The following is a 112,445-nucleotide window of genomic DNA, read 5'->3' as shown; positions in this document are numbered from 1 at the left end:
TGGAGAATGGAAGGATAGGGGAGGAAAGATAGATGAGAGAGGATGGATGAGTCATTCATCTATCCTCCCATGTGTTTGGTGAAACATTGAAGGATGGATGGAAATGATTCTCTCCTTTATTTGTTATAGGAGACATAAAAGAGAGGATAGATAATATTTGTCTACTATTTTTACTAAACTTTACTTTGATAAAAGAGTATTATTATTATCAATTTATAACATGTATACTATGAAAGAAATACAATATATAAACTTTTAATCTTTATAATTTACAATTATATAAAAATATAAATATTTAATTTTAATTGAATTCAATTAAATAAATAATTTTATAAATTAATTTTACATGAATTAATATATATTAAATATATAAATAATAAATTAATTTATAATTTAATGAGGGGTAATTTACTCTGGTAAAAGGGTAAACAAGTGTTAAGTTTTTGTCAAAAAATTAATGAAGGGCAATTTTGTCACTATTGAAACCCACCTCGCACATGCTTCATTTATCGTTTCTTGCATTTTTCTAATTTAGGAGAATACAAATTGGTAGGCTAGGATAGATGGGCAATCCCTCCATTTTTATCCATTCCTTTTAAATTTTTTGAAGACCATCCATCCTTCTAATCTCATTCATGTTTTTTTTGATGACCCCAATTGAACACAGAATTAATTAGGTAGATTTTACTTGACCTGTAGCTGATTTGGAATGGGAGCAGATAAGGTAAAACTAGCTCTCACTACAACAAAAAAGATCTTTGTCGACTCTTGAATGCCGACGCTACGGAAAAGCGTCGGCAAAGTTGGCTGGCTCAAGAACTTTTGCCGACGCTTATTGGAAGCGTCGGCAAATTAAAGGAATCCACGACGCTTAAAAGCGTCGTCATAGTCCTCAATTCCAACTGCCGCTCGGAAGCATGGGAACTGGTTATAGGGCGACACTATTACGCGTCATTGTTCTTCCGGACCTACAATGACGGTTAAATGCGTCGGGATAATATGACGCTTATAAGCGTCGATATTAGACGACGCGTATAAGCGTCGTCGAAGGCGAGCACACCACCCTAACCCAGCGACCGAGCCCGATCGAGCCCTTATTTCTTCTCTCCGGCGCTGCTCGAGCTTCCGTACTCCTCTCCGGCGCTGCCCTAGGTTCCGTCTTGCTCCTCTCCGGCGCTATCGTCACTTCCGTCTTGCTCCTCTCTGGTGCCGGTCGTCCGACTCCAACCCCTTCTCCTCCTCCCTGCTCTCCGGCGTCGACCAACCGACCCCAATTCCTCTGCCCGAGGTATTTTTCTCCTCCTCCCTCCGCTCCCTCCTTCTCGCTTGTTCTCCTCCTTCTCCGCCTCCTCTTGTTCGTATGTTCGTTGGTGTTTCTTCCAAATTTTACTGATTATCTTGCTTGGCCTCCGCATGAGGATCTCCTCCTCCTCCCTCCTCTCCGGCGCCGTCCGAACAGCCCTCAAGCCTCGATCGAGCGGTATTCCTCCTGTCCGGAGACCGGCGTCGACTGACCGGCCTGAAGCAACGAGGTACTGTTCTTTGTATCTGATTTTTATTTAAAGGGAAACCTAGGTTGGATTTCATTACCACCCAGAGGAAACATTCCTATGATTTATTTTTATCTGTTTTCTCTAGTGATTGGTCTTGTCATTTTATTTTCCTTTGTTTTCAGATGCTGTAACAGATGCATATGATTTAACTATTAGCTTATCTGGATGCAATTGCCTTACACTTCTATATGGATAGTATGGAATTAATAAGCTGTAGGTAGGCATTAAAGCCTACCTACAGCTTATTAAAACTGCATGAGTTGATTTTGACCCATCAATTTAGCTTCCCATACTACAGCCACTAAAGCCTGCATGCATGGTCACCAACCGGATGAAAAAATATTGCTTGTGCTAGCTATTGAATGTCCTGGTCGAGATATAGTTGGGAGTAGTATGTTGCTATGATATCAAATACACAGAGCAAGGGCAAATTTTGATACTCAATGTCCCAAAAGTTAAGAAAGTTTGGTGAAAATGGAGATTCTGAAGAGCTAAAAACAGTAAAGAACATACAGGGATCATGTAAAGAGACATGGAAAGATGAAGAAACGATGGAGGAGTTATAGAGATGGAGGAGTTATACATGTCCAAATTAGGCATCTGCAGATACCCATGATAAGATACTCTCAATATTCTGGGTGGAATTTAGGCTTTATTGTCACCAAGGGAAGGCAGAAACTATTGTTTCTTTCAATTTCAGCCTACTGATGATGATCTTCTGCACACTACTTATTATGTCTGGGAAGTAGGCTATATTTGTTGGATTCTGTCGGTGTTCTAATGCTAAAAACATGGTGTTGGACTGGCTAGAAAGTAATAATTAGAACTTTCTGATAGTCAGCTAGCAATAATTAGAACTTTCTGTAATAATTGTGGATCAAATTTTGGAGTGACAGCTACTGCAATAATCTCTGCTGGAAGCAAATTGGCTTTGCATAGACATAAAGGGATCATAAGCGAAAGGAAAATTCATGACATAAAGGGATCATAGAAATAGAGATCTTTCTTCTCACTTAAATGCTATTTTCTCTCGAAAGAAAAAATAAATTCTCCTCTTGGATTTGTTCCTTCAAAGTTCTTGATATTGAGGAACTTGTTCTTCTTTTCTTTGGCATAAATTACCTCATTTTCATTGTTTGCTGTAAGTCAGACTTACTTGATCTAATCTTATAGGGCATTCGAGCTGTCACAGGTCCTAAAGGATGCCTTCTAATAGTCACGGTATTGTAGTATTTTCTTGATTATAAATCACAAGAAATGTTACCATGGTAACATATCCGCACATTAGAACTTTATATCCTTTTGTATCTTGTTACCTCTCAGTTGTTTGATTTGTCATTATTTGGATTTCTGCACATCATGTGAAATTTCAACATTTCTTTAATTAATTGTTTGAATTAAAGAAGAATACTAAGTGATTACTCTCATCTTCACTGCCTTAGTAAATATTGTACTTTTTCTTTGCCATGGTGTTTTTTCTAAGAGGACAGTGTTTTGTACATTGACAGAATTATACCATATGCTTTCATATAGGTATTAAACCAGTTCTTGCACTTTGAGATATCATATGAGTCCTAATTTCATATGAGTCCTAATTTTGTTTATATTTTTTTTATAAACTGCAGTTCAATCGGTATTCTAATAGAATGGACAAAAGTTGGATAAATAAGTTGAGATCCAGTACCGAATATTTGGATGGAGTTCAGAATTTTATTAAGTTTGCTTTTGAGAAATCTAATATGAACGGAAAGATTTATTGTCCATGTCAAAAATGTGTAAATGGTTCTGCTCTTGATCCAAAAAATGTTGAAGAACATTTGGTGTGGAATGGTTTTCTAAAGGGTTATACTGAATGGGTTCTTCATGGAGAGTTCATACCTTCATGTAACCAACCCTCCTATCTAGAACACACCTTCAATTTTGGAACCAGTGACACGGAACAAAATTCTGTAGAAGAAGATGATATAAGGGGCTTACTTAAAGATGCTCTTAGACATAGTATTAGAACTGTAGGAGAAGATGAGCGTACAGTTAATGATCAGTCCATGCATGTTGATGAATCTATACATTCTGATGACACGGCTCGTTATGATAACTTTGTGAAAGATTGTGATCAAGAACTGTATTCGGGTTGTAAGAATTTTATGAAGATTTCTTTTCTTCTGCATTTATTACATTTGAAATATTTGAATGGGTGGTCCAGCAAGTCTTTTACTATGCTTCTTTAATTATTAAAGGATGCATTTCCGGAAGGTGTTACTTTGCCAACATCTTCATATGAAGCCAAAAAACTAATAAAAGAGTTGGACCTTGGGTACGAGAAGATACACAGTTGTCCGAATGACTGCATTTTATATCGCGGTGAAAATATCAACCAAGAGTCATGCCGAATATGTGGAACTTCACGATGGGGAAAACATAAAGAAGATGAGAATGATTCGGTGACTGAAGTGGATGCTTTACCGATTAAGAAAAAATCGGCTAAAATTTTGAAGTATTTTCCTCTTATACCAAGATTGAATATTTTATGTAATTATAATGTATTCTTGTATAAGCGTGATGACTTTCGTATTTTTAGTTTCTAAAATATTTTTTTTTCTTGTAGGTTGATGATACTTCATCTACTCGTAGAGATGATGCCGTCGACCCTTGATACATATCGTAGATTGTGTACTTAGGAATTTGAGATGTATGTTTTTAGAATGTTTTTGAAGTACAATGTAATCAAATATGATAATATGAATGTAATCAAAGTTCTTGTTTGTGTCGTGTATTTTGTTATATATGTGATTCAGTGTATTTGTTTTGTTAGAATTTAATGTACACAGAGTATTAAAAATTATTTTTACCAAAAATTTTTTTTTAAAAAAAAATTTATTACCGACGCTTTTAAGCGTCAGCAAAAGCAACTGGCACGTAAAATGGCACGCCTTTAACGACGCTTTATCGTGTCGACCTAGTCCCATAGTAACCGACGTCGGTCAAGTTTGCCGACGCTTTTAAGCGTCGGTTACCTCCCCGATGAACGACGCTTAAAAGCGTCGGTATAGGTCGACGACGCTTTCTTGACGCGTCGGCCTAAACCGAGCCCACGCCCACCTGCCCGACGTCTTACCCACGCTTCGGGGAGCATGGCCAGGAGATCTACCGACGCTTATAAGCGTCGGTAAAGACCCAAGAAAGCGCCGAAAGATGTACTTTCTTTTGTAGTGTCTATGCCCAATTCGAATAAGGCCCTGTTTGGGGGAGCTGTTGGCAGTAGAGCTGTTGGAAGTAGAGCTGTCTGAAGTAGAGCTGTCTGAAGTAGAGATGTTATAAAAAGCTGTTTGCTGTTTGGTAACTATATTCATAAAGTGTTGTGGTACTTTGTTTTGTGTTTGGTAAACAAACTGAGAAAGTACTTTTGCATGACAAAATTACCATAAAGGACATTGCATAGTATTATACAACAGAACATAATAAAACATAACATATATTAATACATAAATATACGATATAGTATAATATTATTGTAATATAAAATAATATTATTATAATATAGCATAATAGTAATATAATTGTTAGAATAAATTAATATTTGGTAATATAATATAATATTAAATTATTTAACATAACATATTAATGTATTATTCTGGAATGTAATATATATTATATTTATAGTATAATACAATAATAAAAGTATAAAATATTATAATGATTAGTATAAATTAATTTCTCATAATATAACATAATATTAAATTATTTAAAATAACATATTAATGTATTATAATGTAATGTAATATAATATAATATTTATAGTATAATACAATAATAAAGGTATAAAATATTATAATTATTAGTATAAATTAATTTTTCATAATATGGCATAATATTAAATTATTTAACATAACATATTAATGTATTATGATATAATATAATATGATATTATATTTATAGTATCATACAAAAATAAAGGTATAAAATATTATAATTATTAGTATAAAATAATTTCCCATAATATAATATTATATTAAATTATTTAAAATAACATATTAATGTATGATGATATAACATATTACAATATTATATTTATAGTATAACAATAATAAAGATATAAAATATTTTAATTATTTGGTTTAGGTTTATAAAGGGACAAACTGTGTAATTATTATATTTTAATATGGGCAGTTTTGTCAAAAATACAGCTTTCCGAAAAAGCTGAAAACAGCTTTTGGAAGGAAGCTGTAAATTGGAGCTTCCTCTCAAAAGCTGTTTTCAGCTTCCCGCAAAAGCTGAAACAACTTTTCTAAAAATTTACTAAACATAGTTTTCTATCTAAAAGTACTTTTGGAGAGCCAGAAAGTGATTTTTGGCCCTCCAAAAGCTCTCCCAAACAGAGCCTAAATATAACTCTTCACAAATTCTTTCTCTAAGATTAAAAAATTGATCCGTATACCCAAAAAAATATTGATCTGTGTACAAAAAAAAAAGATTTATACGAGAATTTTTTTTAATGCTTTTATCAAATCCGATCCGTCCAACCCATCCAATCTAACCTAACCATCCTCGCCCACTCCAAGACTCTACTTATGCCTCCTTGCTCCATATAGGTACATAATAAATATAGTTAATGATCTATCCAATCCCTGTTGGCATCCCTAATTTGGGCTTTTCTCAAGCTATAATAGTGGCTGCATACTTCGTTGGACACCATTAGTGACTCTACTATAAAAAAGTAAAAAAGAAAAAAAAAGAAACAGACAGTGGTTGGCTTGGTCATATTTTGGCCCCACGGACGGGATTGTCTTCGTTGTCTTAACGACCGTGGCCATCCGTATGTGGCTTCCTGACCATAATATCCCACTTCGAACCATGTGAGCGTTTTTGTGTTTTTGTTATTTTATAGTAACATCTTAGGCAAATTAAATACTGTCTTGAGTCGATGCGCTCCTACTTAGCACATGCAAGGAAATTTTTTTGGCTTAGATCAAATGCCCGCTACCTGTTTGGTATATTGTTCCAAAGTTTTGCTGTTGCTGTCCAGCATAAATTGGTTATATTCACATGCTAGATATCTACTTTTGAGCTACAAAAGTAGGCGGACTCACTAAAATTTCTACTTGTATTGATATAGAAATGCTTATTGCATTCTGGTGCATGCTTTGATTTTCTGAGAATATTTTTAATCTTCCACTTAAACTATGTTGGTCATTTGTTTCCATTAGCATAAGTATATAGTCTAGGATTCTAGGAGCTTAGAAAATAAACAGTGGTCCTAATATTTACAAAATTCCACGTAGTTCTCCTGCAATGGATTTACTCTTGTGTATAATTGTTCTATTAATTTCTTCAGGAAGAAATTCTGATTATGCTTAGATGGAAATGGAAAACAATTAGATATGTGACTTAAAACATGTTATGCGATGCCATATTAAATAAAAGGTGAGTTCTGTAATTAGAATAACCAATACCGAGGGGCCCATGTGAGAATTTTAGTGTTTTTGTTATTCTTAGTAAATGAAATACAGTTTTGGGTTGAAGCCTTCCTACTTAGCACATAAAGGAACCTTTTTTCTGTCTTTCATGAAATGCACACTACCTGTTTGATATATTATTCCAAAGTTTAGGATTTTTGAAAAGCATGCTGTTGTTGCCCGGCATAGATTGGTTGTATTTCTTTAGCATCTTAGTGCAGTGAAAAGCATGCTGTTGTTGCCCGGCATAGATTGTTGCCCGGCTAGATGTCTTCTGTTGAGCTGTAAAAGGAGGCAGCAAGAATTTCTGCTTATGTTTCCATGGAAATGGAAAAAAATTAGATATATGACTTAAAACATGTTATGCGAAACCATATTAAATGAATTCTGTAATTAGAAGTTTCAAATAACCAATACCGAGCGGCCCATCATTTTTTGATGTAATGTTTTCGTTAAACATAATGCAGTTGAATATGAAGTTCATGGTCATATGATTTGTAGGGAAGGTCTGTGAGTTGCTTGCTAGACTTGTCATAAAGAAGTTACCCAGTAGCAGGAGTAAATTAGGGATGGAGATGCAATTGATCTCACTTTCTTCCCTAACGAAAACCAGAATGCTGGAAATTTAGATAATAGCCTTTATATCACAATAGGTAGGTGTATCCATGTCAAAGAAAGGTGCTGTAGCTTAGCAACTTCAGTAGCAATGTAATATGTCACATGATACTCAGCCTCAATGGTGGGATGAGAGACAATTCCTTCCTATTTGCTCTTAGAAAGAGATGAAGGATTTTATCATAAAGAAAATGAATCACGGTGTGAACCGATCTCAATAGGATCAGCAGGCCAGCGAACACCATTTCAAGCTCTAAGTTCCTTCTGCCTTTGCATATTCTGTGTTGAAGTCCGTACTCCACTTATCTCCTTAACATTATTCCCTCATTCATCCTCATCAGGCACGCACTGTATGATCCTCATTATCCATTCATCCTTCATGCATGCATCTTTCTATTTTTGGTTCATAATTGCTTCATGCAAGAATTGCTGAACTGAGCCGACCCAGTCTTCGACCAGGTCGGTTTTCCAATGAAAAACGGTTTCGGCCCTCTAGGGGCTGGTACCTGATTGGATGTAGCCAAAACTGACCGAAACTGGCCGGAACCGGTTCCATTCGGTTTGACTCAGATTCGGTTGTTTCACACCGGATCCGATGCCCACTGTGGGGCTGTGGCAATGAACCAGCACTCCTGGTTCAGTTTCGGTTCGGTTCGGTTCGGTTTGAACCGGTATCGAACCATACCGATCGTCAACCGGTACGAGTCTCGGCACCAGTTTGACGAATCTTGGTTTTATGTCCTTTCCTCCTAGAAAGTGTACTAAGCTTTCCCTTAAAGTATCTAAACTTGTCTTTGTTAAGGAATTGCATGAAAGAAGGTTGATGTTGTTATGATCTCTCATTTAGATGTATGTTCATTTGAAGGTATGCTTCCATCATTAAAGGCCTATTTGGAAATGGGAAGATCTTTTCCATGCAAGAGGATCTAGCCAACACTGTTTTGGGTTTACAAACACATAGGAAATGCTGTATTTCAGAGAATCTGGAGCATCCCACCAACACCAAATCCCTATTTTTGAGGGATGACATATATCATACTGCCTTAACGCAAGATTAAAAAGGGTCAACCATTAGCAAAACATATTTGTAACTGACAATGTAAAGAAGATGAATGTGTGAAGGTGTCATATGATGAGATACACTGTTATATACTACCATGGTCATTATACTTGAAAGTGACTTACTACAAAAGGGAGCTAATGCAGAAGAGGAGCAAGTGAAGTAACTTAATGAACCAAACAAGGTGTCCAGCTACCTAGTCAACCACGAAGCATGCATAAAATGGTAATCAAAGGGGTGTAGGATGAAATGTCATATGATGTGATGTTCCATTATATACAACCAGGGTCATAAAGTACTTGAACTGACTTAGTACAAAGTGGGCTAAGGTAGAAGAAGCAGAAGTGGTATAAAGTAGCTCCATGAACCAACCAGGGTCCAGACACCTAGTCAACCATGAAGTTTTTATGAAATGGTAATCAAAGGGGTGGAGTGTGGCCCATCATCATCAATATTCTAACAAAATTCATTGGTAATATTGAAGGTATGGATTTTTTTTCCTGAATTGCTTGTTACATATAGATCCAGGTGGAATACATTTTGAAAAAAGTTTTCTCTATCTCTTTTTTCTAAGATTCACGTTATGTTACAAGTATTCAGATTTTTTTTGTCTCTCAAGCCTTATGTTTAAAATACAACATTTCCATATCCAATATAGCTGTGACTAATGCTCCCACATTATATGAAGACTATAAGGGCAATAGTGCTGAATGAGGCGAAAGTGATGGAAAATAAGGAGAGTCTGTTTCTTCTGTTGTACGATGGCTGCAAATTCCCTGCTGTCCCTGCACTTAAGGAATGTTAACTGATGCTTTAAACAAAAAGTGCCTCTGATGTTATCTTCTCTGGAAGTTCAGGTATTTGATGCTGACACCAAAAACAAACAAAAATAGTATAATCAGTCCAAAGTGGAGGGTCACAATGAGCGGTAAATGGTTGTCTTGGAGACCAAGGTATTCCTTGAGGAACTTCTTCACGGTCTCATCTGATCCCCCTGCAACATGAATATAATCAACATGGTCTCCTAGTTGTGAAACCGTCAAACCATAAACAGTCCATGCAGCAGGGTTGGCCCAGTAAAACCATCTCCACCAAATTGGTATCATCTGCACATATGTCATTTTTCTTCAGACTATTTATCCAATTTAAAGCCTAATTAAAAAAATCAAAATACAACTGTAGATACCGTTCGAGGAATGAAGAAACCACAGAAGATACTCCACATAATAAAGATGAAGAAGGATAGAATGGACGCTATTTCTAGGTTTGGTGTTAGTGCAACTGTCATCATCCCGAAAAGCACAAAATACATAAAGCTCAACAACATGAAGAACATGAACCATATCAACTTTGCCGATGCAAATTCAAATCCCATCATTGGGTATACAATCAGCGAGAAGATAAACACTTGGATTATAATGTAAGGAATTTCAATGGCCACCTGTGCATAAGAAAGCAATGGTTAAAGTTCCATCATATTCAAAAGATGCAAGATATACAACTAAGGTGCATAATCAAACCCAAAGACTTTTGGTGGTGTTTTTTCTTTGAATAATGTTAAGTGCTGAAATACAGATTGGATGGAAAAATACACAATTTTTTTCTACTATAAGGAAAGGCACTAAAACTTATTACCATACCTAATATTTGTCCCCAATATATATGTACATACGTACGTATATATGTATTATCAGGAAATTCATATTTGATTACCAAAAAATATTTAAGAAACACTTCATATACGACGACCTCTCATGATATTCATGTGTCTGTTGACAAACATCATTAAACTCATCCCTTCCCTGGTGTTGTGGCCTGGGAGGGTGCTATCGATGGCAAACATCATTAAACATTCAGAATAGACCATATTCTTAATACCAAACAGCAAAGACATTGACTTGAGATTTGCTAAGTGTAGTGACCCTAGCCTATACACAAGAAACTATGTATATAACGAATGTGTACAAAATGTGAAAAGTGAACCCTTTTGCTGAGGCTCGAAGGGCTATCAAGCATCTTTTTAGGTGACACACTCTGGATATAAATATATAAGACTTTTCCAATCGGACTTTTGGGGAGTTTATATATAAAAGAATTTATGAAACTTTAAGGTTTGAGAAATACCATTACATTTAAAAGATGCAATTTTGACTCTACCGAAAATCGGAGTTTTTGAACTAAAGTTGGGAAATCAACTTTTTACTCTCTAGGAATTGCAATTTTTAGGTATTTTTCCTGAGTTCGCATAGGGGGTACTTCCTTATTTACATGTAATGTTGTAAATAAATGAAAATAGAAATGAAAATTAAAGGGGAGAATAGGAAAAGTGATATTACATATGAATATGCCCTATTTAACTCAGTCTGTCTGCCTGTTTATTTTCCATTGCTACTCGCTGAGTCACTTACTTGAGCTAACCAACTTAGAACCACACCTCCTTAACCGATCTAGGGAACTGACCTATCTAGTGACCACTCTAGTGGGGCCCACACATTGGAACCACCTGCAATGGGGGCAAGTAAGGAAATAAAGAAAGAGAAGGTGCCAGGCCTTTAGAAGAAGAAGAAGAAGAAGAAGAAGAAACTGACGATGACAACGATGATGGTGATGCAAAACTTAGGCAAGGATTCTTGGTTTCCTTTTGCATCATCGTTAACTTTCTTCATGGATTTGGATTTAAGTTTTTGTTTGATTAGTGTTCTTTGATCTCTTAGTCCATTTTCGGTTCACGCATTTTCTTCAAAATCTAAGCTGCATGGTCCTCCCCAAAATTCATGATAATTCTAACCTCTCCAATCATCTTGAGTTCAAGTATGATGTCTTTAGATTTTGAAAGCAATATTAAGTTTTCTCGTTTTAACACTTTATAGTCTAAAACACTTGGTCTTTTCCAAAATTATGAATTCTCTAGTAAATGACTCTTTTATGCTTTTAAAGATTAGGAATTTAAGATTTTCTGTTTTTGAATCTGTTTGTCAGTTCCATATCTACATGTCCTTTGAGATTTTGAATCCTAAGGTTTACTCAAAAGTCAATGGGCTACTTTGCGAGTTGTTTTTTTTATGTTCTTTAGAATTACATTCCAGCTGTATTTTTGACTCTTCAGTTGGCCTCAATCTGAAAGTTGAATGGTAACTTATCTGATCTTATTAGGAAATATGGACTTAAGTAAGTTTTGAATTATTTTTAGATTCTTTTATTTGAAAACCTTGGAAGTATCTGATTGTCTGAACTTTGAAGTTTGAACTGCCTTTTTGAACCAAGCTGTCTTCAAACTACGAATTATGTCTTCATCGAATTTCTCTAAGTATAAATCTTGAAATGAAGTGCTGACTTGTTATCAGATCTGTTAGTGATTGTTCTCTTTGGAAATACTAAATTTCTGTCAAGTCTAAAAATGATGACGAAATTGTAAATTACAAATGAACCACAAGTCAGTTGGTATATGAGTGGCCTCACTCGAATTTCGATGTGGAACCTCCATTTGCATGGTATTGTGGCCTGATATGGGTTACCAATGAGCATCTATATGGATTCCTGGCTAGATGGTGTGTGAGTGGCCTCTCTCTATATCAATAAGGAGCCCCTGTCTAGGTGGGATGTGGACCCTTGGCCAAGTGATACTAGTGGACCCGAGGATATGAGTGGCCTCTTTTGCATCAATAGAGAGAATGATGGGTGGCCTCATCCAAATTATCAACGAGGATATGAGTGACCTCACTTGCATTCATAATGAGGGTAAGAGTGGCTTAGAGAGTACGAGCGAAACCTTATAAAATAATGTGAAATTATGTGAAATATCAGAATTTGATGTAAAATGTGTTTTGATTGCTTTCTTTTTGATTGAAGGATTTTAATTTTTGGAATTTTCATTACCAAAGTGATCAAGTTATTTCTTGCCCGAACTTTCGAAGTACATATGATTGGTGATCTAATGTGAATTATCTAAACCCTTCTTGACAATCATGTGTTTCTACTCTTCACCACAATTTTGTTTCCTTATTGAGAATTTTGATTTTACTTTATTTCAGTGAGCCTGCACTTGGATTTCCAGTAATAATTTTATGTTTGTTATGATCTAAAGGTCAGATCTTTTCTAGTGAAAACCTAAATTTTGGACCATGCTAGAAGTTTATCTGCTCGGCTTTGTAGCTCTCATTATAAATTGCATGATTTTTCAGATGGATAGGTGATTGCTTATGATGGGCTTTATGAAGAAGTGCTTTCTGTTACTTGAAGTTGCCTTGTTGGATCTAGTGACTGGTGAAGTGACACTGAAAACATGGCTTTCATATTGTATTGATATCATCAAATGTCAGGTACTGTGTATTGGAGAATATGTTTAAGTTGTAAAGTGGATCTTCTCTTGAATGTTTCTGATTGTAATGTATTTTGTCATATATTATTGAATCATATGATTTCTTCGAGGATTTTAAATTTTAATTATATTTTGATTGATCATATTGCCACAACCCAAAATTTGATGATCTTTAACCCATGTATCATATGGACACAAAAATAGATAGTTTCCATCGTGTTACTATTCTAAAATACATGATAAAGTATTTAAATTGAGAATTCATCTTATTAAACATGATTGAGTACCTATTGTTGGAATCTAAAAATACATGAACTACTGGCCATCAAAAGTTTCCATGAAGTAAATAAATCATAGGGTAATTCTTCTCGAAGGAACCCATCTTTGTGATTTGATTCAAAACAAGGTTTGCCGTACCACCCTATACCGGAAGAAAACCGGTATGAAACACACCTTCAAGTCAGTACAAGCCCCGTACTGCCTGTATCGAGGCGTACTGAGGTGCGTATTGGTCCGTACCGAGGCGTACTGAGGTGAAAATTTAGAAAAATGATTAGAGAGCTATTTTGGTACAGAGGCATACCGTACCGTATCGAACTGATAAGGTACTGATATGGTATCTGGTACCAAGATTGCCGACCTTGATTCAGAACATCTCCGCAATCCGGCATATCAGGATTACTCTTTCTAAGTTATAACCAGAGAGCTTTTTATTACAAGTTTGTAGTCATCAAACCACGAGAAATTTAGATGAGATTCAAATTTTTTTTGAGATACCTTCCCTGAAATTAGAGCCACTATTAATTTTACGTGGCTTTCATCCTTGTATCCATTGGCCCACATGGTCACTACTTGAATTGATCCTTTCGGGTTTAGGTTTTCATATCGAAACTTCTCTTTCACCTTAAAAACTATTAAAATGTAGTGTATTACACTTGTCACATATTTTTAATCTTACTTCTACCTTCATTATTTCTTTTTTCAGGGGTTCAAAGTTCAAACTTTCTACTTACTTGGGTTGGTCATTAAGTTTTTTAGTTTTGCTCCATGGCTATAGCCATCCAACCTTCTTGTTGCTCATCAAACTATCTTAAGCCTTATTATGTATGACTTTGACCATTTTGTTCTCCTTTTACCTTGATTTGCTAGCAAGGCCACATTTGCTTATATTGGTTTTCCAAGTTCTTGACATCTGGCTTTCCTAGGTAGGTTTTCCTTTTTCTTGTGCACGATTCAACTACATTTCTAGTATATGTAATCAGCTTTAGAGCTTGCAATTTCAGCTTGTAATTGGACTTTTCTTTGTTCATAAGTTTGATCTACTAAATATGTTGAGGCTGTTTTTTCTTTACCACTCTCTGCTTAGACTTGGAATTTCTATTGACTCTTTATCCTATTTTATGCTATCTATATTTTATTGGTAGTGTTTGAACTACGCCACCTTTTGCCTTTGTTGAGTCTAGTTGTTTTGCAGTAAAACACATCATTGCCTATCTTATGGCTGAAGCATGGATGCATTGCTAGTCCATGACACCATTTTCACAACTTGTATTGCATTGGAAGATTGAAGTTATAGTGTAGGGCGTGCATACGTACCGGTACCGGATGGAACCGGTACGGTACAACTATATTTTTCGGTTCCGATTATTCGCAACTCGTACCGATCGGTACCGGCCCGTACCGACCTCAATTTTTTTTAGCTTTTGGTCCGGACCAGCCGAATTGGTACAGTACCGGTTTGGTTCGATATGGTACCGGTATCGGTGCCTATCGGTACGTCGGTATGGTCGGTACAACGGACCTTGGAACTATGCATTCTGTCAACTGTCTTGGTTCATACAATTCTATAATCTGTACTAGTCTATATTCATGTGTATTACTTCGAATCTTACTATGCATGCCAACATGTGGTCGTATAGGCCTTTACCATGCTTTCTTTTTCTTTTTTTCTCTGTTTTTTTTTACTGGAGTGTCATGCTTTCCCATTCGAACCCACGCTTAACCTCTCATATTGTGTTGTTTCTTCTCATGATATAAAGTACTTTTCTACTCTCTCTCTCGCTCTCTCACTCTCTCACACTTTTTAAGATTTAAAATGTCTAATTTATGACTGAACATGGCAGCAATGTAAAATTGTCATTCTGCATTGGTTAGAATGCTATTTTTGCTAAAGAAATTAATTAGTTATCTTTTTCTTATTTTAAGTTTCAAATTAAACTTTGAAAAACAAAGAAACTATGTGTTAAGTGCCACTGTAGATTTATGCCCTCTAGGTGACATCTTTAGGGCATGGAGATTCTAGGTAGGTCTTCTGGATGATTCAGATGGAGATATCTTTAACTTGTGATAATAAATCACAAAGGGTTCTCATATTTCTTACCCATAATATTTGCACTTTTCTCACTTAGGTATTTTTGAGTGCTGACACTGTTACATATGGTTTCTTGCCCCAGACCAATTTTCAAAGTCAGATCCAGCATGCACCAACATATATTACTCATGTTTAAATGATAGTAAATATTTTTACATACCTATGCCTAGAGACTATAGGGACCTGATGGATTTCTTCGGTTGGAGTTACAGTACTTATGTTAGTGGTGGTATATGTCGGTCACAGACTCACAGTGCTGTGGAGTACATGCAGTATGTGAGAAGATACTAGCTGTGATACTGTCAGTGTATGAACTTTGCCTCAGTATAGACAGTTGTACTACATAACATAATGATAATGCGTAAGCATAATTGTCTGAAAAATTAGTTTGTACAGTAAGTTACTAGAAGTCGTGCAAAGCACTAATTAAATAATTATAAATATATATCTAAACTGAGCTATAATGCTAGATTTCTACGAATAGGTTAAAAGCTGTGTTAAATTCATTAAAACACTTCTTAAACTAATAGAGTAACTAAAATTGGTTTGATTTAGAAAAGCAATGAGTAAGATAGGTACTTAATCTTTTGTAACACTTCTGTATCATGTCATGCTAGTGCATGCCAGGTGTTGGCAGGATGAGCAATGAAATATGTCCTATGCAGATCCTTGTTCAACATTTGTATGATACATGATAACTGATCATCCAACTTCACCGATCCCCCCATTACCTCTTAGGTCGATGAGATATACCTTAATTGTCAGCATCTTTACTAGGATTTATTGTTCCCTAAAACAGCGGATCTCATCATTCTTTTTTTCCTTCTTAACACATTTCATTCTCCCCTCAAGATCATTGTTCATTGGATTGCCTTATCCTGTCTTTTATCAAGCCTCATTGTTGAACATCTAAATTGTATATTTCTTGCCTGGATTTTCTCTCCTTTCCATGGAGTCATTTGCTTCGTGTCTTTGCAGTTGGCAATCTTTAGTTTGACTTTGCCTCATAGCCAAACATGGATTACTGAGGATCCTCCTTTGAGTATGATTATGATTTCACATAGATATTCTAGTTTATGTAAGTTTTCTATTTTAACTAGGATCTTTACATGCATGGTCCGCCGAACCGGGCAGAACCGTCTAGTTCACCCTTTACTAAATTGAACCGAACCGGTGGAATCGGCATGGTTCGGCCCGTTTATCGATAAATGACAAGAACCACTCCGAATCGGATAGTTTGGAGCAGAACTGGTGCATCTCGGTCTGCACCGGTTTGAACTGGGCTAGGTTTGCACTGGTTTGAACTAGTTTGGGCCCCTCCCCTCTTGTCAATAATAAAGAGGTTTGAGAAGGCTTAGGGCCTCACATGCCTTCTCAGGCCTTCTCTTCATTTTCCTTTTCAAACCTCCCCCTATTTCACCAAAAAATAGGTGATTTCAATGATTAAAGGATGATCCAACCCAAACAAGGTAAGGTGGCTCTACCCACCCCCGTTTCTTCTCTTTTTTTTTTTTTCTTTTGGACATCAAAGAAGTCAAAAAATAAAAATTAAGGGGAGATCATGCCAAAATTTTTGATTTTGGTATGATTTTGTGATATGTTATAGTTCTATGGATGATCTACACAATGAGACTAAAATCTTTAATTTTGTTAAACCTATAATTTTTGAAATTAAAAAAAACTTTGGATTAAAAATTAAAAAAATAAAATAAAATTCAAAAAAATAACTATAAAATTAGATGCTTGTTTAGGGGCATGCAAGCTACTTTCAGCCTAATTTTGGTGTCTATTTTTTGAAGTTTGGATACAATCATGCACACAATGGCTAGGCCTGTTAACGAGCAGAGCTGCTTGGGCTCGGCTCAGTAAAAGCTCGGCTCGAGCTCGGCTTGTTAGTCAAACGAGCCCGAGCCCGAGCTCGAGCCCAAAATGAGGCCCGTTTAAATCCGAGCCTGAGTTTGAGCAGCTCACAAGCTCAAACGGAGCTCGTGACTTAACACAACCAAATTTTTTTTTCAAATATTTGGATCTCTCTCGGATTCTTCATGTAATAACCCCAAATTTTTTTTTTTATATAAAAAGGGATAGAATAGTCCTTTAAAATTGATATAAGGGGTAAAATTGGAAGGAATCAAAAGATAATGGCATAGTTGTAGATATGTTGAAGTGTTAGGGGCAAAATGGGAATTTAATAATATTAAACAAAGGTGAATAGTGCTTTGATGTGATTTAAATGGGGTGGTTGGTGGCTCACGGGAATGAAACCGAGAGAGAGTCACAGAGAGGGGGTTCTCAGGCGTGGAGGAAAAGAAGGAAAGAAAAGGAGAAGAAGAAGAAGAAGAAAGAAGAAGAGGAAGGAGATTCGAGGAGGAGGGGGATCCCGGTTGCACTTCCAGCTGAAGGGAAAAACGTAGATCTCCTTCCCCTCTACGCAAGGACCTCGATTTCCAAAAAGAAAAAGGTAAATATCCGTCCCTATCTAGTCTTTTGATGACATTAGGCTATACAAAGGGTGGATATAGTCTAGAGGGGTCGGATAAGGGTTGTAGAGGTGGTTAAAAGAGGAAGAATCGGATTTTAACAAATTTTTCCGGCACTACGGAAAAACTGTGTCGAAGTCCCAACTTCGGCGAATTATTTAGGGGGTCAAACGGCCTCCGATGATGATGCATGTTACCTCTTTGGAATTCCCTATGAGCGTAGAATGTTAGGTAAAAATTTCATCAAATTTGGAGTCCTGAAAGTGGATCAAACCCGGGATGAAGTAACCGGCTGTCGGTCCGGGTTACTGTTCATCCGGGTGGAAAATAGGGGATTTCATGCTATAATAGGGTATTAAGTCTAGATCAAGCTAAAAGGGACCTTGTACTCGTGCAAGGGAGTCCCTAATACACATAAATGATGAGTTAATTAATAGTAAAAGAAAAAGAGAAAGAAAAGAAAAGATTTAGAGAACGGGGGAGTTGAATCAATTAAAGTTCCCTATATTATAATTGGCACGTAGATTATAGCCCTTGATACAAAACTAAATGTATTGTAAATGCATGTCACAGCTGGGCAAGAAGCTAGGGAACAAGAGGAAGAAGTCCCCTGCTGCCTACTGTAAAATTCTAGAGGCGTATCAAGGCTGTGCCGGATTGGCAGGTGAGTGGGAGTCATGTACTTTGCACTATGAGCATTCTTAATTCATTTTCATGAATGTCGCCAAGTGTGAATTGATTCCACTTGAGCATATTGATTGATATTGTAGTAGATTCCTCTATAATCTTGATTCTCCATGCTTGATTATTCTGTACATGCATTTGAGGGAACATTGAGAGGAATTACGAGGGGTTGATGAGTAATCAAATTGATTCCGAATTGTGAAATGATTTCTTTTGTAAATTGATTTCATTTCCTCTATTTTAAAGACTTGTGAGTCGTAGCTTGATTATACTCTTTTATGAGTAATTAAATTGGTTCCAAATTGTGAAATAACTTCTTTTGTAAATTGATTTCATTTCCTCCATTTCAAAGATTTGTAGAGCCTTCTTAGTGGTATATTGAGTTGTATTGCACTTCCTTGACCCTCACTCCTAACCCTGATGTTAGTTTATGATTGGGTCATGATCGAGTGAGTGGTAGTCTTGATCATACTCCTTTTTAGCAGAGTATTGGGAGGGTGCATTATGGCATTTATGCATGGCTTGGCAGTATCTGCAGGACACTTATAGTCGATGGGGTTGAACATCGGCCTTTGTGCACATAGTAGCCTTCTGGGTGGGCGGAGCCCAGTCCCTTCCTAGGGGGGACACGGCCCTAGGCGTAGGATCGGCCGGTCCTACGACTTATATTCTGCTTGCCGCCGGGCATAGTAAGACCCCGCGAGGTGCAGTATGGCTTTCCGCGGATGTAGAATTTCCGCGAGGTGCCGTTTAGTATGTAGATGTGAGATGGATTTCTGTTCTGGATACTGGCCAGCATTTATATGATCAGTGTGGTGTCTTATCCTGCATATGCATGTGACAGTAGGGAGTTGTTGCTGGTTCGCCTGGGGCGTAAAACCCACCTCCCGATAGCTGTCTAGCATTTATGTTATCGGTATGGTGTCTTATCCTGCATATGCATGTGACAGTAGGGAGTTGTTGCTGGTTCGCCTGGGGCGTAAAACCCACCTTCCGACAGCTGTCTAGTGATGATTTACATATTGGTGTGGTGTCATATTCGATGTATGCATATGGCAGTAGGGAGTTGTTGCTGGTTCGCCTGGGGCGTAAAACCCACCTCCCGATAGCTGTCTTGTTGATGATTCAGCCTATTGACACCTGATTTATATGATTCAGTACTATGACCTGTTGAACATATTCATGAGTAGCATATATGTTGACTTGATTATTCCATATATGCTTCAGATGAGTTGATATTGATTGTGGTGATATTGATGATTTACTCCATATTCTTTATGTTGAGTTCATGTTCATCTTGTTATTGATCTTGAGATTTTACCTCGAGCCATGATTATATCTTGTCTCATGTGCATAGTACTCTCTACTCCACTCACTGAGTATTTATATACTCACTCCCCAGTTTGATGTTTTTGATTGCAGGAAAGGTATTGTATAGAGAGGAGCAGGATTAGTGGTTGCCTGCTAGCTGTGCCGCTCCATAGTATAGTATAGTATAATATAGATAGAGGTTTATACCCTTTTGGTGTATTATAAACCTTCTATTGTATATAGTGTATAGTTACAGTCATAGATCCTGTTGTGGATATGGGTTTGACCATGGATGGAATGGGAACCAGATTTTTATACATATGAGTTATATGCCTGAGATAATGTATTGATATATATTGTCCAGGTTCATTATGTGACGGATTATGTGATTGCTGCTCTAACAGGTAGTGTGTTGTATGTATTGAGATAATCCTGACAGGTCACTATAGGAAAAGTGATCATTTTGTGCATGCATCATGCCAAATTTTTCAAGATTTATTGATGATTGATAGGTAGTAGGGTTCTACGCGGTGGCTGGTGGCCTTATGCCTACCCGCACCCTAGGACCGTCGCGGCGGCCCGCCGGGAACGGGGCGGGGGTCGTGACACTTCATAATGATGTGATGTGGCAGCGGAAGAGATGGCCTGAGAATACTTGTGGGGGAATGTCATTTCTCTTGTGTCAGAAGTGGGTGGGAACAGCTAGGAGTTGATGGTCTCGAGGCTAAGCTCAGTGATCTGTCTCGAGGAGAGGCTAAGCTCACATCTTCTATGTTAGAAATGGGAGGGATACTTAGAAGGAGAGAGAGAGAGACTGAGAGAAGGGGGTGGGGGGAGGTAGAAGAAGAAGGCGTTTAGAGACGGCACTGGCAAGGAGTCCTACGCCACCGGCGACTGTGGGACCGGCGAGGTGGGTTCTTAAGAAAGCAACCCAAGCCAAGCTCCAAGCATGGGTTCTCAAGAAGGCTTTGAGCGTCGACGGTCGTGGTTCAATGCCAGGCACAGAGAACCTTGCAGTGGCACTGCGCACCATCGGCGGGCAGGTTCGAGGCTTGATGGCGGGTAGGCTCAGGGCTTGACGGCGGGCAAGCTTGCGGCTTGACGAAGAGGAGGCTCCAAGAAGAACAAAGAGCACTCGGCTCCTCTCCTCCGGAACTGGTGGCGCTCTTCTCCGGCGCTGGACGACGGACAACCTTCCCCTTCTCTTCTCCAGGCTGGACGACGGACAATCTTATCCTCTGGCGCGGTCAGCCGGTCTTCCACGGGAGCTGCAAGTAAAGGTATGTGAGTGTTAGATGCTTGATAGAATGTCAGAAAGAAAAGAAAGACACTCCGAGCTCGGGCGAGCTCAAGCCCGAGCCTTTGTTTTGCTAAGCAAGCCCGAGCTCGAACCCAATATAGAGCTCGGTAGCGAGCTCGAGCCCGAGCCCGAGCCTGAACTTCTCTGAAACGAGCCGAGTCCGAGCCTAGGCTCGGCTTGTTAACATGCCTAACAATGGCCTAGGCCCAAATTTGAATAAAATTGAAAATTAAGTAGCATTTGATGTATGCCTATGGGTTGAAAAAAAAAAAATATAGCATCCATGGAAGGGTTATACATGGATTTGAGCTCAAATTAATTTTTTAAAATTTTTATATTTAAAATTATTTTTTAATTTAAAAGATATTAAAAATATTAATCAATACAAAAAATATGAAAAATTAGTACTACATATAGATAATTTAGAAGTATTTTTGAAGTAGAGAACATATGTTTCTAAATTTCTAATATTTAAAATTATTTTTTATTAAAATTGTTAAAAATATATAAATAATATAAAAATATAAAAAATTAGTATTACGTATTAGATAATTCAGAAGCATTTTGTTGAAGTAGAAAATATTTTTTTTACTATAATTTTACTATTTTTAAATAATTAATAAACTGACGAGCTTGATAAACTTGAAGGAATGAATTCATTGAGAAAAAAATAATCTAGAGTGTGATATTGGTTGGGATCATGGGCAAATGCTCTCGGATTGGCACCACTGGAGGTGTAACTGGTGCAACATAGAGTTCAAAAGAGAGGTAACTGGTTGAAGCAACATCTAGCTTGTGGTTATTCTGACATATCCATGTGCCGAAAATATCCACAAAAGATCCAGCAACCGTTGAAGTATTTTGTTGATTTTAGAGTAGCAAAGAAGAGGGTTGCCCAGAATAAGGCGGAGGTGTACTGCCGACAGTAGAGTCACATTTTATCACTCTAGGAAGTCGGAGGTAGCCTTCATTTCAGATGATGAGGAGGCACATGTTCAGGTTGCCCTTTAGGCGAGCCTGGATGATTAGTGGCAACAGAATGAGATTGCTAGGCTTAAGGCTTGATTTGGGTCCTCACACTACGAGTCGAGCTCTGATTCTGTGACTAGCAGAGCAGATTTAGAATTCAGAAGGATCTCCTTAGTAAGAAAGGCCATCTGTAGAGGCAGTAGCCATATCGCATCTATGCTAAAAGATTTTGGTAGCTGAAAGAAGTCCTCCAAAGAGATTCCATCAGCGGCCACCATCCATGATCTAGATTCACATGCCTTTCCCACCAAGGATTCGAAGCAGTAGAGGGTTGAGTTGACACTATGCCGAAGGACAAGAAGAAGGATATATGGTGAGCAATTGGATCTTAGTTCCATTTCAGCCACATCCCAGCTAATGTAACAGGCAACACATACTATAGGTCTGTTATTTTTTTTATAAAGGCGCTGGTCCTGGTGTAGATCTTTTAGGATTGAAGAATATCTATGGTGAGCTTTTGTCAATAATAAGAAGCTACAGAAGTGGATTGCTTTATATTAGAGCAAGTGGTCCACATACAGACTAATGATGATGTATGATGGTTGGACTGGTCCTACCAGGTGGAATATCAATTTCTTGACATACTATAACACGAAGATTTTATTCCATAAGTCAGTTGATAATCCGATTAGGTGAACGATGCCATATATATCCTTAGATTGATAGAGGAGGTGACTGATCAGGTAAGAGAGGAGAATATCATGTAGGTCATTACCGATAGCGAGCCACAGTATAAAGCCATCAGAGAGATCTTGATGGAGCGACGACTATATTTTTTTAGACTCCATATACTGCACATTGTATCGATCTCATGTTAATGGAGATTGAAAAGATTCATAGGGTATAGAAAATATTGAAGATAGCTCAGTCCATCACCAGATTTATTTTTAACAACATGTAGATCTTATCATTGATGAGGAGGTATGCAGGGGGGAAGATCTTGAGATCAGGTGTGTCACGGTTTTCTATACTAACTACATTGCACTTGGTAGCCTTCTTGAGATGAAAGCGGGCTTGTGTTAGATGTTTGTCGGGTGCCGAGTGACAGGAGAGCAGATTTGCGAGGGTCGGCACTGAGGGGAGCTATATGGAGAATTTGGTGATGGGGTAGACGTTCTGTCAGTGGGTCAAGAAGATAATGAAGGCTTTCAAGCCATTGTATGAAGTGCTTTGGGCCGTGGACAGTGAAAGGTACCTCCAGATGGGCTTATGATATCATATGATGGAGAGCATAAAGAATCAGATTAGGGAGATAGATCCAAAGCATGCCTCGGAGTACATCAAAATCATTAAGCAGAGGCGAGATTACTAGATGGGTTGGAAGTTGCATCTAGCAGATAAAGCAAGAATATTGACAATTTAGTTGTTTTAGTACTTGTAAAGCATGGTCTGCCGTGCCGATCGGTACGGATCGGTACGGGCCGGTATGTACCGGTGCCGGACGGAACCGGTACGGTATAGCTATATTTTTCGGTTCCGACTATTCGCAATCCGTACCGGCCGGTACCGATCCGTACCAAGCCGATACCGGCCCGTACCGATCTCAATTTTTTTTTTGTTTTTGACCCGAACCAGCCGAACCGGTACGGTACCGGTCGGTTCGGTATGGTACCAGTACCGTACTGGTACCGGTGCCCACCGTAACGTCGGCACAGTCGGTACAGCGGACCTTGGGTATAAAGTTTTACTAAAATAATTACAAACTTTATCTGTAGCTTACTACTTGAATCCAAGGTTTCTGTACACCATTCCTGAGATCAATATAGATAAGAAACTTCTGGCCACCTCACATAATATGATCTACAAGATGGAACCTGATCCAAAAGTCACAGTTCTGTATCTAGAAGTAGTAAGTTAACTTAAGTGGCATGGGTAAATTAACTCGTGTTTTCAATTATTAACATATTATAAAATATATCTTATTTTGTAAAAAAAATATATTTAGGGAGGGTACTGATAGCTTTGGGGTCTCAGCAGTTGTTGTAAGTAAGAAAACTTTAAATCCAAGTATATTAGATATCAACGAATGATGGATTTATTTTGGTCTATCGGCGAAAAATCTTAAGTGGCTAAGTGATTCAGGAGGAAGTGGAGCTGAAGTATACAAATCCAATTCACAATTTTTTCGCTCAGGATAAGGATGATCTCATGATCGAATGGCTTGTGGATCAGCAGCAGGAGTCGGAGCTCGATGAGCCAAGATTGCCTCCACGATCGGCTAGTTTCATAGCTATTGAGGCTAGGATGGATGCAGAGCAATGGGTAGATCGCAACATTTTATGCATGCTTTCAGCTGATCAGCTATAGCCATAAAGATTAGTGGGGAGCCGATCATCACATGACTCAATATTTGAGACATCCTCCTAGAGATATAACCGAGAGTTGCTTAGACAAGGCTACCATGATATCTGGTCGACTCAGTTAGGAAGGTGACATTTATTCTCCCAGCATGGCCAGATAGAGAGGGGCATGAAGGAAAAGCAGGCGGCTGCTCAACACAGTCGAAAAAGAAAGGGAAAGACAATTGCTGCTTTGATGGAGAGTGGAGGAGTCAGTTCACTTAGACTCAGAGACCATGGAGAGCAGCGATGATAGTTTTGGTGATCATAAATTTGATGGTTAGAGGAAGTGGACATAAAACTACTATTTATGAGACAGTCGCAGGATAGTCTTCGATTTATCGGTGAGTCCCAGTTTACGTATTCCATGCGGGATAGGGACCATAATGCACAAGCTAGTAGAACCCGCGAGGATAGTATAGCATACAAGAGATGGGCTCTTTAAGATCGTTCAGGAGGATATGATATAGTTGTAGATGACCTCGCGCGTAGAGTAGGATCTGTGGATGTATTATATTTCAGGTTATATGCTGGATCCTATTATCCACAGTTATAGGTAGCTTATGACTCATACGTATATGGATATGTTGCGTCTAAGGCATTGTTTTTCAGTGACTATTACCTTACGGTTCAGAAAGCAAAGGACACCTCCCAGAGCTAAAGAGATCCGAGACTGGTTATAACCCAGAGCATGTACCTTATGGGATGAGCGTACAAGACTATAATGCCATTTGGTTAAAGAAGTGGGTTGATCGGTTGATATGCTTCTTGATTATGTTAACGATCTCAAAATCTACGAGAGACATCACTACTCAACGAGATTTTAAATGTCAATATGTATGTTATATTTTAAATATATCTGATTAATTGTATTATTGTATGTTTTGTATTTCACTAATTGATTTTAGGATATTTAATGTTGCTTCTCCTGGCATGCAAAGTCATAATCATTGGCTTTTCCTTTACATTTTGGTTTCGGCCCTGTTGCCCAAGGTGACACGCCAAGAGGGGGGGGTGAATTGGTTTCTTTTAAATTTGAACTATCTTACTCAAGTCAAATGGATGGTTAGTAAGCTAAAGCAAATCACAACACAAACAACACAAAGTATAGTGGTTCGGTGCTCTCCTTAGCACCTACGTCCACTCCCCAAGCGACCCTTTGGGAATTCACTATAATCTTGCGGATTACAGTTGGATTGTTTTCCGGGCTCACAATCCAAAAACCTTTGTTGGTTTTACGGGCTCACCAACGAACCTTTACACTTTGGTTTTCCGGGTTCACCAAAAATCTTTGTTGGTTTTACGGGCTCACCAACGAACCTTTACAATTGGTTTTCCGGGTTCACCAATCAACCTACTCCGTTGGTTTTCCGGGCTCACCAACCAACCTTTACAAGTTGTTTAACAAATAAAGAAAGAAGATTTAAACTCCTAAATGAGCAAATGAAACAATATAAACTACAAAGAAGAGTATAGAAAATATTTATCGCTTTGAAGTGGCTTCTCTCTTCTTTGTCAAGGATGCTTCACTCTACAAGGGAGGATGGAGCTCTTGATGACTCTTTGAATCTGCTCAACCCCTTTCTTTGATTCTTGAATGAAGCACTTGGATGAAGAAGATTAGGGCACTTTTGTTTTCTTGTGTACTCTTGGATGTTTCTTTCAAAAGTTGTTCTATCTAATGAATAGTGCCACTTTAAATAGTCTCCTACATCCATTGGACAAGCCCCAATGGTTAGAATTCAAAAACTAGCCGTTACTGACTTTGGGAAGGACAAAAAGTACATCTGCAGAACTAGCCGTTATGCTTCAGCCCGTGTTTGGGTCGGCTCAACCTGTCCTTGGGTCGACCCAACTTTCACTTGGGTCGACTCAAACATTCCTTGGGTCGACTCTCTCAGAAAACACAGAAACTTGAAATTCAGCCTTCCTTCCCTTGGGTCGACCCAACCATTCTTTGGGTCGACTCAAAGTTCACTTGGGTCGACTCAACTTCTTCTTGGGTCGACCCTCTCAGTAATTCCAGAGAACCATTTTCTGTCTTCTTTTCTGTCTTGCCTTTGGGTCGACCCTCTCAGGGTTTGGGTCGACTCAAGCTTGGGTCGACTCAACTACTTCTTGGGTCGACCCTCTCAGTGAATCCAGAGAACCATTGTTCTGTCTTGTTTTGAGGATCTTGATGTTTGGGTCGACTCATGCTTTCCTTGGGTCGACCCAACTCACTGTTCATCCGTGCCATTTTTGCAGAAGTGTGCCAAATGATTTCTTGATGTGCCGGGGTCGACCCAATCATCCTTTGGGTCGACTCAATCCACACTTTGCTGCATCTCAAGGTTAGATTCATTCAAATAAACAATGAAATGTATCTATATGAATTTATACAAATATCCTGAGAGTAATAGTCTTATAAATGAAGTATCAATTTAACTTATAACATACTCTAGATAATTGCTTGTTAATCATCAAAATAACACTATCATCCTCAATCTTCCCCTTTTTGATGATTACAAAATAAAGAGTATGAGCCTATTGATACTTGTCTTTAAGATCAGTTTTTGAAAGGGCTTAACTTGATGAATTTCAGCTTTTCATATATAAGAGTGAAATCTCCCCCTATTTCATTTAAATGTTGCCAATTTGACTTTTTGAATTGCTCCCCCTTTCATTTATAATTCATTAACGATGAAACTTCAAAAATTTGAGATAAAATATGAGTTTCAGGTTATGTATCGGGGTGCGAGAGGTGCGTGCCAAATTTTGAAATTATATGTGCCAAATTCTGAAATTTGATAGAAATTTTTGATTTGATGATTTTCATTGTTACAAATTGCTCCCCCTTAGATGCATAAGCTTTCTTATATGATTTTCAATTTGTTTGCCCAATTATTTCTCTTTTCTTGCATAAGTTCTTATTTCTCTTTCTTTACATAACTTCTTATTTCTTTTTCTTTACTTCTCCTTTCTTTAACTTTCTTTACTTTTGCTCTTATTATTCTTTCTTTACTTACTCTAAACAATATCTTTACTTCTCCCCTAAGATCTTTACTTCTCCTAAAATAAATACTCTTTCTTTACTTCTCCCCCTTTTTGTTATCATCAAAAAGATACATGGGAAAGATGCAATAAATACCAAGCTTCAAACTTCATTGATCAAAATGGGAACATTTTCATACATTCATGCCAAAAACAAAAACAGATACAATGTTCCTGAATCAAAGTTTAAAGATACATGATAAAAGCAAAATACATATGAGAACTAGATATCTAGCCTAGGCTCTAAACATAGATGCTAAGATCAGCCTAGGGAGATTCTAATGGCTGGGATCTAGTCCTCATCCTCCTAGTATACGTGGCGAGGGGAGGTCGAGCCTGGTGAGACTGTGTCTGGCGTGGAGCACGACGAGCTGGATGACTCTGTGCCGAAATCTCTGACTCAGCAGCCTGTGGCACAGATGGTCCATGGGTCTCTCTCTCTCTCCGGAGTGCTCCTATCTGCTGCCTCAGATCACTGATCTCAGCAGACATGACGTCCAATCGGGCGTCCAATCGGCTCGTCAGCCCGTCAGTGATAGTCCTCGCCTGAGCTGACATGAGCTCAGTCATCCTGCTCCAGAACTCATCCGTATCTCTCGGAGGAACGGATGATGATGGTCCAGCCTCTGAAGGTGCAGGAGGATGATCCATATGCTCCTCATCCTCATCCTCTGGTGCATCTCCCTCTGGTGCCTCACCCTGAATGCCTGCTCCAGTGTGAATCCACTGCCCGTTCACTTTCTCATATCCCATGCGTATAAATGTCCGTGCAGTGTATGTGTCAGTATGATGCAGACTCTTGGATGCCTCCTCCTCGAGAGCTAAACCGTGCTGTCGAAAAATCAAGGTGAGTATCATACCATAAGGTAGTGATACCCTGGAGTTGCACATCACCTTCCTCATCTGTCTCAGTATCATGGCCGGAAGATTTAGGGGAATCCCCTGAATCATACACTCCATCACTGCTAGATCTCGCTCTGTGATGAGATCGAATCTCCCGGTCTTTGGAAATAAGATTCTATTTATTATACTGAGCAGTAATCTCATTTCAGCAGTAAGAGAACTAGCTATTACCTTCGCGGAAAAGTCGAAGTTCTCATTTTCCATGATCAACTGTAGAGCTCTCATTTTGTTTTCAGGCTTTTTCGGAGTGGCTCCTACGCAGGGTAGATGAAGTAGCTCACTCAAGCTCTCCTCGGAAACTCGAACTCGAACCCCTCGAACTTCCGAAACAAGCCCTCCCATCCCAGTTTTGAGGAAGGCATAGAACTCCTGAACCAATCCGGGGTAGATCATCACGTCTAGGGAGCAAAGATACTCCCAACCTTGCCTTTGGATCCATTCCCTCAACCGAAACCCTTCTTGATCAAAGAACTCGGAATGGATCCTTCTCTCCGTTGTAACCGGTCTCCCCGCAAATCTTGCAAGTATCACTGAGGGGGAAGGAGGAGGAGGGGCCTCCGCACGTGCCTCACGTCGTGGAGACACGGTAGATGGCTCCGTAGGTTGCCTTTCCTCCCGTTGGATCCGTGTGACTCTTCCGGATCTCTTGGCTACGGCTCTTTTGGGTCCCATTTCTCTAAGATCTCAAGGTAATCTACTGTTTGGAGGAGTTTGGAGGAGTTTGGAGAGTGGGGATTAGAGTATTCAGAAGAGGACAAGGGCAAACAGTGCCCTAACAATGCTCTCGGGTCCCCTTTTAACAGTGGGGTCCCGACGTTGGGTCGACTCAAGATTTTTCTTGGGTCGACTCAACGTTGGGTCGACCCTATTCTGGGTTGGGTCGACCCAAGTGCAGAATTTTTTTTTTTTTTTTTCTCTTCCTTTTTGCTTCTAAGAATTTTTCTTGCTTCCAATCCTTATAAACTCTTTATGGGACAATGATACATGAGTAAGGAATCTCTAGATAACAAATTTGACTCATGTTTCATGGGATTTTATATTTCTTCAATAAAAAGGATCATATATGCCTAATTTCCTCCTTAGCATGCAGAATCTATCTTCACTCAATGGTTTCGTAAATATGTCGGCTAATTGTTTTCAGTGCATATATGCTCAATACATATATTTCCATTTTGCACATGATCCCTAATAAAATGGTACCTTATTTCTCTGTGTTTGGCTTTAGAGTGCTGAACTGGATTTTTAGTAAGATTGATGGCACTAGTATTATCACACTTAATAGGAATATTATCTAGTTTAACTCCATAGTCTTCTAGTTGTTGCTTAAGCCATAATACTTGAGCACAATAACTACCAGCAGCTATATATTCAGCTTCAGCTGTGGACAGTGCCACTAAATTCTGCTTTTTGCTAAACCATGATACTAAGTTATTTTCTAAGAATTGACATGTGCCACTTGTGCTCTTCCTATCTAATTTGCATCCGGCAAAATCAGCATCTGAATACGCAAGCAAATTTAGACAGGAGTCCCTTGAGTACCATAGCCCTATATTGGTAGTTCCTCTTAAATATCTAAGGATTCTCTTAACAGCACTTAAATGTGACTCCTTAGGATCCGATTGGTATCTAGCACATATTCCTACACTAAATACGATGTCGGGTCTACTAGCAGTAAGATAGAGCAAGGATCCAATTAGTCCTCTATAGAGCTTGATATCAATACTCTTCCTTTTTTCATCCTTGTCTAGCTTGCTAGTAGGATTCATTGGAGTGCCTACTCCCTTATGATTTTCATTCCCAAACTTCTTTAGTATTTCCTTTGTATACTTAGTTTGATGAATGAAAATGCCTTCTTTAGTTTGTTTGATTTGTAATCCTAGAAAGAAGCTTAGTTCTTCCATCAAACTCATTTCAAATTCTCCATGCATTAAATCAACAAATTCTTTGCAAAGAGTATCATTTGTGGCACCAAAGATTATGTCATCTACATATATTTGTATCACTAATAGATTTTTGTCCTTTCTTTTGAGAAATAGAGTTTTATCTACATTTCCTCTACTAAAGTCATTATTAAGCAGAAATTTGCTTAATCGATCATACCAAGCCCTAGGTGCTTGCTTTAATCTATACAATGCTTTATGTAGTTTAAAGACATGATTTGGCAATTCATGATTCTCAAAATCTGGAGGTTGTTCTACATATACTTCCTCCTCAATAAAACCATTTAAGAATGCACTCTTCACATCCATTTGATATAATTTGAAATCCATGAAACATGCAAATGCTAGAAGTAATCTAATAGCCTCTAATCTAGCTACAGGAGCAAATGTCTCATCAAAATCTATTCCTTCTTCTTGATTGTATCCCTTAGCTACAAGTCTAGCCTTATTTCTTATAACTAATCCATTTTCATCTAATTTATTTCTAAATATCCATTTTGTTCCAATTACTGAATTATGCTTTGGTCTTTCAGTTAATGTCCATACATTACTTCTTTTGAATTGATTTAATTCTTCTTGCATGGCATTTATCCAGTTAGTATCTTTTTCAGCTTCTTCATAAGTCTTAGGTTCTAATTGTGAAACGAAAGCAAGATAATCATTTAAATTCCTAAGAGATGATCGAGTTCTTACCCCTTGAGATGGACACCAATGATTAAGTCTTTAGGATGTCCATATGCATACCTCCATTCCTTTGGCAAGTTTTGGGATTGTGGTGGCACGCTATCATCTCCCTTATCTTGATTTGGCACGTCATCAATATTCAACTTTTCAAAGTCGATAATTCCTGTATCATCATCAACAATATTTTCTTTCCTAGCAGACTCACTATCAGACTCATCAAATATAATATTGACTGACTCTTCCACTACTAAGGTTCTTTTATTGAATACTCTGTATGCCCTGCTAGATGTGGAGTATCCTAAGAAGATACCTTCATCTGACTTGGCATCAAATTTACTTAGATCCTCCTTGCCATTGTTTAAGATGAAACATCTACATCCAAAAACTTTAAGATATTTAGCAGTTGGTTTCTTATTCTTCCAGAGTTCATAAGGAGTTTTCTTGGTTATAGGTCGTATTAAAACTCGATTTAGAATATGGCAAGCAGTGTTTATAGCTTCAGCCCAAAAGTACTTTGGAAGATTTGACTCACACAACATTGTGCGTGCCATTTCTGCCAATGTCCTATTTTTCCTTTCAACAACCCCATTTTGTTGAGGCGTTCTAGGTGCTGAAAATTGATGTGATATTCCATTTTTAGTGCAAAATTCTTCAAAGTGTTGATTTTCAAATTCCGTACCATGATCACTTCGAATTGCTACTAAGGTGAGTTTCTTTTCATTTATGATATTATTATATAGTTTCAAAATTTCTGAAAATGCTTCATTCTTATGTGCCAAAAATGAAACCCATGTATACCTTGAAAAATCATCAACAATAACTAGTCCATATTTCTTCCCTCCTAGACTTGCAGTTCTAGTAGGTCCAAATAAATCCATGTGTATGAGTTCAAATGGTCTAGTTGTTGATACTACATTCTTCGATTTGAAAGATGATTTAGTTTGTTTTCCCAATGAACATGGTCCACATATTTTGTCCTTTTCAAAGATCAATTTTGGCACATCTTTTATTAATTCCTTCTTAACTAGTTTTGATATTAATTCCATACTAGCATGTCCTAATCTTCGATGCCAAAGCCAACTAGTTTCATTTTTCTTTTCTTCATTAGTAATTAAGCATAAACCATTTTTCTTGCCTAACTCATGAAGATCTACTAAGTAAATATTTCTTTGCCTTTGTCCTACAAGTACAATGCTATTATCTTTAGGATTAGTGATTATGCATACAGATGCTTCAAATGTAACTTTAAACCCTTTATCACAAAATTGACTTATACTAAGAAGGTTATGTTTCAAACTCTTAACTAATAAGACATTTTCTATAAAAATAGATGGAGCAATGAAAATTTTATCCTTTCCAATGATATGCCCTTTACCATTGTCTCCATAGGTTACTACTCCACTTTTCTTTGATTCCAAGGTGACAAATTGATCTACGTCACCGGTCATGTATCTTGAACAGCCGCTATCTAGATACCATTGTTTTTCCACTTTATCAGCTGTAAGACACACCTGCAATCAAGATCAAGAAGAAACTTTAGGTACCCAAACTAAGTTGGGTCCTTTAGGGTTAGTACTCCATGTTCCTTTTGGAACCCAAACTTTCTTGAATTTAATCTTTTGATTATAACTTGATTTGTTTTGACTGGACTTTCTAAAGTTACATTCATATGCTCTATGTCCTAACTTATTGCAGCAATAACAAGTAATATTTTCACTTTTAGCTTTTACAAAAATGTTCTTTAAGAATTTTTATTTCCTATTTGTTCTATATCCTAAACCAGCCTTATCATATACAGCTTTTGGCTATCAAGAATCATATTTAATTTGGTAGAACTAAGTGTAAATTTATCTACCAAGGATTTATATTTTTCAGCATCTTCTTTTAGCTTGATATTTTCAGCAATTAGATCCTTGGTTTCATTTGTAAGTTTCCTACTCAAAGTTTCACAGGTATGAGATAGTTTTAACTTGTCCTTAATAAGAGATTGATTTTCTTCTTTTAGAACTTTATTTCTATTAATTAGTTTCTTATGTTCTTCCATGAGTTCTAAGAATGCATCATGTAATTCATCAACAGTAAAATCACAGTCAAGTTCAGAATCTACCTCATCGTCATTGGCCATATGACACATTTGGGCCTTCTCTTGATGATCTTCCTCCTCCGAACTTGATTCCTTGCTTTCACTCCATTCAGCCATGAAATTCTTCTTTTTCAACTTTCTTGCCATCCACTTCAAATCTGGGCAATCTATCTTATAATGCCCGGGTTTGTTACACTCATAGCAAATGGGAGTTTCTTTTTCCTTTTCTTTGTCCTTATCCTTTTCTTTGCTTGAGTTACCTTTAAGGAAGGGTTTCTTTTTATGGAACCTATTCTTACCTCTCATAAATTTTCTGAATTTTCTCCCAAGCACAGCCATCCCTTCTTCATCGATTTCTTCATCATCATCTGAATCTTCTGATTCAGTTAGTTGTTTAGGGGTGGTAGTCTTTAGGGCGATGGGCTTTCTTCTCTTGACCTCATCTTCTGAATTTTGCCTCATTGTCAACTCATGGGTCATGAGTGATCCTAGAAGCTCCTCTAACTGCAGTGTGTTGAGGTCCTTTGCTTCTTGAATAGCGGTTACCTTGGCCTCCCAATTCCTTGGTAGAGACCTGAGAATTTTTCGCACCAAATCAGAGTTAGAGTAAGACTTTCCTAAACTCTTAAGCCCATTTATAATGTCAGTAAAACGAGTAAACATATCAGTTATGGACTCAGTAGATTCCATTTTAAACAATTCATACTTGTGTACTAATATGTTTATCTTTGACTCCTTAACTTGATTGGTCCCTTCATGTGTGACCTCAAGTCTGTCCCAAATTTTTTTGGCAGTAGTGCAAGTAGATATTCTATTAAATTCATTTACATCTAATGAGCAGTAAAGTACATTTATAGCTTTTGCATTTAACTGTGCTAATCTTCTATCACTTTCATTCCAATCCATTTCTGGTTTGGGTATGATAGTGCCCTCTATGTTAAGTGTGGGTGTGTGAGGTCCTCTAGTGATGATTTGCCATAGTTCATAGTCTGAAGCTTGAATGAATATCCTCATTCTAGCTTTCCAATATGTGTAGTTTGTGCCATTAAATAGAGGTGGTCTATTTGTGGATTGCCCCTCACTCATAGAACATCCCACTTGGGTTGTCATGATCTTTAACTCTTGATTGTGAGATCAATGAGTACTATTAGAGCACCTTGCTCTGATACCACTTGTTGCCCAAGGTGACACGCCAAGAGGGGGGGAGTGAATTGGTTTCTTTTAAATTTGAACTATCTTACTCAAGTCAAATGGATGGTTAGTAAGCTAAAGTAAATCACAACACAAACAACACAAAGTATAGTGGTTCGGTGCTCTTCTTAGCACCTACGTCCACTCCCCAAGCGACCCCTTGGGAATTCACTATAATCTTGCGGATTACAGTTGGATTGTTTTCCGGGCTCACAATCCAGAAACCTTTGTTGGTTTTACGGGCTCACCAACGAACCTTTACACTTTGGTTTTCCGGGTTCACCAAAAACCTTTATTGGTTTTACGGGCTCACCAACGAACCTTTACAATTGGTTTTCCGGGTTCACCAATCAACCTACTCCGTTGGTTTTCCGGGCTCACCAACCAACCTTTACAAGTTGTTTAACAAATAAAGAAAGAAGATTTAAACTCCTAAATGAGCAAATGAAACAATATAAACTACAAAGAAGAGTATAGAAAATATTTATCGCTTTGAAGTGGCTTCTCTCTTCTTTGTCAAGGATGCTTCACTCTACAAGGGAGGATGGAGCTCTTGATGACTCTTTGAATCTGCTCAACCCCTTTCTTTGATTCTTGAATGAAGCACTTGGATGAAGAAGATTAGGGCACTTTTGTTTTCTTGTGTACTCTTGGATGTTCCTTTCAAAAGTTGTTCTATCTAATGAATAGTGCCACTTTAAATAGTCTCCTACATCCATTGGACAAGCCCCAATGGTTAGAATTCAAAAACTAGCCGTTACTGACTTTGGGAAGGACAAAAAGTACATCTGCAGAACTAGCCGTTATGTTTCAGCCCGTGTTTGGGTCGGCTCAACCTGTCCTTGGGTCGACCCAACTTTCACTTGGGTCGACTCAAACATTCCTTGGGTCGACTCTCTCAGAAAACACAGAAACTTGAAATTCAGCCTTCCTTCCCTTGGGTCGACCCAACCATTCTTTGGGTCGACTCAAAGTTCACTTGGGTCGACTCAACTTCTTCTTGGGTCGACCCTCTCAGTAATTCCAGAGAACCATTTTCTGTCTTCTTTTCTGTCTTGCCTTTGGGTCGACCCTCTCAGGGTTTGGGCCGACTCAAGCTTGGGTCGACTCAACTACTTCTTGGGTCGACCCTCTCAGTGAATCCAGAGAACCATTGTTCTGTCTTGTTTTGAGGATCTTGATGTTTGGGTCGACTCATGCTTTCCTTGGGTCGACCCAACTCACTGTTCATCTGTGCCATTTTTGCAGAAGTGTGCCAAATGATTTCTTGATGTGCCGGGGTCGACCCAATCATCCTTTGGGTCGACTCAATCCACACTTTGCTGCATCTCAAGGTTAGATTCATTCAAATAAACAATGAAATGTATCTATATGAATTTATACAAATATCCTGAGAGTAATAGTCTTATAAATGAAGTATCAATTTAACTTATAACATACTCTAGATAATTGCTTGTTAATCATCAAAATAACACTATCATCCTCAGGCCCGATGCTCTGACAAAAAGCTGGGGGTAGCAAACCCAATGATACAGATTTGCCAAATTTTTGCTTTCCTAAGGTAGCATTGTTTCAGAGCAATGATACGGTAACACAGAAAAATCATGCCAGAACGTTAAGAAGCATCATTTAAGGTGTACTGAATGATAAAAACATCAGACATCAAGAAACATCAAATTATACTTGAAATATTCAAAAATAAAAAAATGATCATTTTTTATTAAATCTTAAAAAATAAAAAAAAAGGCATGCCGGTTTGGAACAGACACGCTACACCATACTGTATGTCGGTACGATACTGAACCGTTAGCTGACTGGTACGGGTCATGGCACTGGTTTGGCTAACCTTGCTTAATTGTTTAGAAAAAAAAGAAAAGAAACTGCCTTGGATTCCTAACAGAAATTAAACCCAAGTAAATACCAAAATAAGCAAAAATTAGCCAGGGAATGATTAAATTCATTTTTGGCAGTTCTCCTACTAGTCGAAGTGTTGATTTAATTGTCCATGCTACATATAATTAGTGAAGAGACAAGAGTACCTGAGCAATGGCATATGGCATGGAAGAAAACATCCCAGCAGCTCTTTCACGATAAAATACTGTCCTCTCGATTTCCACAACAGGCTGTAGTATAGAGCCATTTGCAAAGCCTACAAACATTGCCGAACCGTACATAGCCCCTAGAATGTTGAAAATATCTTGTTCTGTTGTTCTGTTATTCAATATATATAAAATTATCTGAGTCAAATGATCCAAGGAAGAAAGGAGAAATACACATATTTGGGAGCATACATGTTAGAACCAGTGCCCAGGAAGACTGTGCCAAATAGAAGTGCAGTTGAAATTGTGATGATGAATCTGACTATGTTGTGTTCTGGGTTTTTCCAGTAGGACCTATGCTGTTTCCACATGCAAGCAATACACTGGGAGATAAAGCTTTTTGCATACTTGGAAGGGAAATGCAAATCCCTTGAATTAGTTTGCGCTTTGCTCAGCTCATCAACCAGTTGCATATTCTCTCTAAAATGAAAATAATAATGAAGAAAAGTAAGTCACAAGCAGTAAGAATGCTTCTGGAATCTTTATTAATGTATGATGGTTCAAGAAATTGGTATGAGTGTACATGTATAGGGATGAATTATGAAAAATTGTTCCAAAGTCTATGCGGAGCTTATATTCCATGGCAGGAGAAGTCACATCTAACATCCAAGCTGCAGGATTTTGACCATCTCTGATCTTTGGGACTCCTGGAATAGCCTGCAGTGATGCTTTATATGTCAACTATGCATCTGATTATCCTACTAGCGGACAACACACATTAACTTTGTTCCTTACTTCAAAATATCGTATCATGTTTCGAGATAAAGGACCCAATGGGCCTCCATATATGAGCTGGCCTCCCTTCTTCATCAGAAGCAACTGCAAAAAATATGGGAAAGAGTAAAAGAAAAGTTAACCTAACATGGCGGTTATTATCTCCAAACATTTAACAAATCAATATTTTCAGAGATATTGAAATAAAACTTCTGTAGCATTTGTAAGTATATTACTTTATCGGGTATTTTGCTTTCATCCATTATTTTTATCTGCTTTAAGTGAAGGTTTAGTCTATGGCTATGAAGATGGACACAGATACAGATAAGGATATGACACCATATGGATACACTAGGGGTGGCAGTAGGTCAGGTCAGGTTGGGATTGTGTCAAAAAACTCTCAAGTCTCGACTCATACCCAACTCATTTATATTTGGGTTGGAAAATTTAGACCCATACCCCATCATTTATTTTATATAACTCCATACCTACCCACTAACCCATTTAAATTTTCACTCATCATACATTTAACTAGGAAAGAAAGAAAAACATGGCATTCAAGATCACAAATAACAAAATCAAATTCAATTTCAGAAAATATCATCATAATGACAATAAACTTAAAAATTTAAGATATATGATAATCATAAATTAACTGAGGATAAAACTAGATAAAAATGCAACCTTATATCCTAAAATCTTGTGGCCCACCCTGTCCATCATACTCTATGACATTTTCTAAGGGAACCAAACCATATGAAGAGAATTAGAGAACTGTCAACTATGCTGGGTCTGGGAGCCAGTTGGTTACTAACCAGGTCAACTTGAGTGACCCAACCCATATGGGGCTAAACCCAAACCTACCTTTTTATAATTCTTTTGATTTCAGGTCAACTTGGAATTGACCGGATCAGAAATTAGCCCCACCCATACCCATTTATTTCAGGTGGGTTTATATAGGTTGGCGGGTCCAAGTCAGTTTGCCACCCCTAAGATATGTTGATATGACAAATTTTGAAAGTAGGATAAGATACAGCAAGGATATGTCAGCAAATATATGTATTTTATACATGTCTACATGCATAACTCCATACATAATCATACATGTACATACATACATACATATATATATATATACACATACATACATACATACATACATACATATATATATATATATATATACATATTTATATATAGACAATGAGGGCCCGAAATCAATGATCCGGGCTGTTGGATATGATCTACTACCTCTAAATTGCTTAGGCACCAAAATCATGTAATTTGAAGACCCTAGCCTATACATCAAGTGGTCAAAAATTGGATAGTCTAAATAAAATGGTATTATATCTATTTTTTGATCACTTAATGTGTAGGCTAAAAGTCTCCAAATACTATGATTTTTGGTTTGTAAATAGTTTAGAGGTAGTAGATCACATCCAATGACTCAGATCATCACTTTGGGACCCTTAGGTAGATCTGATTGGTTCTGAGTGGAGATTCACTCGAGTGTAGCCAAGTCCATCTCTCTCTGTCTCTCTCTCTTTCTATATATATATATATATATATATATATATATATATATATATATATATATATATATATATATATATATATATATATATATATACATATATATGTAGAAAAGCATCTATAAAACATAGTATGCTATTGAAATTTCATTGTCTGTACCTTATACAATAGCATCAACTCTTACAAGGTCATCATTGGAATCTGTAGATCCTAAACATCCCTCCTATTTTAACTTTAACATTATATACTCCAAAATTGACCTCTTACTGTTAAAGTGTTTACATAGACAAAAAGAAAGAAGACAGCCTCCTACTTGTTTATAGAGGTATTGGGAACATATCTCAAGTGTATCTAGGAAGTATCTGGAATATTTATTTAACTTAGAAAAAAATGGATACTTAAAATAAGTATTAGACATGCATTCGACAAGTATTAATGAGTGTTGGTATCCGATACATATCTGGTATGAACATGGCTTGTGATTTTGAAGCAGCCATGCTTCTTAGGTTGGCAGCTAGCGTATCAAGTATTGCTTTGGAAAATAAATTTTTCCAAACATAAATGTCTCTCATGTGCTTCTTTCTGATTTTCCCTCATTTAGATTATGTCATTCCAAGTGTGTATTGTCAACGGGAGCTGTATTATACTCTGAGCAGTCATCCATTGCGACTTCCATCATTTAATTTTTTTCCCAGCCTGCTCTTCATCCTTGCAATCATGCCAATTTAGCCTAGGAGACCAATTATTTTATTGATAGTTTTCACCACAAGCCAGTCTTAAAAGGATCTTTCTTTATCAGTCCAAACTGGAAGGTTTCAATCATCGGTTAGAGAGGTCTTTCCCTCTCTAGCCTCTGTCTTCTCAGGAATAACCAAAATCTGACAGTATGACCCTATTGACTAGCCATTTGTGTTTAAGTGCCTTTATTCCTTTTATAAGGTGATTTTTTTATTTTCAACAGGTGTTGTAATTCTATCCCATTATCATTAATATGTGTTTGACCTTTTCATTTGTCAGATTGCAAACTTTGAATTTAATTCTGGATCCCCTTTTGTATGGCATTTATTAGTCTTAGCATGCAACTGACATCGCAAGCTCTCCTTCCTATGCTTTTCTCTTTTTGTCAGGATAAGTGTGGAAGATCTCCTAGTAAACTGTATATGATTTTTTTCTTTTCTTTTTTTCAGGTTAGTGTGGGAAATTTATGGCATGTCTTACTATTTTGGTTAGATCAACACTCAAATATTTGATGCTTTGTCTTGACATCAAGGTTGGATATGCCTCTTTTAATATGTAAATATAATCTATCTAGAATCACTTTACTTTGCCTTCCTTTCTGCTAAAAAGTAAACTGGGTATGCTTTTTTCTTTTTTTAGCAAAATTTGTATGGAAAACATATGGCATGTCTTACTATTTTGGCCAGTCAACTATTTGATGCTTTAATTTTTTGACATCAATGTTAGTTAACATCTCTTTAAATATGTAAATATAATCTAGCCACAATTATTCTACATTTGCAGGCATTAGTTCATTAGTACAAGCACTAAGCAGTAGTGTCTAGCTTATTTGCTCTGTCTGCTTTGGCGGCAGCTCCAAACAAGTACAGTGCCAATGGGCATGCCAGCCAGTAGTTAGCACAGCATGCTGTTTCTTGCCAGGATGCATGATACGCCTTGCAGAAATAAAATTTTTATAGAAAAAAATAATGACCATTTTTACTTTAAATGTTTGAAAAATAACTAATAGGTGCCCTGCCAACCTGTGCAGGGTGCTTGCACTGGTGGGTACGGTATGTGCCAGCCAGCATGGACTGCCCTGGACCAGCACTGTAAAACCTTGGATCCAGTACAGTGCATGTACTCACAACTCGTGCCATGGTGCCTTAGTTATCAGATCCATCACTTGCCTCTTCCACTAAATCTAGTAAGAGTTATAGATTATTTATTTATCATGTTTATTTTAACCTGCAAAATTAGATAATATGATGATCAAACTATACAGTATATACTCACACAACATCACTTTGCCATAGCCTAGTATAGAATCATTGCAAAATACCCCCCTCATCTATTACCTAAGTGGGTCAAGAGTTTCCTAAGTGCAAAAAAGTTAGGAAACATATCTCCAAATCAAGTGATCACAATCCTTAATTCTGAATTGGATTTCTAAAAATTGCATTGCAATGGGCTATAGATGCTCAGGTACAACACCACATTCAATAGGAAAGATAATTTGTTATTACTAAGAACAATAGAATCAAGTTGTGCTTTTCCATTTGACAAGATAATTTTGTTCTTCTACATCCTAGTAATCTATCTAACAATCCACTTAGTTATATGTTCACTAACAGGCATAATATATTACACATTGAGAACTACATGCATATTATACATGTCATGCTAGGAACCAAAATGTACTTGTAAATGCAAGTTTATATATGTGTATATGTCTAAGTTTCTTCAAACACAACTATTAGTAGATATGTGCTCCCCGATCTCCATCATGGAATCCTTTCTAGATATTTTGGTCTGACATATTCTCATTGTCTTAAGATTTGGATTGAATTTTCTTAAACTGCTTAAGCAAGTAGGGATGGTGAGGTTTAGAATTGTAGTCACCCCAGTTAGAAAAGTGATCATGCCATTTAAGTGTTATTTGCAGTTGATTGTTACGAGTAGTTCCAATATGAAAATTGTATATCATTTTTTTGTTAAATTGGAGTATCAATACCTCTATGAGACTATGACTGTTGGGAGACTTTTCAGCTCCTTGTGCACATCCATCCATGGTTTAAGACCGTAAAGTGCTAGAAGTTGCAATCATTAAATGGATCAACTAATGCAATAGAAGTTATGTCATCACGGTAAGTCACAGCCCTTTGTGAAGGTGGAAGAGGATAAGAAAAAGGAAGAATAGAATCAAGGACAGCTATTCTGTGGATTCCAATTGTATCATCTGCAAGTATCTCTAGTCTCTACCATGTGTCTTGTATTCAAGTTTCTTCTTCTTCTTCTTCTTCTTCTTCTTCTTCTTTTTCCTTTTTTTCTCTGACCATGCTTTGAAAATCCTAATGCTTATTATGATCCTTTCAAAAATGTAAAAAAAATGTCATTTCTAAAAGAATTTTACCAAGCATTTTGGATGAAAACAAGTTGGGTGTTTTTGAACCTTACTATTGTTTTGAAACTCTAAAAGCCTAATTTCCAAAATTTACAATTTCTTTTATTCCTTTTGAATGTGGTGATTAGTTTCAAGCTAGGTATACTGAACCGACCGGAATCGGTCTGTTCAGCCCGTAGCGAACCGGTGCCGACAGTATAACATATAAAATTGGTTCTGACCCAACCATTTGGTTCCGTACTTGAACCGGTGCGTACCGGCTCGGTACGTACCGGTACATACCAGTACCAATGCGAATCGGGCCGGTTCGCACCAGCCCAAGCGCAGCTTTCCTGCGTGCAGCAGCGAGCCCACGTGGGCGCGCGCATTATTTTTTTTTTTTTTGCATGTCCGGGCGTGGACGCGCAAGCGGGGAATGCACACTTGCGGCCGGTTCCCCGTCAGGGAACCATGCCTGCGCGCGATTCCCAGCACTTGCACGTGGTTCCCCTCGCGGGGTAGCGCGCCCATGCGGGTTACCAGCCCGCGTGGGCCATTTAATGCCACAGAGTGGCATTTAACGCGTTCGCACGCGGATGCATTGTTTTTTTGTTCGCTTTGCCTCGTGGATGCACGTAGTTTTTTTTCGTATCCACGCGAACCGGTACTGTACCGGTATCGGTGCCCACCTGTACGTCGGTATAGTCGGTCCGACCAAGGTCCGCCGTACCGGTACCAGTCGGCGTACTGGTGGCGGGCCGGACCGGTACGGTACCGGCCCGGACCGGTACGGTACCGGCCGGTACCGTACCGGCGTACTGGTGGCGGGCCGGACCGGTACGGTACCGGCCCGGACCGGTACGGTACCGGCCCGGACCGGTACGGTACCGGCCCGGACCGGTACGGTACCGGCCCGGTCCGGTACGGTACCGGCCCGGTCCGGTACGGTACCGGCCCGGTCCGGTACGGTACCGGCCCGGTCCGGTACCGCGAGCCAAAAACCACAGCACCTCGCGCTGTGGTTCATTAAAAAAAAAAAAAAATCGTACCGGTGCGAACCGGCCGGTTCGCACCGGTACGAGGCCGGTACCAAGCGGTACCGGCCGGTACCAAGCGGTACCGGCTCCGTACCGGCGGGTTCGTACAAGAAAACCGGTTTTCTTGTGGTTCCGGTACCGGTCTAGGACCGGGCCGGTACGTACCGGCCCGTACCGGCCGGTACGGGCCGGTACGGCATTCCATGGGTCCGACGAACCTTGGTTTCAAGCTTATGCAATTGTTGAGAGTTTGACATAGTATAGGGAGTGAAGCACAATAGGTAAACAATAGAATAGAGGCTAAAATTGAATAAGATTGAAGATGGAACACGAATAATGGATTTTAGAGTTTGAAAACCTCTAACTTCTAAATGAAGAATAAGATGGTTGTTCACATTGAATCTAAAGATAATTTATACTAGGGTTGTAGTGTAGCAGCTCTGTGTTCCCAACCCTTGATTATAAATAAACCCCATCTAATCTTAGCTATCCAAACTCATTAAGCATACTTTTAAGTATCTCTCAAAATCCCCTAATAATCGAACCATCAATCATGGAACCCACACCCCACCCTAGTTGGATGCTTAAGGACCTAAAACCACCCACCTAAATGAAATTTAAATTGAATGGTACTTATGCTTGGGCATGCAACCGGTACTTACTTGTTAAATGTTTGAATTATGCTAATTAGCTTCATGCCTGTATGTTCACACTTGGTACCTGACCGATTGTCTATTAAAAAACCTAAGTTTTGAAGGACATGGATAAACTTAGCCAAAATGATTCAAAAAATGTGATTGAGTGATATAATAATTATATTGTACCATCAAATAAATTAAATCAAACAACTTACTGGTATTACTTGCAAGGTTCAAAATCCTAGTATGATACCAATTTCGATTGGATGCTAGTCTAGTACCCACCAGAATGTATTATACGTAACACAAGCTTTGGTAGTTCTTGGCAACACTGCAGCCAAGACATATTTTCATGTTTTCTTTTTTTACATTTTTGTGTTTGACCAATTTTATGAAGCTTAATGTTAGCTTAGGACCAAAAAACACAATAAATTTGTTATTTTGACAAACTTGAGAAGAAAAAATTAATTTGATCAAAGAAAACACTTTTTTTTAAAATTAATAACACTAAAACAATGGAAGCAACGCGATGCTATGGAAAAGTGAGACATGCTAATATGTACATGTAAACATTAATGTCAACTTCCTCGTTCATCCCGACATGGAGTGCCTAGTAAACTCTAAATGTGCTGGGTGTGAAATCAATGTTTTGGATTTCTTATAGGTAATCTCAATACTTTTGGAGCATCATGCAATTAAGGTATAATCCAAGGTTTCTAGAATTGGTATTAGATGTTGTGCTAGTCGAGGGATGTCGTACATAGTTAAGTATGGGTAACCCAACCTAATTTTCTTTAATTTTTATTTTTCAAAGGAGGGAGGGGAGAGAAGGATGAGAGGGAGTGGAGAGCAAATCTGAAGGGTAGTGATGCATGGAGGGATTGATTGGAGGAAGATTGAGGCCCATTAAGTTGGACCTTGATGATAGACCAAGTGGAAGAGGAGGATGGCCGGTTCAAGAACAGCACACTCCGGTTAGATGCAAGGGGTTGATTAGAGGGAGAGTGAGGCCAGCGTAGCTCGCCATCAATATTTGAGAGAGAGTTGGGGGGGGGGGGGGCAGTTAATCGGAGGGAGAGAGGATAGTGCCACTCACAGCAAGGTCGACAACAAGGTACGTGTCGATGGTGGAAACAACGTGAAGGAGGGGAGTAGCAAGGGTTCGACAAGGATAAGGCATCGAAGTGAAGGAGAGAATTGGGAACTATTGTTTTGTAGAGGGGATGCTCGATGCCTCGATCCTTCATTTATAAGGAAAGGTCAATTAGGTCAAGAAAGTTGATTTTGAACTACTCGAAACCTGGAAGAAATATTTTGTCCTGGTTCCAACCATTTGACCCTTACCCCACTTTGAGAGTCCTAACCATCTCGATTCCTGACCGGTTTAGTATGGTATGCCCTAAATTGCTTGCTTCAGGACAGTTCAGCAATCCTTGGTGTCACCTTAAGTTCCATTAATGTCCTTGTGTATGTTCTCTTTCTGTGATATATTGATGCCTCTTCTTCCAGTAATTTGCATCCAAGTTAAGGGGAGATCTTGATGGCCCCAAATTCATTGGAAGGCTTGTGGGCTTTGGTGGTAGAAAGAAGGGCAAGCAGAGCAAGGAGAGAGTGTTGGATTTATTGTAAATAAGAGGATAGGATAGGCAAGGGCCGAAGAGGAAGAAGGGTTTTCAAGAGAAGTTGGGTCTTGGTGGTTGTCAATGTCTTAGTCACCAATCTATCGATTCATAATGGTTGTGGTTGATGAGACAGGGAAGAGCATATTCAAGATGGTGAAGGTAGGTGGTTATAGGGAAGGAGCTCCGACTAATAAACTCATAACATAGTGATTCTCTTGCTTCGCATTTAAAGCATTTAAAAGCAAAGGATTGGACTACCTTGGATTTCGGGAGAATTAAAGAAGAAGGCGAGTGAGAGGGGCAGGGGAATTTTATTCTTCTTTAATTTAACTAAACTGTCAAATCCGTGGAGCAAAAGTTCCTCCCAACTCTCATTCTCACACTAAAAATGAAGAGAAAGTGCGTGAAATGGAAAAGGAAAAGAAAAAGAAAAGGTGGAAGAACCATTTTGGCTCGGTATTGGTAGGTACTGGTCGATACCAAATAGTCTCCTTGGTTCAGCTTAATTTGCCTAGAATTGGATATCAAAGGACGTTTGAGTGCTGGTTCTTTACCACTCTAGTTCGATATGATAGGTATAGCCAGGACTTTAAACCATGATTAGAAGCAAGGTCCACTGTACCAGGGTCCGATAGGCTTACTGATTGCCTACCGGACCGGTACAGTTCCGGTTCGTACCGAAATCGAGCAGTACAAACCGGAAAGCTCTTCCTCGTTGGAGCCTGAAAAGAAGAGAACGAGAGAGAGCGCGGGGAAGAGAGGGAGGGAGACCAACTTTGGCCACCATCAAAGAGCCGCGGAGGGGCATCGGAGGCCGGTGGGGGGCGGCAGAGCCCGGCGGGGGACGGGAGAACCCGCGGGACGCGGCTGCGGTTTTAATATAGAGATTTTCGAAATAGGGGACATGACCATGGCCTCAGCCTCCGCCGCGCCCCTGCGGGTTCCCTCACCCTCGCTGGGCTCCGCCGCCTCCCACTGGCCTCCGACGCCCCTCTGTGGCTCTCCGATGGCGGCCAAAGGTGGTCTCCCTCCCTCTCTTCCCTGCGCTCTCTTTTTCTCTTCGTCTTCTTTGTCTCCGACATGAAACTGGCCTGTACCAGTTTCCACGGCTCCAGGGTATCGGTAGCTGGCCGGACCGGTTTGTACCGGCCCGTACTGGCGGTACGGGCCAGTTCTGCATACCATGATTAGAAGTATATTAAATATAAATTGTTGTCATTTGTGAGTAATTTTATTAAACATTGTTCATTTCTACATAGAATCGCTTAAGTGCATGTACATTCATATGGATCATTTGTCCATCACAATTATCATTACCTATTTAGATCGAACATTTTCTTTGAAAAATCACCTTTTTATTTTCAACCAATAAATAAATTAAAGTATCTTGAATTTGTTGAAACCAATAAGTTAATTTGATGTTTTCTAGATAATCCATATCTAGAAAATAATAAAATTTGAACTCATTAATTACCCGATGGAGTTCCTATTGAGGTTTGGAAGTAATTAGGTGATGTGGGAGAAATTTGGTTGACTAATTTGTTTAATAAGATTCCAAAGACTAAGAACATGTCAGATGAATAGAGGAAAAGCACCATAATACTAATTTATAAGAACAAAGATGATATTCAAAATTGTTCTACTATAAATGGTATTAAACTTATGAGCCATACTTTTAAATTTTGGACGAGGTTGATTGAGCACATACTGATGTGTGACAAAAGAATATCAGGGAACTAACTTGATTTTATGCCAGGAAAATTGACTATGAAAGCTAATTTTCTTCTTCAAAGGTTAATAGAGAAATATAAAAAAAGAGCAAGATGTTTATATGGATTTTATTGATTTTTATAGAAACCTTAGAGAAGTCTTACGGTGGGTGTTAGAAAAGAAAGGAGTTTATCTTAGTTATATCAATGTGATTAAGGATATATACTAATAGAGAAGCTCCTAGTGTGAGAACTACTGATAATATTATTAGTGAGTTTTCAATCGCAACAGGTTTACTCCAAGGATCTACTCTAAGCCCTTATCATTTTGTGCTAGTTGTGGATGAACTTACTTGGCATATTCAGGATGATATTCCTTGGCACATGTTATTTACGGATGATATAGTACTACTGAATCAAACTAAAGCTGGAGTTAGTCATAAGTTGAAATAATGGAGACGCGCATTAAAATCTAAGGATTTTAGGTTAGATAGGACCAAGATGGAATTCGTAAAATGTATTTTTAATAAAATTAGAAATAGAGATGAAGATGGAGTAAAGACTAAGGATCATGAAGTTTCTAAGAGCGATCATTTACAGTATTTAGGATCGATTATTCATAAGAAAGAAAAGATGGAAGAGGATGTTATCCATAGGATTAAAGCAGAGTGGATAAAATGAAAAAGTGCAATTGGGATATTATGTGATCGTAGGATAATTGCCAAGTTGAAGAAAATCTTTCATAGGACAAACATATAACGGCTACATTTTATGATACAGAATGTTGGAAAGTTAGAAAATAATATGTACACAAGATGAGCTTGATTGAAATAAGAATGTTGAGAATCTTGAGATAGATGTGTAGTAATAAAGAAAAATATAGTGTAAAAAATAACGTCATTCATAAAAAGGTAGAGGTACCGCTAATTGAGGACAAATTGAGAGAAGGATGATATAGATGATTTGGACATGTACAACGTAGACCGAAAGATGCACCAGTACAAAAATAAATGCTTCGATGCATGCAGAAGGAGAGAGGGGTAGAGGTATATCAAGAATCACATGAGATGAACTAGTAAGAAAGGACTTCATGTCGGTATATCTTTTAGAAAGTGTGGCCTTGAATGGAGTGGAATGGAGGAACATGATTCATATAGCTGACGCCAACTAATTTGAAATTAAGACTTCGTTAAGTTGTAAGTTTGAACCAAATTAGTTTGAGGCTTGGGAAACCCATTTTTCTGTAAAATAATTTAAATTTGCTTAGTTCAACCATATAAGGAAGTTACCGAGGAGTCCCTGGATTTATCATTAATGATAATGCTACACCTTGTGGTGTCTTGAGGAACTCAATATAGCATGTTATGAGCAGATCGTATGTGGTCCTTTCGCACATTGAAAGATTTTTATACTACAATGACAAGTCTGCAACATTGTGAGTGTCATGCATATGATATATATAATACTTTAAACCTTAAGATGTCAAACTAAGACTTCCATAAGTGGATAAAGAACATGAAGTCAGATCTACATCTTGCTTGCTCAAACTCAAGTTCCCTATCTTTCGTACAATAAATTCCTAGAATATTCATCATGTTATTCGTTCTTTCTTGCATTATCAATGTCTACTAGGTTATCCTTTACCTCTATGATATATTATGAATTAGTGAGGTGGTGGTAGATACTTGTTATATAGCATATATCTTAGATTTAAATAAATTTTATTTCGATGTTGTGAATTCATGTCCAACATTGGGGCTGTAATTGATTGTAATATTTGACAATAATTAACTAGAGATTATACTTATTAGAATATTGCCCTTACAAGTGTCTTATCTAAGTGATTGCATGCACTCCAACATTCGCTACTAAGTTCCAGTCTTCCAGAAAATATTGCTGGCTTTTTGTCATTCTATGGTTGATACTGATTCATTTGAATGGGTGTATTGCCCTCACAAATGTGTTATTTCATTTATTGCTCGTGCTCTGAGATTTTCTTCTACGTTTCAGAAACTAATGCTGATTTTGATAAGTTGTGGTTGGTATTGCTGTAAAATGCTTTGAGGGGAAGAAAAGTTCGAGTGGTCCAGATTTTCTTTAGTCTGTCAGCTCTGTCCGGTTTTTCTAGTGTTCTGATGCAGAGATATTTTCCCTCTTTTTAATATTATAGTTGGTTGTTTCCAACTTGTTACTTAAAAGATATATGCAATCCTAGCAATTTAAGTTGCATAGCAAACATATCCCTATCAGACATCAATTTTAGGAGAATTTGACTTGTGTCTATTTGACAGTCTAATTATTAAATTTAACTTTGAAGGGTTCCGAACTGTTCACTTTCATCATGTAACTCTGACAATGTCATATTCTTTCATTATTTGTTCTTTGATTTTCATAAAGATTAACTGCAGTCAAGATTATTCTACCTCATCAAATGCTTCAAATATATCGATGCTTGGTTGATGGATCGTGCAGACAATGGTTCTCCCAGTGTCCACTGTTTTTCTCACGGTTCGCATGATAATTGCTGCAGACCGAGCATCTAACCCTGTTGTAGGTTCATCCATGAAAATGATAGAAGGGCTAGAAACCAACTCGACAGCAATGGTCAACCGTTTCCTCTGTTCTGCTGCAAGTCTGTTTGTTCCTGGTAAACCCACCATTGCATTGTTGAATGGCCTTAACTCAACCAGGTCCATAACCTCATTTACAAATATCTGGAGATGGTAAAGAGAGGTCAGAAATAATATCAAATTAACTTTAAAATCAAAGAAACATGACCACATACACAGATATATACTGATGTAGACATGCTTGCCTGGTGTATCATGTTGGTTACATGAAAGTGGTACTACAATATTACCATGTATATGAGTTGTGCATGTGTCATGCTCTAGAGTTTGGAAGCAACTTACAGTTCTTGTATGTGCATCAATATGGGAAGGCAGACGGAGCCGTGCAGAGTACTGTAGAGATTCATAGACTGTTAGAAAAGGAGAGTGATTATCTGTCTGTTCGCAGTATCCTGAAATCCTGGCAAAGGTCTTCTGCCTTTTTGGATAACCAGATATGCTGATACTTCCTTCAATGTGCCCTGCAGTTTTCCTTCCGGCCAGAACGTCTAGCAGCGTAGTTTTCCCAGCACCTGTCACTCCCATTAGTACAGTTAACACTCCAGGCCTAAAAGCTCCACTGACATCCCGTAACAATTGAAGTCTCTTCTCCCTGACTCCATGTTTCTTCAGGTTCTGATTATAACAAAGCAATGAGTATGAGATGATCAGGCATCATGCAAGTTAGATGGTTTTGAAGGAAAGAACTAGTGTTACTGCCAGATCAAGTTTAGCAGTTTACTTTAGGCATGTCGACATAGTAACTAATATGGCTGAATGCAAGGGTTAGGGGCTGAAATGGTAGAGCCTGCCCATAGTGGCATGTCTTTTCATCTCCTTGCTTGTCATTTTTGGCTGTCTTCTTAACATCCTTAGCCCCAACAGATGTGATGGCATGACTTTTATATGGAGCTGCATTTCATGAATTATCTAATTCACAAATCTTGTAATGGTCATTAAAGTTTTTTCTATATTAAATACAATGTACCTTGTAATTGTAAAGTTTGGATAGAATTTTTACCCTTGAGGTACTCCAGAGCGAAGATGCTGAGAATGTTGAAGAGAAGAACAAAGCCAAGCAATACTCCCACACAATACCAGAACCAATGCCACTCTGATAGCATCCCTCTTGATTGCAGAATGGCCTTGCCAATTGTATATGTGTTGTTGGGTCCATTGTCAGCTTTCTGAAATGTAATAGAACTATATCAATTTCTTGCTCAGAGAAGACACAATCAGCTTTAGCATTACAAAACAAAGTCTAATGTAAGTCTCAGTTGATGCGTTCATCACCCCTCCAAATTTATTAAGATTTAGGCGGGGGGAGGCATGGTTTTTTGAAGACTAGTAATGCAAAATAATAATTGTAAATACATAACTACTTGTAAAATGCTATTGTAAGGGCCAGAGTTATGTGGGGTATCTTAATTGTATGTCCAGACGATGGGTGTTTTCATCATACTGGCTTTCCAGTTCTGATCAGATCTTATTTGGGACAGATTTTGGATCATTTTGGTCCCTTGGTCTTATTTGTAATGATATCTACATCAAATGGGATCTGTGGAAAAGAAACCTGAGGTGTTAGGTGGGGTTACAGGAGAGGTTTGAGTGTTGAGGCAATAAGCTTATTTCCCACCAAGTTTTACGGGCATTGGAACTATAATATTATGTCCCATCTCCAAAGTTTCTGAGTCCAGCATTCTGTCGCTATGTTCTCTTCTTTTTCTGAGTTACGAAGCTCCATATTTCAAGTACTTTCTTGGATCTGAGGAAATACCTGATCTTTATGCTTTTAAAGTTGATATTAATTATGATTACTAGATGGCAAATTGTTTACTTTGCTGTTTTGGAATGGTTCTGGGACTATGTTGTATATGTGAAAGGGCCATCTTAGGTACTTCTTAATGAAGTAACTTAAACCATGAGCAGAGCCAACTTAACAGTTAGTAGTTTTATTCAAATAAGATGGGCGGAAGTCCAGCTGAAAATGAGAATGTGGTTGAGTTCAAACCTAGGTCTCTTGTTTTATCATAACTGACTTTCCCAACTTATCCAATTGGCACCTTGATTCGTGGGGCACTTAAAAGCTTGAAACCCCAGAGAGATTTATGGTCTTTTATCAGCTGGCAATTTGATATATCTTCAGCTATAAGGTTCCCACCATAGTTTGAACAGTCAGAAATGCCAGCTAGTATGTGGTGCTACTACCAGCACCCAGCATAAGCCAGCACAGCACCTATTTAACTTTTTTTTAATTTAATTTTTAACTGTAAAAGATGATTTTTTTTGTTTGTTTGTTTTGCAGTGTGCAACATACCTTCTGGCACTGCATGGCAATGCAGAGCATGTACCGTTCCAGCAAGTGGTTAGCTACTATCATTGATACTTAAAATATTAAAAGTTACTTTTTATCAAATGTTATTTAGTTGATTTCACATATTTATTGGCACTCCGAATAGTCTTTTTCTAGTGACCCTGAAAAAGTTTATTCATTAGAGAGGTACACAATCATCTTCTCGGTCTCATAACTTTGTTTATCGACAATTAACAGTTCTGATCATTGCTTTGTTTCAATGCTGTGTGCTTTTCATTTCATCATCTTGTGAAATGAATTGATGGGTAAATCCCATCATTTTCTCAAAAAAAAGGTTTTACTTATTGAACATATGGTAATTATGTGAAATGCCATGACAACATTTCTGATTACACGGAGAAGATGATGCTTACCCTGCTCCATCTTTTGTCAAGAAATTCATTGATGGCTACTGCATTCTGAGCGTATGTCATAGGAGAAAGCCAATAACCCCAGATCAACCATGGCTGGATATCATCTGATGAGATCAAAGTATACAGAGTCAATATAAATGTAAAGAAAATAAAATAGAAAACAGAACTTCTCATCCATACAAGGAATGCAAAATATGTGAAAGCATATCTAATCTAAGTGTCTAACCTTTTGATATGACAAATCCCCCTAGTATATAGACTGCTATAAGAGTAGCAGTTCCCAGCGTGTTGGCCATGATTTGTGTTCTTCCAATAACGGCAATAAAACGGAAAAGGCCCAATGACATCTGATGCACACAGAAAAATGCTAGGAACTGCTGAAAAAACCTATCACAACAAGACACAAGATTTATGAAAGCATCCTTGGATCAAATTCTTCCACATTAAGTGTATTAAGTGTAGAGAATGGGATTGAATAGCTACTGATACCTAATTGCTGAAGGTGCAAACCCAATTACATAGTATGTTAAACATGTCCATAAACCTGTTTCAAGGAATGATATGGGAAGGCTGAGGACTGTTATTGAAGAAAGGAGAGCCCATCCTGGCAAATATAATTGTGCCCTTTGCTTGTAAAAAATGGGAAGCCTCCTTATCATTATTGTCAATTCCGTCATGCCATTGAACATGACTATCACAACTCCACTAAATACTGCTCCCATATACCGGTTCCCATCAGCTATTGAGTGATGATTCATTTCTGTTCGGAAAAAAACTGTCATAGTCACAACAGCCAACAGTCCTATCTGTATGGCGATGAATATGTGAACTGGGGAATTCCTTTTCATCAATAGCATTTCTCTTGAGAAGCATGCTTTGAATAGCTTCCACTTGGAGATTTTGTATCTCTCTTCTAATCTGAGCATTTGATCATTCTCTGTTTGACCATGTGTCTGGTGGAACTCATTGGCAGGAAGCCGGCTGACACGAAAAGAATTGAAGGAATCTGCAAATTTTTGGATGGGTATGTACTGATATTTGTTTTGGTTACCCACCCAATATTGTGCCTGATCCATCTCTGAAGTTACCTGTTTTAGGTAAGATTGCACTCATTATGCATTGTTGTGGTGAGAATGGTCTGTTGACAAAACAATGAATGAATGGCTCCTGACTTATATTTTTCATGAATTGTACTTCAAAATATTATTTTATATGTATAAAAAATTCTGGAGTTTCTATTTTCCAATAAAATGTGTTATTATCAAAAATTTATAAAAAAGAATCACTTTATATAGTTTATACCTTCATTTTATCCTTTGTTTTTTCACCTTCCTTTTGCACAACCACTTTATTAATCCACTAGAGTGTTGGTTCCTAACTACATAGCAAAATGATTTTAAATTTGAACTCCATACTTCATAATTTGATGGCCTGCAACTACAAGAAATTATGTCTTGCTGTTGATATCTCCCTATATTTTTTCCAGGGTGGAAACATTTCTTTTATTTATTTATTTATATTCATGAAACCTTTTCCTATCTTCTTTTCTCACCAAGCAGCACGAAGCCATCTTATCTAAGCTTCAGCATCATGAGATTTTCAGTAGGTCAACCAGATCTTCCTTCAGGTGGTTCATATATTCTAAGTATGCATCTTGTTTGGATTGTTAGGTTGGTCAAAATGCTAACCAAAGCCAAACCCATCAAGACCCAACCAAAACCTGGCCTAACATAACAACGGACCCAACAATCCAAACCCAACTCCAAACTTTTTCAAACCAAATGCAATCTGAGTTAGGTTGGATTAAGCTTGGTCATTCAGTTACTTAAGGAAGGGTTTGAGCTGTGTTTAGATATTTACTGTACAAACATAATTTAGTTTTAGTTGAACAAAATTTGGAGCCCTAGAAAACCAGGGGTTAGGTTTATGTTGCATCAGATTTGACAAAATGTCACAGGTTCAAATCCTGTCATCCTCCTTACTGTAGTAATTTGAGATGGTTTTAGGTTGGAGTGGGTTACCCAAGCTTTCGATTCAAACCAAATTCTGACTTGTAATCTGAAATTTGTTTGACATTTTGCAATCCAAGGCCAACACAAGCATATGATGCCCAAATCAGCACATGCTATGGGTTGTGTTGGATGGGGCTCAGGACAACCCAGCCTGGGTAGCACTCCTAATAAATTCACTATAATCATGCAACATACTCATCATACCTGGAAGCCTTTTATCCGTTCCTTGAAGCACCTTCCTGATGACAAAATTCAAAGTCCATCCCCCCTAAGTTGTTCCAACCTAGCCCACATCACATAACAATCATTACAAGGTTCTCATATTCAATCCCTCGCCTCTACACTAGACAATCTTTAACTCCCGCTAAGCAACAATATGCAGTTCCACAACAATATATATCTATCTCTGTCAATTTAGTTTTGTCACAAGGCACTATTATTTACATATTCCAATTCCTACGTACGTGAAGTTTTCGACATTTTGTGTGGCTCCTAGTTGAAACATATTATTTTTCCAGAAAATTACATTGAATTGTTTTATTCTTTCTATGCAAATCATATGTTTATAACAAGTATAAAAGATCTTGTTCAACTTTTGGCTGAATCAGTCAATGTGTTATTCAATTTCTAAGATCCTTTCTTGATATCATGTTCTTGTTGTATGAAAAAGATAGAAAATTAAAAAGTCCATGCAACTTGATCATAGAAGGAAAGGAAGCAGGTATTGCATACCTCTTGAAGGAAATCTGCAGTGTTCTTTCTTTCCGGGCATTTGAATCCCATAGTTTCAAAAAATTCAAGAACATTTTCTCGTGGTCCTTGATAAGCAATTTGACCCTCACATAAAAGGATGATGTCATCAAAAAGCTCATATGTCTCTAAAGGTGGTTGAAGCAATGATATAACCATTGTGAGCTCCATAAAATGTGTTAGCTGCCGTAGAAATTTGACAATCTCAAAGGTAGTGGAGCTATCAAGCCCAGTTGAAATGTCATCCATGAAAAAGCTCCGTGCTAACCCTACTAGCATTTCTCCTACGACATAGCATCATAAATTAAATTATCATCATAACAAATTGTCTTCCATTTAGTATAGTCTTATAAGCTTATCTTACAATTTTTTTTTATGATAACAATTTCATTCATTAACTAATTAAGCTTCATCAAATCATATTCATTCTTTTTTAGATATTTCTTGAGGTCTTCTCTTAATAATAATATTTCTAGATAAAACATTAAAAAAATCAAAATGACCTTTTCAATTTGTTGTATTCTAATACATTGGCTTTGGAATAGTAAATTGAGTTCAGAATCACCTTAAAGCATGCAGCTGTTACATTTCATGTTAAACTGCAGAATAAAATTATGGTATTCCATGGTAATAGTCTAAAGCTCTCTGCTGTGGATGATCTTCCATTCTAGATACATAATATAAACACTTTTATTACTATCTATGAGAAAATTTATGTTCATTTATTAATTTGTAATTTTAGTATGTTTTTGTCCTTACTGATGCTTACAGTGGTAGTGTTGTGTAATGCTTCTGGCCTTGGGATATAGTATATTCTATCTTCATCCAACAGATTGATGCAAAAGCATGCATTTAGGTGTTCTTCGTGTATAATTTGTTTCAAGGTGACAACAAGTGCTTCATGCAAATTATGAGGTGAATATGTTATGAAAAAAAATCATATTTCATATTACAGATATTGGTTCAGCATATACAAAATGTAACACGTCTCCTAAAACTTGAGCTATAGAGATATTGCAGAAATTTAAATCACAGTAGTGACTTACAGACAGTATAAAACATAGATTCTCTTATGCTGATTATCAGTGTTTTTTAATTAGCAACATAATGTTGTTTGTTGTAAATTCCTAAGCATGTACTGATTTGAACAATTAAAACTTGTTGATGGAACTTCGTGTCTCTATCATGCATCAATTATAGGGGAATAACAGCAGCATCTAGCTGTTTAATTGGATCTATCTTAAGTTATTTGTTATGATTGAGTAATATATGTTGTTAATCAATTTTGTGTTAATTAAGATGGATAGATAATGGACCGGAGGAGGCCATGATATAGCTCATATTTAATTATTCAGCATTATTTTGTAATGATCTTTTTATCCTTATTTGGAATTTCCCAGCGGTAAAATACATTAAACTAACCCAACCTGTTAAAATAATTAGTGACTTAGGAAAGTAAATGTGCTGGAGCATAAAGCTGAGTTCATATAAGAGGAAGCTAGGGCTCTAGGTGTAGTTCTTATTGGAGTAGTATTAGTATAGTCTTCATGGGCATAAGTAAATGATGCTTTAGTCATGCCACAGCAGAGAGCTCATGGAGCATAAAATGAGTCATGAAGTAGGGAGACAGTACTGATATAAAGCTAGATCTAATTTACATCATATTGTTAAATTTGTTGTTATGATCCAACTAGTGCGTAAGACACAGTTCAGAGATATGTAGAGAGAATCAAATAGAATCTGTATTCTGCAACAGTGAGGAGATTGAAGGGGCCAAATGTTCAAGATATGTGGAGTGAAGATTGTTGATAACTTAAGTATTTAACATAAGAGTCGTTGTGGTTGCTCGACGACATGATTCGGTATTGCTCTCACGTTGTTCTCTGTTAGACCCGTTCTGACACAATAGAGAGGGCGGGGGAGAGGGAGAACGAGAGAGAGAAAAAAGAGAGGGAGAGGGGGAGGGAGGGAGAAGGAAAGATTGGTGGAGGCCGGCGAAGCACGTCCTGATATGGTAGAGAGGGTGGGAGAGAGGGAGATTGGAAGAGAGGAAAAGAGAAGGAGAGGAAGAGAGGGAAGGAGGAAGGTGGTGGACATTCGACGGAGGCCGATAGAGGGCTGGAAAGCCGCATTGAGGGGCTCAAGAGGGGATCCGCCTCTAGTTCCCATATTTTGTTCGAAATAGGGGTCCTGGAGGGGGCCTCTTTTTACGTTAGAAAATTTTAAGTGAAGTCGGCAACCCTCTTGCAGGCTTCACTTATTTTTTTAAAATAAAAAGCTTTTTTTTTATTTTGAAAAAATTAAGTAAAGTCGGAAACGGGTTTGCCAACTTTACTTAAAAGTTTCGAAAATAAAAAAGGGCCCCTCTTCCGGGTTCTTGTTTCAAATGAAATAGGAGAATTGGAGAGGGAGCCTTTGCCGGCCATTCACCACCCTCCCTCTCCCTCCCTCCCCCCTCTCTTGCTCTTTTTCTTCTTTCTTTCTCCCTCTCCCCCTCCATCGGTTTCTCAATTTTATTGCTAGAACCATCCGATCTGCTGCCGGTACGACTTAGTACGCTCTAACCCGGACGGTTTGGGATGGTTCCACCTTCTTATTTTAACATATTGGTTGTTAATAACGATACTGATATGGGAAAATGGAGTATTAACAGCAAATCAATTAGTTGATATGGAAAATGGAGTATTAACAGCAAGTCAATGTGTTACAATTAACAGTTTTTAAAGGTCTACTCTTCACAAAATGCAGTGCTACAGTGAATTGGAACACGTGTTATTATGTGAAGGAACAAATGTAACTACTTTGTTTTTTTCATTATCATTTCATCAGAACAACATGTGGTAGATTAATAATATTATATATATATATATATATATATATATATATATATATATAACAAATTGGAAGATTTGAACCTAAAAGGGCTCCCAATTGTTAGGAAGTACAATTTATATTGTGGTGGCTAGTTGGAAGTGTTTTGAATACTTATAATCTTGGTGAGGCATGATGTAGGGATATTCCAATATACTGTATTCAGATAATTATGTTAGTAATTGTTAGCAATTGAGCGTATTTTCTAGGGTTAATCAAAGCAGTAGGTGATGAAGTTAATCTTTTCTTCCTTCTTAATAGAAATTCATGTTAGGATATGGGAGTTTGGCAGACCCTTACCTGCTCATAAATAGGAATTCAAAGGTACAACTAATGACTGTCCAAATTCAAGAAAAGAAAGAGGGAATCCAAGAAAATGCCCCTAAAACATCACATAAAATCCATAACTTTTGATGGTTTTCACCACTACCAAGCCACATCTAAGATGGAAAGAAAAAACACCATATCAAATCTCCAGCAGAGATAATACAAAAGAAGAGAACCAAGGACACCAAAGCTTAAGATCAACAGCAACAAGGACTAAAAGAATAGAAACATCATCAAAACCTGAACTTAAAATAGGCAACATTGTCGACCACCAATAATGTGGAAATTCCCTGGAGAAATAAGATAACCAGATCAATGAAAGAACCTTCACATAGGTATGATAAGAACCACACTCCTTATCTAGAGTTGAATAGGAGCCCCTTCATTTTGGCAAACCAGAGTAGTCAACTTCCAATTCCAGCTTCCAAGACTCATCACTCTTAAGCCTCTATGTCCTCTTCTTTGATCAACACTTCTCGCAAGCATTTTCCCTCCAACCATAACAACCACCCAAAACTCCAACTGCATCTTCAAAGCTAGTATCTTGCAGAGCTTGGGTCCTTATCACAACACCAAGATCAGCACCAAACCAAACATACACCCTATCAACATCTTGAAGTCGATGCCCATGGAGTTAATTTGACAAAATTGGAATAGAGATGCCTTATCCATAAATATTTTAACTATTCATTTTAAGTTGTAAATATTAATGTTTAGCCTTCTTCTTTACTAATATCAAAATAAACATGAACCTTTACATTTTTTTTATGCAAACTGTCATAGAAGTTAGAGGATGTTAAAGTTACCACTGAACTTGGAGGAACTGATGGTGTCTGAGAGTGTTGACTTAATGTTACCACATATTCCAAGATCTGTAATGCTCCTTTAAATTTCCCTAGAGGTGCATGCATGAGATATATTAGGATTTTTTTATTTATTGACTATATACAGGAGATGTTCCAAGCAACCTCTTGGAATCACCATTGTTCTATCAATTCTCTAAGCAAAAAAGAGAACCGCCATTGTTGATCTTTCAGGCATAAATCTAAATTCCTTTATAACGAAGTAATAAAGTGGCTACAATTAACTATTCATGTGAGCTAATATATATTTAAAAAAATCGATATGATCTTATAATGTAGATAAACATTTTGAAAGTGGTGTTTGAGAGGTGGCTTTGGAGAAAGGAATAGTAAAGAGCTTTCAGTGATAATCAGCCTTGCATACTTTCATCCAAATCAAGAAATAATTCCTTCTTTCCCGTCATGTGGTTGCTTGTGCCGGTATCAAGATACCATGCATTGCTTTCATTCTTCTCATTGTCAACATGAGCCAACAATAAAGTAGAAGTCGCCCCATCAATACTCTCTTTCTCAATGATATTAGCTTGCTCCCTAACTTCATTGCCTTGCTTTGCCTAACATTCATTGCTATAGTGCCCGTACTTGTGACAATTGAAGCATTGCACATTTCTCTTGTCAAAGCTTTGTTGATTGGATTGATGATTGAAATGCCTCTTGACCTTCCTCTTGGAGGGAATGATAACAGACTTCTTCCACCATGTCTTCCACGTCTTCCTCTATAATCGAAATTTCTTTCTTGATTACTAAATCCTCTTCCTTGGTTTCCATAACCTCTTCCATGGCCTCTATAACTTCTTCCTCGGTTCTCATAGCTTCTACCTCGGCCTCTTTGAGTACTAGCAATATGGAATTCTTCCTTGACATCTTGCAAAGAGAGCTTGGATTGGAGAGTTTGTTCTAAAGAACTAGAAGACTTCTTGCTCAATCTATGCTCATGAACTTGTAGTATTCCTATCAATTGATCAATTGTCATGGTGCTCAAGTCTTTTGTCTCTTCAATGACTATCACCACATGCTCAAATTTTGGAGTCAAAGAACACAAAATTTTCTCCATCATCCTAACATCATCAGTCTCCTCACCATTTCTTTTCATTTCATTCACAATTGACAATGCTCTTGAAAAATAATCCGAAACGGACTCTAACTCATTCATGCTCAACTCTTCAACTTCTCTTCTCAAAATTTGGAGCCTCACTTTCATAACTTTGTCAATACCCCTACAAGCATTCTTGAGAATTTTCCATGACTCCTTTGAAGTTTTGGCATTAGAAATTTTTTCAAAGTTAGCTTCATCAATGACTTGGTAGAGAGCAAATAGATCATGATCGTCAAGAACTTTAAAAGTGACTCCTGGACCAAATGACTTCTCAACTGGCAAGGGAACTAATAATTTGCTTGAAGGGGATGGCACAAAGTTCACAAACTTACATCCTTTGAAAAGTGCACTATGGATGGTAATAATGATATGAAGTAAACTATACATTCTAAAACTAACTAATAGAAAGCATTATTTGGGGCAACACATAAGCATCATTTGAGGTGATGCACATTCATTTATTATGTTATATCCACTGTATTCTTACTGATATTTCTAATCATATGCATGTTGAATGGAGCTATCTCCAATTTGATCATATTGGAAGTTTGATTTCTAGTAGGATTTTGGCAATCAAATCCTTTCTTATTGACCTAAGTGAATATGTAAATGTTACAAGTTTGATTTGTCTTTGTAGGTTACAAATTAAATCCATAATTCATGCTTTGCAAGTAATGAGATTACATTATCATTTGTAATAGATTTTCTTTGGTATTTACTTCATATAGAAGACACGTTACATAGGAAAATGTACTAAATAAAAAGACATGATACACAAAGATATCCTAAGTAATGATTAGCATCCGTACTCCACATTTTTAACCTCTTATTATATTATCAATTTTGACAACTACTGGTAGTTAACTTTTAGAATTATTGGAAATCTTTTTGCATATACAACAATTCATGTTCAAGTAAATACATATTGCCTGATGGCATATCCCACCCATTCCAATCCTCCCAAAAGATTATACTGAAGAAAAAAGAACAAAAAAAAGGAAAACAGAGTTACTAACTTATTTTTTTGCTTATGTAAGATGCTCCCTTCCATTAGCTATAACCTTCTCATGATAACCTGTCAGTTTCAAGTCCTGCCTTTATTGTCTCAAAGTAAGGCCAAAATTAACCATCTTGGCCTTGATAAAGTCAAGCCTAATGTTTTATAAATGCAAAGTTGCTTCTTTCTCCACTTCTTTGTCCTCCTAGATTCTAGTACAAGATAATTTCTCCCATTATTTGGTGCCATTCTTCATACCTTTTCCATGACCATTTGTTCCAACCCACTGATATCTCTTGGTCAGGTTCACTGGTTGGTATGCCCGGTTCCCCCACCTTTTGTTCCATTTTCCAACAAACAAGCTTGCTTAAATTACATGGTCCAAAACATATGCTGCTGTTAGCATCACCATTGAAAAGTTATTCCTTCCTAATATAAAAAAGAAAAAACAATTTTACTATTCTCACTGGCTAGAGGCAAGGCTCATTGGTTTCAGCTATTACTTGAGCTGCTCTTATATTTACTGAATGAATTTGAACCTATAAAGTTTGGATATGAATATGGGACACATATACGACATGATCCTGACATGCCAATAGGCAAATCTTGAAATAGTAGAATATGATAAGACTAACGAAGATAATATATATATGTTTACATATAATAAAGTATAATAGATTAACAAAATAGCATGTCCATACTTTATACAATAGCATTTATATCCACAGACTTCATATTTAATGGTCATTCAAAGCAATAGACCGTTAGCGATATACTCCATCCCATAACATCAATGTGACAACATTACATTCTCCAATGCTAGCTATTTATCATTAAAAACTTTAAATTCATCAAAGAAAATTTAAAATTAAAAACATTTCCCTGCATCCCTGGATTCAAAGGGAAAATATGATATCGAAGAAGTCTCTCATGTTTTTTAAAAAATTTCAGAAAAGTAATACATATAACAAGTATTCTATATGTAGCTTAGAAATGTTTGACTAGTATCAGTATTTGAGTATATTAGTGATGTTATGAAACTGGTCAACCATCCTTCAATTAGATTATGATATGTTTTAGAAAATCAACTTGTTTCCTATTTCTTTTATTGGATGATGCTTGGAAAGGTTCCTCAGAATTGCTATAGTAATATAACATGAGCAAAATATAATGACTACAAGAAAATAGCAATAACTTATGAACACCTTTTCATTAGAAAAACAATGAGACTACACCCTGTTTCAGTTTATTTAATGTAACCCAGAAATAAGAGAAAGGGAAAGTCTAGGGTAAAGAATTAGAAACAACTGTAATTATACCAAATAAATCAAAAACTAACGCAATACGAATCAGACCACATTTCCAAACTTATAGCCTCTAGAAGCGGCCTCATGACAGGTTGTTGGTTATGAACTGTTTATTTTGATGACTTATAAAAGACATTTCATTTCATGATATTCTAATTCTACATGCATATATAAAGAAAGGCAAGATGTTTAGTTTCTGATTCCTTATAAGACAGGCATCATGACAGATGTATTTGGCCATTCATGATGTTATAATCCAAAAACATGCCTCTTTCTCTGAATAACATTTGCAAAATGTGACTGTTGTTTACTCCAAAAATTTTCATTCTAAATATACTGGTGTTTGGGAGAAATAGGTGAATTGTTGAAACTAAATGATGGGAATGGGAGGAGGTGAAGAGATGAGAGAACTTATGTTTAGATATGAGCACTGAAGGAAAAAAACTGGGGAGTCCCATTCGCACTCTGTCTTTCTTTGTTTTCCTTTAATTCAGTTTCCCCCATTGCATACTCAACCTAAAAACCAAATCCTTCTACAAGTTGGAGGTACAAACAAGCAAACTTTTCTTGATTTGTTGATGGTAGCTGGGGAGGACGAGGACTTTCTCACAGTTAACATAAGTGGATTGTACAATATAAATTTGATCATGTTTTCTTGGATGGATGGATGGATTTATGATGGGGATTTATATTGGCTGGAATTGGATGGAACAAAATGGTCCAAGCTGATGGATGGATGGATAAGGATTTAAAACATGATCAAACTGAAGAGCTTCACTCCAACTGGAATCTTGGGAGCAGAAACTGTAAACATTGTGATGCAACGAAACTAGTAATGCATTTTTTGGAAATTTTCTTGGCATGCTCAAGGGGAGTGGTCCGCGTCCATCAATCCAATGAAATTCTTAAAGACCATTTTGAGTGCTCAAGTTGTAGCTAATAAGGATGAAATAAGATTGTTTTCACAAAATTATTGAAGAGTAGGAACCTGTATACTACATCAATAAAGTAATTATTGTGATGTGTTGACAATTGTTCTTAGCCCCACAACATGAAACTTGCCAATAGTAAGCACATGTTCTTATATCATGAAGCTATGAAGTATAGAATACCTGCGATCAATGCCTTGTAATTATTCATATATGTACTAGATGGAATTAATTAGGCCATAATGTTTAGTTAGTACTATCAAATTTTCAACAAGAAATACGAGAGTACGAAGAGATCCTTGTAACCATAAACTTAGATTGGCAAAGGTAATTTAATTTATGCCATACCGATGGTAACTCTCTTTTTTTGACCCCCAGATATTCCCCTTCTCATCTCATCACCTATTATTGTATCTGCACATTCATTCAAGCCGAGCATCTGGGAGACCATAATGCATAAGAAAATTTGTTAGAGACATCGAAGTTTGAAACCATCTCGCATTCTAATAGTAGTGAAAAAAAAACAAAAGAAATTTCTTCTTTTATAAATTATGCTTGATCTTTTGATAGATTTAAGTCATGCGCTGACAACTCCAGTAATGGCACAACAAAGTTTGTATATAAATGTTGTATGCAATTGTATTCTTCAACCAACAATTAAACGTGTGCAATAACTTGCAAATGAGAATATGAGCAGCAATAACATATCAATGCAGAAGTTGCATATTTTGAATTCTAAAAATTCAATATAATACATTATTATCAACATATCAGATGCAATTTCACTCCTTTTCATTTGGTAATTTAATTTTTGAAATACTGGATTTTCATTTGATCTCAAATGTTAATGATATATTTTTGTTTATTCTTTTGTTGAGAAAAAGATGGGTAATAAATCCATCAACATTTCATTAAGCTCATGACATGTAACAAGAGAAGCTTGCATACTATAAGGCCTTGAAAATGGTTTAGATCAACACAATTTCAAAGGACCATTGACTTCAAAGACTAGAGGCTTCCTTCAAAGGTAAAATATGGGCTTTGGCACAAAATCTAAACATTCTTGAGTTCCCACCCTTCCATATCTTCCACCAAATCAAGGTTCATTATACTAGTACCAAATTCTATACTGTACCTTATTGGTATGGTACTTAGTATAGTACGGTACAACACTATAACACTATAGGGTCAAGGGAGACCTCTTGCTTATCCCTGATCAAGGTGTAATATATTTGTAATACCCAACAAAAGAATTGGAACTGGTCCATTTGGCGGGCCCAGATTTGATAGTTGGCCCACGAGGAAAAAAAATTGGCATGTGCTTAGCACGTGCGGAGCGAGAAAAAGACTCTCGATGGGACCCTTCTTTCTCTCGAGTTCGTCGGATGGAATTGAACTCCGGGCCGGATACCGGTTGCGAACCAAGCTCTATTTATAGCTCCTCCCATTACCCTATCTACCCTATGGAGATCCAGCCACTGCTAGAGTATTTCTTCGGATTTTTTCTCTGAATGCCGATAGCTACCAACACCATTGCCACTGCCAATCATCGTTAGAAGCCAGATAAAAACCTGACAACATTTGTTTAACTTTTCTCTCCTCTTCTGTGATCTCTGGAAGCCCAATTCTAAGCAGTGATCGCCGCATTTTTGGTGAAAAAGGAGATGCTTTGTTTCCCGTGTTTCAGTAGATCGACGTTTTTTTCTTCTTTCCGGCTAGTCCTGCCGCCGATGCTCATTGTCAAGGTCCTTCAGCCCATCATGGTGGCTGGAAGCCATGGCCGGAGCTCTAGTCGCCGGGATGCTTTGATTTTCATAATTTAAGAGGTTTGAAAATGCTATTTTTGACCAATTTTAGCGTCACCGACTGCCTATTGCTTCTAGTCTTTGGCCGCCTATTGGCCAACTGTGGGTTGCTTGACCCCGAGGCATTACCCATAGCCACCCTCTTCATTCCTCTTCCCTGGTCAAAGAAAGAAACTTGTTCTCTCTTTTTTTCTCTTCCCATTCTCTCATGTTTTTCGCTACATGACTCTCTCTCTGCTCTCGCTAAGATTGTTGGATCCAATAAAGCACTCTTCTTAGTGATTTTGGATTGACTTTGGTGAAGGGGGTCCTAATCTTTTAGCTACTAGGCAGTGTGCAAGCCCCACCTTTGCCCTTGCAGGAAACTATTAGATTTAGTCAACCCTAACTTCTGTTGAACCATCTATACTCAATCATGATCAGATGAAATCATCTTGATCGGACCAATTAGGATATCGGGCACTCCTACTTAGTCAGCCCTATGAGGGTCTTGGAACTTAAAATTTTTAATCTCAAATTAATCATATTTGAATTTTAAAAATTCGGATATTAGGTTCTGAAGGAGGATTTTAGGATTAGTTGGTTGTTTGTTCATTATTCGTGTAAGGTAAGTAATGAACTGCTTTTTCTAGATTTTTTATTTATATAATACTATTTTTATATAAAATAAATTGTTAATCAAATTTTATGTAATTTATGAATTTTATGAGATAGTGTTTTAAATGAAAAATAGATATATAATTAGGAGTAATATTTTTCAAACTATTGTTATATTATTTACTGATTTTATTTTAGATATGCATATTTTGATTGGATTATGATATATATGTTATTTTGTAAAAAGAATTTGGATATATATCATATTTGAACTCTCAACTTGACTATGTACTGGATCCTACCAATTGGAAGTTAATGCATTGACACTCTGACTATTATTGAGCTTTTCGATTTTGCTTTTAGCTCCGCCACAATATATAAATGTAGTATTCTAGTCCTCTCCACATGGTACAAGCATAGTATTTCAACTCACTTCATAGAGTATAAGTGCGGTTTTATTTTTGGCCTAGCCATAGGGTATAAGTATGACCAGAGTTATAGGTTATTGATTTAAATATAATTTGTTTCAAATTGGATTTATAATTATGTATATGGATATTTGAAAGATATGGGATTTAATGAATTTGTGTTTGGAAATAGAATTGGTTATCTTTATATTGATTCGTGGTAATTTGTATTTTACTATTGTATCTTATGTTATTACATAAATTATCTAGTTAGGATATTCATTACTTACTAGGCTGTCGATCTTATTATTCTTTTTTTCTTTACAAATTTAGATACTTAATTCTAGATGTAGGCCCTATTATGAGAATGAGACTAGAAGTGAGATTCAACAATATTTATATAGTTTGGATTTAGTCTTATTATAATCTTTTTAGGGTTATTGTCTGAGGTTTGAATTATGTAAGATTTAAATTTTATTTGATAGTTGGATTTGTTAATTAATTGAATTATGGCTTTTAGTTATTTAAATTATCTCCACTGTGATGCATTTGATATCATGTTGGAATGCCGTGTATACTTGTGGAGAGAGTTTTCCATGAGTATGCAGTGGTTGTCGCGATTCTCGGCTTTCAATCTCGGATTGGGGGCACGACAACACTATTAGATGGTACAAGTTGGTGTACTACAAAGTTGGACTGAATTAATCAGTCCACAAAGTTCAAGTTGCTTCATCCTCTATATTGTGTTCAATCACAATACGATACTAGTATGGTATGATACCCCAAATATAGGACAATACGAATCGATATAGAGAATCATGTACCAATTACATTTTCAAAATACTGCCACCAATTCTCTTTTGTTGATTTTTTCTCTCCTTCTAAAAGGATGAAAATGAACCCGCCCAAACTTACCATTTCCTTTTTAAATGCTCCCAAATCTTTTTAGTATAGGAACATCTAAGGAATAGATAATCAGCTGTTTCTGCACGATTAAAGCACAGTGTACAAGCTCCAAGCGCAGCCCAAGATCTCTTTTTTTGTTTATGTCTAATAAAAATTCTTCTCTTGCTTTCATCAACGATCAACATTTAATTTATATCTTCTTGCTCTAATTGCGGATGAATTTACTATTAATATTTATAAAGATGTATCCTACTGTACATTATTTGTGGATAGTATTAAATGATGCAGAAAATTAGATTAAATACTAAATTGGACTTATGGAGAAAAGCTTGCAAGGAGAATGGCCTAAAGGTTCGTAGAACAAACATTGTATATGGAATGTATATTTAGCGAGAATGAAAATGAAGACATACCAATTAAGAATGGTGACCGAAGTGACATATATATATATATATATATATATATATATATATATATATATATCACATAATATTCCATATGCATCTCTCCACTTCATCCAACTAGCTTTAATTCTATTACACGTCTTTACATATATATATATATATATATATATATATATATATATATATATATATATATATATATATATATATATATATATATATATATGTATGTATGTATACATATACACACACACACAAAAAAATAATGAGGAGATAGATAAAGACGTGTAATAGAATTAAAGCTAGTTGGATGAAATGGAGAGATGCATCTGGAATATTATGTGATATATATATATATATATATATATATATATATATTAAAGGCTTAAAAAAAAGATTTTATAGTAAGGCCCATCATATTATAGGCTCAAAGTGTTAGGCAATAAAGAATGTATATAAAAACAAGTTGGATATTGCAAAAATAAAAATGTTAGGATGGATTTATGGTGAAAATAGAAAAGATAAGATAAGAAATGTATGTATTAGAGGAGCTATAAAAGTTGCTCAAATTAAGGATAAAGTGATGAAAAAATAGTTGAGATATCATGGATGTGTTAGATATATGCACTAGAAACCAATCTGGCTGATACATTATTAATTCTGGGACATAGTTTTGTACTTGACTTTATTATTATTGATTAATAAATGGGCATTCTTTTCATTCATATTGTTTATGTGTCTATGAATCGTCCAAGGAATTAATAAGATGATAATACATATTCTCAAGAGTTGAGAATTTGAGCTATGTATCATTGGTGATTAATTTCTAAATGCTTCTGATCAATAGATCATTACGAGGACGGTGATCGATCCGATAAGATCAGTGCACAGATCGCTTTTCTTATGGATGGACGAGACTCGAGTCCACAGTGTAGGGACACTGAGGTGATAGTGCAGGTGCTTGTTAGAGAACAAGGGTCTACGCTTGCTGCTCCCTTTCTCGCTTCCGAGAGGCGAAGGGATTGGATTTCAGCCGTCAAAGGTCAGCGCTAGATCTGGATCAAGCTGTTATCAAAGTCGATATCTTTCCGACGAAGGTACTGAGCGTGACCAAGACAAGAAGTTACTTGGATGTCTATCCACTCGTCAGTGACTTGCTTAATGTTGCAGTAGTATGACTGGTCCTTTGACCTGTGATGCTTCGGCTACTCACAATGATGTTATTGTAGTTTGACTACATATATACATGGTCTCTAGTCATATGGGTCCTTGTAGCGTAGATTGGCTGCAGTAGGTTCACTGTAGAAGTAGGGTATGCACCTACATAGAATCTATCGACCTTGATAGATGAGGAGTGATCCTATGAGATTTATAAGACTGAGTTCTAAGACCTTGGCCAGGGCAGTACAGTGGAGAAAGAGTTTTCCACTCTCGAACTGAAGTCGAATAAATCTTGATGGTCGATGATCCCTAGTGAGTTGAGATGGAATTATTTCAACCCATTGAAAGAAGTTTTCAATGATATTGTGATAGAGATCGCAATATATCTCACTACCAGACAGAATAGAACCTATGGGGTCACACACATTAGAGGTATTGACCGATCTGATGGTTGAATGTGATTAGGAATCAGAAATAATCAATTTGATTGATAATTTGTTGACTCGCTAAAGGTTAGTGAGTTAAAGAAGGAATAATTGCAATCGGATTGTAATTTAATTTAATTAATTGGATATAATTAATTAGACTTGATTAAGAGTCCTACTTGGAGTAGGATTCTAAGAGTTCTAATTGGATTATGATTTCAAATTAAATTAGTGTCCTACTTAGAGTAGGATTTCTAGAGTCCTAATTGGATTAAGGACTGAAATTTTAATAAGTCCTAATTAGATTAGGATTTCTTAAGTCCTAATTAATTTAATCTAATTAATCTAATGACTCCTAATTAGATTAGGATTGAAGAGTTCAATTGATTCACGGTTCAATTAAATCCTAATTGGATTAGGATTTGGAGGAAATTGAAATGGATGCAAATCCTATTTTGAATAGGATTGAATCCTAGCACTAGACCTTACCCAATCCCCACTTAATTTGATTAAGTGGGGCTGACCAAAGGGGATTAGAGGGAGGGGCATATGCCCCTCCCTTGGCCGATGGCGTGAGGGAAAAAGGAGGGGCGTATGCCCCTCCTATTTTGAAAAATGAAAGGATAAAGATGAGCTCCTAAAATTTAGGAGCTCATCTCTATCCTCACACACCATAAAAAGAGGGGTTCAAAGAGGCTACAAATTTTTATGATATTTTTCCTTCATTTAGCCGTGAATAAGAGCTCCTCTCTTGCTCCTTTCATCCGCCATCAGCAAGAAGAGAAGAAGAGGAGGCGTGCATCTCCTCTTGGACCTTCTTCCTTGGTTCTAGCTCATGGAAAAGAAAAGGCTGCGAAGAGCCTTGTATTCTTCTTCCTAGATTCCTTCTTCTTCTTCCTCTTCTCAAGGCAATCAAGAGTTGATTCAAATGAGAGGATCTTAGCCATCTAAAGCTATCTCTACAAGGGAGCTAGCACCCCGGGAGATACGAGAGCTTCGATCGGTTCACTACTTCGTGTGGATACCCGTAGAGGCCGGACGCGTGTGCGGCTTCTATCGAACCTTCAACAAATCCACGAATATCAGATTTGTGGAGACCATCTACCTGCCCAAGGTGAAGATCTGATCTTCCTAATGATGTAAAATGTTTAAAAGAATTTAATCCTAATCTATCTACAAACGATAATTTAAAAATACGTTCATGCGATGAACGGAATCTCGCGCATGCCCTTCCGCTGCAGATCTGAAATTTTTTTTGAATTTTTTGCGGCATGTGAGGGATCCTAACAGTGGTTCAGAGCCATGGTTATATAGATTAAGATTAGGATTAATCATTAAAGGCATTTTAGATCTGAAATTTAAAAGATTATGCTTGCTGAAATTTTCTGCATGCAGAATTTTCAGCTTGCTGATTTTTTTGTATGTTGATTTTTGCATGCTTAGATTAATGATTCTATTGCTTTGATAATCTGATTACAAATGTTTAGAATCATATCTTGCATAATCAGCAAGTCATGAGATAAAATAATCAGTTAAATTATAAATCTGAAAATAATATTTATGCATGAGATGTGAATGGTGATGATCATGGATGGACCCTTTTGAATATGCTGAAATATTCTGCGATGTTCTATGATGCTATGTGATGGCATGTAATTTTAATTTTCAGATGCCTGCGTGCATCTTAAATTCATGTATTAGAGACCTGCGTGTCTCATAAAAAAAGGGTTGTAATTTATTCTTTTATTTTTTAATTTTTATCGGGGATATAATCTGTGATGTGGGTTGTACGTCAATGGTTGATCGGTGCATGCCTCTACAAGCACGATTTGCGCGGATCGAGATCAAGGGTTGATTGAAGATGGATCAAAGAGTTGATCACAATTGGACCTAGGGGATCAAGATCGAGTCAAAAGTTAAAGACGATCAAACCAATTGACGTGCATGTGCTTGTAAAATGACCCCATCCTGGATCCATGATCATCACCAGTTATATTTATTTGTTGATATTATGCATGGATGTTTATGCTTATGTCTATGCGGATAGATATATATTTACATGAGATGTGAATAGTCGATCGAGAAAGACCTAAATACAAACTTCCTCAATCAGTCAAGAGTGAACCAACATGAGCTAGTCATATTAGATTAATTAATCTAATTGGTGTCTAGGCAAGCCTAAAAGGTGGTTACTTAATTAGGACCTTACTTTCTGAGTAAGAGGAGCCTCCCACCTGCTTACCTGGCCAATTGCTCGATTACCTCTTATGAAGAACTCAAAGTTGCAAATACTAAGACATGATTATGCAATATTAAGTCCATAGGTCTTCCACCGTAGTAGAGTTGCTAAGGTCTTTCTGGTGTTGATTTGTCTCGGCTGGACACAGTAGGCAAGTTGCATCGGGGGACTAGACCTCTCTATTAGACATAAGATGTTGCGGGGTAAAGGTGGGGTTGAGCGCCAATAACTGTTAGGTGAGGATCCAATGACGACTTTATTTCTGCGGTTATATGGTAGGTCTGACTTAACTAAGGAATGGGGCCAATAACTGTTAGGTGAGGTCTTCATAACTTAGAGACCAAGTACCACTGCAATTTGCTTAAGAAGCATTGTACAAGAGTTATACACTCATCCATTTATATGTCACCAATAACTGTTAGGTGAGGCGGCATGTAAATCGGTGGGACCGCAGTACCCACTAGAAACCCTAGTCGCATAGGGTTTTCATTTCTCCATCAGGGGAGTATGAGGGATTCGAGAAAATAGTGGGAGCACATTTGTTTTAAAAGTTTCTAGAACAAATTAAGATCAAGTACAAAGTCTAACTAGAATCTTTACTCTCTATAGATCACAATGTCAGCTTCGAACCTTTTGACTTGTATCTTTGAGACCAATCGACTGACCAGAACCAATTACAAAGACTGGCTTAGAAACCTCAAAATTGTTCTGAGTTGCGAGAAAATAGGCTATGTGCTCGAGAATGATATCCTAAGGTTACCATCACGTCTGACTGATGATCAGCATGAGACGCATGAAAAATGGACGGACGATGACATTAGGATCAAGTGCTACATCATGGCATCAATGAATAATGAACTTCAATATCAGCATGAGAATATGAAGACTGCTAGGGAGATACTGGCACACCTGCAAGAGTTGTATGGTGAGCAAAGCTGCATAGCACGCTTTGAAGTGTTCAAGAGGCTCCTCAAGGCAAAGATGCACGAGGAGCAGTCTGTCCATGATCACTGTCTGACTATGATCAAGGATCTAGAGGAGCTTGAGAAGCTCAGTATGACTATGCACAAGGAATTGCAAATAGATTTGATCCTGTAGTCCCTTCCTGATTCATTTGGGCAGTTTATAGTAAACTACCATATAAATAAGATTGAATACACTAAGACTGAATTGTTGAATATGTTGGTAACTGCTGAAGGGGCCTTGAAAGATTTAAGGGGCTCTGTTTTTACTGCTGAGATGACTTCTGTTTCCAAGAGAAAGTCTACTTGGAAGAAAAAGAACTGCAAAGAAGCAGAAGAAAGACAAGAAGTCAAAGAAGGAATTTCATAAGAAAAAGGCTAATGACAAAGGAAAATGTTTCCACTGCAACGTCGATGGCCACTGGAAAAGGAACTGCCCTTCATACCTCGAGAGCCTGAAGAATAAAAAGGTAGACACACCTTCAAAAGGTCTGTTAGACTTGCTCGTAATTGAAACCTACTTTACGGTTTCTTCTACTTCTAGTTGGGTTATAAATTCTGGTTCTAGTGCTCATTTGTGGCGAGAAAGAGGCATTCGCTACGGTCTAAAGGAAAGTAGGAGGCTGGCGGAAGGTGCAGTAATCCTTCGGGTTGGCAACGGGGCAAGAGTTGTTGCTGTAGCTGTGGGCACCTATCCTCTGCGACTACCGTCTGGTTTTAGTTTATTGCTTAAAATCTGTTATTATGTCCCTGCTGCTAGCAGGAATTTGATTTTTGTTTCGAGTTTAGCACAGGATGGTCATGTTTTTACATTTGATAAAGACTGATGTTCTATTTATTTCAGAAATAAATTAGTTGCACGTAGTTTCATGATTGACAGTCTCTATCACTTACATGTCGATGTGTCTGTGAATGTGTCTGAGCAAGTAGTGAGTGCCATAGGATCCAAAAGATCCAGAGATGAGATAAACTAGAAGTATTTGTGGCACCTCAGGCTTGGCCATATTAGAGAGGACAGAATGAATAAAATGGAGAAAGATGGGCTTCTCAGCTCATTGACTTCCGAGTTATATCCAGTTTGCGAGTCCTGTCTTCAAGAAAATATGGCTAGACTACCCTTTGTGGGACATGGGGAGAGGACCACTGGAATACTTACCCTGGTTCATACTGATGTGTGTGGCCCATTCGATGTGCTAGCCAGGGACCGTTATTCGTACTTCATTACCTTTACCGATGATTATTCACGATATGGGTATGTGTATCTTATGAGACACAAATCTGAATCTTTTGAAAAGTTCAAAGAGTTCAGAAATGAAGTAGAAAAACAAACTGAAAAAGCTCTTAAGGCTCTTCGAACAGATCGAGGAGGAGAATACCTTAGTGGGAAATTTCGGGACTATCTCAAGGAAAATGGCATAGTCTCACAATGGACGCCTTCGGGTACACCTCAACTCAACGGGGTGTCAAAAAGGAGGAATCAGACTCTATTAGATATGGTCTGATCCATGATGAGCTTCACTGATTTACCTATGTTTCTTTGGGGAGATGCCTTACTTACCGTAATTTACTTATTGAATAGAGTACCCTCTAAATCCGTTCCTACTACACCGTATGAGATATGGCATGGTAAGAAGTCGAGTCTTGGTCATCTTAAGATTTAGATGTGTCCGGCCCACGTCAAGCGACTACAGGCGGATAAGTTAGAGGCTAGGACTATAAGTGCTCGTTTTATTGGATATCCTAAAGAGTTATTAGGATACAATTTTTACATCTCAGAGGATCATAATGTGTTTGTGAGCCGACATGCCATCTTCTTGGAAAAACAGTTTATCCTTGATAGAGGCAGTGGGAGGAAAATTGAGCTTGAAGAGAGAGTCTCTGAAAAGCAAAAGAGTCATGGAACCTACAGAACCTATTCACATAGAGCCAGTACACGAAGTTCCTCCTCCACCTCGTAGATCTAGTAGGGTCTCCCATCCTCCTGATAGATACTTAGGTATGCTTATAGAGGATACCGAGGGAATGTTCCTTATGGAAGATAGGGAACACGTACAGGATCCCAATACCTACAATAAGGCGATATCATATATCAATTCTGAGAAATGGCTGGAAGCCATGAAGTCAGAGATAGACTCCATGTATTCCAATCAAGTATGGACCTCAATAGATCCACAAGAAGGTATAATACCTATTGGATGTAAATGGATCTACAAAAGGAAGATAGGTTCGGATGGAAAGGTAGAGATCTATAAGGCAAGGCTAGTGGCGAAAGGGTATAGTCAGCGCGAAGGCATTGACTATCAGGAGATCTTTTCATCTGAACCATGCTGAAATCCATTCGAACATTGCTTGCCATTGCAGCATTTCATGATTATGAAATATGGCAAATGGATGTAAAAACTGCTTTCCTGAATGGATATCTTGATGAAGATATCTATATGGAGCAGCCTTTGGGTTTCACTTCCAGTGATGGAGATCACAAAGTCTGCAAGCTGCAAAGATCCATCTATGGACTAAAGCAAGCATCTCGGAGTTGGAATACTCGTTTCAATGATGCAATCAAATCGTTTGATTTCATCAAGAACGAAGAGGAACCATGTGTTTACAAGAAGGTTAGTGGGAGTGCCGTTGTGTTCCTCGTACTGTACATGGACGACATCCTTCTGATTGGAAATGATATTCTCATGCTAACCTCAATCAAGGTCTGGTTGTCAAAAGAGTTCTCCATGAAAGATCTTGGGGAAGCATCCTATATTTTGGGGATTAAGGTCTATAGAGATAGATCTAAAATGATGCTTGGCCTATCATAGAAAATGTACATAGAGGAGGTGCTGAAAAGGTTCAGCATGGAAAACTCCAAAAGGTGTCTATTACCCCTTGGGCATGGGATTCATCTCTCCAAGAAGATATGCCCCAACGCATCTGAAGAGATTCAATGCATGAGCAGGATCCCTTATGGTTCGGCAATAGGGAGCCTTATGTATGCCATGCTATGTACACGACCTGATATAGCCCTTGCTGTGAGTGTCACTAGCAGATATCAGTCGAATCCAGACGAAGAGTACTGGACAGCTGTGAAGAACATTCTTAAGTACTTAAGAAGAACTAAAGATTTGTTCTTGGTTTTTGGAGGAGCATCAGAGTTAAAGGTAGAAGGATACACAGATTCAGACTTTATGACTGATATTGATGATAGAAAGTCTACATCTGGATATATGTTCTTGTGCAATGGTGGTACGGTAAATTAGAAAAGTTCCAAACAACCGATCATTGCTGATTCTACCATGGAAGCTGAGTATATCGCCGCTTCTGAAGCTGCAAAGGAAGCCTTCTGGTTCAAGAAATTTATTGCAGAGCTAGATGTAATGCCATCAGATACCATCACACTCTGCTGCGATAATAATGGCGCCATAGCTCTTGCTAAGGAGCCAAGGTCTCATCATAAGTCCAAGCACATAGAGCGGCGCTTTCACCTCATACGCGACTACCTTGAGAAGAAATATGTTGAGGTGTAGAGAGTAGACTCCGCGGACAATGTGGCGGACCCATTCACTAAGCAGCTAAGTTAGCAAAAGATAGAAGTACATCTTGAGAAGATGGGACTTAGATACATGACTGATTGGCTTTAGTGCAAGTAGGAGATTGTTAGATATATGCACTAGAAGCCAATCTGGCTGACACATTATTAATTCTGGAACATAGTTTTGTACTTGACTTTATTATTATTGATTAATAAATGGGCATTCTTTTCATTCATATTGTTTATGTGTCTATGAATCGTCCAAGGAATTAATAAGATGATGATACATACTCTCAAGAGTTGAGAATTTGAGCCATATATCATTGGTGATTAATTTCTAAATGCTCATGATCAATGGATCATCACGAGGACGGTGATCGATCCGATAAGATCAGTGTACGGATCGCTTTTCTTATGGATGGACGAGACTCGAGTCCACAGTGTAGGGACACTGGGGTGATAGCGCAGGTGCTTGTTAGAGAATAAGGGTACTGAGCGTGATTAAGACAAGAAGTCACTTGGATGTCTATCCACTCGTCAGTGATTTGCTTGATGTTGCAGTAGTATGACTGGTTCTTTAACCTGCGATGCTTCGGCTACTCACAGTGAGGTTATTGTAGTTTGACTATACATATATATGGTCTCTAGTCATATGGGTTCTTGTAGTGTAGATTGGCTGCAGTAGGTTCACTGTAGGAGTAGGGTATGCACCTACATGAAATTTATCGACCTTGATAGATGAGGAGTAATCCTATGAGATTTATAAGACTGAGTTCTAAGACCTTGGCCAGGGCAGTATATAAGTAGAGAAAGAGTTTTCCACTCTCGAACTCAAATCGAATAAATCTAGATACATGACAGACGACGGGATTTGACGAGTTATCCATGACCTTCGATCTGTAGGGATCCACGATAGAGGAACTGTATCATACGATAACTGCACCTATAGGGTTCCTCATTCCATTCTGCTGGGTAGCCACTATATGCTGCTAGGTGTCACTGGTGGATGGTGAGACTCACAGGGACCATCCTGATGGTCGATGATCCCTAGTGAGTTGAGTTGGAATTGTTTCAACCCATTGAAAGAAGTTTTCAATTATATTGTGATAGAGATCACAATATATCTGACTACCAGACATAATAGAACTTATGAGGTCACACACATTAGAGGTATTGACCGATCCGATGGTTGAATGTGATTAGGAATCACAAATAATTAATTTGATTGATAATTTGTTGACTTCCTAAAGGTTAGTGAGTTAAAAAAAGAATAATTGTAATCGGATTGTAATTTAATTTAATTAATTGGATATAATTAATTAGACTTGATCACGAGTCCTACTTGGAGTATGATTCTAAAATTCCTAATTGGATTAGGATTTCAAATTAAATTAGAATCCTACTTGGAGTAGGATTTCTAGAGTCCTTATTGGATTAGGACTGAAATTTTAATAAGTCCTAATTAATTTAATCTAATTAATCTAATGACTCCTAATTAGATTAGGATTGAAGAGTTCAATTGAGTCATGGTTCAATTAAATCCTAATTGGATTAGGATTTGGAGGAAATTGAAATGGGTGCAAATCCTATTTTGAATAGGATTGAATCCTAGCACTAGACCTAACCCAATCCCCACTTAATTTGATTAAGTGGGGCTGACTAAAGGGGATTAGAGGGAGGGGCGTATGCCCCTCCCTTGGCTGATGGCGTGAGGGAAAAAGGAGGGGCGTACGCCTCTCCTATTTTGAAAAATGAAAGGATAAAGATGAGCTCCTAAAATTTAGGAGCTTATCTCTATCCTCACACACCATAAAAAGAGGGGTACAAAGGGGCTACGAATTTTTATGGTATTTTTTCTTCATTCAGCCGTGAACAAGAGCTCCTCTCTTCCTCCTTTCATCCGCCATCAGCAAGAAGAAAAGAAGAGGAGGCGTGCATCTCCTCTTGGACCTTCTTCCTTGGTTCTAGCGCATGGAAAAGAAAAGGCTGCGAAGAGCCTTGTATTCTTCTTCCTAGATTCCTTCTTCTTCTTCTTCCTCTTCTCAAGACAATCAAGAGTTGATTCAAAGGAGAGGATCTCAACCATCTAAAGTAATCTCTGCAAGGGAGCTAGCACCCCGGGGAGATACGAGAGCTTTGATAGGTTCACTACTTCGTGTGGATATCTGTAGAGGTCGGACGCATGTGCGGCTTCCATCGAACCTTCAACAAATTCACGAATATCAGATTTGCGGAGACCATCTATCCGCACAAGATGAAGATCTGATCTTCCTAATGATATAAAATGTTTAAAAGAATTTAATCGTAATCTATCTACAAACGATGATTTAAAAATACGTTTATGTGATGATGGGATCTCGCGCATGCCCTTCCGCTGCAAATCTGAAATTTTTTTTGAATTTTCTGTGGCATGTGAGGGATCCTAACAGGATGTACATGTATAATGAAGATTTGAGGAGGCTCTAGTAAAAAGAGGTACCTTGCTTTGTATAGAAGATGGTAGAAAAAAGAAGGGAAGACATAAAGTAACAAGGAATGGGGGTTGTGAGAAAGGATATAGAGAAAATTGGAATAACATCAGTTTGGTGAATGAGGATCCATAAAGCCGATCTCTATTAGTTGAGAAAAGTCTTGTTGATTATGATTATGATTATAAAAATTCTTCCTTTAGAAGCTAATTACATAAAGATTTTTTACTTCATTGGGAATATGAATCTTTTTGATGTTAGGAGCGCTACCATCCAGTTTACCTCAAAAATTATGAATTTGCAAATGAATTTATTATAAAGATATTGGGACTATGAAATGCAATGATTTCCATCATTTCTATACTCGAAAATAACATCATTAATCAGATTTCTTCTAGACAATACTAGACATAATTTCTCCACAATTATCACAACAAACAGCAATGACATCATCTTAATTTTATTAAGAACAATTGTGAGGCCCAGCCTGTAAAGTCATGCCAACCTGAAAGGCATCAAGTAGCCCAACCACAAGGTTGGAGCCTTGTTAGAGTTGGAGGAGACCGACTCCCAACTCCACCCCAAACTTTACTGGAGGCTAGGAAACCTTAGCCTTTGTGGCTATTTAAACCCCTAAACCCCTCCCCATGAATCTCCATTGAGCACTCCCTCTCTCTTCTCTCTCTTCGCTGATTTCTTTTCTTGCATTGCCACCTTTTTCCTCACCCTTACAATGGCCTGCTCATTGGAGATGAGATATACCACTATCTCCACCTCTCCAACTCTCCTCCTTCCTGCTTGTCATTATGCCATCACCATCGATTGAGTATCTGTTGAGAAACTAATGGATTCACCTCCCATGCTTATCTCCTATTTTAGTGATCTTTCCCCTATTTCAACTCGAAGATATCTCCCTCTTCTCCCTTGGTCTAGCCTTCTCAATGGCCTTGTGCTTAGATGCCAAAGCCATTGATGCCGGTCAATGCCGAGGCTCGTCCTGATGCCAAGCCAGGACCCCTATTTCGGCCTCTATTTTCCTCTTTTTTATTCTTCTTCTTCTTCTCCTCTTGTTCTAGTCACCATTGTCGTCTGTTGGTGCCTATTGCTGGTCTTTTGATAGTCATCCACTGGCGCTACTATGGGACCATCACCCTCATTTTTTTCATGCTCTTTCCTAAAAGAGGCCATGACAAGACCCCTCTCTATTTCTCGTGCACTCTTTTTCCCTCTCTTTCTCTCTCTCTCTCTCTCTTTCTCTTCATGTATTCTCCGTGGATGTTAGTAGAGCATGCCTTTTCTCTCCCTTTCTCCCTCTCTTTGCCCCTTGATTGATCCATGTGGATCGACATATCGGCTGGCATCACTAGATCTCGCCATTAATAACTTTTGTCACGATATTTTTGGACTACTTGAACTCACATTTTCCAAAGTGATTGGTTGAATTAACTAGATTAGATTGATCCAAGTTGATCCAAGTTGTTGGGCACCACACCAGCCAGTCTTGTTCTTTCTCCACCTCTTCCTCATATTTCTCCACAGCTACCTTATTCTCTTTGCAATTTTCTCTAATTGTTAGTTTTGATACTATGTAGTGGTATTGAGTACTTGGAATTGTACTTTAGAATTTTTCATGGCCATATTTTGATAAATATAACTTTGGAAATTAGGTTCTAAAGAAAATTTTTGGAATTATTGGATTTATTTGCTAAGTATGCTCATAAGGTAAATAATGATACATATTTTCTAGATTTTTCAATTATTTACTTTGAGTAAATATTGATATCAAATAAATAATAAATTGATTAACATGCAAATAATGAATTTTATGAACTTTTGTTTTAAAAGGAAAATAAATTGAATATGTTATTTTCTTACCAAATATTATGCATATATGTTTAGAAGTCTTTTGTTGAATGTGCGTATTGCTTAAAATTATATATATATATATATATATATATATATATATATATATATATATATATATATATATATATATATATATATATATATATATATATATGTTTTATAAATAGCTTTGCTACATTTTGAATTTTGGACTTTGAGCTTGACTATATAGACCTTGCTAGTTAGGTTATGCATTGATATTTTAATTGTTTTAAAACTCATTATTGTAGCCTTGCTACATAGTATAAATGTGGTATTCTGACACACTCCTCAAAGCATAAGTACGACATATCCTATCCCACTCTGTAGGTATAAGTATAGTTTTCTAACCTACTCTATATGGTATAAGTATAGTATTATGTCTAACTCCATAGGATATAAGTTGAATTACGATATTTCGAATTTTTTTCTTATTCTTATGAATATGAATATAATTACTTGAACAGACATAAGAATTCTTGATTATGAAATTATTTTATTACATACAATAATTTTATTTATATACTTAGTATTAGCAAGAAAATCTATTTAATATATTACTTAAATTATCTAATTGAGGTATTCATCTAGTAGGCTATTGAGCTCATTATTTGTTCTTTTCTTTTTTTACAAATCCAGAGATCTAGTTGTTGAAGAGGTACGAAATGAGAGTGTAACTAGATGCATGAGTAGAATGCTTGGATAGTGTATAATTAGTATTTATCTTTTTAGTATAAATATTGGAAGCATCTTTATAGGTTTCTTTCTTTTATTTGACATTTGGACAATAGTTGATGTTAGATTATTGTGAATAAAATTCTTGAAGTTTCTTGTTTGTTTTGGGATTTTTAATTAATAAATTTGGATTTTAGTTGCTCTAATTTTATTCCATGGCTTTATTCTATTAAGATATCGTGATGGATCCCTCGCATGCTTGCAGGGTAATGCCCGACGAGTGTGCAACTATTGCCATGTCTCCAACTTGTTATTTCGGGTCGGAAATAAAGATTCGGAAATAAATCCCTTAATGGATGCTCAGTTAACCACCTAACATGCCAAAAACTTATAGAGCAATCATTATCAACCAAAAAGGAGTACCATGATAAAAATAGTCCCAAGCCTTAGGAATGCCTTTTCAAAATTTAGAAGCCATAGAAAAGTTGGTCCTGAGCTCGAAATACTTCTCCTATCATAATTAAAATAAACCAATGTGTTCTAAATATGAGCATCAGTATTCAAAAACTACTACTTAGAAACAAAGACTACATTAAAATTTTTGAAAATTTTTCCTCCAAGGCAACCCTGAACTTTTTCTTTGCACACTGATTTCCACTTTGCCAAACAAAACCCACTTTTCTCATAGCTGACACCTTTCTAGAAAAAGAAATTTTTCTGATTCAATCAATTCTATTTATAATCTAGTTAAGAGCCCGAAAAATAGATAGATGGTAGATAGGAAGATTAGAAAGAACTGACTATACCAAAGTAGGTCACCCATATTGACACGACTTTAAAAGACCAACCTGCTATAACCTCTTTTAATTTTTATCATGCCTGGTAACCAATCACCTCTCTCAATTAGTCCATATGGCCTCTAAGAAAGACCCGGATATTAAGTTGGAAAAGAAGAGCTCTTGCAATTTATTACATTAGCAAGCCAATTATCAGAGTTATTGTTTTCACCAAAATGAATAAGTTCATTTATGGAGAGATTTGCAGACCAGGGACTACTTCAAATAGATAGATCTGGTTGATATCATTCTTAAGAAACAACAAAGTATCATCTGCAAATTGTAGAAAAAGAATCTTGACATCATTATCAGGCACAAGTTGATTAACCAAATTATGTCAAGCATGATGAAGCATTTCGCTACAGCATCAGCAATGGATTCATTACCATTTCAATTAGGGTTCTTTCCAGAATATTAACATTTAAATTATTTTAGGTTACAAAAATAGGTGACAAAAATACAAACTGCAAAGATTTTTCTCTAGCGTTACAAATTTCCTTGTTTTCCCTACTTTTTTGATCAAACATATTGGAATTGCTTATTACCGTTGCAACCTGCCATTTTTATTGGGCACTAAGTTGCTTACAATTTTTTTTTTTTATAGTGAAAACGGCTACTCATTTTATATAACTCTAACATGAGTATATCCTGCTGGATCACGGAAAAGTAAGGAATACAAATGAAGAGGAACGTCCGATGCAGACGTTCAAAGAAAATTTCCGGAGTGCCGGGCGACAAAAGAGACGACTCAGTTGCTTACAATTTTGAAGTCATACCTTCTTTTCTATTTTAACAAAAAAGGGGTCCGGCCATCTTGTTTGAAATCTTATTGGTTTGCGTATCATAAGTATATGATATTGTTTTGGAGGCCATAACTGACTTGTAGTAACCATATTCTACCACAACTTTTGATTAAAGGGATCATATGTACCTTTAGAATGTAGCTGATTAAAAAGTCTTCTTCCTCTTCCTTTGCAGAACTTGGCTCCTACATATTCAGAAGGCAAAAAAATGTTCAAGTTATGAAACTTTCAAGAAAATAAAGCTAAATTTTTAACAAAAGAAATAAATACCTTCGCAACAGCATTTGTTTCTCTATCTTCATTTGTGCTTGATTCCATGTCTCTTTTAGGCACCTTTTCGGACGATTCTTTGAAAATGAAAACAATTGAGATTGAACTTAACGTATAAAGCACCTAAGAACTTGCAATCCATGTTTGAGGAAAATAATAGAAAATTTTAAATTATAGTTATATAAATGATAAAAAATGTATTAAAATAATGATTTTCTTATTCATTTATAGACTTTTTGTAATTTTTCATATTTATCTACTCTAACAAATACAGTAATTTATTACTTCCTTATTTATATGTAGTTGGTATTTCTACCTTTTAATTTATTTTCACTCATAAGATTTTTATGATGATATTTTGTTATTCATTTTACGATGATTTTACTTTCTATAGTTTATTTGTTACAGTAATCAAAGAATAAAAAAAGAGATATATTTTTTTTGGCATGATTTTACGGAAATGAAAATATTTTATTAGATTTTTCTTTATTTGTTACATATCTACGCTTGAGAGATGGACTTGGCTACATTCAATTAGATCTCTAGTCAAAATTGATTTGGTGTAGATGGAACAATGGGCATCTCATATTGATGATCCATGCATATGGATATGATCTACTATTTCTAAACTATTTGCACGGTAAAAATCATGTGATTTAGAAATTCATAGCTCATGCATCAAGTTGTTAAAATATTGAATAGTTTAAATAATATGAAATAATATATATTTTCTCGTCTACTTGATATACAACTAGGGGTCTCCAAGTTATATGAGTATTAGTGTGTAAATAATTTAGAGGTAGTAGATTGTATTCAATGGCTTGGATCATCTAGACTTGACCATATTTATTTGGAGATGCACTCGAGTTTAGCCAAATCTCTCTCTCTACCAAAGGAGAAAGGAGAGCCAGAAAGAAAGATTATTTGAGAGAGAAATTTGATTTGCTGGAGATTTTTTCAATATTATGATGAGGGTACCTTCGAGAGAGTGCGGGATTTAAGAGAGTTTCGATAGGGTTCTTTCAGAAAGAAAAACAACATATTTGTGAGATCACAGATATTAAATACATGGATCACTTGAGTCTTTGCTGCTCGAGAAAACAGCACGGTGCAATCTTCTGGTGGTTTTCTAGCATTTAGACTTTCAAAACGGTGTAATTAAAATAAAAATTAATTTGTAAGATGCAGCTACGTACACAAAGAAGTTTAGTAACAGCTCAGTCTAGCTACAATGCCTTCTATCATTAAAATAGTACGGATTATTATTATTTCCTCCAAAAATTATTGTTTGCTTTGAAGTCTTATTAAACTTGTGTTCATTAAAGAATAAAAAGGATAGTATTTTTAAAAATTTGTAATTATATAATAATGGGTATGACAAGAATAAGAACCAGATTCTCTCACCAAATGCATCTTCAGCACTCATCATTTCTTTAGAAAACTCCAACGTTTCCCTTGCAGTCATCTCAGCATGGTGGAGATCATATTGGCCAATATATGTGCACATTCTTGGAGAAATGTAACGATTCATTATTTGTCCATTATATGTGACTCTTCCAGTGACCTAGATCAAGTAAAATTAATAAATACTAGCCAATAAACATAACAAAAGGTAAACAATATACCGTAGGCTAATGCACTTGCGTTCTTCCATTCTTAAGAGGCCTTTGTAAGCATTTACCTTTAATTTGGAATCTAATTTTCCAGACAAAGCTTTCAAGAATGTCGACTTTCCCGATCCGGGAGATCCAAGGATAAGAGTCATCCTAACATAAATTTATTAAAATAGAGAAATTAGTTTGATTTATTCACATTGTGAAAAGATAAGCTAAGAGAAATTCAAATATTGTAAATGAAACTAGAATTATAAACCTTGTATGTAAGGACTTTATTTTGTTAATAACTGGTCTCAACCTTGGATAAAGGAGGTGAATTGTAGCAGGTTGACAGTCAATATGAAAACATAGTCACATCTTAATAAGTATGAATCCTAAGAAAACTGTTGGGGTATTCCCTACTAGTAATGTACTGCATAGATATCAGGTGTAGCAAAAAGTGGGAGATGGTTAAATATGGCACTCCTCAAAAAAAATGCACCATATCAAAACTTGAATGTTGTCAAAAGTGGGTAAGGATTTGCATACTTCAATGAATGGGTGTGGGTAAAAAAGTTAGTCTAGAAAAGTCGGACACATTTAGCAACTTGGAAAATATGATGGTTGACAGACATAATGATTGAACTGATAGATACAATGGCTAGAAAGAGACTTGACATAGTTTGTCCGCAAGAGACCAAGTGATGGGAGAAAAAACAAAGTGTTTACACCCTATCCAAATTTAGTAGAGGGCGATGAGTAAGCGCCATATGGCTAAGGTTTGATGAAGTAAAGACAAATGGTAATTACGTGACCCTTAATTGCTAGGTTGAATATGGTCCTACTATGAGAAATCTTACTTGCGGTGGTATGGACCAAAGAGGTAGAATTTAGCAGTGTTGTTAAGCAGGTCGACAGGCTAACCACAGAAATAAAATGTATGAAGTCGGATGGTTGGCAGGTATAGGTTGAAGTAATTGAATTGGTCTCCAAGATATTTTGCAAGTATAGAAGACTATATTGTAGGTTGGAGTAAAGAAAGATGGCCAATGTAAGACGTCTAAATAGATCAAGGCTGAAAATATATGATTATTGGCCTAACAATTGGTGCAAGGCAACTATGCCAATAAACATGCATAGTGGAGGATAATTGACATTAGTTATCAAAATTGCTAGGAGTGGAGGCTAGACATGGTGGCAACCATTAGAGTAGGTACTTATTATTTGTTAGTATAAATATATGAAAATGTACCTTATAAAAATCCTTCAATAATAATCCAAATCTATGCATTTTATTTTATCTTACTTCTTAATCTACCAGTAGTTTTTACCCTAAGAGTAGCTATAACTTAGAATTTCTACTACCGCCAAATGCTACACCCCTATCCTTGTCTAGATTTATCTATTTCAAAAGATGCTTTGATGGTGATATAAGTCCTCGAAGGTCAAAGCTCCTAGACCTACGCTACTCTTTATCCTCTCTTTAATCATGATCTTCTGGCTAATCCGATGCCAATGGTCAGGGGCGGCTCAATACATTCTGGGGCCTAAGGCGAATCCAATGAACGAGGCCTTTTTTTTAATAATATTTTTTTTAATAAATATAAAATACTTATAAAATATATGAAAATAGGTAGCTATCAAGTACACTATTTCAACAAAGATACATGAATCTAACAAAGATAGACAAGAAGATTTTTTAATTTAATATAATTCTTGAATGGAAGCACATAAAAGTAATTACTCTAAATGAAGGGCCATGAAACTGATTAAAAAACTGAGATAATGCTTGGCAATACTGTTTACCATATCAAGCAAGAGCCGAATAGGAAAAGGTCTTCCCATGGCACTTCATGGTCAAGGTAAAGAAAAGAATTTGTCCATAAAGGAACCTCTCTATAAGAAAAAGTAGGGTCATTATGGGAAATTCACTCCATCTAATTAATAAAAGTCCCGTCCCACCATCTCTCCTTCGAGTGAGTACCCAAGCAGCAACTGTAACATCACAGCACAGCAGCCATTCAACCCCCTCCCTCCTTTTCTCTCTCTACCACCCAAGAGGGGAGAAGAAACCGAGAGGAGAAAACTAAAAGAATCTCCACCCTCCAAGAAGTCCATCTCCAATCCCCCTATCTTTCTTCCGGATGGCCCAGCTGGATCAGGAGTAATGTTAAGGAAGGAAAACCAAGACCAAAACCAAAAAAAAGAAGGGATGAAAGATAAGAGTGGCTTCAGGCGTCTATCAAGCCAACCAAATTCCTCCTCTCTCTCTCTCTCTCTCTCCCCACCCAAAACAAAACTACTGTCCCCAACATCCCAAGTTGCCCCTCTGCAGGCCAGGAAACTCTCCACCTCCCTTCCATCAAGGGGGAAGACTCGTAGGCCGTAGCCAGCTACTGATCCCGTTTTGTATGGAGCCTTTGCTTCCTTTTGGTTAGCCTCCCGTGGGCCTTCCAATGGCCCGGGGCCTTAGGCGACTGAGGCGGTCGCCTAAGGCCCCGGGCCGGCCCTGTCCTTCAAGCTCTTTGTGCTTTTCTTTGAAAACCTTTGCCATCATCCCTTGGGAAACTTACCTTAAAATTCCAGGCTCTTACAAAAGTAACAAAAAACAAAGTGTAAAAAAAATAGAAAAGAAAAAAAAAACAGAGTCAGAGTACTCTCAAAAAATAGAAAAATAGATATAGAAAGAGAAAAAGACTCCTGCACTACACAAGAGAAAAAGTCTAAGGTTGGATATGATGCTTCTAGTGTGGAAAACTAGACCCTATCTACAGATTGCAAGAAGACAAAGGGGAAAGAAAGGAAGCAATTATTAATTGTTGAAGATGTGGAAGAGGAACGTGCAAGTCATGAAGCCTCTCCTATTTGTGATGACTATGGGAATGGACTATAGGAGGAAATTGTACATAGAGATTTTTGGATTCTCCAATTCAATTTACTTTTTTTTGGCATACTAATCTTCGAAGCACAAAACCTCATCGATCAAATTGTCTTTTTCTTTCTTTCTTGTTGCATCACCTAATTGTAGCGGCCAGAGTGTCTATATCGAATCTAGTAATCCTTCTGAATTATGAAAAATAGGATTATTGTTATAACTATCATAAAAAAAAAATAATATTTATCTTTTCTTGAACAAGGACTAACATTGTTATTATGAAGAAGCCTATTTGACCGATATGGCCGCATCTAGCTTTCCAAGACATTGGAGTAGTTATGCGAAAAGTCACCGAGCACTTTGAGAGGAAAGACCCAACCCATATGAGGATAAGTATTTAGGAGTCCAGTTTATTTATTATATCATGGGTGAGGACCCGATGATGCCCCAGTATATGTGCATAAATAGTGAAAGATTGGAGTTTTCTTGTGACATAAATAAAATGAACTCTGTAATTTTCTTTAAAAATACTTCGGTATTAAGGTATAACTACTTGCCTTTCTTCAAACTATAATATAGAATACAAGGATGAGTGAATGGATTTATCTCTACCTAGGCCCTTTATCAGTGTTTGAATTATTTTAAAAGCAATTACGTCGAGATCAGAGAAGCTAAATCAAGCACGGATCAACCTTTTGCCAACCTTACCAAGAGAATAAATAATTATATTTAACATACACGCAAACAATTCAATAATATATGAGGATTTAGGTGAAGACAGAAAGCTTACCTCTTAGGCTTTATTAACCCTGTTAGGCCATGAAGGATTTTAACAGGTTTCTTCTTCGTGGGATATAACTTTAGCAATCCCATTAGCTCCTGCCCAAAATGTTAAAACTCAGTTGTTATTAAAATACAAATCAAGGCATACGTACACTCGCACGTACATCTGTAAACTTGTACACATGCACATTTCTACTATTTTAAATTAAGGCATAAAAGTCCCCAATAAAATATGTTCGGTGCGAAACCCAAATTGACTACTAACAAAGAGATCAAAATTTGAGATGTCTAAATAAACCTGACAAACCCCAGCTATAAAATAAAACAATTCTTTTGATTAATCATTGATAAACCATTGCTTAGAAACTCGAATTCGATGTAGCTTATTCTTTTTTCTTTCTTTTCCGTGAACACTTGGGATACACTACGTTATCCATTCATGATTCCAGAGTGGTAGCCTATCTTGCTTATGAGAAATATTGGATCGAGTTATTCTTAAGTACTATGATGAGAAGTAACCCTGCCGAAATCAGTACCCAAGCCAACATACAATGACTTTACCAACTCAAGCAATTGGCTCTTCATATTATAAGACTTCTGTTGATTACCCATTCAAAACTTATACTACAACATTAGAAGAAGAAGAGTCATTCTTCTAATTGTTCTGCATATTATTACATATATATCAGCTGCAGATCCAAAACTTCTACTGCAGTGTTAGTAGCAGTAGAAGAACAAGTGCACACAATATGTTTTAGTGGGAAGTGAACATTTATGGATGGGGCCTTTGACACCATTTTAGTTCCTATCAGAGCTGATTGCCTCATGATGCAGATAGGTGCCATGTTATACAGGGTATGAGATTGGATACTACCTACTTAAATTTCTACAAGCTAATTAGCCATTTTTATGGTCTCTCACCCATTTCGTCAACAAAGAAGAAGGTAAAGGTGTTACCGAGGAACAACAAGCACAATTCTCTTTAGAGCTATATTATTGTATTAGTCATTGTTTACCAATACTTTGGCTCGGTTTCAACTCTTGGCCTGTCTGACTTGAAAACACCATGTCAAGCAACCGGCTGGAATTGGCTGCACCCATCAGCACATCCAACTATCCAAGGGTTTGGTGTTTGTTTAGATACCCACTTCACCTATGGAGGGTGACAGGCAACAATATCACCTACTCTAAAATGTGAAGGGCATTTGAGCCATTACCTAGGTTAAGATTAATCATGTTAAAAAACATAATGCCTCGACTATGTCGGCGCATTAGGTATCTTATGCTGATGTGTCAAGCTTATCTCCGCAGGGCTAGGTTTATGCTTGATATTTTATCATGAACTGGACAAAGCCACTCGATCCAATCATATGATTTTATTGTTTTTAGTAATTTTAAATTGCTTTTTTTTTTCTTGTTAGCAAAGTAGTAGTCTATAAATATGTAAATTTTATGAGTTTGGGATTTAAAGAATCATAATTACTTCAAGGAATTATGAAGTGCCAATCCTATGCATGTCTAAATCCAATCTTCAAGGAATTGATCCCAATGGTAATTTAATAACCAGATGGAGGTTTAATTTGATTCGATTGATCCGCCACTCACGAAGCTACGAGAATCTACAATTGAGTTGTCTAGAGATCTCAAAAAGAAATTTATAATAATCAGTATCAAATATTGCAACTTATGGCCGTACAAATCTAGTATCAGATTCGGTCAATAATAGAAATCTCCATTATTATGAAAAAGATGGTGACAGTGACTATTGCCTATTGCCTAATTAATTGTGTCATGAAAAAATATAAAACACGAGCTTCAATGAAGATAAAGAAATCAATAATGGCTGGTTTGATGGAAAATAATTCAAAGAACCCACCCCACATTGATGATAATTAATACCATGCACCCACGGCTAATTATTACTGATGAACAATTTCAACAGTACATGGAAGATGTGGTCACAAAAGTTCGACTATTGATAGAACCTTCATAGTGATCATGGAAAAATCGATGGTGGGAAAAGTAATAGATATCATTAAAAATACGTGTGTTAAAGAGAGAGCATATTCAGATGATTATTGTGATTGAATCATAACAACATGAAATCCGGTGCCATTAACGAGTGCAATTTTTTAATTATTTTGGCATGACAATGTCAATAATTAATTTGAAGAGCCGAGGAGTGATACAATTACTACCCTAAGAAAGAAACCATGCGGGCCTTTATTTATTTTCTACAGTTCATTCTTGTTTCCTAGTAATTCTTGGGTTAGGTTTTTTCTTTGTTAGCCAAGTTGGCAGGAATCTACTTCCTACTATAATATTTCAAATGAAAGAAAGTAAAAAGAATAGAAAATATATGACAAATAAGATATTCGATGATTTCAAAAGGATGGGGACCTCCAAATTTTTTTTTTAAAAAAAAATATTAAACTGATTTTTTTTTTTGCATATAAGACCATATATTATTTGACTGACAAGAAAAAGACCCGGCCACAGAAATAATAGGAGAAGTGAAATGATTTATAGAAAATAAGTAATTGAGCAAAGAGGGATAACAAATCTCCTGTTTTTTTTTTGTGTTTGTGGGGTACTGAGCAAAGCAAGTCAACAAAACTGAAGTTGAATTAACTTTCTATGATTAACGAATACAGTACATCTTTGGCACTTAATAACAAAATCCAAGGATTCAGCTGAATAGTATCTCTTGGGATGTGAAGGATGCATCATTGCTCTCCATTTAGCCACATATTAACGAATCTAGAGGCAAGATGCATGGATAAAATTGCACAGGGTGATCAAATGGTCCACTTTAGGGTGAGGAATAGAGCACTCAAATTAAGTGTCTTGCACTAATCACTTTTCTTCGTTAAATGGCACACTTTATGGTTTCAATTCAAAGGGAGCAACAAGAATACGACACACGGAGTGATTTTTTTCAGTGATATTTTTATATATGTTACTTAAGCATTTTTTGATATCATTAAAGTTGAAATCTAACATCCATTAATTACAAAGGATCTGTCCACAAATATGAAGTTAAGAAAAATAATAAGATTAGAAGGTAATCTTGGGATCATGCATGCATCCGGTTAGACGCTCATCAGACCACTCTGATCACGAGCAATGCATCGATGCAAGCTAGCATGTGCCTCACAGGGTTACATGCACCGAAGAAACACATCTCACACATCTCTATTCCTGATCAAACGGCGGGTGATCCACCATGTGCTGCAATAAAGGTGTGACACAGTGACTGCGTGGAGAGTTAAAGATGGGAGCCAAAACGACCATGCATACCTGGGCTACGTCGATGGTAGTATTGACAAGGGTTGGAAGAACTCTTCTCCCAACATCAACTTCAGCCTCCACAGACAAATCCTCGAACCGGACTTCAACCTTTGGAGCATCACTTCCCAACCTAACATCACATCAAAGCATATGCACACATATAAAACACCTAGAAAACTCACAGCATGTCATCTATCGTCTCCTCCCTCTTTCATGCATCTTCCCTATTATAAGCCGTGGTTTGCTTGCTACCTTGTGTTCCTTTCTCGCAGCTTCTGAAGAACTTTTTCATGATCTTCTTGTGTCAGATCTGGAACATCAGATATTTCCATGGCCTCTGTGTGTGTGTGTGTGTGTGTGAGAGAGAGAGAGAGAGAGAGAGACTTGGTTTCTTTGACAAACTTCTTTGAGCATAGAAAGGAGGAGATAAGAGGTGTGTGCATATATAGGCGGGGTACTGAGGGGTGATGAGAAGCTTTAACGCAGGCTAACCAGTGGAAGTTCTCTTCCAATGTGTCATATTTCTAAACCACATCGCTAGCTGCATGGAAGTAGGCCGAAAACGACTTTCCGCTTAAATGCATTGGCGTATGGCTGGGGTTGCAAATCATTTTGTCGGCATTCATCCGGACCTTTTTGTCATAGTTTAATCGTTTACGAAACGAAGAACAAAAAAATTAACTAGTAAGGAATCTTTTTTTCTGATGTTGGCATTAGAAAAATGAAAAGTCTTGTAATAATCATAACCTTAGGTAAAAAAAAAAATGAAGCGAGAAAAGCATAAGGGAGAAAATAAGAGAATCCATTCTTTAGAGGTCTAATTGGTACTGATGATGAAAGAATATTACGTAGGGTCAGTGTGCCCCACAAGTTAGGTATGCTGTCGCCAATTTGATTTTGTTAGATATATTAATACTTGTTGGACAACTTTTGGTAATGAGATAATCTCTGTGGTTAATTTAATCTGATTTTCTATTGAATCCAACTTGTGACTGCGGCAAACTTCCATATATAGCCAATAAATTTAAAGATTAAATTTCTTTTATTTAGTACAATAATAGTCCTTATTCGTTATCTGCACAATTATATATATATATATATATATATATATATATATATATATATATATATATATATATATATATATATATATATATATAGGATTGAAACTGTTGTCCTTAAAATTTCCCTAGAAGTTAGAAAATGGCCTACCAGTAAACTACAAAGGATTCTAAAGAAACAAATATCTCCCAAGGATTCTAAAGTTTAAATTACATGGAGCAATGCTCTACGAAAATACCTAATTCCATATCAATATACTAGGGGTAAAAATATATCAAGATAGAGTCATGTCACAGAAATTTTTTTTTAAAAGAATATAAAAAGAAACTTAGACATAAAATTGTCTCGCTTATAAAAGAACTGTGAAGAATAAAGCCAAATATTGAAACCATCTATTTTATCTAAGTAACTGGTTTTATTTTTGTAAAGTAAATACTATCAATATGCATTACTTTCTTTTGACAATCTATTGTTTTCCTGTTAAACAAAGAAGTGATAGAATAAAATTTTTTTGTTAAATAAGAAGTGGTAGATTTTTTTAAGAAAGGGAATATACACGAGTACTCATTCCAGTGCCCTCATGAAACTGTGGACCAACTGAGCACCATTCTCTGTTGAATGTTTATTTTTGTTTTGCTTTCTAATGTAGTAATAGGTCTTTAATTGCATCTTTGTTCTTGACTCATGGCATCGGATAACTCACTAACGATCAAGTTAATATAAGTAGATCATTGTGACATCTTGTTTTCCTAAGCGTCGATACAGGCTCTAAAAAGTGCAAGGAAAAACTATTTATTTTGTAGTGGTTGTTTGATTTACCTCATTTCTGAGGATTTCAACTTCATTATTTGACCAGAAATTACATTCATAATAGTAGTCTCAATCTGATTCTTAAGTCTTTGTAAGAATATTTTGATCATGATATATTGTTGTCATTGCGTGAAATCTCCATCATAATAAAGGCGTGATTCAAAATGATTGAAAGATATATAATTGAGAATCACGGAAATATTCATTGAAGAATTAAAAGCTTCCATCTAAAATGGCATAGAAGTGTCTAAAGAAATAATAAAAGAGAAGCAGCAGCAGTTAAAGTGTAAATCTTGAAAGCTAATAAAGAAAGTATAAGAGTTTCAAGGTAAAGAAGGCGTCGAAGCTCATTTGATGTAGAAAACTAACGCTGTTATGGAGTAGAATGTCGAGTTCTGATGATGTCCTTCAATCTTATCACTTTCTCTGTATTTATAAAGGAATCTGGACTTTTTTTTAACCTGAATGACCGCCACTAAGTAGTTATTTCCAGCTACAACTACCTTTTAGATAATTGTTTCTTGAAATAATAGGTTTCCTCATTGATAAACCGCTTCTAGCTGTCCCTTCATGAATGACATTTCTCGTCTGCTTTCAGAAAAATCATGTGTAACTTCCAAGTCATCCAAATAGATAATTAGGATAAAAGTCAAAATTTTATCAGATATTTAACTAATGCACAGGTTAAAAATCTATCAGACAGAAGAACCGATTAGCTTTTGACTAATCAGTTAATATTACTTAATATATAGGTGGTAACGTATGCCCCCTGCAGCTAAATGAAAATATGACTTTTTGTTAAGTTGTGAAGCAAGTTATGACAACTAGACGAAGAAATGAATATACTAAAATTTCATATCATCATATTTTCAATCAACACAGTTATCTTATAGTCATCTTTAACCGATCAATCATGCCATGTCTCTTAGTCTATCGAGTGGAATTTCAACCGTATTTTTAATAAAATATTCACCAGTCACAACTTTAGATTATCATAACTTAATCGATCACTATGGTCACCGATTTATATTGATTGTCATTTTTTGAAACAGTTAATTGATCAATTATAGTAAGCAGAATTATAGCAAGTGCTACTCGGTTAATCATTGGCTGATATAATATATAGTCCTGCATATTTGTATGATCCACTGTATAGATACATGGTATTTGTTATGCTCTAATATCGGAGCGTGATAGTAGCCCTGGCTAGTTGGCCAGAGCCTGATAATTTAACAGAGCAATAAATGAGATATGACTGTTAGAAGTATGCCCTAGAAGCCAATTTGGCTGACGCATTATTTTATTCTGGAACATAAATTTGTACTTGACCTAATTAAGTTGGGCATTCTTTTCATTCATGTTCTTATGTGTCCATGAATCGTCCAAGGAATTAATAAGATGATGACGCATATTCTCAAGAGTTAAAAATTTGAGGCATGTGTCATTGGTGATTAATTCCTGAATTGCTCCTGATTGATGGATAGGGAGAGAACGGTGATTGATCCGCTGAGATTAGTGCACATATTGCTTTCTTTGATGGACGAGTCTTGAGTCCACAGTGTAGGGACACTGGAGCAATTGTGCAAGTGCTTGTTAGAGAACAAGGGTACTGAGCGTGACCAAGACAAGAAGTCACTTGGATGTCTATCCACTCGTCAGTGACTTGCTTGATGTTGCAATAGTGTAACTGGTCCTTTGACCTGCGATGCTTCGGCTGCTCACAGTGACGTTATTGTAGTTTGACTGCACACATACATGGTCTCTAGCCATATGGGTCCATGCAGTGTAGATTGGCTGCAGTAGGTTCACTGTAGGAGTAGGGTATGCACCTATAAGGAATCTATCGACCTTGATAGATAGGGAGAGATCCTATGTGATTTATAAGACTGAGTTCGTAAGGCCTCGGTCGAGGCAGTAAAAACAGTGGAGAAAGAGTTTTCCACTCTCGAACTTAAGTCGAATAAATTTTGACATATGACAGACAATGGGGTTTGACGAGTTGTCCATGACCTCCGTCCTGAAGGGATCCACGATAGTAGGACTGTATCACATGATAACTGCACCTAGAGGTTCATCATTCCATTCTGCTGGATAGCCACTACATGCTGCTAGGTGTCACTGGTGGATGGTGAGACTCACAGGGAATATCTCGATGATCGATAAACTTTGATGAGTTGAGTTGGAACTGTTCCAACCCATTGAAAGGAGTTTTCAATGATATTGTGATAGAGATTGCAATATATCTCACTACCAGTCAGAATAGAACCTATGGGGTCACACACACTAGAGGTATTGACCGATCAGATGGTTGAAACGTGATTATGAATCACAAGAAATCAATTCGATTGATAATCAGTTGAAGAAGGAACAATGAAAATTAATTAATTGGACTTAAAACACGAATCCTACTTGAAGTAGGATTCCTGGAATCCTAATTGGATTAGGACTGGAAATCCCACTTGGACTAAGACTGGGAGTCCTACTTGAAGTAGGATTCCTACAATCCTAATTAGATTAGGATTTTGAATTCAATATGGATTCCTACTTAGAATAGGATTCCTAGAAGTCCTAATTAGATTAGGACTTTGGATTCAAATAAGAGTCCTAATTGGATTAGGACTAAAATTAAATAAATCCTAATTGGATTAGAATTTCTTAAATCCTAATTAATTATTAATTTAATGAATTAACAAGACTCCTAATTGGATTAGGATTGAAAAGTTCAATTGAGTCATAATTGATTTGAGTTCTAATTGGATTAGGACTTACCTAGATTAAACCCAATTGGTTCAACTTTGGACTAAGCCTAATTAGATTAGGACTTAGCCACATTAGGGCCTCCCAATCCTTACTTAATGAGGACTAGGGCAGCACAAAAGGGAGGGGCTCACGCCCCTCCCCTTTCTCTTGGTTGGTGCGGCAACACAAGAGGGGCCGGCGCCCCTCTTGGAAAATTGTAAGGAGCTCCTAATTAGTAGGAGCTCCACACGCCATAAAAGGGATGCAAGGGGGCAGCACCTAGGGCATGAGAATCCTCTTCCCTCTCCAGCCGTGAGCCCCCTTCCTCCTCTTGGTTTTCAGCTGCAAGCAAGGGAAAGGAAAAGAAAGGTGTTGGCAGCCCTCCCTTCCTTCTTCCAACGCAGGGAAAAGAAAAGGCTGCAAGTAGCCTTTGGTTCTTCTCCTTAGAGCCTCCTTCTTCTTCCTCCTCCTAAGCATAATCAAGAGTTGATTTAAAGGAAGAAAATCAGCCATCTAAAGTAGTCTCTGCAAGGAAGCTAGCACCCCGGGGAGACAAGGAAACTTTGATCGGTCCTCTGCTTCGTGTGGATACCCGTAGAGGCCGGACGCGTGAACGGCTTCTAGCGAACCTTCATCCTAAACCACAAACTTCAGTTTGCGGTGATCATCTATCTGCACAAGGTGAAGATCTGATCTTCATAATTAGTTTAAAAGTTTTTAATTCTAATCTATCTACGAACGGTTATTCAACAACGTTCATAGGATGTCTCTTCCGCTGCCATCTGAAAAGTTTTTTAATTTTTTGCGGCATGGGCGGGTTCCCAACAATGACAACCAACTAGAATTTGGTACTAGTCATGCCAATATAAAAGCAAGATGTTTCATGTTTCCAACCTCCCATCTCCATCCACTTGAAGAAGACTATATGTATCAATAATATCCTCTGTTTTTGGCTGGAGGATGACCATAAATTGTCACATATCATTCTTTTCATTTTCAGATTTGTCAAAGAAACGGTTGGAATACCATAAATCAAGCATGTTAGTGAATCGAAAACAGTGAACTTTAAACAAATAGTTGGATCAAAAGCACACAACCCAAATGATTTGATCGGCCAAAAAGCCTCTGGTGGTCGTAGCTCCGCTAAAACCTCACCTATCCGTGAAATGAGTGCAGATATTCTAGGTTGCTGTCACCTCATCCAGCCATGGCAACGTTTTTTGTGGGCTCCACCTGATCGGGTTAAGTACTTAAGTGTCACTTGTACTGGCCAGCTGAAACTATGCAGCTGAGGCCAATGGGCCAGAGGTTGACAAGTAAACAGAGCAATGGATGAGCCATGACAGCCAACTTCAATTTGGCATCGATTCCACCGATGTAAAAGCAAGGTGTTTCAATTTGGACACGGACCCCTGGTGCTCGGGCTGGGTGAGGAGGTGGCTGGGAAGGAGGCTGACAGCGACGGGCGGGCCGGAAAGGTGGATCACCTTTTGACGGTGAGGAAGGTGAGATCGACGGTGATGGGGGAGGATTCCGGATTGGCTGAGGGTGAAGGCATTGGTGGTGGGCCGGCCCAATTAGGGGAGAAGAAAGTTGGGGCCCTATGCGGCAAGGAGTAGGGGTCGGATTCGCAGCACGATGCGGAATAAAGATCCTTGTTTGGAACTGCAGGGGAGCGGCCAAGCCCTCCTTCAACACTTCATTTAAAAGATTGCTCCAGGTGAACTACTCGGATATCTATTTTTTGTGTGACATGGCTTTCTAGAGATGGCCTCTATCGAGCTTAGCGTCGTCTTTCGGCTGCTTGGGAGTCCTTTGTAGTGGATTCTCAGGGCCTGTCGAGGGATATTTTTGTTTTGTGGAAGTGGAGTGTTGCCACTGTAGATGTGTTCCAAAACTGCCCCAAGCAAGTTATAATGGTAATTTCAGAACCTAATGAAACTCTTTGGATTTTATCTGATGTATATGCTAGTACTGACTATAGGATGAGGAGAGCCCTCCAGGGTGAGGTCACCAACCTTGTTGCCCAGGGGATCCTAATCATGGTCATAGGCGACTTCAACTGCATTCAAGGATCTAGTGAGCATATAAAAGGTAGGGTCTACACTGATAAGGTGGAGAGAAGGAAGTTTCAGAACTTCTTGATGGCGAATGGGTTGGTAGACCTCGGGTTCTCTAGGCCGAGGTTCACCTAGTGCAATAACCGTTCAGGCCACACCAGAGTGTGGGAGAGGATTGACAGGGCTGTTGCATCAGCATGTTGGATCCAACGCTTTCCTACATATCAGGTTCGCCATTTGCCCCAGTTTACTTTTGATCCTGTCCACTCTTGATCACTACTAGTTCTAGCTCCAGTCATTGTAGTCCCTTCCACTTTGAGTTGTGGCTCTCATACCCTCAATCCTAGAATATTGTTTGGGGCCTGGGGGATGCCAATGTGAGGGGAGGCCATGAAGAGGGTCCTTGCAAGTTGGGACTCACCAAGCAGAGGTTGCGCAGATTGAACCGTGAGGTGGTGGGTAACATCTTCAAACGATTGGAGGAGATGGAGGTGTCTATTGTTAACCTTCAGGGTAGGGAGGATAGTGGTGATGAGCTACCGGAGGCCGACATGGTTGCACTGCGTCAGAAGCTGGCTATGCATCATTCCTTCTTGCAGCAGCAGGTCTTCTTGAGACAAATGTTCAGAGTCTAGTGGATCAGAGAGGGTGACAGAAACACTCGGTTCTTCCATCGGTCGACCATTATCAAGAGATAGAGGAACACAATCTGATCCTTGAGAGAAAAGGTAGGGCAAAGAGTGGCGGAGGAGAGAAGAATCAGGTAGGTTCTGTTTGACATCTTTAAGTCCAGGTGGATGGAGGACAGTAGGTCAGAGGTGTCCACCCAGTTTTCTTTGCTGGACATCATAGTTGGTACGGTGGAGAATAGGGACCTGATTTGGGCAGTGTCGGAGGCTAACGTGCGGGGGGGCATCTGGGTACTTGGAGACCAAAATCCTAGGGCCGGACAGCTTCCCTTCCTTATTTTTAGGAGGCATTGGTGCATCATTCGAAGAGCAATAGTAGAGGCAGTTCAGCTGTTCTTCAGTACGACATCGATGGCTGATGACTGGAAGGCAACCTACGTCACCTTTATTTCGAAGCTCCTGGATGCGGCGGAGCCTAGTCATTTTAGGCCCATCAGCCTTTGCACTACTCTTTATAACATAGTTGCAAAGATTATGGTGGGCAGGATGAGACCTCTGCTATCTAGTCTCATCTACCAGGAACATGGGGCATTCGTCGGAAGTCGGAGCATCACCAAAAACATCTTGATTGCCTAGAAGATGGTGTGGGATCTGCAACATGCCCCGAGGCAGCAAAGCTATATGGAAGTAAAACTGGATATGAAGAGGGCTTATGACAGAGTCTGCTGGAGCTTCCTCAGGTTTGTATTGGAGAGCTTGGGCTTCCATGAGACCTGGATAGTTTAGGTTCTTGGCTATGTGCAGAGGCTGTCCTTTTTCATCCTGATCAATGGGACGTCGTCACTTTTCTTCTACTCCACTTTCGAGCTTCGCCAAGGTTGCCCTTGTCCCCTTACTTGTTTATCATTTGTGCTGATGTGTTATCTCACGCCCTGTGGATTGCTTGTGAGGAGCGAGAGTTGAACGCCTATGTACCAGCCCCCGGTGCTTGACCGATCTTCCATCTTTTATTTGCAGACGACTGCCTCCTCCTGGCTAGGGCGAGGACGAGGGATGCACTGGCCTTCAGAGGTGTCCTGGAGGACTACTACAAGGCATCAGGGCAGAGGGTAAACTTTCACAAGTCTATCATTTTCTTCAGTACAAAGATTAAGTGGCAGATGAAGCAAGAGATCAGGGGGATCCTAGGCATGAGGAAGCAGGAGGGGTTGTGGAGCTATTTGGGCATCTCCATTATGGGGAAGAGACTGCAGGTGTCAAAGTGTCTCAGCATGGTGCAGCGCATTCAGGAGTAGCTAGAGAGCTAGAGGGCGGCCTCGTTATCCATGATGGATAGGTTGGCACTAGTTAGGTCGGTCCTGAGCTCCATACCGATTTACCTTATGTGCAACACTGTCATTCCGAAGATGTGCTAATGAAGATTGAGTGGCTCCTCCGAAACTTTCTCTAGGGCTCACATGGTGGTGGTCATGGAGTACATCTACTGGCTTAGGAGACGGTCTACCAACCGACCCGCATGAGAGAGAGGTGCTGTTTGTTCGGCATGCGGCGAGACAAGTTCTTGAGCCGCAGTGCTTCTGGAGTCAGATGATGACTGCTCGCTGCGGTTCAGTGGCGGTGGATGGGGTAGCTTAAAGGGGCCGGAGGTGTTTCTGCCTCTGGCGGGAGATCTACAGGTATGTGCCCACTACCTTGGCCAACACCAGGTGGTTAATCCGCGATTGGTGCAGTGTCGATGCAATGGAGGACCCCTAGATGGACTCTCTGTCGATGAGGCTCTGGCCGACCATGGTCAACGTTGAAGCTGCGGACGAACTTTGTGTTTGCGACCTTCCCATCCTAAGGGGGCAGGGTGGGATATCGGTCAGATTGGCTATCTATTTGTAAAGTACCTCATAGAGAGAGTCTGGTCGATGCCTAATCTGAAAAGTGCATGTCCGAATATGTGGGTTTAGAGTACATTTGGCAGCCCTAGAGTCAGAGCGGAAGACATCTATTGCATCCTTCAGAGTGAACAGCACCTGAGGCTAGACTGCACCTAAATCTGGAGGTTTGGTCTCCACCCACGGGCAACCTTGCTCCTCTGTAAGGTGGTTTGGAGTCGGATACCAACGAGATCGGTGTTGGCAGGTGGAGACTGGGCATCCAACTTCAATACTTAAGGTGCTAGTTGGATGAGATCGTGGACCACACTCTGTTTCAGTGTGAGCAAGCTAGGAGGGTCTGGGGGCTCGTTGATATCCCGCTGAATGCTCGGTGCCATTCGAGCCACTTCCTACAGGCACTCAAACAATGGGCCATCGCCCGTAAGACTCGGCAGGTGGCCATTGTGGTTACTTATACTATTTATCATATTTGTCTGGCAAGAAATGCCTAGATATTTGGAGCGAGCAGCCCTACACCCATGTTCATTGTGGAATGGGCCCGAGTACAGATGGTGGAGATCACCAATGCAGGTCCATCGAATAGGCCTTTGATAGCTTGAGGTACCTAAGTCTCTACTTCTGCTTTTGTAGCGCCTCAGACGGTGTTTTTCACCTGGCAACCCCCACCCTCGAGTTTTCTTAAGGCAATTTTGATGGATTATGCTGGAAGATGGCAGGAGGGGTGGTACAGGCTTCATCATTAGAGGCCCAGACTCCTAGGTGGTTGCTGCTGGCGAATGCCAGATCTTCGACACCTTTGTTTTGGGTTATGCACGGCGTATTTAGCGACCCAGCCATGATGATCGGTTAGATCCAGCAGGGCATCGGTGGTGCGGGTGGATGCCACCCCCTGCTCCAAAACATTCGGCCATAATTAGTGGTAACGTTGCTTCAAAACCAAGCATGTTTACATAGAGGATAATGGGGCCGCGGATTGGGGGGCCTTGTACGTGGCCGATCACTCGGGGGGCTTTGTGGGTTGGAAAAAAGAAGTTGCCTAGACTACTCCAAGACTTACTGTTTTTTGACTATTTTGTATGTATCCATACTAGAAGTATTTGAGCCATTCGGTGTAGCATAAAAAAAAAAAAGAAAAAAAAAGAAAAAAAAAAAGAAAAAAAAAAGACTGTGTGTCATTCATATCCTTTCTTTTTGGCTGGAGGAAGTTCAGAAATTATTACATATCATTCTTTTCAGTTTAACATTTGTCAAAGGGCTGGAATACCATAAATCAACCATGTTAGTGACATATCAAACAAGCAGTTATTTTCGGTAGCTGACTTATTATATGCACTAATTTTAGTTACAACTAACTGCCATTTTGGTGCACTTGAAACTGCGTGCTATTTATTTTGAAATTGTAAATGCATGCAACTGTTTTGTTACATACATACATACATACATCGTATAATTTAGTTAGTCATATCTTATTTGCGGTCATCACCTGAATACTTGCTTGGATGATAAATAGCAAGAGACTAGAGTTTTGATTCCTGTAAGTATCATCTTATGTATAGAATAGATCACCACCCAGAGATTATGGTAGATTAAGTTACAAAATACCAATATATATATATATATATATATATATATATCCAAGCTCGTTAGTTTTCTAATGAAACAAGGAATTTGCTTACATCCTAACATACCGTAAGATAAGATAATAATGTTTTCCATATAAGAATGCATGAAATGCACCTAAGCTGTTGGTAACATCAGTTTTGCATATTTTCTCAGAAAGAAGTAAAAATCAATCTTGCATTTTAGGTTGAGGACAAGAGGATTAAGTATTTCCTTAATACTTCCAACCATCAGATGTTCCTACAAAATCTAGGATGAGTATTAAGTTGTTCACCCTCTATTCCAGTTGATCCAACCCTAAACAACTACATATTTTAATTTTAGTTATTTGTGTAGCTATATTGACCCAAAAATATTAATGTTATCTGCTTAGCAATTTTTGATAGCCCTATGATCTAACAGAGTGGACCAAGTGGCTGTAATAGGTGGCAACTACCAAGCAAAGTCTTTCCATGTGTTGTATTATTAGAAGAAAGATGCATTGTTGTTATTCCCAGTTCAAGTTGTTAACATTTATAATGTAGATACCGTTGCATCTGTCTATTGCATTATAATAGAATATTGCTGACTCTAGAATAATTTTTTTCCAAAACTGATCATTATAATGCTGCTAATAGAATTATGGATCCATGAGAGAGATGTTTGACCGAGAAGACTCCCATCATATTCTAGTGTAGGGCTCAATTTCATAGCAAACAGACCTCGTGGATAGAAGATTGCACTGCCATGGTCCCTCGTAAACTGCTCATAGCTGACTTGTGGATACCATCCCACCATCACAGTCTTCGCCATTGACGAACAAAGCGATGAGTGTACTGTTGGTTAGATTTTGACTCCAAAGCGCCGTCCCAGTAATAAGAAAAGTATTGAGCCCTGGACGAAGGTGGAAGGTTTCCACGATCTTCTCCGCTTGTTACGGAAGTCTTGAAAAAAGCATCATTTATTCTCACCAATATGGACAATATGAATCTAGTCTTGGATCCTTGTCTCTCTCTCTAGAGAGAGGAGAGAGAGAGAGAGAGAGAGATTAGGCTCTATTTGGCCGGATCTAGAGAAAAATCTGAAAGCCACCAGACTGTTCGACCCGCACAAATTTTGCTGCATTCATTTTCCACCAGAAATCCTTTTAGCCGTTAATGGGTAATCTCTTTACCAGTCACACGCCACATAATCCCTAAAGTAAAACCCTAGAGATCATGTAAGGCCTAAAAGGTACAATTTTCACAAAAATACCAATAATTAACGATTAATGTATTTAAATCAAACCAACTAAAATGTACTGACTGATTACATAATTTCAAATGTCCATAAGTAAAAGATAAATTTACTTCTAACTATCTAGCAGTCTGACTCCAGATCGATCTAACTTCTCGTCCTACCCGACGGATTCTACAAATTCAGTGCCTCTGAAAAAGAAAGTAAGTGTAGTATGAGCTTTTCCAGCCCAGTAAGAATCCCAACAGCCACACACAGTAATAATAATAAAATAATCTAAGCAACAAATAAATATTATTTCATCATTCAAAAAGCTCAACAAACAACAAGTATATATAACCAGTACATATACATAAATCCCTTTTACACATTATGTGATCCATTTTCGTATTACTCTGATTCCCAAGTTTAAATATTTTTCACTTGTGGCTTTGGACTAACCAAGATCATGACCCAGTCCAAGACTGCACAAATTCCACACATAAGCTCGTGGCAGCTATTCCACGCGTAAGCCCGTGGAGGCTATTCTACGCATAAGCTCGTAGAGGCTATCCCACGCATAAGCCCGTGAAGGCTATCCCACGCATCAGCACGTGACAGCTATTTTACGCATAAGCTCGTAGAGGCTATCTCATGACAAGTTAGTCCAACCCATTTTACATGTCTAGTTTCATATGTTTAATTAAATTTCAATCACATCACATATTTTCATAAATTCTCAAAAATATGTTAATTCTTTCCAATTTAATTATTTCAATATTTTCATAATAAACAATATGCACACCTCATATGTGTCATACAAGCTCATAAAATTAATAACAACATTCTGATAAAATATATCAAATGATAAATCCAATATATGCATAATAGAGGTGCTCAGATGTAAGGATTCTTACCGGAATTTGTAGACTGACTCAAACACGTATCCAAATCACACCCTACGAGCTGGGGTGCTGAGTCCCTTGATCAAAACCTCCTGGCACCGCTGATTCTTCCCCTACAACATCAATTATAAATCACAACTAAATTATTTAATATTTAAATATTGTTGCCCAGAGATGGTCACCCAAGAGGGGGGTGAATTGGGTGTTTTAAAACTTTTTGGCTAATTTAAAAATAAAACACACAAATATATGAACTAAAGCAAAGATAAAGCGATAAGAAGAGACAACCACAAACACACGGTTTTATAGTGGTTCGGAGCCTTCACCGCTCCTACATCCACTCCCCAAAGCGCCTTTGGGAATTTCCACTATAATCCAAGATTACAGTACGGTAGTTTTGCGAGTTCACTACCCAACTCGTTGTTTTACACCGGGCTCACAACAAACCCAAAACCCCCAATTTCTCTTAGGCTTGGGACGCCCTTTCCCTTGTTCCAAGTCCCTTGACTGGAACAAGCACCACAATAAAAGAGTGTACAAAAGGATATAAAAGCTCTAGAAAGCAAATTTAGCACTTATGAACAATGAAACCCGGAAGAATCTTTTTGCCGTTGGAAGCGTGGGAGATGTTGATTCTTCCGATGTGGGACGCGTAGGGTTGGGTGTGAGCTTTGAATCCCGAGCACACGAGAGTGGTTGAGCTTGAAATCGCTTGGGAGACTTGAAAGCACTTGATTTCCTTTCTTGAATGCACTCACTCTCTTGAGCTTTTCTTTCTAACTTCTCTCTTGAATGATTTTGCTTTTTGGTTGGTGAAGAGTTGTTGAGAAGCACTTAAGAGCTCCCTTTTATAGCCCAAAAAGCAAATATAGCCGTTAGAGATAAAGTAGAGAAGATTTGAAATTCAAATCAAACCTGAAAAGCTGTCAGTCGCGTCCCAGGCGCTCCGGGGACGTCTCCGCTACAACGAGAGACGTCTCGCCTACAGGATTTTACTTTTTACTTTATCTGGGGTCGACTCGGCACTTTACGGGGACGTCTCGGCGTGTTAGCGCTTTTTGAGTGGGGACGACTCCGCTGCTTTGGGGACGACTCCGCTTCTTTATCTCCGAAAATCATGTCCTCTGGAATTCCCTGAGAGAGTCGACTCCGCTCTTTCAGGGGACGTCTCCGCTTGTCTGCACTTTATGCGTGGGGACGACTCCGCTTTCTCAGGGTCGACTCCGCTTCCTTATCACCGAAAAAACCATTCTCTGGAAAACCCTGAGAGAGCCGTCTCCGCCATCTTGGGGACGACTCGGGAAGTCTCCTTTTTGCTTGCGGGGACGACTCCGCGTACAGCGGGGACGTCTCGCGCATATCCCTTGAAAAGCGTCTTTCTGCCGCCACTGAGAGAGTCGACTCCGCTACTGAGAGAGTCGACTCCGCTAACGCGGGGACGACTCGACAGGAGCCGGGGACGTCTCCAAGTGTGCCAGTTCTTCCTGTTTGTGCCAGAGACGTCTCTGAAACTATCAGGAGACGTCTCGGCTGTCCCTGAACTTTTTCTTTAGCTCAAAATATTCTTCAATAAATTCATAAAAATTATGAGAACTTGCCTAGACATTTCTTAACAATATTCTAAATAAAACACATGAATTTCTCAATTGAATTGTTAAGATATAATGGAATTTTACTCTAGTGTTTTGTATTCATCAAAATCCATTAGGGGGTTAACAAATATTCTAAACCATAATCCACATCTACTATGGGGTGTTAGAAGTATGCCCTAGAAGCCAACGTGGCTGACGCATATTTGTAATCTGGGGCACAAATTTGTAATTTGACTCTTATTAATAAATAAGATTGGGCAATTTGTTTTTCATTCATGTTTGTATGTGTCTATGAATCGTCCAAGAAATTAATAGATAATGACACATATTCGCAAGGAGTTGAGAATTTGAGGCATGTGTCATTAAGGATTAATTTCTAAATGCTCCTGATCGATGGATCTATCACGAAGGACGGTGATCGATCCGCTGAGATTAGTACATATATCACTTAGTCAGATGGACGAGTCTCGAGTTCACGGTGTAGAGACACTGGAGTGATTATGTAAGTACTTGTTAAAGAATAAAGTACTGAGCGTGACCAAAGATAGTAGTCATATGGATGTCTATCCACTCGTCAGTGACTACTTATGCTGCAGTTGTATGACTGGTCCTTTGACCTGCAATGCCTCAGCTATTCACTGTGAGGTTGCTCTAGTTTGACGAGCATGTGAACTTGGGCCCTAGCCATTCGAATCCTTATAGTGCGGATTGGCTACAGTAAGTTCATTTTGGAATAGAGTTGCATTTAGATGGGATCTATCGACCTTGATAGATTAGGAGTAATCCTATGTGATTTATGAGACTGAGTTCGATAAATTTCTGGCCAGGTATTTTAGAAAAAGAGTTTTCCATATCTTGAACTGGAAGTCGTATAAATTTGACATATGACGGACGATGGAATTTGACGAGATATCCATAACCTCCATCATGTCGGGATCCATGATAGAGGGACTGTATCATACGCTAACTGCACCTAGAGGTTCAGACATTCTATTCTGCTGGGTTGCCACCATATATTGCTAGGTGTCACTAGTGGATTGTGAGACTCGAAGGCATTCACTTGGTGATTAGTGAACCCCGAGAGTAGAACTGAAATCATTTCAGTCCACTGAAAGAAGTTTCAGTGATATTAACATGGAGATCTCAATATGTCTCACTACCAGTCAGAATAGAACCTACGGGGTTACACGCATAGAGGATCTAATTAGTCAAACTATTATAATTGTGATTTGGAATCACAATAGAAATCAATCATCGATATGATTGGTGATTGAATTCACCCACTAAGTGTTAGTAAGTTAATGAAAGAAGAATTATGTGGAATTGATTGCAATTGGATTGCAATTGAGCTGATTTAATGAGCCAAATCAAATTGGGTTCGACCCAAATTGATTTGGGTTCATGATTGGGTCAATTTAATTAAACCAAGGTTTGTGCGGATTTTAAAGACCACATGTCGTCGTAGGATGAATATGACTAAGTCATGTTCACGCTATGCGGACTTTAAAGTCCACATGGCATCATAGGATGCATGCTCCCAAATCAATTAATTCTCCTAATGAGATTAGGAATCCTAATGTGATTAGAAAATTAATTAATTGATTAAGTGGACATATGTCATACATCTATGAGCACAAGGATTGGACACTTGGCATTAATCCAAGGGTGGGTTATAGTCCCATACTCCTAATAAGATTAGGAGAGGCCCTAAACCCAATCTATAAAAGGGTAGCAAGGGAGACATTATGAATTAATTCTCTCATCTTCCTCTCCACGCCTCCTCTTTTTTCTTCATCCTTCTTCACGGCAGCAAGGGGTCTTCATCCTCCTCTTTTTCCACGGTAGCAAGGCAAGGAAGATCCACGTGCAAGGTTCCTCCTTCCTCTTCCTCCATTGCGAGTAAGATCAAAGGAGAAAGAGTTCTTCTTCAAAGAGGTATGTTGCAGATTTCTTCCAATCCATTTGATAGTCATGAGAGGTCTTTGCAAGGAGCTAGCACTCTGGTAAGACCCTATCTCAGATGATTAGATCCTCGTGTGGATGTCTGTAGAGGCCGGACACATGTGCGGCTTAACCAGGAACCTAGAAAGATCATCAGGCTGCGGTGTTCTACACCTACAGAATTTTTGTAGATGAGATCTTCAAATTATTAACTTCTGATTTTTGTTTCAGTTTTATGAATATCAACCTTCCTTAGATCCTAATCTTCCCTTCCTAATGAGTTCAAAGATCTTCTAGATTTGGATCCAGAAAAATTTTTGAATTCTACGATCCGAGGAACGTTCATATGATGAACGACATCCGTTCGAATTCCGCTGCGAACGTTGCATCGAACGGGACGTATCTCAGCATGGGGCCCATTACCAGGTCCCCAATCATCTCAATCCCTCCAGATCTAGGAGGCAGTCGGGGTGGCCCGACTTCCACCCTGTACCACCGGCCTATGTCGTCGCCAGCCGTGGCCGCCGCCATGCCGGCGACGATGGCCAGTCTCGGTGAAAAGACCAAAAGAAAGGAAAATCCCTTTCTCTTCATGGTTGGGAGTACATCTCCCTCCCTCTATTTACTTTGGTCCAAGGGCAACAGCCATGGTGGTTGTGCCCTCTCCCTCCCCAACCCGCCATCTTGACCACCACTGGCCGAACCATCGCCGGCCGCCACTGTTGCAGTCACCGGCGATGGTGGCCGGCCAAGAGAGGGAGGGAAGAAGAGGTTTCTTCTTCTTCTTCCCTCAAGAACCGGAAGGGTTTTCCTCCCCCCTCCTCCATCATCAACGGAAGACCACCCTGATGGTGGCTCGGCCCCCCCACCCGACGGCAGCCACAGTGGCCTACGACTCACCATCGTCGCTGCCGGTAGCCAACCGACGAGAGAAAGAGAAGAAGGAGATGGAATCACGAGGAGAAGACCTCGGTCCACCACTCCCCATCCCCAACTAAACCCTAGAAACCCCTCACAAATCCTCACACGGTCCCGTTCAACCACAAATGCCATGGATCTCGGCCAACTCGGCGGCCGGCGGCGGCGGCAAGATCCGGAAGAGAAAAGCCGAAACAGGGGTACTCTGTTTTGGATCCTTCTCCGACGATCTCACCGGCTAAATCCCCACCAACACAGCCCTAAACCTAGCAAATGAAGCGCAAGGCGGCGAGCTATGCTTACATCTGTCCGATGAGGTGCTCCGGCGACCTTTCCGGCGAGAAATCGGAGGAGGAATCCGTGAGCAACTCGGATGAAAATCCTCGGATTCAAGGCTTCTTCACCCGATTTGTGGGAGTCTTCGTTGAAGGGATGAAGGGCTTTAAGGCCTCCTCCTTGACCGGCCGGTTCGCGGAATTCGTCGCCTCCCCCCACGATCGCAGATTGAATAGACTTCCCAACTTGCTGGATCCACTCAGGGTTATCCACAGCCAGGACACTGGGGGGATCTTTACCTTCTTATGGAAAGCTTTGGCAATCCTCCTTTGATAACCCTGGGTATGGTGGAGTGCCTTCATCCTCTGTTCTGCTATCAGATTTAGTTGCTCAAACCTGCCCCTTTTTTTTTTTTTTTTGGGTTCTCACACTACCTTTGTCAAAGCTCTCTCCTTTTACCTATATCATTTTGACAAAAAAAACTGATTAACTTCTGAATACAGTAAACATAAAGTATGGTAAAATAAATATAAACAAAAACATTCGTGGAGTAAATAGAACTAGACATAAAGAAACATAAATCTATATGGATGCTCACCCCCAACCCCAGTAGTAAGCACTCATGTAGGTTTTTTGTTTATTTTTGGCTAGTTTTTGCTTACTTCATAGAGGTTTATATTTATTCTTTCCTACCTTATATTTACTATGTTCAAATAATCATTAGTTCTTTTTGTCCAAATGATATTGTGCCATTATAAGGGGGGATGGTATTGACAAACAAAAAGAAAATATTTGTTTATCTGTTATAGCACCTATTGCAATAAATTTGGCGTGGCACGGAATAGTCTTTAGGGCCTAGATTGGCCGACGCTAACAAGCATTGGCGGAAGCCCAACTACTATCGTGTGTTTGGTTCCTGTCGATGCTTATTAGCATCAACGGATTCCAAAATGGGCCGACGTTATAAGCATTGGCCTATCTTCGGTTCTCGCTGACGTTTATAAGCGTTGGCGTACTCCAAAATAAGCGGATGCTTATAAACGTCGGCATAGCCTGAATTTATGCTGATGCTTTTACAAAACGTCAAGAGAAATTTTTTTAATTTTTTTAATTTTTATTTATTTATTTATTTATTTATTTATTTATTTTATTTTTTTTTTATTTATTTTTTTTTAGCGAGAGGGAGAGAGCTCTTGTAGAGGAATAAAGAAATAGTATAGACATGGGTTCTAGTAATTAATGAATTTTTTTCTTATCTTTTGAGATCCAACATGACGCTGGAATAGTATTGTTTTGAGACGACGAGCACGGGAGAGACGATATATAGGCCTTTTCAAGCTCCAACATGGTGCTGGGAGAGTGGTCAACATCTCATGAAATGCGTTTCTTTTTCAAGCTCCCATACGGCATTGGGAGAGATTGTTTAAAAACTGAGAGGATGTTCTTGAAGGTTTTGGTCTTGAAGGCGACCGGATTTGGCCACAGATCTAGTTGAATTAATGGAGCCTAGTCTATGTCTCTCTAGATCAGGTACTTGTCGGATCTTCAATTTTTTTTGACCAAATTAGTGTCAGCCACTTGTCACAAAATCATGCATGCATGCGTCATGCATGATTTGGGTGCTTGATATACTCATGTATAGCATATCTTGAACATGTTGAGGCAAGCAAATGGCTAACAAGTTTGTAGACCAACTCATCTTATACAAGCTATATATTTAAGAGGATGAGACCGGACGCTAACTTGGAGCTAAATCATTTCTCGTGCTAGATAAAGATGAGCCGCAACCACAGTTGCAATCCCTTTCAATCAACGAATGATGCCATAATTGCTGTAGTATCAACTTAGAGAGACAAGGAACCAGGTTTAATTGGAAGAAACAAATCCAATGGGCCAACACCGGGTCACGTAATCAGCAATCGATATGCATTTACTATGACATGTTGTGAAAGAAAGCAGTGGATGCTAAAATCTTCGCGGAACTTGGCATGGGGGTGAAAGTCGTAGTAACTTGCATCTTCGGCAAGACAGAATTTTAAGATGTACTGCGAGCCAAATGGCATCTCAAGTTCGATTTCTTAAAATCACAATGAATCAAGGAAGAAATTTTTATATATTGATTTGTTCTTGCCACCTAACACTCTTAGGCTATCAAGTCATTGAATAAAGCGATGTTGAATGGACCGTGGAGAAGCCTTGCTGACAATATTTATTATTTCGATGGCAGACGGAAGCAAGTCCTTATCTTAAACCCTTTTTGCTACAAAACCCCTTGCTTTTTAAAATAGAATGGAAAGTACACTGTCACACGTAATGTAATTTGTGGTTCTCAAAACTACACGGATGACATATAGTCATAATATATTATAGATAGGTAGGTAGATGGATAAATAAATTTAAGAGGGAGATGGAATCCTCGTTTGAAGAAGACGTATTCTCTTTTGGCAAAAAAAGAAGACGTACGTATTCTCTTATGATGCCTCACTAACAACTGCCACGTACAACATGAAAGCCTCATACTGTCATATTATATATATTGTATATTGATGGATAGATAGATAGACATGCAAAGAAAAAAAGATGGAATCCTCGTTTGAAGACGTATTCTCTTATGAGCCCCACTCAACGTCAAGGTCTTCATGACTGCCAAAAAAACGAAAAAAAAAAGAACATGAAGACCTTCATCTGCTTCTTGACGCTGGTGTGAAACAAGATGGGACAGGGCTTGGGCCATAATTTGGCTGACATTGAGTGGATATGCATAAATAAACTCCAATTTTACCATGGTTGGTGTTGAGCCAACAAACCTGTCCAAAAGGAAAAGAGAGAAGAGTGACTGCTAAGAAATCTAAAAGTCAATAATAAAATGAGCAAGGGATGCTCATCAGAGTATTTCTTGGCCTTGTGATAACTAGTCTGCTTGCCCCCTCGACTGAAGTGGACCGATATTTTCAGGCCCTACTGAAATCCGGCCTGCTTTCGAGTTCACTGAAACTTGATGAATGCTGCAGTCTAAAACAAACAATCCTACAGAACGTTCAAGGTATAAAATATATGGTCACTAATTGTCATTTGAAGATGTTGCAAATATAAGAAGTTATAAGCTATCATAGGCAATCAGAGTTCATGTAACATTCTAAAAGGTGAACAACAAATGCTAGAAGAAGTTCATCCTCCCAACCAACTGACAAGTTGTTACCTACTATATCACAGCCCCAAATCCGGGACATAATAAGGCCATGCTATCGAGAGATACTGCCAACGATAACACAAAGCCAACAATCATAATCTACATGCAAATCCATCTTAAATAAAAATATAATTGATAGAGGGAAAAATGGATTGTCCAGCCCACAACTAAAAGGCCGCCCAGTTTCGGCCCAGCAAACACCAACGATGAATGACTGGATCTTCACTTTGGCCCGGGGCCTGCTCGTCCTCGGAACTCCGCCTAAAGCTCCACCAACTCTGGACATTCGCCGACTCCCCCGACCAAGTTCGGGATACCTCCAGACAAACGCCGACCCGACCCGACCAAATTTGGGACGCCAACCCTAGCGATACACAGCATACACTCCGGTCCTCGAGCTCGGAGCGCTCCCTCGAGTATACCTCGGAAC

The 112,445-nt window shown here is 38.0% G+C and overlaps 1 protein-coding gene and 1 long non-coding RNA gene across 9 annotated transcripts; one reads left to right on the top strand and one right to left on the bottom strand.

Annotated features, from left to right (window-relative positions):
• Positions 1–5,948: 5,948 nt before the first annotated feature.
• On the top strand, positions 5,949–53,319 carry LOC113462576 (uncharacterized). 4 transcript variants are annotated; one of them, XR_016398803.1, is made up of 5 exons: positions 10,122–13,000; positions 39,881–39,963; positions 40,462–40,617; positions 51,714–51,773; positions 53,109–53,319. It is a non-coding gene; the product is annotated as an uncharacterized LOC113462576 (long non-coding RNA). The 4 variants fall into 4 exon arrangements; XR_003385212.4 differs by lacking the exons at positions 51,714–51,773; positions 53,109–53,319 and adding an exon at positions 5,949–6,406 and having other exon boundaries at positions 12,863–13,000; positions 40,462–42,518; XR_016398802.1 differs by lacking the exon at positions 40,462–40,617.
• Positions 9,151–91,736, bottom strand: LOC103704782 (ABC transporter G family member 45-like). Of its 5 annotated transcripts, none has more exons than XM_088713032.2 (22): positions 91,446–91,727; positions 91,203–91,323; positions 87,910–87,998; positions 84,331–84,415; positions 84,054–84,213; positions 82,650–82,726; positions 82,508–82,564; positions 63,636–63,726; positions 54,880–55,181; positions 52,625–53,223; positions 52,362–52,522; positions 52,136–52,239; positions 50,430–50,595; positions 50,151–50,320; positions 49,712–50,044; positions 49,223–49,513; positions 37,182–37,265; positions 36,970–37,103; positions 36,795–36,866; positions 36,387–36,558; positions 9,868–10,122; positions 9,151–9,787 (listed from the first exon to the last, which is right to left on the bottom strand). In XM_088713032.2, the coding sequence occupies exons 1-22, from the start codon at positions 91,634–91,636 to the stop codon at positions 9,518–9,520; spliced, it is 3,984 nt and encodes a 1,327-aa protein (XP_088569158.2). In that variant the 5' UTR covers positions 91,637–91,727; the 3' UTR covers positions 9,151–9,517. The 5 variants fall into 5 exon arrangements, with proteins under 5 accessions (XP_088569158.2, XP_008786438.5, XP_088569159.2 ...); XM_008788216.6 differs by having other exon boundaries at positions 36,639–36,866; positions 91,446–91,725; XM_088713033.2 differs by lacking the exons at positions 9,151–9,787; positions 9,868–10,122 and adding an exon at positions 20,460–21,113 and having other exon boundaries at positions 36,639–36,866; positions 91,446–91,722.
• Between the last annotated feature and the right edge of the window lie 20,709 nt (positions 91,737–112,445).

This window comes from Phoenix dactylifera, chromosome 16 (assembly GCF_051530095.1).
Source record: "Phoenix dactylifera cultivar Ajwa chromosome 16, Ajwa_hap1_PhDact_Kaust_v1.1, whole genome shotgun sequence".
Lineage (NCBI taxonomy): Eukaryota > Viridiplantae > Streptophyta > Magnoliopsida > Arecales > Arecaceae > Phoenix > Phoenix dactylifera.
This window is presented reverse-complemented; position numbering and strand designations above follow the sequence as displayed.

Excerpts from the sequence above, each read along its gene's own strand:
- LOC103704782 (XM_088713030.2), bottom strand. The coding sequence starts at position 91,636 with ATGCACACACCTCTTATCTCCTCCTTTCTATGCTCAAAGAAGTTTGTC. Across the intron at positions 84,416-87,909 it reads GGGTTAATAAAGCCTAAGAG|GATGACTCTTATCCTTGGAT; the intron begins GTAAGCTTTCTG and ends AATTTATGTTAG. Across the intron at positions 50,596-52,135 it reads TTGACAAAAGATGGAGCAGG|AAAGCTGACAATGGACCCAA; the intron begins GTAAGCATCATC and ends ATTACATTTCAG.